The 121,896-nt window shown below is 44.0% G+C and overlaps 1 protein-coding gene across 4 annotated transcripts; it reads right to left on the reverse strand.

Annotated features, from left to right (window-relative positions):
• Positions 1-43,437: 43,437 nt before the first annotated feature.
• GMCL1 (germ cell-less 1, spermatogenesis associated) lies at positions 43,438-116,909 on the reverse strand. Of its 4 annotated transcripts, none has more exons than XM_069957360.1 (16): positions 116,458-116,909; positions 88,527-88,629; positions 88,244-88,404; positions 87,551-87,674; positions 86,657-86,753; positions 82,280-82,377; positions 81,426-81,538; positions 78,864-78,929; positions 75,914-75,998; positions 74,202-74,292; positions 72,696-72,839; positions 65,207-65,276; positions 56,710-56,785; positions 51,539-51,684; positions 50,511-50,598; positions 43,438-43,851 (listed from the first exon to the last, which is right to left on the reverse strand). In XM_069957360.1, the coding sequence occupies exons 3-16, from the start codon at positions 88,393-88,395 to the stop codon at positions 43,723-43,725; spliced, it is 1,479 nt and encodes a 492-aa protein (XP_069813461.1). In that variant the 5' UTR covers positions 88,396-88,404; positions 88,527-88,629; positions 116,458-116,909; the 3' UTR covers positions 43,438-43,722. The 4 variants fall into 4 exon arrangements, with proteins under 4 accessions (XP_069813461.1, XP_069813381.1, XP_069813210.1 ...); XM_069957280.1 differs by having other exon boundaries at positions 88,527-88,632; XM_069957109.1 differs by lacking the exon at positions 88,527-88,629.
• Positions 116,910-121,896: the final 4,987 nt, after the last annotated feature.

Here is a 121,896-nt window from a genome sequence, read left to right on the forward strand (position 1 = left end):
CAGCATGACCTGCGTGGAAGAGGTAGAACTACAGCTCCCAGCATGACCTGTGTGGTTGAGGTAGAACTACAGCTCCCAGCATGCTCATGTGTGGCTAAAGTACTCCCATCATGACCTGTGTAGTTGAGGTAGAACTACAGCTCCCAGCATGACCTGTGTGGTTGAGGTAGAACTACAGCTCCCAGCAGGGCCGGACTGGGACTGAAAAGCAGCCCTGGCACACACACCCCACCAGCCCACATACAATTCTCCCCGAATCCCTTGTGTTAACTGTGCGGCACAGAAAAAGTTTCTCATACAATCAGATACCAATCTATACAGAGTCTTATTGTCCTGCAGGATATAGAAGAGTATACAGCAGTGATCAGATGCAGAATACAGAACAATTATACAGGATGTCTGCTCTCCTGTCATATGTCAATCATAATAATATAATGGCTATATAGTAGCCAAATTTTCCCAGTGCTGTTTTTAGGGCTGGGCGATATGGCCTAAGGCTCTGTTCACACAGAGCAAAACTGGCTTAATTCTCCCCTGTGGAATCCCACCAGCCTCCCTGTCATAATGACACTCTATGGGAGGCTTGCGCGCCTCCTCTCTCCACGCTGAAGAATGAACATGTTCATTCTTCAGCGCAAAGACAGGAGGCGCGCAAGCCTCCAATAGACTCCCATTATGACACGAAAGCTGGTGGAATTCTGCAGCGGAGCCAGTTTTGCTCTGTGTGAACAGAGCCTAAAAATAAAATTAGATCTCCACCACCTTTTACAAGCATGCTCAAAAACAGCGGTAGAGAACGATGAAATGTTGCATCTGACTTTTTGTATTGCTGTGCTGCATATGTTACTTTGCTGTGGAATAAAAGCACATATCTATCACTGGAACTGGAAGTACTATGGGAAACTGCAGCTACTGGACCACAACTGAGATCATTCCTACTGGAAACCTGCCCACCTGTGTAGTTGTCCTGCTGCATACTCTTATTAGATAGGTAGAAGAAAGAGGAGATATAGATAGATAGATAGATAGATAGATAGATAGATAGATAGGATATAGATAGATAGATAGATAGATAGATAGATAGATAGATAGATAGATAGATAGGATATAGATAGATAGATAGATAGATAGGATATAGATAGATAGATAGATAGGATATAGATAGAGAGATAGATAGATAGATAGATAGAGAGATAGATAGGATATAGATAGATAGATAGATAGATAGATAGATAGATAGGATATAGATAGATAGATAGATAGGATATAGATAGATAGATAGATAGATAGGAGATAGATAGATGATAGATAGATAGATAGGAGCAGGGTCGGTCTTGGCATTTCTGGGGCCCCAAGCGAAGTTATGTCTGCCCCCCCCCCCCTTGACATGCGGTCTAAAACAATAGACCCCTGTGTGTTGCCCCCAGTAGTATATACCCCTTGTGCGCTACCGCCAGTAATATATACTCCTTGTGTGCTGCCCCCAATAGTTTATACCCCTTGTGTCCTGCGCCCAGTAGTATACACCCCTTGTTTGCTTCCCCCAGTAGTATATAGACCCCCGTGTGTTCCCCCAGTTATATATAGCCCCCGTGTGCTCCCCCAGAAGTATATAGACCTCCTGTGTGCTGCCCCAGTTGTATATAGACCCCCTGTGTGCTGCCCCCAGTTGTATATACCCCCTGTGTGCTCCCCCACTAGTATATAGGCCCTGTGTGCTCCCTCAGGGGTATTTAGCCCCCCTGTAAGCTCCCCTACTTGGATATAGACCTCCTGTGTGCTCCCCCACTTGGATAGACCCCTGTGTGCTCCTCCAGTAGTATATAAACCCCCTGTGAGGTTCTTCCAGTAGTATATAGACCCCCTGTGTGCCCCACCAGTATTATATAGACCCCTTGTGTGCTGCCCCAGTAGTATACAGACCCCTGTGTGATCCCCCAGTTATATATAGACCACCTGTGTGCCTCACAAGTAGTATATAGACCCCCTGTGTGTTCCTCCAGTAGTATATAGACCCCCTGTGTGCCCCACCAGTAGTATATAGACCCCTGTGTGCTCCCCCAGTAGTATATAGCCCCCCTGTGTGCTCCCCCACTTGGATATAGACCTCGTGTGCTCTCCAAGTTGTATATAGACCCCATTCTGCTGCCCCAAGTAGTATATAGACCCCCTGTGTGCTGCCCACAGTAGTATATAGACCCCTCTGTGAAGCCCCAGTAGTCTATAGCCCCCCTGTGTGCTCCCCCTGTTATATAGCCCCCCTGTTTGCCCCCCCATTTATATAGACTCCCGATGTGCGCTCCCCCAGTTAAACAGATCCCCCTCCCATATAGTATATAACACAATAAAACACTTATAGTCACCTGGGTCTGGGCGTCTCCTCTTCTCTTCACTCTTGTGGCCGCAGGAAGGGTTTTCCCTGCGATCACAAGAGGCCGCGCTCCCCTTGTCCTGGTGCCGATGCTCCAGTGATGTCACTGGAGCGCTGACACCACAAGGACAAAGCTGCCACTTGTGACCGCAGGGAAAACCCTTCCTGCGGCCACAAGAGTGACTGACCGGAAGGGGGCCAATATCTCCCGCCCTGTCAGTGCTGCTGCATGTAACTATGAGCGCTCATTACGAGTGCTCATAGTTACAGTTCAGATGGCAGCAGCGAGCGGGCAGCGGCCCTGTCCAGCGGTCTTGAGCACAAGAGCGGGGCATGGGGGCCCCCCTGGATGTTGGGGGCCCCAAGCGATCGCTTGGGGTGCTTGGTGCCAAAGACCGCCACTGGATAGGAGATAAATAGATAAATAGATAGATAGATGATAGACTGACTGCTGGACAGACAGAGGAGAGAGGACATAGACAGGCTTACTTACTAAGGAACCAGCAGGGGCACAGGACGGCATGGAGGAGAGGCAGAGGATCCCGGAGCTGCATGGGGAGGAGGAGGGAGGACGCACACAGGCCGGCAGAGGTCACAGGTCAGCACACTGACAGGAAGCCCGGCCTGTCTAACAGATAAGGATTGCTGCTGCCCCCACATACAGCCGACTGATTGATGTTACTTTCTGCACAGCTCACTGTTCAGCTCGGTGTATGGGGCGGCTTCAGCCTTATCTTGCAGGGCCGTTTTTAACATTACACACTGCACTGTGGGCTGCATGTGAGAGGAGCCGACAGTGCTCTACCTGTGCAGTTTCCAAACTCTCCCATCCTCTTCTTTCTTTTCTGCCGTGATGCCTGCAGTGTACTCCCTCAACCTGTGTCTCAGCGCAGGTTAAGAAACCCTGGTCTAGAGGGAGGGAGGTACCGACATCACATACTGTCCGGTGTTCAGGGTCTGTTCTTGTGAGTGGGGGAGTCAGCTTGCCGGGTGTTTCAGTGAGCAAAGTTGCGTCAGTGCAGGGGGGCCGGGCGCCCCCTAGCTGTTCTAGAAACGGCCCTGTGCAGCAGCGGCTGTATAGAGTTGGGGGAGGAAGTAGCCGGGCGAGCATGTAGGGGGTCGGGACCGGCCCAGAGGGGGTCGGCCCCTCTGGCATTTGCCAGAACTGCCCTATGGCCAGTCCGGGCCTGGCTCCCAGCATGACCTGTGTGGTTAAGGTAGAACTACAGCTCCCAGCATGCTTATGTGTGGCTGAGGTAGAACTAAAACTCCCAGCATGGTCCTGTGTGGCTGTGATAGAACTACAACTCCACCATCCTAAGCCGCCCCCAAGGCTCCTCCCCTGGACCAGAGACAGATGAGCAGTATGAGCCTCCACTCTACCTCATGGGCAGAGGCAGCGTCATTCTCCAGTGGCAACAGCTCCTTGCGGACCAGTTATAGCAGCAGCATATAATCCGGCCCTCCACCGCTCTAAGGGACAGTGAACTGGCCCCCTATGTGAAAAGTTTGGGGACCGTCAGGAGGCTATACTGTGGGAGCAATAGACTGGGGGGGGGGGGGGCGCCATTTGCTTTCTCTGCCTAGGGCACCAAAACTCCTTGTCCTGGCCCTGGGCCCTCATCAGCCCGTGTAATAGGACCCTAACTGCTGCTTCTCCCTGGGTGCAGGGAAAAGCTGGACCCAGTCCTGGGAAACAGGCAGCAGGCTGATAACGCAGAGATAACGAAGCTATTCTCTTCGTTTTTACTGTATATTCACTCATCTCTAATTAAAAGTGTGGAAGAAGTAAAAAGTAAATATGCATCATTATATAAACAGCCAAATTCTATTTTGAAACAACGTAAAAAAAGAGAAAAGGCAAACACTCTTACTATTTAAAAAGACGTCAGTTATTGCCGCGATTTAATTGACGTCAATGCAATGCATTAAAGTCAATGGGAAGACGGACGTCCAACACACACATTGTATAAAATAACAGAGGACATCAAAATGATGATTATGTCAATTATTTTCCGTCTATTGCAAACAGATGTCTTTTTTTTTTGTTATTCACACAGTTTTTCTTCTTCCTTTCATCATCTTTACTATTAAATTCAATGGACTTTGCAATTACAGACACACCCAAAGGCCAGTTAGTAACCCAAAGTAGAATAATGTACCAGCCTACATAGTGTAACAGCCATCATTGCACTCACAGGCGGCCAGACAGCAAAATGACACCCATCATTTTAAACTCAAAATTACAAACATCATTTAATCATTTTAGCTGAAAAATGTTGTGTGAACATAGCCAAAAACCTTACCCCTGATTAAGCTGCAGTATACATGTGGGGCAAGCCAGACAAAATAGTTTTTCATGTTTTTATAAATTTTTTTGTGGTACATTAGCACAATTGTATGCAGTGTATTACTGTTTGTTCATTTTTGCGTATTATTTGGGACTAATAAGAGCATCCTATCATTTTTGTACAAATTAAGTCTCCTCCAAGAGATAGAAAGAGGTCTCTCTAGTGCCTCCTATTGGAGGTAGCTTCACTGTGGGTCCATGTCTATCCCAAAGGGATTTTAACGAATACAGAATCTCCTCCAAAAGGAGGAGACATCTATATATAGAAAGCTGTTTTGGGTCAAAAGAGACTGAGCAAGGGTACTGGTTGGCTAGATGATAGTCCTCTAATATAGGCCTTATAGGTATGAATTAAAGGGATAATCTAGGCAAAATAAAAAACAGGATGGGCATCAGGTGGTAAGAACGTAGTAGTCAAGTAATACTTACTTTTCTCTGTTCCTCTGCATCTACATCATGGACGGTTTCCTGCAGGAATTTCCTGCACAGTCAATCAGTGATTGAGGACAGCACTGCATTCACTGATTGGCTGAGCAGGCAGTTCCTTTGGACCTGTGATGTCACAGATATGGGGAGGTATAGCAGACCAGCAGCAGAGCAAGGGCAGCAGTGCTCGGACAGGTAAGTATTATATATTTATACCTATTGTCATGTTCTCTCCTCCCCTACTCATGATGATTTTTTGGTATCTTGCCTGGATTTTAAGCTGTTCCACATTAAGCATGCCCCTCTGATGTAACCAGGTTTTAAGACCTACGTTATGTACAAATTTGTTTTTTTGTTTTGTTTTTTTTTTTTCATTAAATTTTTTTCTCTGCGTGTTGTATTAGATTGCAATAAAGATATCAGATTGAAGAGTCTTCTGTACGTGTCTTTGAAGGTGAGTGAATATTGTTGTTCTGCTACATGTTGACATGTATATTCTTTTATAAATCAGAGATAAAACTTCATAACAGATACTAGATTAACCTGCCTGATGTTTGGCACCATGTTACCCTTATCTCCTATATACTGTCTGATAATATTTATTCTGTCAACTTCTATATTATACTTTTGGAACCAGAAAGCCTTAAAATTTAATAAAGACATATTCTTTGTAAGGAACAGATTCCGGGAAAGAGATGAGAACTCCTGATGACAATGCTGAAGTGTAACACTGATAGAGCTGCGTATCCCTTATCAAATAACTTTATTATCAATAGCAGACTCATCCGTAATGACCTTTACTGATGGGAGGGAAGATAATTGATTTACACAGCTGAGTTATAAGATATGACATTATGATTTCTGCCTCCGAGATCATTGATTGCTTAGTCCCAGTTCTAGGGAGATAGAAGAAAGCGCTGCCGGAAAAACAAACAATAAGAAAGAGATTAAATGGCAAATGTAAATCATTGATTCCAATATCAAGTAATGACTACAGTAGCTGTATCACACTGTATACAAATGAACGTCTCTAATGGTTATTCAGTATGTGACATTCAGGGTACAGGACGTCCCTCTTTCTGAGAAAAAATGCAAATATTTTCAACCTTATCTGCCCTATCTAGATGCCTTATCTAGAGCAGGGGGACTAAGGGCCCTATTCCACGGGACGATTATCGTTCGCATAATCGTTAACGATAAACGATCTCAAACGACCGCTATTGTAAACGACTTGAAATCGTTCACCCAATTACATGGAACGATGATCGTTACTTATGATCGTTCTTGTGGTTGTCTTGTCATCGCCATTGCATACGTCTTATTCCAAGCGAACGATTTGCGAACTAGCAACGATAAAAATAGGTCCAGGTCTCATTAAGCGATCAATGATTTCTCATTCGTCGTTTAATCGTTAACTGCTATTCAACCGAACGATTGTTGCTTTGTTCGTCCAAACGATAATCGTCCCATGGAATAGGGCCCTAACTAACTTTGCAAATATCCCAAAGCCCCAACATGGTCCCTGACAATAGAGACCCTTGGAGGAAACCGAGACTGGAAGCTAAAGTTTGGGAAGTTTTACTACAACTGGTTTCTGGTTCCTCGCATCGGTGATAAGAATTGTACAAAGATGGCTTCCACATCTATAATAAACAGGGCCGGCGTCAGCACAGGGCTTACCTGGGCAAGCGCAAGGGCCCACAGCGCTTCTAGAGGCCCAGGGAGGGAGAGCGGCCAGGTGTTCTAATGTTCAGCCTGCTCACTGTAGTGCAGGGTGAGGGGATACACATCAGAAGATGGAGCAGAGAGAGAGAGAAAAGGGTGAAGGACCTGATCACATGACCCAAAGGTCCTCAACTTTACAGTGTGGAGAGCAGCTCGATAGGGAGGAAGAGGGAGATGACTGAGCTGTAAGTGCTTTGTGGTAGTGTCAGTCAGTCAGTGACTGTGTCAGTCAGTGTCAGTCATTCAGTCAGTGTCTGTGTCAATATTGTGTGTTTGTGTAAGTTAGTGGTGTCTCAAATGATTGTGCATAGTGTGTGGATGATGGGTGCACAATGGATGGATGAGGGGCCCACTGAGCCTATGTCGCCGGGGGCCGCAAAAACCTGGAGCCGGCCCTTATTATAAAGTTCATAGACAGGAACGTGGCATTATTGGTTCTTTACCTGGCTACCTGCTTCAGAGAGATACTAATAATAATTAATAATTTGCAACCTGCAAAATTGTGAGCTGTATAGTAGTGATAGAGTTCCCTGGGAGGTTCCAAAGATGACTTGGGTCTTTAGTCTTTTGCCAAACTAGCAACCTGTTCAGCCATATAAGCCAATTTTTGTGAATTTCATATGACCACCTACTGAACTTTGCTTGCCAGAGCTACAATATAAGGTATACAAGACAATCGATAATGTATGGCAAAAACCTCTAGGTGACATTGACAAAGAACTGCTTGTCCTCCAAATCCCCTTAGTTGCTGCAGGTCCCAATTGCATAAACATCTTCACTCCATGAACCCCCGTATGGGGGAAAGGTGTTCTGTATTACACACAAAGTATATATGTGTTTCCCTGACGTCCCTTCTCAAAAGTTATCAGTCATTATAGTTTATATGTGGGTAATATGATTATTTTTAAAGGGGTACTGCGGCTTTGGAAAACTTTTAATATATTGCTGCAGTTATATAGAAAACAATAAAAATGCTATCCTTACCTCTCCACATTCCCCCTGGGTCCTCCTGTGGTGTCTTAGGGTCCCCAGCTGAATGATCCCACTGCCACTCCCGAGGAAGACTTTTCTTAGCAGTGACATCCTGTTCAGTCAATCATTGGCTGTAGTGCTGTCCCGTCTCAGCCAGTGATTGGCTGAGCGGGCTGTCACTGCTGGGACGCATCCATGTCAGAAGTGGCAGCGGAATCAGTCATCCTGGAGACACCGCAGGAGGACACGAGGGGAGGTAAGAATAACATAACTTTCTATATAACTGCAGCAATATCTAAAAAGTTTTCAGACACCGTAGTACCCCTTTAATCAGTAGAGGTGTGTAGAGTGTATAAATGTATACAAACACAGAATTGTTTTTTGTAAGTGTGTAGTGTACATATATGTTTGTAAGCTTTGTGTTTTTGTGTACAATTAACAGTACTATTCACTTGTACATTATATGGCAGTATTATTTCTATGCACATCGATAGATAGATTGATAGATAGATGATAGATAGGAGATAGATAGATAGAAGATAGATAGATAGATAGATAATAGATAGATAGATAGATAGATAGATAGATAGATAGATAGATAATAGATAGATAGATAGGAGATAGATAGATAGATAGATAGATAGATAGATAGATAGATAGATAGATAAATAGATAGATAGATAGATAGATAGGGGATAGATAGATAGATAGATGATAGATAGGAGATAGATAGATAGAAGATAGATAGATAGATTGATAATAGATAGATAGGAGATAGATAGATAGATAGATAGATAGATAGATAGGAGATAGATAGATAGATAGATAGGAGATAGATAGATAGATAGATAGATAGGGGATAGATAGATAGATAGATAGATAGATAGATAGATAGATACATAGATAATAGATAGATGTGTAATCTCCCCCAGGTTACTTTTCTTTCTGCTATATTTCTTCTTTATTCCTCATATATTTTATCCCAAGGAGACAGTATTGTATATATGATCTAAGTCCGGTGTACAGTCACTACATTTGGTTTTCATGTCACTATTCTGTATGATTTATTGATTGTTTAACTAGTTTGGGTATCGTGTAAAGAGAAGAGGCATTTTAGGGAACTTTTCAATCTGCATCAATGATAATAAAAAGCTAAAAGTGACCATGCATTGTTCTTCTATAGAAGGGAGATTAGAGACAATTCTTCTGGGGGGGCTCTGAGTACCCCACTCAGACACTCACAACAGCCTTGTACATCTCATGTCTCATCTAGAAATCTCTATGTTTCATTTTAGAACAGCTCCTTCTGGTTGTTGAACAAAGTGAAATATTGGTGACTGGTAAAATATTGCCTGTGGCATGTCCCATGACTTATCGCCAGGTAATGACTTATCATGGCGCCATTAGTAAGAAGATGAAATTGGTCTGTGCTTGTATATCTCATTATGGCTTTACCACCGCCAAGGGCTCTTGATATATTGAACATCTTAGATAAAAGATATTCATAGCAGACAGTGTGCTCTTTCTCCCCAACAATCTGTTCTTGCAGGGAGTCTTTGGAGAAGCCGCTTTGTGCAACTTTCACATTTAATAGGTTTGTCTAGACTTTCCTTTTTGTCCCTAAAAATCTGGAATAAATTGATATCCATTGGAACGCAGTGTGATTTTTATTGTTTTTAATGTAGGTAAATAAAAAAGTCATTATATGAACAAAACAATCTGCTGCCTCCAAACTTTGGAGTTTGTTCATGTTTATCCGGATTCTCTAGGAAACTGAAGTTTATCAGTTTCTTTTACTATTGTTGAGGTCATATACTTTATTTTATTGTATCTTTGCGATACTGGGATGAAAAAAAGTTTCATCACAACAGAATGTTGAACATTTTTACGGTTCTCAATGGAGAAAAGGGTCGTCTTTGATCATTGGTGTGATGCTGGCTAAACTAAAACAGAGTATGCAAAAAATTACGCAGTTCTTCACCCTAGGATGTCCATGGGGTCCTTTTCCAGATTCCTTGGGTGGTCATCAATAGAGTTGTAGTAAAGCCGATGGTCATTTCTGGTAGAAGGTAAGGGTGAGTATGAGATGAGTACGTAATTGGAAGACAGCCCAAGGAGTTAACATTATGTGTACCAGGCGACCAATCCAAAAGGGGTACTCGAGCATAAAAGAATTTCTTTAAAATCAATTGGAGTCAAAAAGTTATACTTCTATTTAAAGTTAAAAGTTATGACTTCTATTTAAAAATCTCAAGTCTTCCAGTACTGATTAATGTAGACCAGGATCATGGCACTGCGTTCTGTGGTGATACATAGGACAGGAAAACTCACAGACTCCACACTCGAAAAGGACATGTTTCAGCTTTCATTAGCCTTCCTCAGCTACCTAGGGGTATTCTGGTATTAAAAAAAATGGTATTTAAAGGGGTACTCCAGCGGGGAAGCACTTTTTTGCTGGGACTGGTTCCAGCGGCGGGTCCCAAATCGCGGCGCTCCGGTGGCCGGTTCCCGGCCACTTCCGGGTGTCTGACGCGGGCCCGAGACGTGCCGTCTCAGGTCCTCTCAGCCACTCAGTGACAGAGGCGGGATCTGAGCGGACTTGAAACGGATCCCGCCTCCTTCACGAGTGGCTGAGGGGACCTGAGACGTCACGTCTCGGCCTGCCTGGAACTGGGGAGGTGAGTGGACGTTTTTTCCCTCGCCCACCTACTCCCCGGTCCCAGCAAAAAAAAGTCCCCCCCCCCGCTGGAGTACCCCTTTAATAAAACTAAGATAAATAACTTTCTAATATAGTGTTATCACTATTAGTACACGCTTTAGTGTTCTTCCCCACTAACAGGAAGGTAATACTAAAAAAACTACAAAATATGTATTGTCTCCAGCTGCAGACTCCTCCTTCTCTCCGTAGACAACACTTCATTCTCTGATGTCACAGGAGGCTCAGCTGGATCTTCTCTTGGAAATCTAGCCCCACCCCCTGAGTGATGTCACTATCTTTGACCATTCCCTATAACCTATATCACCATCTCCCCATCACATACACAGATACATATATATCTTTAGTGAATCATTTAGGGAGTGTGATTACAGCATGCTGCCTTGTGATGACTGATGCTACAGGGAATGAATGCAGCAGGTCCCTGGCTTGGTATACATTGTCAGGTGTGAGACCTTATATACTGTAGACAGGGCTGTGTCTTTCCAACTCATGTCCAATCAGCTCAATTTAACCCAGGTGACTACAAGCATGGCGCAGAAACATTTCAGCAATGAAAAACAGAGACCCCCAGAGTTGACTTTTAATTGTTATAGCAAAGGGTCTGAACTAGAAATGAGCAAATTTACAGTACAAACAAAGCAAATCTGCTTAACAGCCTGCTGATTTAAAGTATATGCTGCTCTGTGCCTGGAAAAGCTGGATCCAGTCCTGGGAGAAGTTTCCCAGGACTGCATCCAGTTTATCCAGGCACCCGACATGGAGCAGCACAGAGCGGCACTGACTTTAAAAGCAGCCGGCTCATTGACGAGCTAAAGAAGTGATTCATTTTGTTTGTAGTGTAAATTCGCTCTTCTCTAATCTGAACACCATGCATGGGAAGGTTAGCTTTTCATTTGTAATAAAATTGTAAAAAAAAAAAAAAAAAAAAAAAGAATTTACACCCTTATTAAGGGGTATTCAGTGCAGGATGATGGAAAGAAAAAAAAAATATTTCTTTTTTTTATATTTTAGATAAAGGCAAAACAGAAGAAAATGTCAAAAAGTAAAATGGTCTCAAGATGTTCCAAATGCATTGTACTGTATATAGCCATTATGGATTAGGGTCATTCTGTACATTACAGAACAGACATTATGCTAAACAAATGGTAACAACCATGTTCTACAGGGGCTCTCTTGTAATACTGAAGGAGAAATAAATATATTGTAATAAAGCTGGTATGGGAGATTTCCATCAGCCTCTAAATCTACTGAGGATTACATGATGGAATTGGAGAAGAGGTTTATTAGCATCTGGAGGAGGTCTCCAACCATGTGTCCTCTTGAGTATGATCTGAGGAATCACTGTACAAATACACCATCCCCCCCCCATTCTCATTCACAGGTGTTAATTAATCTCTGAAAACCCCAATTCACACTAATAAAATTCTGTGTATTCTTAATCCCTGGATATGGTGGACAGGGGGAATTACTGCAGCAGGAGCACTCAGGATCAGATTTCACTTTCCCATTATGGTGATTATATTGTAAATAAGAACTAAGTGGGAAATGTTAATAGTTAAAGCAAATGTACAACCGGATAGACTGGCGCCAGCATGGGGAGGCCACTTTTTTTTTTTAACCGCGGATCGATGCCAGCCTATTGAGAACCAACCGGGGGCGAAGCACTGGGGGTCTGACCGCCAACCCCCAGTGTGACAAAACCCCCTCCCCTCTGTGACGTGGCTCTATTAGAATCAAAGAGAGGGGGAGGGACGATCGTCACACTGGGGATGGGCGGAGCCTGATGCTCGGTAATACACATATGCGGGAACCAGGCCGCAGTTAAAAAAAAAAAAAAAGCACCGCCAGTCTATCCATGTAAAAATCAGAAAAGCGATGTACTGATGTACTTCCATAAAGACGCTATGCAAATAAGGGATATAAATCTAAAATATTTTATAAATAGGTTGTCCGGAAAATGTAAATGGATCCATTTGACTACTATATTCAAACAGATTCCACGACTTGTGGATGTTATATGTGATTAAGGTGATGGGCAATCTTAATAAAAGAGAAGTCTAACTCCTCAAGTATAGGCATTTAAAGGGGTTGGTCACTTTAACCTAAAAGTATTCACTATAATAGAGCAGCAAGTTACTCACTTATATTTGTCTCTGCTATGCCCCATATTATAGACATGCCCCCTCGACATGCTTCTGTGCTTTATACAGTGATCCCATCCAGGATATAGCCGAGCACCGTGAAGCATATGACAAGCACATCACTTGGCGCCCTCCAATGTGCCTGTATATGGCTGTGGAGGACGTAGAGCGACATCCATGCCACCCGCTCCTCCGTAAATTCTCTCCTTTGTGCACCGACATAGTTAATAGGTAGAAGGAAAGAGCCAGTATGATCAATGCTTAGCTTATCTACAAGGAGAAACAGATTTATAATAAATCTACTCAGGCAGGTGATAAGAATTAAAGGGGTTATCCAGCGCTACAAAAACATGGCCACTTTCTTCCAGAGACAGCCCTACTCTTGTCTCCAGCTTGGGTGGGGTTTTGCTGCTCAGTTCCATTAAAGTAAATGGAGCTTAATTGAAAACCACAGCTGAACTGGAGACAAGTTGTCTCTAAAAGAAAGTGGCCATGTTTTTTTTAGCACTGGATAACCCCTTTAATAAAAATTTTTTTTTAAAAAACACCAATATATACTGTACTTACTTTTCTCAGGCCAATCGGGGGCTTTGGCAGGACACGACTGTAGCCTCTGTTTGGCTGTGTGGAGTTGTGGGCAATTTCTCATGCAAACCTCAACCCCAGAAGTGTTGTGCAGTGGGACCAGAACTTTGTGAAGATGGCAGCGGTGGGGAGCAGGGAAGGTAAGTATATGTATTTTCTTAACTCTTCCCATCATGGTTGGAATAGCTGACAGTATAACGCAGAAGTGGATGAAGTTGGCATCGTCTCCATTCCTTGCATTATTATTGTCCCCATGCTGCCAATGTTAGCAGAATGTACTCCTAGCTACCTCTTTGGGATTCTGCCCTCCCTTAAAGTTCTACAGAGTTAGTAGCACACTGTAGGGGTGCTGGTCTGCTTTTGATTTTCATTTCCTTCTGTTGTGACCATTTGAATCAGCACCATGAATTACATAACTTCCATGGTAGACAGCACGGGCACGGCCTTGTCACAGTAATATTATCTGTAATGAGATAATCCCTTTAAAGGGAACCAATCAGCCCGTTTGGGCTGATATGGTTCCCTTGAGCATTGTATAAAGCACCTGGAGTTGCCCCGGCACGTACCGGCCGCGGCCGCAGCAGGTGCTTTGTAACGGAGAAAATGACTTTTATTCCCCGGCTACGAGCGGGGAAGTAGTCATGGTGGGCGGGCTGATTGGTTCCCTTTAAAGCTGGTGAACCTTGACAGGGCAGTTTCTAGATCATTTTGGCAACAGGGCGAATATTGATAAAAGCGCCCTGGAGAAGGAAGGGGGGCTTTTATCAGGGTTCGGGTTGTTAGGAAGAAGCAGTGTGTGTATTAAGGCATAGGTCGGTGTTGCACCCCTAAGAGATAATGTTCAACCGAATACAAAATCATCATACAGGGACTCACAGGTGACGTTCTCTTTGATCTGTGGCACCATTTTCCTTTTCCTCTCCAACCGGACCACCATGATGATTTCTGGCAGCTACAATTCGTCTCTTCAGAACCTGCCGGACAAACATCTCAGGCTCCGCACTTATCCAGCAACTTCCTTCCCTTTTCCCTTCTATAGGCTCCTAAACTGTAGTAATTCTGCTGTCTGGTGCAGTAAAGTCTGCAAGTTGTGACTTCCATTACACTGACATACAGGATACTGGGAAAGCTGGGTGACCTCCATTACACTGACATACAGGATGCTGGGAAAGCTGGGTGACCTCCATTACACTGACATACAGGATACTGGGAAAGCTGGGTGACTTCCATTATACTGACATAGAGGATGCTGGGAAAGCTGGGTGACCTCCATTATACTGACATACAGGATACCGGGAAAGCTGGATAACCTCCATTACACACTGACATACAGGATGCTGGGAAAGCTGAGTGACCTCCATTATATTGACATACAGGATGCTGGGAAAGCTTGCTGACCACCCCCTGTAATCCCCCCTGTGCTGTCCCATTGTAATAACCCCCCCTGCTGTCCCCATTGGTCATACCCCTCCCCTCCCTGTGCTGCCCCCAGGGCCGCCATCAGGAATTTCGGGGCCCCATACAACCAAAGTGTCTGGGCCCCCCACATTAATAAAAAAAAAAAAATTGTGTGTTCGACCCACGCCTTTCTGGGAGGTATAATTTGGTTCAGATCAATTCTAGAGAACTGGCTCATATACTCCATTTTCCCCAGTGGCTTAAAATGTAACCTCTGTTATACAGTTATAAAATTGTAGAACCTAAATGTGAACAAGGTGCAATTCAAATAGACACTTACTTGTATAGCTGTCTCTTGGGCTCTGTATGCAGTGCATTATATTCACCCTTGCAACGTACAATTTATAGCGCGTCTACAAGCCCAGCGGGGCTCATTATGATGGAGACTAAAACTTATACAAGAGTGGGGTAGGGGTTCCCCTGTATTCAGAATGCTGTTGAGTACTAGGCAATGCCCCGTTTGGGGTTATTGAATTTCGAGGGTCTGGGGGGCTGTTTGATTTGTATATGTTCACCAATATCCCCCCCCCCCCCCCCCGGTATGCTCACCAACATAGAATATGTTGATAAGGCTAATATAATGAAGCTGTTCCATGTTAGTGAGCATATACAAATCACCCCCCCCCCCCCAGGCAGACTAGTTTAGCTCACCCAAGACAGTGATAGCGAATACATGGCGGTGAGAGCGCTTTCTAGGAGATCCTGTTTGTGCAGCAGAGGTGTCTTTATCCTGCTATGCATAGACCCTCGAAATTCAATAATCCCAGACGGGGCATTGCCTAGCACTCAACAGCATTCTGAATACAGGGGAACCCCTACCCCACTCTTGTATAAGTTTTAGTCTCCATCATAATGATCCCCGCTGGGCTTATAGACACGCTATAAATTGTACGTTGCAAGGGTGAATATAATGCACTGCATACAGAGCACAAGAGACAGCTATACAAGTAAGTGTCTATTTGAATTGCACCTTGTTCACATTTAGGTTCTACAATTTTATAACTGTATAACAGAGGTTACATTTTAAGCCACTGGGGAAAATGGGATATATGAGCCAGTTCTCTAGAATTGATCTCACACACAGACACCAGCACACATGTATACAGACACCAGCACACATGTATACAGACATACAGACACCAGCACACATGTATACAGACACCAGCACACATGTATACAGACATACAGACACCAGCACACATGTATACAGACACCAGCACACATGTATACAGACATACAGACACCAGCACACATGTATACAGACATACAGACACCAGGGCACAATGAAGTTTGAACTTCTGCAACCTGGAGAAATCACCTGATATCACCTGCAGTCCTATGTAACACCACATAACACAGTGGTATCTCTGAGTACAGATAATGTAGTAGATTTCACCTGCAGTCCTATGTAACAGCAGATAACACAGTGATATCTCTGAGTATAGATCATGTAGTAGATGTCACCTGCAGTCCTATGTAACAGCACAGATAACACAGTGATATCCCTCTGAGTACAGATAACGTAGTAGCTGTCACCTGCAGTCCTATGTAACACCACAGATAACACAGTGATATCTCTGAGTACAGATAATGTAGTAGTCACCTGCAGTCCTATGTAACAGCACAGATAACACAGTGATATCTCTGAGTACAGATAATGTAGTAGCTGGCACCTCGGGGCACCCCTACTAAATGATGTTCTACAAAATAAGAAAAGTGTCATACAGGGACTCACAGGTGACGTCTTCTTTGATCTGAGGAGTCACTTTCCCTTTTCCTCTCCATCCGGCCCAGACCTCCATGATGATTCCTTCCAGATACGTTTCATCCCCTTAGAACCTGCGAGACAAACAATTTAGGCTCCGCACATTTCTAGCAACTTCCTTTCCTTTCTCCCCCCTGTAGGCTCCCATAGTATGGGATGCCCCCTGTATGTAGGATCCCCTGCTGTGCCCCCTATATGTAGGATTCCCTTCTGTGCCCCCATGAGCTAATAATGCCCCTAGAGGTACCCCCATGCACTAATAATGCCCCCAGAGATGCCCCCATGAGTTAATAATGCCCCCAGAGGTACCCCCATGCACTAATAATGCCCCCAGAGATGCCCCCATGAACTAATAATGCCCCCAGAGGTGCCCCCATCAACTAATAATGCCCCCAGAGGTGCCCCCATATACTAATAATGCGCCCAGAGGTGCCCCCATATACTAATAATGCCCCCAGAGGTGCCCCCATACACTAATAATGCCCCCAGAGGTGCCCCCATATACTAATAATGCCCCCATATACTAATAATGCCCCCAGAGGTGCCCCCATGAACTAATAATGCCCCCAGAGGTGCCTCCATACACTAATAATGCACCCAGAGGTGCCCCCATACACTAATAATGCCCCCAGAGGTGCCCCCATTTACTAATAATGCCCCCAGAGGTGCCCCCATTTACTAATAATGCCCCCAGAGGTGCCCCCATATACTAATAATGCCCCCAGAGGTGCCCCCATATACTAATAATGCCCCCAGAGGTGCCCCCATACACTAATAATGCCCCCAGAGGTGCCCCCATACACTAATAATGCCCCCAGAGGTGCCCCCATACACTAATAATGCCCCCAGAGGTGCCCCCATACACTAATAATGCCCCCAGAGGTGCCCCCATATACTAATAATGCCCCCATATACTAATAATGCCCCCAGAGGTGCCCCCATGAACTAATAATGCCCCCAGAGGTGCCTCCATACACTAATAATGCCCCCAGAGGTGCCCCCATACACTAATAATGCCCCCAGAGGTGCCCCCATACACTAATAATGCCCCCAGAGGTGCCCCCATACACTAATAATGCCCCCAGAGGTGCCCCCATATACTAATAATGCCCCCAGAGGTGCCCCCATACACTAATAATGCCCCCAGAGGTGCCCCCATACACTAAAAATGCCCCCAGAGTTGCCCCCATACACTAATAATGCCCCCAGAGGTCCCCCCATACACTAATAATGCCCCCAGAGGTGCCCCCATATACTAATAATGCCCCCAGAGGTGCCCCCATACACTAATAATGCCCCCAGAGGTGCCCCCATACACTAATAATGCCCCCAGAGGTGCCCCTATATACTAATAATGCCCCCAGAGGTGCCCCCATACACTAATAATGCCCCCAGAGGTGCCCCCATACACCAATAATGCCCCCAGAGGTGCCCCCATGAGCTAATAATGCCCCCAGAGGTGCCCCCATATACTAATAATGCCCCCAGAGGTGCCCCCATATACTAATAATGCCCCCAGAGGTGCCCCCATATACTAATAATGCCCCCAGAGGTGCCCCTAAAAAAAAACCCATCCTACTCACCTAATCCGCGCTGTGCAGGCAGCAGCTCTCCTCCTCCTCTTCGGGCTCCATCTTGCGAGCCGCAGGGACGGGACTTCCGGCAGGCGTGATCACGTCACATCATGACGCCTGCCGGAGAGGTCACGGCCCGGCCTCCCATAGGCTGCTGGTATGAAGTGCTGGCAGCCTATGGGAGAGAATACAGGAGGAGGACGCTGACAGGTCCTGCTCCTGTATTCTGATCGCTTTAATGTTCCGCCCGCTCAATGTGCGGGCGGAACATCAAAGCGATCAGTGCATCCCGAGAAGCTGCGCGGCCGCAGCTTCTCGGGATGCTCAAAAACAGGTGGCAAGCGGGGCCGTGCGGGCCCCCCTAGCGTAGCGGTCGGGGGGGGCGGCGGCCGGCGGGCCCTCCCCATGTCTCTTAGGGCCCGGGCCCCATACGGCAGTACCAGTTGTACTGCCCTATCGGTGGCCCTGGCTGCCCCCATAAAAAAAAATCACCCCTGTGCACCCCCCCCCCCCCCCCCCCCCCACACACACACACACACACAGTAATAATCCCCTCTGCTCCCCCTGCATTGCCTAACACACACACACAAAAAAAAAAAACAGCCTCTCCAGCCTGGAAGGAGCAGGCCGCTGCCGCCCCTGCACACTGCTCTCTCCAGCAAATGCAGTGATATGACGTCATTGCGCTGCTGGAGGGAGAAGATGTCTGCAGGTAAAGTGTTCGGCTGGGTCGGAGTGATCCAGGGGTGGAGCTACAGGCGGTTCGAAAAGTGTCATACAGGGACTCACAGGTGACGTCTTCTTTGATCTGAGGAGTCACTTTCCCTTTTCCTCTCCATCCGGCCCAGTCCTCCATGATGATTCCTTCCAGATACGTTTCATCCCCTTAGAACCTGCGAGACAAACAATTTAGGCTCCGCACATTTCTAGCAACTTCCATTTCTTTCTCCCCCCTGTAGGCTCCCATAGTAACTGCGCTGTTTGGTGTTATGTGCAGTAAAGCGAGTAGGAATGTGGGATGCCCCCTGTATGTAGGATCCCCTGCTGTGCCCCCTGTATGTAGGATTCCCTGCTGTGCCCCCATGAGCTAATAATGCCCCTAGAGGTACCCCCATGCACTAATAATGCCCCCAGAGATGCCCCCATGAGTTAATAATGCCCCCAGAGGTACCCCCATGCACTAATAATGCCCCCAGAGATGCCCCCATGAACTAATAATTCCCCCAGAGGTGCCCCCATATACTAATAATGCCCCCAGAGGTGCCCCCATGAACTAATAATGCCCCCAGAGGTGCCCCCATGAACTAATAATGCCCCCAGAGGTGCCCCCATATACTAATAATGCCCCCAGAGGTGCCCCCATATACTAATAATGCCCCCAGAGGTGCCCCCATACACTAATAATGCCCCCAGAGGTGCCCCCATATACTAATAATGCCCCCATATACTAATAATGCCCCCAGAGGTGCCCCCATATACTAATAATGCCCCCAGAGGTGCCCCCATATACTAATAATGCCCCCAGAGGTGCCCCCATACACTAATAATGCCCCCAGAGGTGCCCCCATACACTAATAATGCCCCCAGAGGTGCCCCCATACACTAATAATGCCCCCAGAGGTGCCCCCATACACTAATAATGCCCCCAGAGGTGCCCCCATACACTAATAATGCCCCCAGAGGTGCCCCCATATACTAATAATGCCCCCAGAGGTGCCCCCATATACTAATAATGCCCCCAGAGGTGCCCCCATACACTAATAATGCCCCCAAAGGTGCCCCCATACAATAATAATGCCCCCAGAGGTGCCCCCATATACTAATAATGCCCCCATACACTAATAATGCCCCCAGAGGTGCCCCCATACACTAATAATGCCCCCAGAGGTGCCCCCATACACTAATAATGCCCCCAGAGGTGCCCCCCATGAGCTAATAATTCCCCCAGAGGTGCCCCCATATACTAATCATGCCCCCAGAGGTGCCACCATATACTAATAATGCCCCCAGAGGTGCCCCCCATATACTAATAATGCCCTCAGAGGTGCCCCCATATACTAATAATGCCCCCAGAGGTGCCCCTAAAAAAAAAAAACATCCTACTCGCCTAATCCGCGCTGTGCAGGCAGCAGCTCTTCCTCCTCTTCGGGCTCCATCTTGCGAGCCGCAGGGATGGGACTTCCGGCAGGTGTGATGACGTCACATCATCACGCCTGCCGGAGAGGTCACGTCCCGGCCTCCCATAGGCTGCTGGTATGAAGTGCTGGCAGCCTATGGGAGAGAATACAGGAGGAGGACGCTGACAGGTCCTGCTCCTGTATTCTGATCGCTTTAATGTTTCGCCCGCTCACAGTGCGGGCGGAACATCAAAGCGATCAGTGCATCCCGAGAAGCTGCGCGGCCGCAGCTTCTCGGGATGCTCAAAAACAGGTGGCAAGGCCCCCCTAGCGTAGCGGTCGGGGGGCGGCGGGCCCCCCCGCCCCCCCATGTCTCTTAGGGCCCGGGCCCTATACGGCAGTACCAGTTGTACTGCCCTATCGGCGGCCCTGGCTGCCCCCATAAAAAAAAATCACCCCTGTGCACCCCCCCCCCCCCACACACACACACACACAGTAATAATCCCCTCTGCTCCCCCTGCATTGCCTAACACACACACACAAAAAAAAAAAACAGCCTCTCCAGCCTGGAAGGAGCAGGCCGCTGCCGCCCCTGCACACTGCTCTCTCCAGCAAATGCAGTGATATGACGTCATTGCGCTGCTGGAGGGAGAAGATGTCTGCAGGTAAAGTGTTCGGCTGGGTCGGAGTGATCCAGGGGTGGAGCTACAGGTGGTTTGAAGGCAGAGGTCCGGGCGGTCTGGGGGCGGAGCTACGGGCGGTCCGTGGCGGAGCTACGGACGGGCAGAAGGCAGTCTTGCCAGATGATGGGGCAGAGGGGCAGATGATGGGGTGAGCGGCCGGGTGTGCGCGCAGCTAAGTGGAGTCTGGGGGTGCCCCGTGTGGTCGCCCGGCCCGCCCGCCTCTAGAATCGGCCCTGAACCTCGGTCACCTACAACCCCAGGGGTCTATAGCAGTAGACTGATTTACCTCCATGGCAGGGACGGCTGCTTCCAGCTAGTGAATGCAAGAGGAATCAAAGTAAATGATAAATGACTGATCCCTCTAGGGTCCTATAACACATTCGCAAACGAGATTGTTTATCGTTAACCTGAAATCGTTCACCATATTACACAGAACAATGGTCGTTAGTTACGATCGTTACTATGATCGTTTATTCCTTCTGATCCCAGAAAAACAATGAACAATGTGCAATTACACTGAACGGTTAGTGAACAAATGCAGAACTTGAGCGAACGAATGTGGAATTACAGCGAACGATTAACAATGATTTTAGGTTCAGATCTAAATAAATGATCAACGACATATGAACAATTTTCAGATCATTGCCTGCCATTACACAGAACGATTATTGCTTAAATTCGACAATTTAACGATTTTTCACACGATAATCATCCCGTGTAATAGGGCCCTAAGGGCAAAGGAGAAAGAATGCAGATCCGTGACTCTTCTTCCTTCTGTTCTTATCGCATCAATCTCAGTGATAGCTGTTAGAAGTCTACAGAACTTAATACGACTTAATATGAATGTATTTGCAAAAAATTCTATGTAATTAATATTTATATTAGGCAGCTTAGTGCACTGGGGGCGGGACTACTGCACCGATCCATCCCTCTCCAGAGCAGGAGCAAATCACCATAGAAAACCTCTCCTGGTCTGGACAGAGGTGGCAGCAGAGAGCACTGTGTCAGACTGGAAAAAAAAAAAAAATTCCTGCAGGACATACAGCAGCTGATAAGTACTGGAAGACTTGAGATTTTTAAATAAAAGTAAATTGCAAATCTATATAACTTTCTGACATCAGCTGATCTGAAAGAAAGAGATTTTGGCTGAATAACCCCTTTAACCCCTTAGCGTCCCATGACGTACCTGGTACGTCATGGTGCCGCGGGGGGTGTTCAAAGCGGGGTCCCGCCGGGACCCCGCTCTGAACGGCATCGATCCCGGCTGCAATCTGCAGCCGGGCAGTGCCTCTATTAGCCGGCGAGGGTCCAGTTGCCGCGCCGGCTAATTAAGCACTTCAATGCAGCTGTCAAACCTGACAGCTGCATTGAAGTGCTTTGTACTGCACATCCCTGGTGTCAAGTGGCACGGATCTCCCCCCCCCCCCGCGATGGGATCGCGGGGAGGGGGAGATCCGTTCTTCTGGCCGGCCCGGGTCTCAGCGTCGGAATGACGCTGATCCCGGCTCGGCAATAGATTGCTATGGCCTGCAGCAGGCCATAGCAATCTATCACCGATTACAATGATCTTTGCTGTGTATATACACAGCATTGATCTCTATGAGAGATCAGTGCTGTCTATATACAAGTCCCCCAGGGGGGCTTCCAGTTTATGTAAAAAAAAAAGTAAAAAAGTGTTTTAATTAATAAAAAATCCCCTCTCCTAATAAAAGTCCAAATCACCCCCTTTTCCCATTTTATAAATATAAATTAATAAATAAATAAATAAATAAACATATTTAGTATCGCCGCGCGCGTAATCGCCCGAACTATTAATTAATCACATTCCTGATCTCGCACGGTAAACGGCGTCAGCGCAAAAAAATTCCAAAGTGCAAAATTGCGCATTTTTGGTCGCAGCAAATCCAGAAAAAATGTAATAAAAAGCGATCAAAAAGTCGTATTTGCCCAATCAAGGTACCAATAGAAAGATCACATCATGGCGCAAAAAATGACACCTCACACAGCCCCATAGACCAAAGGATAAAAGCGCTATAAGCCTGGGAATGGAGCGATTTTAAGGAACGTATATTTGTTAACAATGGTTTGAATTTTTTACAGGCCATCACATAATATAAAAGTTATACATGTTATATATCGTTGTAATCGTAACAACTTGAGGAACATATATAACAAGTCAGTTTTACCATAGGGCGAACGGCGTAAATGCAAAACTCCCCGAAATCAAAACAAATTCGTTTTTTTTTTCAATTTGACAGCGAAAATAATTTTTTTCCGGTTTCGTAGCATATTTTATGGAAAAATAATGCCTGTCATTGCAAAGTACAATTGGTTTAGCAAAAAATAAGGGCTCATGTAAGTCTCTAGGTGAAAAAATGCAAGCGCTATGGACTTTTAAACATAAAATGGAAAAAGCAAAAGCGCAAAAACGAAAATTGGCTTTGACCTTAAGGGGTTAATGTGTCTCTAACAGGACTAGCTCTAGGTCTACCTCTACCTAATCCCCGCTCCCCCTCCCACCAGTTTTATTTATATACACTTTAACAGGATATTCTTTATTTTTCGTTTTTCTTTATTTCTGAATTCTGCATGACAATGTTAATCACTCTGAAGGGTTAATTTTCCGAAGCTATACAGGTATATAACAATCTTTTGAACTGACAAGTTTGCTTTAAATCGATTGATTAAGGGTTGTAGTGTCCTGAAAGCACCTATAAAAGAGTGAGACTCTGTGTCCTTATGTTACCCTGGCTATGTAAAGTTGAGCTCTTCTAGCACACGCTATATGGTAATGATGAGTTTTTCAAACAGGCCACCTGTTATATAAAGATTCTTGCTAGAAGCAGAAATATTACATTTAAAATTCAATTCTATTGAAAACCTGATATAGCGATACACGTCCTTGTCTGCGAGGCTCCGAGTTCACCTGTGTTCTCTAACAGAACAGCGTCTAGGTGAGGTTAGAAAATAGAAAGAGATTCACTGACCCTGCAGCTATTTTGTTAGGAAAAGAAAAAACAAGCAATGTTCCCTTGAAGTGACAGACAGGTACAAGTAGTGCTCTATAGTATAAGGACCTCATCAAACATCTACTTGTATCTTGACCCTCCCAACCCTCAGAGTGGGAAAGGGGCTATTTACAGTCATGCCTGATTTTCTTTTAGGTTCTTAGTGGAGTTAGACTTTACTGTTATGTTTTGCAGGTTAGAAGGGTCGTCGTTTTATCCAAGAGAAGAAAGATGTTTGCTAAAACCATTGTTGTAAAGGAAAAAGTTTTCTGCTTTAGCCTCTATTCCGGTGGACTGTAATGCGGCCATATTTTTGTGCCCATCAAAAGTTGCAGGGAGATATCCCACCGCAGATCACATGGACTATACTAACAGCGTTAACAGGATCTATCATGCTGATAGTTCAGACCATTGGCACTGTGGTCAGCCCAGACAGGTGTGTTCCCTTTAAAGGGGTGCTACGTGGGGGGGGGGGGACCGGGGAGGAGGTGGCTGAGGGAATACAGGGCCTTTAGGTTTTAAATCATGCACAAGAGAACAACTCTCTAAGGGCTTATTCCCATGGAATGGAGTTTGGAGTTCATAGAGTAGCATGATGATGCTGGAAGCTCTGAAACTGTTTAAACTATTTAAATGTTTGAGCTAGCGTACTGATCTATCTTGTATTTTTTTTTTTTTTAAAGGTGGTTATAAACCTTCAATGTAACAATTCCTCCGCTCCACTCTGGGTAAACGATAGGCGCAGGTCCACGTAAATGGGTATAAAATCTTTTAATGGCATAAAAACACAACGCGTTTCGAAGTCGGACTGACTTCTTTCTCAAGTGTCTACTAGACTAGTAGACACTTGAGAAAGAAGTCAGTCCGACTTCGAAACGCGTTGTGTTTTTATGCCATTAAAAGATTGTATACCCATTTACGTGGACCTGCGCCTATCGTTTACCCAGAGTGGAGCGGAGGAATTGTTACATTTTAGTACCCATTTTTTGGTTGCTGGGAGTGGCTGCGGTCCAACTTATGCCTATACAGAGCGTTGTGCCTTGCATTTGCACAACACTATCAGGTGAGAGTCCTCTGTTTATTCTGAAGGATCTCACCTTTACCTTGGATACTACACTATGGAGCGCTGTTCACATTTGTTCTTTCAATAAACCTTCAATATCTGTATCTCCCGGCCTCTCCATAAACATGTGTTCAGCACAGCTTTAAAGGGGTACTCCAGCAGGGGGGAACTTTTTCGCTGGGACCGGGGACGAGGCGGCTGAGGGAAAAGACGTCCACTCACTTCCCCGGTACCAGCGGCGGGTCCCGTATCGCGGCACTCCAGTGCCCGATTCCCCACCGCTTCCTGGTGTCTGACGCGGGCCCGAGACATGACGCTCAGCCAGTCAGTGAAGGAGGCGGGATCTGAGCGGACTTGAAACGGATCCCACCTCCTTCACTGACTGGCTGAGCGTACTTGAGACGTCACGTCTGGGGCCCGCGTCAGACACCAGGAAGCGGCCGGGCACCGGGCATCGGAGTGCCACGATACGGGACCCGCCGCTCGTACCAGGGAAGTGAGTGGACGTCTTTTCCCTCAGCCACCTCGTCCCCGATCCCAGCGAAAAAGTGCCCCCCCGCTGGAGTACCCCTTTAAGGCTGTGCTGAACACATGTTTTTGGAGAGGCCGGGAGATACAGATATTGAAGGTTTATGGCCACCTTGAAAAAAAAAAATACAAGATAGATCAGTACGCTAGCTCAAACATTTAAATAGTTTAAACAGTTTCAGAGCTTCCGGCATCATCATGCTACTCTATGAACTCCAAACTCCATTCCATGGGATTAAGCCCTTAGAGAGTTGTTCTCTTGTGCACGATTTAAAGCCTAAAGGCCCTGTATTGCCTACACAGATATATCCCAGTTCTTAAAAACAATAAAAGGCATTCCGGAAACTGAAATAGACAATACCATATATCACCCCACACAAAATCACTCATTAGTAATAGATAAAGCGCATGTGGCAAAAATAAAAGGGCGGTGCAATACATTATATATATATATATAAATAAACACATATATGACAAATGAGGGCACTTAATATCTTCAAAACAAAACAAACCTAGTCAAATAACACAGATATACCATATTCACACACACACACACACACAGTGTACATTACACACCATATACACACACAACACACATACTGTATATATTACATACATAGTATACAAACACACATACTGTACACATTACATACATCATATACACAAATAACACACTTACTGTACACATTACATACATCATATACACAAACAACACACATACTGTTTACATTACATACATCATATAAACACAACACACACTGTATATATTACATACATAATACACAGACAATACATATACTGTATACGTTACATATGTGGTGTCCCACCACGGGTGTTGCTATTGGTTACACCCTTCGTAAAAGCCTGTACTTATTGTAAGTAAGTGGTGATGGAGTGATAAAGTTTCACCACTAGATGTCGCTATTTATGGGTATGTGAACTTCGATGCTGTGGTAATTTGTGTGTCACATGGATTTGTGAACCTATTGGAGTGTCTTCTTCTGTCCTATCATCTCTCACTTTACTTCTTCTTTATGCACCCTTTACCCACTCAAAGCGCACTTTAGATATGCTGGGGATAGGAAGTCACATGGGTAGAGGAAGTGAGGGTGTAGTTTTAGTCAGGTTCCTTTATGAGAAGGAAGCAAGACAAGACACATCTAACAGTTTCTTCTCCGTTTACACTACACAACACGATGCAGTGTTAGAACCCTCACAGGAGAGGACAAGTCAGAGATCATCTCAACCCACGCCGTGGACAAGGAGAGTCACAGAGCAGGACAGTGTCCATAACAAAGCCAAATAAGCTAGGAACTGATCCAGATAGAGCAAAGTTGCTAAGAGCCTAAGAGCTCTATCTCGCAGCACGGTTGTTAGCAGAGAACCCTCAGCATTCCACTCATCCCAGGTAACAGGGTTTGGGCCTTGTGTCACCCTCATAGGACATGTCACCCGACACTGGTGGGCACTGGGGGTGCAAAGACCCAAAGGACAAAACACGGTCACAAGTATTCTCTTCTTTCTTCTAAAGTATTCTTCTACCTCATCCTCCAACATCCCGGCATAGCACAGTACTACTTGGGTTGGGACTCTCACAACATCCTCCTCTCTGCTCCTCTGATTCTTTGTATCTCTCATCACGCAACTCAGTATACGACTGTACTCTCCACTATACCCCTTTTACAGATCTGGATCCTGTATTGTCAAGTGTATTATCAAATGTATTATCAAGTGTGACGTATCCTGTCAAGGGAAAGTTGTATGTTCTGCTGCACACAAGTACTTCCAAAGTAAATAAGAGATTATTTATGGTAAAGAGACTCTGTGATTCTTCGCTCTGCACCAACACAGGGTTACATAGTTACATAGTTAATACGGTTGAAAAAAAGACACGTCCATCAAGTTCAACCAAGGAGGGGATGGATACAGGGAAGGGGGAGGGGTGATAGGTTCTATACATATGCATTTATATTATTTTGGTCTAAGAACTTGTCTAGCCCTGTTTTGAAGCCCTCTACTGTTTTTGCTGTGACCAGATCCTGTGGTAGACTGTTCCACAGATTCACAGTTCTCATGGTAAAGAAGACTTGTCGCCTCCGGAGATTGAACCTTTTTTTCTCCAGGCGGAGGCAGTGCCCCCTTGTCCTTTGAGGGGGTTTTACCTGGAACATCTTTTCCCCATATTTCTTGTAGGGGCCATGTATATATTTAAATAAGTTAATCATATCTCCCCTTAAACGTCTCTTCTCCAGACTAAACAAATGTAATTCTTTTAATCTCTCCTCATAACTAAGATGCTCCATTCCCCTTATTAGTTTAGTTGCCCGTCTTTGTACCCTCTCCAGCTCTAGAACATCCTTTTTATGAATCGGGTTCCAAAACTGGACAGCATAATCCAGATGAGGCCGCACCAAAGCTTTATAAAGCGGTAATATTATATCCCTGTCCCGAGAGTCCATACCTGTTTTAATGCATGACAATATCCTGCTGGCCTTAGAAGCAGCTGACTGACATTGTGTGCTGTTCTGTAGTCTATTATCTACAAGTACACCCAGATCCTTCTCCATCAGCGACTCTCCCAGAGTAACTCCCCCCAGGACATATGATGCATGTGGGTTATTAGTACCCAGGTGCATAACTTTACATTTATCCACATTGAACCTCATTTGCCAAGTGGACGCCCAAACACTCAGTGTGTCTAAGTCATCCTGTAACATCTGCACATCCTCCATAGACTGTACTGTACTACAAAGCTTGGTGTCATCTGCAAAGATAGAAACATTGCTGTTAATTCCATTCTCAATATCATTAATAAACAAGTTAAACAGAAGAGGGCCCAGTACTGACCCTTGGGGTACACCACTTATTACCGGGGACCATTCGGAGTAGGAATCATTGACCACCACTCTCTGGGTACGATTATTAAGCCAGTTTTCAATCCAGTTACACATTAAATTTTCCAAACCGATAAACTTTAACTTACCCATCAGACGTCCATGAGGAACTATGTCAAACGCTTTTGCAAAATCCAGGTACACGATATCCACAGCCGTGCCGCCATCCAGGCTTCTACTTACCTCTTCATAGAAACATATTAGGTTGGTTTGACAGCTTCTGTCCATAGTAAAACCATGCTGGTTATCACTTATAATACTATTAGCCACTACATATTCCTGGATGTAGTCCCTTATAAGCCCCTCAAATAGTTTCCCCACAATGGACGTTAAGCTTACGGGTCTATAGTTACCTGGGGAAGTTCGAGAGCCCTTTTTGAAAATCGGCATTACATTTGCCTTACGCCAGTCCCTCGGCACAATACCAGTAAGCAAAGAATCACGGAATATTTCATACAAGGGTAGAGAAATTACAGAACTGAGTTCCCTAAGAACTCTGGGGTGTAATCCATCAGGCCCTGGGAACACTACATCCTTGGGATATTACCCCTTACCCCATTATCCCTAGTCTGGGAGGGTCACTACACAACTCCGACCCACCATGATAACATCCCAAGGGACCCCGGAGCAACCAGGCAGGTCACTGTCCACAGGGGAACAAGGTAGAACCGGCCCTCTAAACTAAAAGGAGGTGTGCCACCATACCTGTGTGCCCAACCAGCACTACCGTCACAACACAACACCACTGGACCCAGCTATATTGTGGCCAACTACCATAGGAGTGGAGTCACACTCTACCACCTAGCTGGTGACCGGACGTTCCTCCGTCATGGCACCGTGGGGGCTCACCACACATACGACATATACACACAACATCCTATTGATCCAGGGTTTATTCTGGAAGAGTCTGGCAGGATTTCTTTCTCCAAGTATAGGACAATTGACATTTACCTAAAAGAGCATTTTGCCTTAGAACAACACCTGTACAATTCCAGGTAGGACTTGGAACGGTGTCTTTTTTTTGAGCTTTATCAACTATGCAACTAGAGCGCAGCATTAATCATGTCAGACCGTGTTCTTCACTCCGATGCCTGCTATGGTCTGTTACACATTTATGAGGCTGTAATTTCTTTTGACTGCGTAAATACAAATACGCCTGTCATTAGACAAACAATTAGAAACAGTGGAGAGCTGCAGAAAACCACAGGGAAATCTGGTTACGTTTTGGGTACAAATTAATTACTATTCCCTCAATTGTCCTACACATTTACAACTGCAGGACTGTATACATACCCTTAAAGGAGTATTCCGTTCAGAATTAACTTTTAATATGTTGCTTCCCAGGCACAGAACTTAACACACAGCCTATTCTTACCTTTCCGCTCTCCTCAGTGTCCTCCTGCATCATTTTCGGGTCTCCAGCTGAATGATCCCACATCCACTTCTGAGATGGACTTGTTCGGCAGTGACAGCCACAAGAATGTTCGGTTTGGCCGAGTGTTTGTTTTTTATGGGAAGGGGAGGGATAGACTGCAACCAGACAGCTCTGGCAGTGGCTCATCTCTCTGAGAACAAAAGGGTCGGGAAGTGAAATTGCATCACATCCAATCTCTATCTCCATTGACATCTGTGAGTGGAGTCTTGGGAGATTCCCTTACATGTTTTACCAATGATCAAACTTGCCTGTGGCACCAGCTTCCTTGCGCTGGTGCCGTTCTATGCATGGCAAAACTTAAAGCGCATGTACTGCTGGTACATTTGCTTTAAAGGACAACTCCGGCGAAAAAATTTTTTGGCTTATTTAACACACATTACAAAGTTATATAACTTTGTAATGTGGTTAAATACCCGGTCTGGCCCCCTTCCCCCACTTTCCGACTCCCGACCCCCCACCCCGGAAGTTAAAGAATGTATACATTACCTATTACAGTCGTCACGGTCCTCTTCTCCCGGGCGGCTTCTGGTGACGGGTGACGTCAGAGTCTTCTTCCTCTTCGGCGTCTTCATTGAGAGTGAATGGGAGAGAAAAGGCTGCTGGTGCACATGCGCACCAGCAGCTTTTTCATTGGCTGGAGCACATCACATGGCTTCCAGCTTGCTCAGCTCAGTTGCTTCTTTGTGGCATAGATTCAACAAGGTGCTGGAAGCCTTCCTCAGAGATTTTGGTCCATATTGACATGATGGCATCACACAGTTGCCGCAAATTTGTCGGCTGCACATCCATGATGCGAATCTCCCGCTCCACCACATCCCAAAGATGCTCTATTGGATTGAGATCTGGTGACTGTGGAGGCCATTTGAGTACAAGGAACTCATTGTCATGTGCAAGAAACCAGTCTGAGATGATTCTAGCTTTATGACATGGCGCATTAGCCTGCTGAAAGTAGCCATCAGATGTTGGGTACATTGTGGTCATAAAGGGATGGACATGGTCAGCAACAATACTCAGGTAGGCTGTGGCGTTGCAACGATGCTCAATTGGTACCAAGGGGCCCAAAGAGGGCCAAGAAAATATTCCCCACACCATGACACCACCACCACCAGCCTGAACCGTTGATACAAGGCAGGATGGATCCATGCTTTCATGTTGTTGACGCCAAATTCTGACCCTACCATCCGAATGTCGCAGCAGAAATCGAGACTCATCAGACCAGGCAACGTTTTTCCAATCTTCTACTGTCCAATTTCGATGAGCTTGTGCAAATTGTAGCCTCAGTTTCCTGTTCTTAGCTGAAAGGAGTGGCACCCGATGTGGTCTTCTGCTGCTGTACCCCATCTGCCTCAAAGTTGGACGTACTGTGCGTTCAGAGATTGGCTATTTGAGTCACTGTTGCCTTTCTATCAGCTCAAACCAGTCTGCCCATTCTCCTCTGACCTCTGGCATCAACAAGGCATTTCCACCCACAGAACTGCCGCTCACTGGATGTTTTTTCTTTTTCGGACCATTCTCTGTAAACCCTAGAGAAGTTTGTGCGTGAAAATCCCAGTAGATAAGCAGTTTCTGAAATACTCAGACCAGCCCTTCTGGCACCAACAACCATGTCACGTTCAAAGGCACTCAAATCACCTTTCTTCCCCATATTGATGCTCGGTTTGAACTGCAGGAGTTCAAACAGGCATTTCTGTAGAATTTTGTGCTTTTTTTGTTGTGATTCTGTAATGTGCAGAAACTTGTACTCATTTCAATGTCATCTCCTTTCCCGATTCCACATAGAACTCTTTGTGGACAGTACCGTAGAGTGCAATGCGAGCTGTTCTGGAAAGGATGCCATTATATTATACTTTATTGCAGATCTGCCAGCCTCGTGCGTAACAAGAACAGTATTATGAGCGGCTTGGTTAGCAGATGTGGGCTAGCAAGGGGTTAGTGGATACTTAGAAAAACAGATCTTGGACTAAGTAATTCAACTATGTTCCTATCTATCTGACAGGTGACGGAGCTTAGCCCCGCTTTTCTGGCTTTTATTTGCCTTATGATCCCTAGCTGTCATCTCACGCCCGGGCAGCAAACACGGACTGGACGTCTAAAGCGGGACCAAGCTTTAATTAATTTCTCCGCTTTGATCCAGGTGAGACATGTCAGGACTCAGGATGACAGCTTGTATAATGAACGCCGCACCATCCAGGCGAGCGCAGTGCAGGACCCGACTTGTCACACTTCATAAAATTAAAATGAGCTTCTGCCGCCCCATTACAATTATTTTCACATGAATTAATGACCGACTGTAGGGAATCACAAAGCAGACGATTTAACAAAGCTGAACTCTGGTCTTACATGGCAGCGTCTAAGGCGCCGAACGGTTATCTAGATGGGAAGAGTTTTTACCAGCCGCGGGAAAGCGATGCCCAGGCAGATAATAACTAGGATTAGATGTTACACTTAGTCATTTGTAGAACACTGTTATCCAAAGGCAATAACTAGAAAGCATCAGCCGAGAACAGCAGCCTTACATTTTCTATGGTCTACGGAGCACAGCTGGCAGTTTACGCACATAGTAGGGAAGTTCTAAAAGACTTTCTATTAGGAGTGAATGACTATTGTGACCAGGCCAAATGTCATGCTATAAAATGTGACCGTCGTGGACCTCACGTCCATGGCTGAGCCATATGCACAATCCTATACAGGAGGGTCCTCTAAGCGCACATAATAGAGCCCTAGCCACCCATATTACAGAACAATGCTGCTACAAGATAATAGCTCTCCATTACTCTGTCCAATAGAGCATAATAAATACCATAATTTAAAAAAAAAAGAGAAAAGAAATCAGAAGCATACAGTGGAACACTAAGCCTCCATTTAACTAATATGATAGTGTGATTGAACCCTAAAGAAAGTTTTTACTACTTTGCTCACCTTATTTCTTTTTTTTTTTTTTACATTTTATTTCAATTAATATTGAAGTATACGTACATGCAATAATAAAAAAGGCATGCCTTTAGGTTGATAAGACAGACCGGCATGGTGGAATACACATATCTTCTGACACATTATATTATCCTATGACAAATGACATGATTGGAGGATAATGTAAATTCTCCTTTAGGGTGCCTTCACACCTACCGGATCCGTAGCGGATCTCACTTCTGCGGATTCGCAGCGAGATCAGCTGCGGATCCAGTACCATTGATGCCTATGTTAGCACATACCCGCAGCGGGATTGACATCCCGCTGTGACTGTGTGCTTTAACCCCCTGGCGCCTACAGCCCCGCCATTCGCATTAGCCCCGCCACCGGCATCCTCTATCTCCGCCTCCATCATCTCCGCCGCCCGCATCCTTTATCTTGGCCCCCCATCAGCCCGGCCGCCGGCATCCTCCATCCCGGACCCCCATTAGCATCGCCGCCCGCATCCTCCATCACGGCCCCCCATCATCCCCGCTGCCGCATCCTCCATCCCCGCCCCCATATCAGCACCGCTGCCCGCATCCTGCAGCCCGGCCCCCTATCATCCCCGCTGCCTGCATCCTGCAGCCCGTCGCCGAGAGCATACATTACCTGCTCCTCATCGCGGCTGCAGCGAGGCTCCCGATCCCGCTCAGCCGATCAGTGTTGCCGTGCGCTGATCGGCTTAACGGGACCGGAGTCGGGAGCCTCACTGAATCCGCGCCACCGAGCAGGTAATGTATATGCTCTCGGCGGCGGGCTGCAGGATGCGGGCGGTAGGGATGGAGGATGCGAGCGGCCAGGATGATGGGGGGCCGGGATGGAGGATGCGGGCGGCGGTGCTAATGGGGGGCCGGGATGGAGGATGCGGGCGGAGGTGATGATGGAGGCGGGGATAGAGGATGCCAGTGGCAGGGCTGATGCGAGCGGCGGGGCTGTGGGCGCCAGGGGGTTAAAGCACATAGTCACAGCGGGATGTCAATCTCGCTGCAGGTATGTGCTAACATAGGCATCAATGGTACTGGATCCGCAGCTGATCTCGCTGCGAATCCGCAGAAGTGAGATCCGCTACGGATTCGGTAAGTGTGAAGGCACCCTTAAAGGTCACCGGCTTAACCAAACAATACGTACACACTAGAGATGAGCGAACCTGGAGCATGCTCGAGTCCATCTGAACCCGAGCGTTCGGCATTTGATTAGCGGTGGCTGCTGAAGTTGGATAAAGCACTAAGGCTATGTGGAAATCATGGATATAGTCATTGGCTGTATCCATGTTTTCCAGACAACCTTAGAGCTTTATCCAAGTTCAGCAGCCGCCACTAATCAAATACTCGACAAGGACAGACAGACTTGGTAATATTTAAAGATTCTAGAAAGACAGGGACTGTTCTACAGGATTGAAGCATAGCAAACATGGTGCCAATACTCAGGATATGGTCAAAAAGTGATCCTGGATACTATAGACCTGTAAGTCTATTGTGGTAAAGTATTTGAGGGTTTTGTAAGAGATGCTATATTGGAGTGTCTTAAAGGGGTATCTCAAAGATTTTTCTTTTTATCAACTAGAAAGTAAGTTTTATAGATTAGTAAATTATTTCATTAAGTGGTGTAGTCTTTGTAGTCTGTCCAGAGCAGTTCCTGAAAAGGACAAAAGTAGAGAGCACTGTGTCAGACTGGAAAGAATACACCACTTCCTGCATGACATACAGCAGCTGATATGTACTGGAAGATTAAAGATTTTTGATTTGTGGTTATTAATGGAACATACCCCACTAGTAACTAGTGACCAAATCCGAGTACCGCAGGGGTCAGTGTTGGGTTCACTTCTTTTTAATATGTTTATTGTAGAGAGGCTACAGAGTAGAAGTTTAACCCCGTAACAACTGAGCAAATTTTTGGTTTTGCCTCCTCCTGTTTAAAAGGCTATACCACTTTAATTTTTTTCCTTTCACCTACAGACCCATATGAGGTCTTAGTTTTTTGTGATACCAATTGTATTTCTGGTCTGTCATCAAAGGGAGGAGAAATCGGTGCACTGGGGGTGTTGAACGGTTGCCAATAAAATAAAAAAAGTGGAGTTATTCAAAGATCAGGCATCCTATAATTGATATTGATTACAATATAAAATACACACATAGGCAGTATGGAGACCTTTCTTTTGGATAGGACATTGATCAAGGGATTTATTCTGGTATTTGGAGGCAAGGGGGTTCTCTTAGTATTGGGCAACAGGCACCTGTTTCATAAGTGTTATTTCTTTCTCTGGATGAACACCCTAGGACCTATAGGTTAAACTTCTTTTTTACCCCCAACCTTATCAAATACCTTAATAGTTGGATCTGTAAGCTCCTGCATTCTTGAATTAGTTTTCTTCCTCCAGGAAAAATTAAAGGTAGAGCTTTTTTTTCTTGCAATATCCAAGGTATAACTTGCTATAGCCCTGTCATTTACAGCTATATTCAATATATAGACAACATATTCTGCTGTAGGATAATCCCCAGACCCATTCAAAGAATCAAGAATTCCATTAAAGAAAAATCCCACGCTAGTTAGCTGTCAGACGTCAGAATTCTCGCTGCAGGTCACAAACCAAAGCAGACCAGAAGAATAAAAGCTCTCGGCATTTGATTTCCAGTGGCTAAAGTTGTTGGATGCAGCCCTACTCCCTAGAGCTGCATCTAACTTCTCCAGCCACTGATAATCAAATGCCGCACTCCAGATTCCTTCATCTCTAAAAATGGATAGAATGTCCTTGTTTACCTTTAACCCTTTACTTAAAGTGTATCTGTCCGCACGGCTGCTGCTGGATCAGTGGCAATTTCCACTCTTCACCCAAAAGTTCAGGTCTCCATGGATATGAACACGCAACGAGACCATAATGTGTATGACACTCATTCTGATTTAATGGGGGCTGTGCGCATTAGGGCCCTATTACACGGAGTGATAATCAGCCGAATCAGACGATTATCGCTCCATGTAATAGAGACAACGATCAGCCGATGATCGTGTCATCGGCTAATCGTTTATTTAGGTTCAAACCTAAAATCACTGTGCCCGACCACGCATGGCTGCGTGGAATAGCAGTGCTAGGCGGGCGACCGACAATCGCACAAGCTCCATACTTTACCTAAACATGTTGCTGGTCTTCTGTGCTCCTTCTTCCTCCCGATCCCCCATGCAGCAGCAGCTTTGGAGCGGCCTGTCTGAGCTGACAGACCTCTCAGCCAATTACTGACCAGGACCGCCGCAGCCAGTGATTGGCTGACCGGTCTGTCAGCTCAGACAGGCCGCTCCAAAGCTGCTGCTGCGCACAGGACCGGGAGGGAATAGGAGCGCAGGAAAAGACCTGCAGCACGGTTAGATAAAGTATGGTGTTTAAACAAGGGTTGCAAGGACATCGGTAACTATATCCCTGCAGCCCTCGCTAAACAATTATCGGGCCGTGTAATAGGCCCAGTAAACAAGTGCTGATCTAGCAGATCGGCGCCCGTTTACATTATTGATCGGGCCCCCATCGGCCCGTGGAAAAGGACCCTTAGTATCATTGCAAGGTCATATCCACAGAGAAGCGAATTTCTGTATGAAAAGAATTCGCTAACAGTGATGGTCTAACCATTATAGAGCTGTGTCTGTACTTTTCTCTAAATAGTCAGATGGGCAGGAACTTTATTGAAAAATGGGTTGTGAACACTTAGCAGTGACATCCAGTATTACAGTAAAGTTCCGCCCACCTAACTATTTATTGAAAAGTGCAGATAGTCAACAAGTAGTAAAATGCCTATATCTCCGGGGAGGGATACCAAGAAAGTAGAAGCACCATTATAATCAAGGCACCCGAGGCCATCAATTATATAACTCAATTTTTAACCAGTCTGAGGTCCTCTTTAATTCCAAATATTAATTTAAGATAGTTGTTCATTTTTTCTAATACTGAGAAACTATCCACTATTTGAAAAAGTCCCACCCCGCGCTGTCTCCGTGTCTTTATATCGCACCCTTGTCACCTTCATGGTGGCGGTTCATAGAATTCCAGCTTTGTTCCATTGACTTGAAGAGGAAAAAGCTCTAATAACATGCACAGCCACTAGAGATGAGTGCAACTGGAGCATGCTCGAGTCCGATTGTTTAGAATTTGATTACTGGTCGCTGAAGAAGTTGGATGTAGCCCTAGCTTAGCCAAAGCCTGTCTCTATGTTTTCCCGGAATCCTAAGGGCCGCATCCAACTCCTTTAGCCATCGATAATCAAAATGCAACAATCAGACCAGAGCACGCTCGAGTTGCGCTCAACTCTAACAGGCACTATGAAAGTGATGGCGCTGTGGAGTACAAAGCAGTCTAAACAATGAAGGGGACACGGCACTCAATGCAACGCCCAGGCTTCTTTTCACACAGCTGATCCACGTAAGTGCCCATTGTTGGACCCCCATGTATTTATGCAAGTCCGGTGTGATGTAGGTCTGTGCTAAAATTTTACAAAAGAACCAACTTCACTCTCAATATTGTCCTGTCTTTCGGTAATGAAATAGAAAGAGGCAAATAAAACATACAACATAAAACATATTTTCATTTTATAATTTTATTAGTTATTTAGATGTTTACATCCACTGTGGTTTGTCCACCACCTCCCACTATAGTACTGTATATGCAAGTATAGTCATTATGTACAGTATTATTAATGGTTACACGATTTCTACAATTCCCAAGCTTTGTTCATACATTCACCCCCCAAATACATTCATAGCATTAGAGGATCTGTAATATTCATCATAACTCATGAATGAAATGACATTCATTCTCAGAGTGGAATGTGAAAGGCATTTCTGACATGCTGAAAAATGCAAAAGGCCAAATATATATTTCATACCTAAATTCATTTTCAGAAAATTCTGATTAATAATGCAGGCAGAGATGGGGCATGCCACTAGGCTGCTCATATGATGAACCCCTGCGGAATAAACCTTCCTTCCTTTTTAGGCCCCAAAAATCAAGTTTACCCTGTAACATGTATAAATCATACCAGGTCTGGTGCTCTCAAATAAAACTCACAGTGTGTTTTTCCTAACAGTCATTTGAGCCACATATACATATTTACAGATATTTATAAAAAGGAATTTGAACAAGGAAACTTTGCACCAAGAGGAAATATTCTGACCGGCCATAGAAAGCTGCCACATAGTCCTACATGCACCATCCTGCAACTTTCATAATAACATTTGTAGAGCTGGTTATAAAAACAGACACATACAAAATAAGTCCAGCAAAAGAGATGATTGATATCAAAAGAACCAATATTATGTATTATTGGACAGTCATAGAAACATATTTAAGGGGTTATCCAGACTTAAAGTACCGGAACATCGCTTTTTTAACATGAATAGTGCAGCACCAAAGCGGGGATGCCGGTGCCGAGGTCTATTTTTTTTTTTTTTAAATTGCCGCCCGGTCTATTACTGAGCACCATGTAGGCATGAAGCCCTTGAGGCGCCCGGCCGGCCCCCCAGTGAGATGAAACCCCCCTCCCCTCTGTGACACAGCTCCATTAGAATCAATGGAGTCAGGTCGCAGAGGGGAGGTCAGATCGTCCCACTGGGGGCTGGTGAGCCCGCCCCCAGTGCTTCATGCCTGGATGGAGCTCGGTAAACAGACTGGTGCTGTGTGTGGTTAAAAAAAAAAAAAAAAAAGGCAGTAGCACCAGTCTATTCATGTAAAAAACAAAAAAGCGACGTATCAGTGGTACACTCACTTTAAAGTATAGCCGCGTTCTTCCAGAAACAGCACCACTCTTGTCCTCTGTTTGCAGCTCAGATGCATTGAAGTCAATGGAGCAAAACTCGAATACCAAACACAACCTGGGGACAGGGATGGTGCTGTTTTTGCAAGTGACTCTACTTTAGCTAATCCTGAATAACCCTTTCAAGTCAGCATAAGATATTTTCTTTAATAATCAGATACCAATCTTCAGTGAGATTTATAACACAGGAATGGAATTCTGAATTATTCTTTCAGTTGAAGTAAGCTATTGTCACTGGCCTACTTGGATTTGACTAATCTGGTTATATACATTATAAGAGTCTCCACTGATTCCCACCCCACCCCTGGTAAAAAGGATCAGGGTAAGAAGGGTCTTTTAGCTGCTTTCTCACCCCTCCTGAAAACACAAGCACACTCAAATGAGCAGAGTGTGTACACGTATGGGGAGGGTCTAGAAACAATAAGTAAGAATAAGAGATGTTTAGCTGAGTTGAGTTCAATCGTTCAGCATTGGAATATCAGTGGCTGAAGAAGTTGGATGCAGTCCTAGGGAGTTCTGGAAAATACACATATAGCTATAGGTTGTATCCATGTTTTCCTGGACTCCCTAGGGCTGCATCCAACTTCTACCGCCACCGATATTCCAATGCTGAACGATCGGACCCGAGCATGCTCAAATTACACTCATCTGTAGTGTTCTGCCAAGAGGTAAAATAGTCCTTTAGTCTGGGGGACATACAGCAGTATGTGACAGTAAAATGAGAGCTAAATAAATCAAGTTTACAAAACCAACAAAAGTTTGCTGGAAAAGAAAACCAACATATAATAACGTGAAGCAAAATACACGTTGAACATCTCTTCTCATATTCAAAGTTAATAGAGGTATCTGTAAAAAAATAAAATAAAATTATAGAAATAAGGTCATACACATACTTTGTAGGACATCAATTTTCTTACCGATACTGTGTGGTTGAAAGTTAATGTTTTTATTCAAATTACTGAGCTCTGTAGGAATTTCCCCCATCATATTGTGCCTAGATTGCTTATAGTCCGTAATACGCGGCTGCCACCATTACAATTTAACTTCAAGCACTTCAGAGAAAGTAGGCTCTCCTTATAACAAGTGATAACAATGACACCAATCTGATGGAAGCAGCAGTAATTCCGGCTGAGGGGGTGGGGGTGAAGGAAATACTAATATACTAGGTCTTAAAGTGCCTCAGGGAAAACATTAAAAACTGGCCAACCAAATCCAGAATCATGGTTTGAAGAGCACGGTATATTATAGTATCACTGCCGTAAAGGCTGTATTCTCCTAATTTTGGAAGAAAACTCCAATGAACGCACTGACTTCAATTGCCATTTAAAGTTTAACTCTTTAACATGTAACAAAAATATGAAAGAAACAACAGCTCTCATAGCACTTCAGTATTTTAAGGAGAACCTGTTATTTATGCTGCTGCATTTGAAAGCAGGATGCCAGAGGGGGCGCCATGGAGGTCTGTGCTATATGGGTTGATAGGACTTGGATTTCTGGGTAAAAAAATTGTAATTCTGGAAAGGATTCCTTGAGGAGGCAATGAGACCTTATTCCCCACACACACACACACACAGTAACTGACAGCCTTCTGATCAGGGCCTTTTATTGTGCATTTACACAGATTTATCTGACAGACCTTTGAAGCCAAAGCCAGGGACAGACTATAAACAGAGACCAGGTCATCCCCTTTTAAATCCATTCCTGGCTTTGGCTTTAAAAATCTGTCAGATAAATCTTACACTGCCCGATTATCAGCCAGGTGCGTTGCTGGAAACACTCCTTCGGCTGATCATCGCCCTGTGTAAAAGTGACAGTGGTCAGCTCACCGGTAGAGATGAGCGAACCGGCCGAGGTTCAGGTTCGTATGAACCTGAACTCTCGGCTTCTGACTGCCGCTGTCTGCCCGCTACGTGGAGAGGGTGGATACAGCCTGAGGACCTCCTAGAAAACTGGGATACAGCCCATGGCTATGGCTGTATACCATTTTTACAGGCGGTCCTCCGGCTGTATCCACCCTCTCCACGGAGCAGGCAGACAGCGGCAGTCAGAAGCCGAGAGTTCAGGTTCATACGAACCCGAACCTCGGCCGGTTCGCTCATCTCTACTCACCAGGAAAACGGCTGATCGCATCAGTTGGATTGCGGTGAAATTTATTGCTATTGGCCGTACATCTTCCTGTATGAACAGTGCAAAGGGAAACTGACAGCACATGTATACATATATCTGTGCTCTCAGTTTCCAGATCACCAGTAGGGCATACATAACTTCTGCACTGCTGTGTGATCCGGCATCCCCTCCTGCTCTCTCTTCAGGCCGGGAGAGCAGGACAGCATGATGCCGGATCATAAAGAAGCACGCTAGGTACGTATGCACTGCTGGTGATTCAGAAACTGACAGCACAGGTATATGCATATTTGTGTTGTCAATTTCAATGGCTGCACAAATGATACAGGGATCTGTTGTGCCATGTAAAGACACTGCAAACGAGCGCCAATCTCTCATTTGGTTGTCATTTTAATCATATACAGTATGTCCAGGAAGAATAAAAAGGGGCCAGCACAACACAGAACTATAAAAAAAAAGGTTTCATATATGATGGAAATACATACATTTAAAGCAACAGTTCAGGAGTAATATTAGGACCTATTTAAAGGGAATAAAATCCAAAGTAGTAAAAAAAAAAAAATTTGATCTTCACAGAAGTAATGTCTTTGTTATTAATGGCTGGTGTGTAGTACCGTAGCTTATCCCTGTCCACCTGACTAAGGGAATACTGTAATACCAGACACAACCTATAGTCAAGAGTGGCTCTGCTTCTGGAAGAAAAAAAAAAAATTATAAAACCCTTTAAAAAGGACATGGGTGCCAAATAGGAACTGGCCAAATGTATTTCATCACAATATCGGCTGTACAAGTTGACGTGGTTTTTCGCCTAATGGAACAATCAAACAGTGCACCATTGAGGGTTTCAGGCGACCAGTAGAATAGGTTGGAATAGGACCTTATAATGATGCAGTCCTTCAGGGTCTGAGAACAGAGATGTCACATCTCATAGACATTTGAGAGAACTTTTAACTGCACTTTGAAGACAGACTCTTTTGAACCTTTCAGAGTCCATGACTGTCTTAGCAATTACTTATGAATTTCCACTTCTATTAAACATTATGCCATCTTTTTCTTTTTTATTACAAAGGCAAGAGAAATGAATACAAACAATCTGAGAAAAGAACATCTTACATTTCTGATAAGAAGCCAACATTGGACACCTAGTACAGGAGGTTCCTGTTCCTGAGGTTACTTCCATATGAATGTTGGCCATCTTTATTAAGGCTTAAGGGTGAGCATCTTAAAAGAAAAACTAACAAGGCAGGAATTATTTACTGCAAACCACCATGCCGAATATTGTACTGCACAACTAAGGAAGATGCAGATTGTAGCATGGCAGGTGCAATCTAAAGTATAAAAAAAAAAAAGGAAGATACAGCTGGCCCGCACCACTATATGTAACAGCAATGTCTAGTGGTCCGCGATATAGGACGTGCACAGTATTAGGCAGGCATTCGGCTGAAGTGCGGGGGTGCAAGACGGTATAGTAGTAATGTAAACTGTGGATGTAGATGAATCAGCACTCACCCGATGACTTGTATCAGCTCACTTATACGAGATCCATACTTCAATAACGAGATCCATACTTCAGTTTACAGGAAACCTACCTCTAGCAACTCTCTTCTCCATTTCGAGAGCTCACACCCAGCGCATGTCAAGAAAGCAATTCCGTACAGCCAAATGTTGCGCTTGCGTAGGGTGAATTCCACTGATGAGTCCTTTAATATACAGGCAACCGAAATGGAGAGGAGATTTGCAGAGAGAGGCTACCCTGCCACTTTAGTCAGGGAAGCACGACATAGAGCTAGTGTTAAAAGCAGGGTTGACCTCCTATCATCCCCAGTTACCCGCACATCACATGAGGAGAAAAGGTTTAATTTTATTTTTCAAAACTCTGCTATGAATATAGCTTTACAAGAGGCCATTAAGAAACATTGGCATTTGTTGGAATCAGATCCTGACCTCAGAGACATAGCTGCAAGAAAACCATGTATCTCATATAGAAAAAATAAGACCATAGCAGACCATCTCAACACCCCCAATACCCCAGTCAACAATAAAAATAAAGATTGGCTATCTAGATCACTACCCCAGGGTAATAGGAGGTGTGGACAATGCAAGTACTGCACCCAATTGTTAGAAGTCTCTTTTATTCGCCTGGGAGGGTGTGAATGTATGATTAGGGATTTTGTTACGTGTAAATCCTCATTCGTTGTCTATGCTCTGGTCTGTAGCTGTGGGTCCTACTATGTGGGAAAAACAAAAAGACCAATATGGGTGAGATTCAAGGAACATATATACTCCGTAAAAACGGGTAAAGGTGTTCCACGGCTGATAGAGCATATACGGACTGTCCACCAGGGGGATGTAAGAACTTTAAAATTCCTCGGACTGGAAAGAGTCACTCAGGTTCCAGAGGGAGCCGATAGGCACCAAGTACTTTTAAGAAAAGAGTCTCTCTGGATTTCTCGGCTCAATGCTACGGGTCCGCTCGGCCTCAACGAGCGGAATGATCTCAGTGTATTTATATGATGATTTGTTTATGTATCTTTGTGTTCTAATTTTTTCTTTTTTGGTCACGTGCACCTTACCTGTATATAAAGCACACCTCCTCTCCATGACGCAATCACCTGGTCGACAAAGGGGGCGTGTCCCCGAAACGGCCGTCCCAGTGCGCGTCTGCACCTTTCCCTCCCCGCCATTGCTGGCAGATGAAATAAAGTGAGCTGATACAAGTCATCGGGTGAGTGCTGATTCATCTACATCCACAATAAAAAAAAAAAAAGAGCTGCAGATCACTTGCACCTTCAAAATATACTTAAAAAAATATGAAAGACAGCAGCTCCAACTTCAAATAGAATGGATATATCATACAGACGTTTGGCACAAGAGCCAACATTCTGAGGTGTAGTGTTACATTCCCTACTTCTCTCCAACAAACACCGACATAGGTTTGTCTGTACTGGTGCAGGAGACAGAACATAACAAAATAAACCTGAATGACAAAAAAAAAAAAAAAAAAAAAAAAAGTTCCCTTCTTCATAGTAGACGGTGGCCCCTTTTAGATGTCTGGACTTTCTCCGAGTCCTTCTGACTCCACTCGTTTCTCAGGGGATGTGTACAAGAAATTGCAGCAGATGTAGAGAGGAAACACAAGTAGGCGGCTGTCCAGGTTCATCACCACTTGTTCCTGTAGGTAAAAGTAATAGGAACAACAGAAGTTAAAAAAAAAATAAAAAAAAAAATCAGAACAAGATAAGCAGAAGGTGGTGTACTAATCTGTCTGCTCTTCGCTATATAGGCCAGATACAAAGGAGCATATTATGGATGAAAGTCCAGGTCTAAAGATCCAAACCAAAAGCATTACACATCCCTTTTAGGTATTTCTGCAGGTTCTTAGACCACTTAAAGGAGAAGTCAGTCAGAAGTAAATTTTTATTAAAGTATCATATTGCCCCCCAAAAGTTATACAAATCACCAATATACACTTATTACGGGAAATGCTTATAAAGTGCTTTTTTTCCCCTGCACTTACTACTGCATTAAGGCTTCACTTCCTGGATAACATGGTGATGTCACTTCCTGGATAACATGGTGATGTCACTTCCTGGATAACATGGTGATGTCACTTCCTAGATAACATGGTGATGTCACGACCCGACTCCCAGAGCTGTGCGGGCTGTGGCTGCTGGAGAGGATGATGGCAGGGGGATGCTCAGTGTCCCTCCAGTGCCCTGTGTCCCTCTGCCATCATCCTCTCCAGCAGCCACAGCCCGCACAGCTCTGGGAGTCGGGTCGTGACATCACCATGTTATCCAGGAAGTGACATCACCATGTTATCCAGGAAGTGAAGCCTTGATGCATTAGTAAGTGCAGGGAAAAAAGCACTTTATGTGCATTTCCCGTAATAAGTGTATATTGGTGATTTGTATAACTTTTTGGGGGCAGTACCATACTTTAATAAAAATTTCTGCTGGACATAATACGCAATATGGATGCAGAAACGCAGCCATGCTCCACTCATCTGGAATAAGCTGCTAAGCTAAAAGTAAAACTGTCTCCCCTCCCCCCCCTCCACTCTCGTATAATTTCATTGGTTAACAGTGTCACCTAGGCGGGGCATAACAGCAGTTGGGTTGCTACTTATTAGCTGCTGTATGTCCTGCAGGAAGTGGTGTTTTCTTTCCATTCTGAAAGTGCTCTCTGCTGCCACCTCTGTCCATGACAGGAACTGTCCAGAACAGGAGAGGTTTTCTATGGGGATTTGCTGCTGCTCTGGTCAGTTCCTGGCAAAGACATATGTGGCAGCAGAGAGCACTGTGTCAGGTTGGAAAGAGTACAACACTTCCTGCAGGGCATACAGCAGATGATAAGTACTGGAAGACTTCAGATTTTTAAATAAAAGCAAATTACAAATCTTTCTGACACCAGTTGATTTAAAAGAAAGGAAATTCACTGGCCTTCCACTTTAACAGCCTCCCCCCCTCCATACACACTTATCTGTGCATTATCAGGCACAATTGTTGACATTACAGAGGAGCAAAGTGATGACGGATTTGCTGAGTCCATTATAACCTATGCAGGGTGGAGGGGTCAAGGGGGATGAATGAGCATGAAGAAGGGACAAGCAGCCCATGCAGTATGGAGGCTGTCTGGCTGCATAAAACGCTGGATTCACAGGTCAGAAGGCTCAGTGCTGGATGTTGTGCTATGCAGGGATGCCTTTTCTCCTCTCCTGGGGACACAGTGCCAGACATATAGACTATGTGGCATATTTGTCCTCCAGGCGGATGAAACTACATGCAGCATTTCTTGATCTGACGCCCGCACATCATATGGCAAATATGCCAGATGACAGAGATATGTGAACCCGCCCTAAGAACGCAGGAGATTAGTCCGCTGACTGGTAACTCTGACCTGTGAGAGCTTCAGAATCACGGTAACCCCTTCGCTGCACACACACTGCATAACTCCCGATGCATGGGAATACCTACGCTGTTGTGATAAGCAATCTGGGACTGTTGGCTCTCCATGTTTGGTCACTAAATGTTTTCTGGCCATCTATTGGACTAAATACTGGTACAGTACGATACTTTTTTTTACCGATGTCCCTGTAAATAAATGAGCACTTTTTGCAATCATAAGTTTTCATGATCCACGGTCTTTACCTGCTTGAACTATATGAAAACCAACATTTACACCAATGAGACTGTATTGAACCCGCCCTAAGAAGACACAAGGTCAGTGTTGGTCCATGAGCAAGGGGAAAGCTTAAACATTGGATGGAAGCCCATTTGTCTCCCCTCTCCAGCTTTCACCTTCTGACAACTTCTGGCTCTCAGCTGAGGTTAGCGGACAGGTTGTGCACTATTTGACCCCAAATGGCCCAGTATTCAACTGTCTGATTCTATTCCATCTTTCTGAGGTCTCAATATCCAGAATCTCACACTTCATGCAGACATTATAAAGGCAGAATCTGGCAGATATCGCCCTGTGTGATACAGACAATGAGCAGTCAAACATTTGCACATTGGCTGATCACTGTAATAGGTGATGCATGGCCAAGGGCTGACTGAAGCAGGGGCTGCACAAACATCACTAAGGCCAAGACCAGATCTGTGGCCATCAAGCTTTACAGATGACACTCATCTGTGGGAGTATATACTGTAAGTAGACGAGTTGCGGCTATCCTACTTGAGGCTTGTGGATGGTTTTTATTCACTCAGAAGTTACATTTCAACTTGAAGACAACCAGATCTATGCATTAGAGCTAAAAAGTAGCCAGCCCTAAGGATATTAAAAAGTACACAATACCCAAGACAGCTACATTAAATATTTAAAGCGATTGTCTAGTTCAGACAAACCAATGTTGGAGGTGATTGGCAGTCTATGGAATTCAGCTAAACCATTAAAAGGCCTGCGGTTTTCAACAGAACACAATGTAATCCTGTAGGATGCCGCAGGGGAAACATAGCATGGAGTTATACGTTTCCATATGAAAAACAGCTGATCACAAAAGAAAAGAGAACTCTATACAATAGGAGGGAGTAATGAGGATGATTGTAGAAACCCGCCTGGAGATCTACAAGTGCTACTAAAGCAAAAACCATTTACAAAAATATAGTATTAGAATTTTTTCTTCTATTAAAAGGGGCGGTTCACCCCAAAAAATTTTCTTTCAAATCAACTGGTGCTAGAAAGTGCCAGAGACTTGTAATTTACTTCTATAAAAGTGCTCTCGGCTGCCACCTATGTCCATGTCAGGAACTGCCCAGGGCAGTAACAAATCCCATAGAAAACCTCTCCTCTCCAGGCTGAAAAGAATACCACATGCAGGACATACAGCAGCTGATAAGTACTGGAAGACTTTTTTTTAATAGAAGTAAATTACAAATCTCTGGCACTTTCTGTCACCAGTTGGTGTGAAAGAAATTGATGAGATTATATATATATATATATATATATATATATATATATATATATATATATAAACTATAATCAGAGACTAAACAGCGATTACGTGGATTCCGGATGGGATGCGATTTGTGATTGCCAAATAATATCTGTATACTAACAGGACTTGTACCCCGTGAGGTTGTTTTGGGGGCATGACTATACCCCGAGAAGTGACGATATGTAGGCATAAAAGGGTGAGAAGAGATGACTGAGGGTCACCCTGCCCTAAGGTAACTTGATTTACAAAGGACTCACAGTGTCTGGGGCGTAGGTGGAGACAAACTTAATTCCACTGTTTTAGTGCTGCAGCATTGAAGTGGTATGGCGTTTTGGTATCCGTGGAGAGAACACGTGACCGGCAGCGTTCTTGGTTTCTATGGAGATGTAGAGAGCCCATGACCAGAAAATAAGTCCCGGATATCCATACCAGTGAGAGTGAGTCTGCTTGGTTCACTAGGGGGTGTGCAGAATCGATCTGATTTGGGTGACGTAGTAAGTTCCCGTGGATACGGTGAAAAGCGTCTGGATTCCCGATGACAACGGCACACGTGATGGCAGCACCCTACGCCGATTGGACCAATGGAGTAAAGGTCATATGAACGTCATCTATTGCCCAATTGGGGGAGAGACTGTGCGCAACCGCAGTGTAATTGTTTACAAGCCATGAGCCGCGGCCGACATGATGCTCGGAGAGACATAGTGTCCAGGTGACGGAAGGATCGGAGGACATGACGGAGGGGGGCACGGGATCTGGACGGATTCCGGAGAATGTAGGATAATATTGTATATGATAGAAATGAGATATACTGATATATACGATGGTACTGTGAATAATAGTTTTGTACCGCCCACCCTGACTTCTTTGATTGGATGTTTTTAATTGTTATCGATTGGTGATTGGTTTTTTTGATATATAAAAGAGTGTGTAGTACAACCCACCTTTATGCTTGAGAAAGGCTCGGGTTCACGAGCTGAAACGTTGCATTGCTATGTAGACTGGCACAATAAAGTCTTTTTAATTGGAAGAAGATGCTGTCCTCTACTTGCTTCTACTATATATATATATATATATATATATATATATATATATATATATTTATTTATTATTCCCCCCCCCCCCAATAAACTGAGATATTTTTGTTTCTTCTGAAACAGCTCTCCAAGCTGTATAAATGTCAGAATGTAACACCCTAGTGGAAACGTCATCTTGCTTGATGTTGATGGGCTGTTTGAATACGAGCCACTTGAAGTGGAAATATCATAGTCTGATGTATGAGAGAACAAAGCCTCGCCGACAGAGTTCTCCGATTAAAAGTATAATGGCATCTTTGTTGACTTTTAAGCAAGTAACAATAAAAATCCTCCACATCCTCGCACGGCATTGTTCCCGATGCTTTATGGCTGCCGCTCATACATATTACTTAAGAGCCACAAACACCTTTTATTAACAAAGAATAAGCAGTCAGAGTGCTTCTTTTTTTCCCTCTAAAGTGAGGTTAAATGGAAACCATTTACAGCTTGGCAAAGTAACGCTGGTTTTATCATCATTATCAAATCAATTTTGGATAAATTATGCATAACAAAATCCTTAAGGTCAAAGAAGTGAACCTTGTGTGTGTGACTTGCATGAAAATACCAAGCAATGCCGAGGCGTCATCTTCAGCAGAACCTAACGCTATAAACTGCAATATGACTTCTGTATTATTGTGTAATAAATTATAAATGTATGATGGTAAAGAGCGTCGTACTGCACAGGATGGTTGAGGGTGGAGCTCACATTCCCCTTTAAGGACCCATGACGTACAGGTACACCAGAAGGTTCGGGAGCTCTATGAAGCGAGCTTAGGTTCTCACTGTTAATGACAGGCTGCTGCCATTAACCCCTTCAGTGCCACAATTGCAGCATTTAATAGTCAGTGACACTATCCAATCGGGAACCCCGCAGTGTGACTACAGGGATCCTGATAGTTTTCCCTAACCGCTGGAGGTCTCAGATTTACTTCCATGCAGTCAGCTTGGTGATTACATATACATTACATATCATAAAATTTCAGAGACAAACTTCTGAGACAAACTTGTTTTGGGAGTGACAGCCCAATCAGCTGTGGTGCTGTCCTGTCTCAGTCAGTGATTGGCTAAGCAGGTTGTCATTACCAAGACAAATTGTAATGTCAGCGGGGGACACCAGAGACACCGCAGCAGGACACTGGCGTGGAGAGGTGAGCATAAGCTCTTTATTATTTTCTATATAACAGCAGGTATAATTTAAACGTTTTCTAACACCAGATAACCCTTTAAAGGGATATTTCAGATAACAGAATAATTTAAATGTTGCTGGAGGCGCAATGAAAAGAAAAAATAACACACCCTTACTTACCTCGCACTCTCGGGGGTTCTGCCTGTGACGTCTTATGGTCCCTCCCTGGAACTGAAACTGCCCGCTTAGCCAATCAGTAACAGGACAGAGGCGGGACTGATTTTGCACCAGGTGTTTTTTTCCCACTCAATAAAAATGTGGCTGTTATACCATGGAACCTTCTAGGCAACTCCCTGGTATTCTGTGATCTAACAGATAGGACTCTACAATGAAATTTGTTTGCTGTACTGATGGCGGCACCCCAAGCCCCATTTTTCCTCCTCTCTGCACCCACCTCCTTATGAATATGAATGATTGGCTCTGCTGAAGACGTTGGTTCCAGCCTGGCCAAACCTCACAGTTGCTCAGCACGAGTAGTGGTCAGCAGCAGAACCCATCATGCATATTTATGAGGTTGTGGCACGGGGAAGGGGGGGGGGGGGTCAGCAGTCAGTCAGGGGCAACTAGGTAAAAATTTTAATACTGTGGTTTGTCCTACAGCCCAATAGAGGAATGCATAACACCAAAGATAAGAGTGGAGTATCAGGCAACACAGCATCAGCAAAGATTGTAACAATGAAGTATGGAAGAGAAACATAAAAGGTTATCATCAGCCAGGGAACAGCAAAAATAGATATTAAAATGTCGCTGTCATGAAAGCAATTAGGTAGTGTAGACCCCCTATCCTGTATAACAAAAAAACCCCACCACAATCTGTGCCAATACGATATTTCACAGATGCGTGAATGAATGGCGGATAAGATCTGTCCCCGCCGGTGACTGTGTTTAGTGCAGATTAGATTAGATGGTAATAAACACACTGCACAGTGAGCAGAGATACTGTACTCAATGCTAAGGAAATCAACACAAAATGCTATTTACTTGTCATATTAACAATGTTATCTCTGTGGCTGTTCACTTCCCTTCCTCTGTGATCTTACCGATGCCAGAATCTCCTCTCCATGTTATTTATAGCTCGGCCTCCTGGAGCTGGAGATCAGGATGCTTTCTAGCAATACATTGCATATAACACATACCTGATCTTTTTCAAGGCTGAGGATCTGATAACCACTAGTCCGACTGCAGATGATTTTGCCATTTGGATCAAACGACACCAAGCGTAACCTGTGAATATGACAGATGTCCATATTACCCGTTTCCAGGTTTAAAGTAAACCTAATATAATAAATAAAATATAGCTCACAGGTCCTGTAATTTCATATCCAATAGTCAAGTGGCGGCTGTCATAGAACCAAAAAAAAAAAAAAAAAAGTTGCTTACAGAAGTTCCCCAGGCAAATAAAAACATGGCTACTTTCCTCCAGAAATAGCACCTCTCCTCAGGCTGGGTGTGGGTTTTGCAGCTCAGTTTCATTAAAGCGAAAGGAGTTTAATTGTAATACTATACACAACCTGAGGGCAGGGGTGGTGTTGTTTTTGCAAGAAAGTAGCTGTGCTTTATCCTTTAACCTTGGATATACGGAAACAATTTCTCTTTACTAATCCATACAATATGCCAAACCATTAATAATATAGCAAGCAACACACAACTTTTATTTTATTATTTACTTTTTATATATTTTATACTTTTATTTTGCATCTACGATATGTAATCGTTTTCATTAAAGCACATGATTTTGGTGTATTTATTCACAAGAATTTTTATATCTATTATAAGAGTTACATCGCTTTTTTGCTGCTGCAATAGTCTTGACACATAAATTTGCTACTAGAACCATACAGAGAACATGGATTTGGTATAACATAAGCAATGCAATGGGTTGCAGATATAAATAAAAAAATAATAAATAAAAAAATAATAATAAATGAGTATACTGTGCTGTAAAAGATGTTGACACAAAAAAACAGGATATAAGCAAGAAATAGACTGAAATCTCACAAAAGGCTCTTCCCTACTGTTACCATTTTACCCATTAGTGTGGAAAAAGCCCGGCTCGCTGAAATAGAAGGCGACTGTATTGAAACTAACTAATCTACAGCTAGGACAGAACATATAGTGTTCTCCGGCACATTACATTACCAAGTGTAGAGACAGAATATCTCACCTGAATGCAATGTTCCTGTGCGGCTGTAGACTGACAGAGCCGCTGCACGGCTGATTTAATGTGTTTCTCTTGAAAATGATGTAACGGTTTGTGTATGTGACCAATAAGTCAAAGCCAAAGTTAAATCCAGTCCATCTCCAACAATACTGGAAAAGGAAAAAAGACAACAAAACGTGAGCGATAGGTGCATCCAAGATGGAGAAGCTACATTATAAATCCCATTAGGGAAAGACAGATTGAATAGCTAAGGGGGCATTCCAGGGAACAAATGATATGTGCCTATTCATCTACTGGACATAGCGGAGACCTTTAATGCACTTTTATTTATTTGTATGACAGCTCTAGCTATCAGTGTACTCATTCCCCCAGGAAGTTGAGTTCTGGTACTTTTCTATATGACTGTTGCCCCTGCACTCCTTCAGAGTCAGCTCACACCCCCTGCCCTTGGGTAAATGAATGGCAACATTCTACAATACTCCGGAAGCTACACCTAAAGCTGGCATGCGATGAGCAACTGCCTAAATAGCATTTATTAAAAATGTTGCCGTTTTGTCGTTGTAGAGTCTGAGCAGCTCCTCCACATAGCGGATTGTGCTGCTGCTGTTTCTGATATAGATAAGACAACACACTGTTCTTGGCCATGTCCATTCTCTCTGATCTCCCCCTATCTTCTCCCTGAGTGAAGCAAAGAGCAACAAAGAGGGGAAGGAAATTGTACATGAGGCAACAGAGTGTGGCTCAAACCATCCGAGTTTTTAGGGAGGGACAGATCACAAAGGCTGGGCTATAAAGACAATTGGGAAGGTTTACTTCTATAACACGAGCCCCTCTATTCATTGGATAGCGAATGAGTGTGAATTTACCATTGTGCCGTACAAACTAAGAAAAGTTGCATATTTATTTTACTATCCATGTTTTATACAAAACTAAGTCTGGCACATTTTACTCCAGAGGACTTTAAAGTGTTACTGTAACTGAAATTAAAGGGGCATTCCCCTGTCAGCTAACATAGTTATACTTGCCTCCTTCTCCTGACATGCTGCTCTTTCCCTCCCATTGTTGACAACTCTGTTTTTAGGCTACAGACCCCCACTCTGCTCCAATAGCAGTGGTCTGGCTAGTGTATATACTGTATAGCAGTGCTTCTCAATTCCAGTCCTCGGGCCTCACCAACAGGTCATGTTTTGAGGATTTCCCATACAAAGAACACCAGTAATAATATCTGATACATTGAGTATAATTATATCACCTGTGACATACTAAGGAAATCCTCAAAACATGACCTGTTGGTGAGGCCTGAGGACTGGAATTGAGAAGCACTGCTGTATAGTGATGTAGATGTATAGAAATACAGCGTAAATAGAGAGAGAGAAAAAAAAATATGTATACTGTAACTATATATACACACCAGCCAGACCAATGCTTTTAGAGCAGAGTGGTGGTTGGTAACCTAGACAACGAGCTGTCATCAATGGAAGGGAAAGAGCAGCATATCAGGAGAAGGAGGCAAGCTTGCTACACAAAAGTTATTTTCAAAGAAGATTTAACTTGCCAAGTCCAACTATGTTAGTTGAGATGAGAATACCCCTTTAACTTCTGACACGTGTCACACATCAAAAAATAAGATCAGTCAGGGCATCTGTGGCGAGACCCCGTCCCATCTTTGCACATAGCCAGGTAAAGAGTTTGGCTGTCTGATCTCACCAGCAGGACACAGGCCCCATAGACTCCATAATCTAAAAAACGGGGGTCCCATTTAAACAGAGAGGTAGTGGTGTGTGCACTGTCACTCAATTTGCGGGCTACTAGAGACTGCTGAGCGCTATACTAGGCTATAGTTACCCATACCATATACAGTGAATAGGACTAGGGACAATCCCTTTAATTCTACTGCACACATCAGGAGTGCCTAGCTGTAAAATATCATTGTTAAAGGGCAGAACGACAGGGGCGTTCACATTGAACATGCTTTCTAAACAGCAATTTACATTGCTATAATTTACATTGAAGAATATACCGTAAGGCTTTCACTAAATCTCCATACAGGGGGCCATGCATGGAAACCCAGCACTCCTCACTACATCTGAGGAATAAGGCTCCCCACTGGAATATGCTTGTTAGTACTGGTTGAGAGGTTTCATCTGCTGCTTTCTGTACATTTAGGTGTAATAACACTGGATGTACAACCTGTTCTGGCAGCTTTTTATCATTTGCGGTCAGATCGATGGGAGCAGACACTGTAGACAAGTATGTATAGTCTCAGGGTCTTATTTCAGTCTGCAATCTGCGTGCCCCCCCATTTATCTTCCTTATAAATCAATATCCCGATAAGTGAACCATGAACATCTGCTATGAAGCATCAGACGTCTCATCCCACCCAGTCTGTACATTTTCTACAAACTGCAAGAACGTTTACACCGAGGACATGCAGCGATAGATGCAGGGAATCCCATTGTACCTTGCACGCTCGTTTTGTTTTTTTTTTTTTTACAGATTTGTTCTTTTGTAGTGTTACAAACAACCCAATTTCTTTTTATTAAAAGCCCAAGTACAGCCATCAGTCATACACTAAAGCCTTGTCAGGTTATAGATACAGTCAGATTTGACAGCATCATGTTATAGAGCACCAGGAGCTGAACAGATTGATATACACTTCCTATGTGGCCATACTGACATCTGTATTGGGGGGGTGGGCATGGGCCAGAATGGAGAGTCACTACGTAAGAACCATAAGAGAAACAGATCGCTGATCTCAGGGAGACCAGCCAAACGATAACACTGCCGGCTGCTAGTTAAAGCGCTCAATGCAGTGAAATCCTAGGTGCATTTGCTCCCTGGGAAACATGAATATGCTAAAGAAGAGCCTGTGGATCCTCATTGAAGAGTCTCAAAACACAGGACTAGTCAGACTTAATATGGTGGTTTTGGTGGTTTCCCTACAGGAGCCATGCCTTGGCTGGGCCCTTCCCGGAGGGATATCTGGCTAGTCCTGTGTTTCGACTCTTAAATGAGGCTCCACCAGCTCTTCTTTAGCATATTCATGTTTTCCAGAGAGCAATGCACCTAGGATTTCACTGCATTGAGCGCTTTAACCGGCAGCCTGCAGTGTTATCTTTGGCTGTTCTCCCTGAGATCAGCAATCTGTTTCTCTTATGGCTCTACTAGGCATTGCTCCCACCTAGCCAGAATCCTGCTCCACACTGATGAGGGGCAACACCCTGAAACAGCTGTCTGTGAATGGTTACCTGGCCTTGGTTTTTCCCTTGTCATTACATTAACTTATAGAGCCACTTAATATGGTGGTTTTCCTACATGAGCCACTCCTGGGTCCTTCCTGGATGGATATCTGGCTAGTCCCTGTGTTTCGAGACTTCTAAATGAGGCTCCATAGGCTCTTCTTTAGCACTTTGTAAGAACGGGCACTTTGTAATATTACACAGAATGTCCAGACAAGGTCATGGGTATACTGAGAGCCAGCAAGTGGTTGTTTCTGATGACTAAGGCCTCATTAATAAATGCATAATTCAGGGACCTATGCATGTGAACAGGGCCATTGGAACGTACTGGTTTCTATGTTCTGTTCACAGAAGTACGGATGTGTGAATAAGGCCCAACTGGGTAATCTTTCTATGTAAAAGGTGTTTGGAAACTTGTAAGCCATTCCTGCTCCACTGAAGGATATGCAAAGCAACTCTCTGTCGCCACCTTTTGGAAGGGAAAGATACCTCCAAGAGGGCTGCTTTGAGGGCTTCCTGTATATTTTAAGATACAGGTTGAGGCTTTAAGTACCTAGCAGAATTATTACATAGGGTATGTGCACACTGAAGAACACACACAAAGGACTTGCAGCACATTCCGCCACTCATCCTTGCACTCTCCGCCTGTGCCATAGACTCCTTTCTATGGTCGGGCAGATTCCGCCCTCCGCCCAAAGAATGGATGGGTTCAGTCTTTGGGTGGAGGGCAGAATCTGCCTGACCATAGAATGGAGTCTATGGCACAGGCGGACAGTGAAGCGGGAGAGTGCGGGAACGAGCCCCAGAATGCGCCGCAAGTGCTTTGCGTTTTTTCCTCAGTGTGCACATAACCTTAAACTAAACTCCTTTTAAGATGGAACATTCTACAGCCATGTCCACATACAGCTCATACATTTAAAAAAGCATTTTACAATACATGAGCAAGGTGGCCACATTGTCTAATATTATTAAGCACTCAAGAACTGCCCTTTAAAAGGGAACTAAATCACTAGAAAAAAGGTAAAAATACAGTGCAATATAGCCCCCAGCACAGTTTGACCATATAGGTAATTGCTATCAGCATTGCTTATATGGCCCGAAAATCTAGTCTGTAAATGTGATTACACGGGATGTTTCCCGCCAGCTGTGACTACTTAGCAGGTATGGCCACCCATATGTCTACATAAGTAGGATTTACATACAATTTAAATAGTTTTCGGGCCATATAAGCAATGCTGATAGCAATTATTTACATGGTTGGAAAACGTGCTGGGGGCTATAGTGCATTGTATTTTTAGCTGGAGGCACGTTTTTCCAGTGATTGGTTCCCTTTAAGAAAGTGACATGAAACTACATATATCTAGGACAGAGTATTTCACTAAAGCAGATTTTAGTCCCAAGGCCAATGTTTGCATAAGTAAATTGTTCTCTCCCTGTGTTAATCAATATGTCTATATACTCTACGTCAATGGTTCTAAGCCCAGTACCCTCAACTCTAATATAATACATCAAAACTACTTGTGAGGCTATGACCATGCATTGATAAAGCCTATGTCCGCATCTGTCATATGTCAAGCATGGAACCAGCTCCACCTTGATAGGGGTCAGAAAATGGAGCATGGCTTCTAGGCCCGCACTCCATGTGACTAGTATAGTACACTAGCTGTAATTTATGTAATAGATGTGGTCCTGGATAAACACGGCATGCTGCAATACACATGGCCTACAAAGAGGGAGATTAAAACATCTAATTTTCCTATCTAAAAAGGACACCTTTAGTTAATGGGCACCGCCTATTAGTCACTAATCCATTAAAAGAACTGTGAAAAGAAAAAAAAATAAATCTGCCACCAGAATTGTGAGAAAAGAAAAAGCCATTTCATATAAATGCAGGTAATTTGGAGAAAGAATAAGGAGGCCATTTAACGCTCTTACATCACCGTCTTTTGCAAGTCTCCTGCCGCATCTCATACTGTTGTTCTCCAGCTCGTCCTTATTGATTTCTTGAGGTCTACGGCAGATAATGGGAATATTGGTTTTTGTTACTCACCGAGTGTGCGACGCAAATGTCATGCAGCAAAAATGACAGGTACATTGACTTGGGCTTAATCCTATCTGTGCTGCTGGTGCTTTAGCTTATATATATACAGGGCAGATTTGTCTGCAATTCTCCCAACACTGTGGACGCGGCTTTAACAAATCCATGTATTTGCAGCTGAAATGACCCCAGTCAGAGGGATACGACTGATTTTTTTTTTGTTGTTGCAGAATCTGCTGCATGTGTACATACCCTAAAACAACCAACATGTCGTGGTCTTGTCTATATATGAAGCCAGTATATTGGGTTGGTATCTGAAAAAATAGAGATTACAAAAAAACAATCTGACCCTGGATATTATTATTAAAGAACTGTTCCAGACGTTTAAAATAAAAAAAATAAAAAAAAAATAAAAAAACACGCTTCTCCTCTTCTAGGGCCCTTTCCCACTAAGTAAAAGCGGTGTAATTCCCCGGCGGAGCTCACCCGCCTGCCTCAGTGGCACACAGTGTCTCTATAGAACATGGCTATTGTTTGAGTGGAAAGCGGCGGGAGCGGAGGCGCGTAAGCCATCCCATAGAGACACTGAGGCAGGATGGATTCCACATGGGGAGCCCAGAAGCGGAATTTTGCTGCTTTTACTTAGTGTGAACACACCCCTATAACAATGACCCTAACCCCTTATAAGTAATGAGTGAGTTCACCCATTATGGTCAAAATTGTACTTATTGCTGCAATTTGCTCAAAACACGTAAACTCACACTGAGAACTCGGACAATCCCAGCAAAATTTAGCGGTCGATATGTGTGTATATCGTTAAAGGGATACTCCAGAGATTTTTATTTTTTATTTTTATTTATACATTGTTGTAATATAGTTTCATTAAAATAAATGTATAGTTTTTTTGTCAGTACAACTTAAGTGACACGGGCCCTTCTGCTGCCACTAATGTTTATGTCAGGAACTGTAGGGCTGTCTAAGCTCTGTAGTACTCAGACCCTGCAAGTGCAGGATAAAAACACGTAGGGGTAAACTTAGTAAGATCTGTGTCTTGTACAGATCGGCCACATGTTGCAAAATTACTCACAAACCTGGAGATTTGCAAAAAAACAAAACAAAAAAAAAACAGCAACGTTTGGTTGATCTAGGCCTATGTCTGGGCAATATGGGCAAAAAATAAAACCTCAATTTAATTTTAAATCATTCTCAATTTCAAAATACATTTTTTATTATTTATCCTATTATTTTTAATAGATGAGGGGTGTTGTAGTAGATAAGGGGATTAGCAGTAGTGGAGGAAGTAGTACCAAGAGTGGGAGTAGTAGTAGCAATAATAGTGGAAATAGTAGTAGTGGGAGTAGCAGCAGTAGTAGGAGCATTAGTAGTTGCAGTGAGAGTAGTAGTAACAATTGGTAGGTGTGGTGGGAGAGGAGTGGGGTGCTGTGCTGGGTCCTCACCCGCTCTCTGGTAATGGCTCTCTTGGCCTCTCCTGCCCGGGGGCCCCCTCAGTGCCTGGCTGCTGCTTCTGGATCTCTAGCATGCGGGCAGTGGGGATTCCCTGTGCACGGACATGGCAGTGTTGGATCCAGTAGGGGGCGCTCTGACCCGCAGGAGTAGCAGCATGCCACTCAGGGCTGTCAGATTCCGTGTTCAAGCTGGGGGCTGCTCTCCCTGCACATTTTTTGTTGTAATCGAATTTGCGGTTTAAAAAAAAAAGAAAAAAAAAAAATCTAATTTATTTTCAAGTTAAGGGCGAAGTAACTGAATTAATTTGACTAATCGCCCAACCCTGTCTGGGCCTCACCTGTCATGGGTCTGAATCCACTATAACTTACACCTGCTAGCAGGCATTAATAGTAAGAAATATAGTGATCTGCTTAAATGAATAAGATGCCATTCTTAGTAATTCTCCCATGTAATATGTAAGTGAATGGGGTTTTGGAAAATTCTATTTCTATCAACACGTAGACCATATATTAACAAGGCAGAGTTAATTTGGACGTACCCAAGAGACTGAGATGGTTAGTCATGTGCACAAAAAACAAGACAAGAGAGGAAAATTGATCTTAAGTCTAAATTAGCCCATAAAGAGGGGAAAATCCCTTGAACCGAGTTGACATTTAGAAGCATCAATGTCTGGGTCAGCCTGTAAAGGTTAATCTATGCAAATGTGTAGGCAACATAACACCGACCTAAAGAAGTTTCTGTGAGACGCATTCGTCCTTTAATCATCAGACTTTCAGGATAGTCACATGGCTATTCCAAGAAGCATCTATCATTTCCACAGCTCATCGAGAAAAGCCATGTCCCAGTAGCCTGGCACTGGAGATTATTCACAGGTGAACTAAGGCGACACTGTCTATTTCTAGCACAGCGGATTGTCCCGCAGGACAGCCATGAACACGCTCACACTGCTGGAACTGAGGGACCTTTGTAAAGTTGACAAGACGCAGCCGAGCAGATAGCAAGGGGCAGACAGCGCTGGCAGCCAGGCACCAGTATCATCATTACAACGCTGCTATTTAACAATGCCAGGGTAGTTCAGGCCTCTCAATTATTTAAAGGGACAAAGCTTTGCCTAAAGGATACAAGCTTCTATTACTGAAAGATCAAATGTGTTTTTTTTTTTGGTTTGGCAAAGCAGAATTGATCTGATGTGAGGATTCTCTTTGTAGCTCAGCTGATAAATGTCGCTCTACAAACCCGCATTATTACACTGTAGAACAATGGATGATCAAGCCGAGCCAGGGAAGCAGTGTGGAATGGTATCCCAGATTTTATATTATTATATTTGGAATGATGAGATTGGCAATATGATGATACAGCTTCATTCACACAATCCAAGTTCCATGAAAAAAATTATCCGGTCTGTGACAAAAATAAGAATCGCCCCAACAGAGGAAAACAGAGAGGCATTTCTACTGTACTACCATGTTTCTCCAAAAATATATATATTTTTTCTATCTGAAAAAGGGCTAGGGCTTATTTCAGAGAAACACACTTTGGGGGAGACTTATCGAACATGGTGTAAAGTTAAACTGGCTCAGTTGCCCCTAGCAACCAATCAGATTCCACCTTTCATTCCTCACAGATTCTTTGAAAAATGAAAGGTGGAATCTGATTGGTTGCCAGGGGCAACTGAGCCCTCCCTGTATACCTCCCTCCCCCCATACTTTATACACCCCCCTCTGCAGTAAGGCCTCTATAATGTATACTTCCCTCCCCCTCTGTATTTGTTCCCCCATACTGTATACAACCCCCTCTGTAGTTTAACCCCTTAGTGACCGCCGATACGGCTTTTTACGGCGGTCACTAAGGGTCCTTATTCTGCTGCCATCAGCTTTTTACGGCGATGGCAGAGAATAAGGCTACGGGGCCGGGACGGCCCCCACCCCATCCCCCCGGCTACCGGAGGTAGCTGAGGGGTTGGGGCAGTGTGTGGGGTCCGCCCCGCCCCCCCCCCCCCCCGCTTACCGACGATCGCCGTTAATATATATATATATATATATATATATATATATATATATATATATATATATATATATATATATATATATTATAGCGGCGGCCGTCGGTAAAGGAGATTACCGGTGCTGCCGCCGCCTTTCATCTCCCCCCGCCGTGAATCTACGGCGGGGGGAGATGAAATAAGTGTCCCCCAGACCTCAGATCAGCCCCCCCTAGTAGGGCGATCACTAACCCCCCTCCCCCGGCGGCCATCATTTCCAAGATGGCCGCCGCCATCGCTGTGAACCGACTAATGTCTGTTCACAGCGATGGAAAAGTTCAAATGAATGAAAGCCCCATGCTCTCCGCCACCGGAGGTAGCGGAGAGCATGGGGCAGTCATCGGGGACCCCCCTGTTGGGTCCCGGTCCCGGTATATACCGCTGATAGCTTGTACCATGTGCTCCTGGCACTTTTTATCCCCTGTCACCATGAATGATTGGTGACAGGGGATAAAAAGTGATGTCCCCCCACCCCCCAAGTCGTCCCCCACCCCCCCTGTCACCCCCGTCCCCCAGTCACCCCCCCCCCCTTCCCCATATACTCACCTGCTCCTGGAGCTCCTTCCTCCTCAACGTCCTGGCTGATTATGAAGTGCGCATGCGCTTCACAACCAGCCAACTCTGAAAATTTAAAGTGACAGAGACCAATTTGGTCTCTGTCACTGAACTATGATTACTGAGATAGAAAATATCACAGTAATCATAGTAATACAGTGGAAATGGATATGTAAAGTACAAAAAGTGACAAACATACAAAAAAATAAAACACACACTTTTTATTATAGTAATAATTGCAGTTTACTCCCAAATTACCCCTAACCCCCCCCCCCAGATTACCCGTAACCACCGCACGTTGGCCGTAACCACCACAAAATTGCCAGTGACCCCCTCCCGATTGCCCGTAACCACCCCAAATTACATGTACCCACCCCAGATTACCTATAAGCACTTCAGTTTATCAGTAACAATCCCAGATTGTCTGTAACCCTTCCAGGTTGCACATAACCCCCCCCAGGTTCCCCGTAATCATGCCAGATTGCACCTGACCACCGCGCGTCGCCTCCGACCACCGCGCGTCGCCTCCGACCACCGCGCGTCGCCTCCGACCACCGCGCGTCGCCTCCGACCACCGCGCGTCGCCTCCGACCACCGCGCGTCGCCTCCGACCACCGCGCGTCGCCTCCGACCACCGCGCGTCGCCTCCGACCACCGCGCGTCGCCTCCGACCACCGCGCGTCGCCTCCGACCACCGCGCGTCGCCTCCGACCACCGCGCGTCGCCTCCGACCACCGCGCGTCGCCTCCGACCACCGCGCGTCGCCTCCGACCACCGCGCGTCGCCTCCGACCACGCCACGGCGCCTCCGACCACGCCACGGCGCCTCTGACCACGCCACGGCGCCTCTGACCACGCCACGGCGCCTCTGACCACCCCAACTTGCCAATGACCCCCTCCAGATTGCGGTGCCCATGCCAGATTACAGGTATCCACCCCAGATTGCCTATAAGAACTTCAGTTTATCCGTAACCACCCCACGTTGCCCGTAACCACCCCAGATTGTCAGTAAGCACTGCAGGTTGCCCGTAACCACCCCACGTTGCCCGTAACCACCCCAGATTGTCTGTAAGCACTGCAGGTTGCCCATAACCACCCCACGTTGCCCGTAACCACCCCAGATTGTCTGTAAGCACTGCAGGTTGCCCGTAACCACCCTACGTTGCCCGTATCCACCCCAGATTGTCTGTAAGCACTGCAGGTTGCCCATAACCACCCCACGTTTCCCGTAACCATCCCAGATTGTCTGTAAGCACAGCAGATTGCCCGTAACCAGCCCACGTTGCCTGTAACCAGCCCATTTTGCCTGTAACCACCCCACGTTGCCGTAACCACAGCAGGTTGCCCGTGACCACCACACGTTGCCCATAACCACCCCAGATTACCTGTAACCACCTCAGGTTGCCCATAACCACCCCTGGTTGCCCGTAACCACCCCACATTACCTGTAATCTCATTTTTTTAATTTTATTTTAGTAACTGCGCTATTCTAATAACCATTACTAGCTGCGGTTTTGCTCCTGTAAATTGGCGCTCCTTCCCTTCTGAGTGGTTTATGCCCACATATGGGGTACTGTTGTACTCAGGAGAACCTGTGTTACAGATTTTGGGGTACGTTTTCTCTCCTGTTCCTCGTCAAATTGAGAAATTTCAAACTAAACCAACATATTATTGGAAAAATTCGAGTTTTTCATTTTTACTGGCCAATTTTGAATACTTTCCTCTAATACCTGTGGGGTCAAAATGGTCACCACACCCCAAGATGAATTCTTTGAGGGGTGCACTTTCCAAAATGGGGTGACTTTTGGGGGGAATCTATTCTGCTGACACTACAGGGGCTCTGCAAACGCACCTGGCGCTCGGAAACTTCTTCAGAAAAATCTGCACTGAAAATGCTAATTGGCGCTCCTTCCCTTCTGAGCCCGGCTGTGTGCCCATGCAGTGGTTTATGCCCACATATGGGGTACCGTTCTACTCAGGAGAACCTGCTTTACATATATTGGGGTGGCATTTCTCTCCTGTTCCTCGAGAAATTGAGAAATTTCAAACTAAAGGAACATATTATTGGAAGAATTCGAGTTTTTCATTTTTACTGTCTTCTTTTGAATACTTTCCTGTAATACCTGTGGGGTCAAAATGCTCACCTCACACCAAGATGAATTCTTTGAGGGGTGCACTTTCCAAAATGGGGTGACTTATGGGGTTTTTTCTCTCTGCTGACACTACAGGGGCTCTGCAAACGCACCTGGCGCTCAGAAACTTCTTCAGCAAAATCTGCATTGGAAAAGCTAATTGGCGCTCCCTACCTTCTGAGCCCTGCTGTGTGCCCATACAGTGGTTTACGCCCACATATGGGGTACCGTTGTACTCAAGAGAACCTGCATTACAAATTTTGGGGTGCTTTTTGTCTCATATTCCTTTTAAAAATGAGAAACTTTAATCTAAACGTATATATTATTGGAAAATTTAAATTTTCCATTTTTTTACTGCCTAATTGTGAATACTTTCCTCCAGCCCCTGTAGGGTTAAAATGCTCATTATACCCCTAGATTAATTCTTTAAGGTGTGTAGTTTCCAAAATGGGGTCACTTATGGGGGTTTTCAGGATACCAGACTTCTAAATCCATTTAAAAAAAGAACTGGTCCCTAAAAAAATCAGTTTCACGAAAATGTGATAATTTGCTGATAAATTTCTAAGCCCCATAACACCCTAAAAAAGTAAAATATGTTTACCAAATTATGCCAGAATAAAGAAGACATATTGGTAATGTGACTTAGTAACTAATTTATGTGCTACGACTTTCTTTTTTTAGAAGCAGAGAACTTCAAAGTTCATAAAATGTAAATTTTTTAAATTTTTCATGATATTTTGATGTTTTTCACAAAAAACACACAAAGTAGTGACCAAATTTTGCCACTAACATAAAGTGCCATATGTGACGAAAAAACAATCTCAGAATCGCTAGCATACGTTAAAGCATCACTGAGCTATAAGCGCATAAAGTGAGACAGGTCAGATTTTGAAAAATGAGCCTGGTCATTAAGGCCCAAACTAGCTGCAGCACGAAGGGGTTAAGTGTCACTGTGGTTATAACTTTCAAAACCTAAATCAACAGTAGATGTGATATAAAGTGAATTTACATTCATTATTTTTTAGTTATCATGGAAAACACGGCACTTCCTGTTTTCTGACTCTCTTTCTAAAAAAAACAGGAAACAGTCTGAAAACAAGAAGTTCTGTGTTTCCCAGGCCATCTGAGCGCTCACAGAGAGAAGGCAGTCATGTGACTGATGGACACATTGAGCCGTGACTCTCTGTACTGGCAGGAATTCCTGGGTTTAGTCTGTTTTTTTTAACCAGCAGAAAATCTGTCTTCAGGAGACTGGACCTGGATTTCTGGTAAGTTCAGATTTGTTTTACAGCATGATAACAACAACAAAAATAATGAATGTATATTGCAAACTTGCTTTATTTCACATCTACTGTTGATTTAGATTTTGAAAGTTAAAACAACAGTCACACTTTAAACCTCCATACTAAATACTTCCCTTCCCCCAATGTAGTTCTTCCCCCAAATTGCTTACACCCCCTCTCTGCAGTAAGGCCTCTATACTGCGTACATCCCACCCTCCGCTGTACTTCTTCCCCCAAACTGCATGCATCCCTCCCCCCGTACAGTAAGGCCTCCCATCCCATACATCACCCTTCTGCAGGCAGTCCCCATACATTATACCTCCCTTCCCCCTTCTGTAGTTGGCCGACATACCCTTTGCCCCCATATTCAATGTCCCCTATTCTGCATCTTCTTACCCCTCCTGCCTCCCCTGCAGCTTGCGTTGAGCAGGTGGGGGTGGAGCATACAAATCTGGCCTTGATTGGCTGATGTTCAGCACCGTTTTAGGGATCTGATCAGCTGACCAACTTGGGCTTATTTTTGGAGTAGGGCTTATATTTGAAGCTCATTTCTAAAAGCCTGCAAAATGAAGATAGGTCTTATTTTCGGATTAACAGTAGATGGCACGTATGCTCCATGAATATGGCAGATGCTCTGACACAGTATGCAACAATTGTTTTCCAGAGTCATACAGAGATACAGCAAGGACTGAGCACCTATATGCACTGTAATACAGACATCTGCAAGACGTCATGTGAACGTAGTCAAAAGGAGATTAAGTTAGTGAATCTTCAACAACCAGCTGGAATAACTTAATTCAATGACTTGTTTCCTCCTCCTTGAAGTTCACGTATAACAATAGCTCATGAGATGTTCATGAAAGGCGTATAGCATCAACAAGAACAACACGGCATATAGCACTAACAAGATAACTCACCCAGTGTCATTATCCTGCTCAGCACGGAGCATAGTGAACCACTGCTGCTTGTATACTGAGGATAACCATTCTGAAATGAGAAACAGGCATTTTACTTACAGCCATTAACCATTGCTGGAAATTGCCACATTTTATCATGGCTCTTCGCACTCGACCACCATAAATTTTATGTTTCCTGCTATTGTAAGCAACAATAATGTTCCTCCTGTTTAGTTTTTCTTCTCTGTACAGTCTTTAATGCCATAGATCCCTGTATGAGATATATCGGGCTTATAGGCAGACAACAAGCACAAGGTGAATATACTGTATACCGCAATTGTCTACGGATCCCGAAAACCCTTCGGAATTTCCAAGATTTTACTAGTAACATATGGTCTCATTGATATTCAGGTAAAAATTATAAACAAACAAAACCTAAAAGATTATAATATATATATCTGGGTGAGTAAACATCCACAGTGCAGACAGAGTAACACCTCCTTGCTCCCCCATCCCCATGTATTCTTGCTTCATCGAAACTCAGCTGGAAACTGAGCCCTACTTCCAAATCTTACACTAGCACACAGCTGTATGATTTATAGTCAAGCAGGGTTAAAGCGTAACTGTCTTTTTTTTTTTTTTTTGCAGAAATCAGTAGTATAAGTGATTTTAAGAAACTCTTTAATAGGTTTTATTAGGCAAAAATCCTCTTTCTGTACTCAAAAGCAATTTCCCAGCCTCTTCCCCTGACTTCTTATCTGTGCATTATCAGACAAACCCGTCTTCATTACAGAGAAGCCAGTGAAGACTGGTTCTGCCGTCTCCATTTTATCCTATCCTATCCATAAAAATAAAAAAAATACTGAAAAAGGTAGACAATTGTTTCCACATTCCAAAATTCATTTTTTATTCTGAACAACATGTAAAACTAATGAAACAAACATTTAGAAACAGCTGGATATGTCATATTATAAGTTACTGTACAGTATAGCAATCAGGATGTGGAATATAATTAATAGTAACTGCATAAACCTGAAATAAACAGCAGCAGTTTGTAGATACAGGATGGAACTGCAGATCCCCATAATGCAGTAGTGTAGTACAACAAGCTAGAATAGAGAAGCAGGGCTGCTGTCAGAGGACTGTGTAGTCACCTGACAGCAATGGGGAAGGGGGTGTAAGAGCAGGCACATTATAGCAGCAGTGTGTATAGCTGAGTGTGAGTGCAGGCAGATTATAGCAGGAATGGAGAGGATGGGAAACACAAGGACTGACAGAGACTGCAGGGAGCATAAAGGAATTAGAAGGGTATATGAGGGCACATACATGCAGCACTCTCTGTCCAGGGAGAGAGGGGTTACAGCTATGGAGAGATTACCCCCACAGTCCTGTCCCCTTATGCAAGCCCCAGCCTGAAGTGGATCTGCTATGATTTGTAAGGTGAGGGAGACTTCCTGGGTTATATTATATATATATATATATATATATATATATATATATAGAGAGAGAGAGAGAGAGAGAGAGAGAGAGAGAGAGAGAGAGAGAGAGAGAGATAGATATATATATATATATATATATATATATATATCTATCTATATATATATATAGAGAGAGAGAGAGAGAGAGAGAAAGATATATATATATATATATAGAGAGAGAGAGAGAGAGAGAAAGAAAAAGAGAGAGATATAGATATAGAGAGATCGCTCTCCACACTAGTAAAGAAGACACTGAATTACAAGACACAGAAAATAAAAACTTAATGATATCCTTCTGCCACCTCATCATCACCAGCCCACATGCACCAGGAAATCATATTTCCTCAACACAAAATAAACAGTTGCCAGATGTGATCTGCCCAAATATCACCTGAAACAGCCCCTCAGTGCATAGACCACAAATGTTTACCTTCCATAATATGGAATTCCGCAGCACAGAAACAGATTATACAGCAGAGGTTACAGCACAACACACAGCTGTCACCGCATCACAACACTTTTTGCATATGAAAAACGAGCGCTTCGGATTCTTCTTTGAATACCGGATCACAATGGACAGGAATAGGTCAAGAGGAGTAAGACCTGCACAGCTGCCCAGAGCATATCATCTCTCCAGAATACATCGCAAACAATACTTACTGGTACTTAGAAACCAGAATGGCTTCAATTCTTACTAAACAGAATTATTAATAACCCCTGAGCATTATAAAGTCCGCCCGGCCAATTTATTGATTCCCGACTCTATGAACAGGAAAACAAAGCAGATCGAAGGCATAAAGTGATATACTCCCACATATCATCACATTCATTCTCCTTCCCGTACAATGACCTCTCCACTGGTCAAACAGCATGCCTAATAAAGCTCTCCTACAGAAGTCAGTAGGGTCAGCTCCAGTTTATTGTTTCCTATTTATAAGTTGCTGATATAAAGTATATTCCTAAATGTTGTGCAGAAGGCTCCAGCAGTATAGCCGCCCCTATAATACTGTAATTGTAAATACATTTACAGCCAGACAATAGAAAACAATTATAAAAAATAAAAAAAGGAAGAAAAGAACAAATCACTATCTGGCTATAATAGGGGTGACACATTCCCTTTAAGCATCTTTTCCACGGGGCACCACTGCATGAATTATCATTTGTACCAGACTGTTGTGTGGGGGTAAATATCAATACTTCTTTGTCCTTGTTCACATTTTTTATAAAATCTGACAGCAGTGCATCTCCCCATGTGAACAGCTGTTGTGCCAGCAATAATGTACGGTGCTTTGTGCAAATTGTGTTTGACAAACCGCGGTCATTGGAAAAGGAAAGTAAACGGTTGATAACTGCTCCTCAGTCTGTGTTAGAGGGGAACTCAAATCTACTAGTGTCATATTGTTATATAGGTTGTAATTTACTTCTTTAAAAAATAAATAAATAAAAACTCAAACTTTGCAGTACTTATCAGATGCTGTATGTCCTGCAGGAAGTGGTGTATTCTTTCCAGTCTGACATAGTGCTCTCTGCTGCCACCTCTCTGTCTGTAACAGGAACTGTCCAAAGGAGGCAAGTTTCTTTGGGGATTTGCTACTTCTTTGGACAGTTCCTGACAGGGACAGAGGTGGCAACAGAGAGCACTGTGTCAGACTGGAAAAAATACACCACTTCCTGCATAACATACAGCAGCTGAAAAGTATTGGAAGACTTAAAAAGTTTTTTAAAAAGAAGTAAAATTACAATCTATATAACTTTCTGACACAAGCTTATATGTAAGGAAAAAAAAAACTCGCTGGATAACCCCTTTAAAGGAACCTAACATTGTAGTCGTATTGCCTTTCTGTACACTACTCCCTGCAAACTTCCTAAATTATGCAATCTCTAGAAAGGAGTATGTCTGCAGAGTCAATTGTAAAATCCCTGAAGCGAACAAAGAAGCTTCCCAAGGTTTCACAAATCAGAAAAACATATTATGATATATATAAATGTAGATTATAAATTAAATTAAATTATACTAAACTAAATTAAACTATATTAAAAATGTAGAAGAAACAGGAAACTGGCGACTAGTAGCAAAGCAGATTTATTGGTAAATTCGCAAATACTGCATACATTGTGGACTTCATACTGGCCGGGAATCCTCTGTGTATGTTGATAGCCATTGACCTCAAAGAAACTTGGCAAATCCACCACTATAACAGATTTGTGGCGAACCCATTGAAGTCAGTAGATAGAAAGTTCCCAAGGTTTCCCACAACTTGAAATCCACAGTGGACTTGGCACAACTGAATGTACATTCGCCATTTCATATTATTTTAACGTTGAAGCCATTGTGTGTTTACATAAGGAGGAAATGATTCCTTACATAACATGACCCGTATCATGCAATTTTGCATTTACCAGTTTTCCCCTATGCAAGCTATATGTAATCCACAGTGGGTAGAAGTTTGCTGTTATGATGTTGCACTGCATACAGACAGCACAGGAGATACTGCTCCCCTGTGTCTCTATAGAATACCCTCAAAAGCAGCAGAAGCACCAATAACATTATAGAGCAGCCTAAGCTGCCAATCCAACACCAGGATTTAGGAGAAGCAGCAGCGTATCTGTTTCTATCTACCTCAGCTTTCCACTGGCAGCTACTTCTTTCTCCTACCCAATCTTCACTCCATGGACTTTTATGAGCTGCAACTGTAACCCGATCTCTCGCTGTACAGACTTTTGAATACAGATTTTTATTAGTGAATAATAATAATATAAATAATCAGTGAAAAGGGAGAGGGAAAGGAGAAGAAAGTGAAGAAAGGTATTGTTTTGTAATATAACATATTATGGTCCTTTACCAGAACTACTGATAAGCAAGAAATCATTTCGTTTCAGGATGAAAACATAAGGGAAAAAAAAAAAAGAGCAGAAATAAGGAGGACACTTACAGGCCATGTGTACAGTGGAAGACAGTGTGACGGCAGGCTTTATTACTGCTCTTCCTATGGAGCACTTCTATTTTTTGCCAGTCCATATGGTGATCTCTGGTTAGTTCCTTTATGCCACACATAGTCTGAATCTTCATAAAGTCCACAAAACAATTGAAGGGTTAAAAGCAAAAATGTCAGGACGAGCGTCAGGACCTAATAAATCCTTAACATAGAAGTGAAATTTCCTGATTTAGCACCTTCTGCACAGTACGGGAAAGGAAGGCTCCATACTGATTTTTTTTATTCTATTTTTCACACATTAAATGCATGCTGTATAAGCAAACGGTAGAAGTGATAGGGAGTACATTATCAGCTAAAATAGAATAAAACAGGTGTCAAAGATGGTCTGGATGTATTTGATTCAACAAGATCTAGGGTGAGTGGAGCAGTGAACAAATAAAGGGCAGATCTTCTGTGACCCGTGATCCCCTTGAGATCTAATGTATCAGTCACAAACACAAAATACTGTATAATCTAGGATTTGAAAAAAACAGAACCATTTTCTTGCAAAAACAGTGCCACCCCTGTCCTCAGGTTGAGCATGGTATTTTAATTCACCTCCATTCACTTTAATAGAAATGAGCTGCAGGACCCACGCATTTCTATAGATCCCAAATGACAGAGTACTCAGTACATTGTGGGTGCGTATACCCTGGGTACCTGGCACATATATATATATATATATATACACACACACACACACACACACACACACACACACACACACACACACACACACATACACATACATACATACATACATCACCCTAGTAACTTCACACAAGCCCCATCTCTATGGGAATTGCTTCTCTAATCCTGTAGGATTAATTTTTATTGATGGAAAATCCACTCTGGCTATCCCATTCCGCTGAAGTGGCCTTTGTTAAGAGAAAGTGGCATGACATGTCAGCGCTTCATGGATGTGCAAGGTCCATCAGACTGCAAGACTCTCTTATAAAGCAATGCTCCATCAGTGTTCCCTGGAGTAAGGTTATGCTGGTGTCACTTGATGTGCATAGGCAATATGATGGCTTCACTGCTCCTTAAGCTACGTAAAAGCCCTGATGACTCATTCTGTATAGAGCCACGTTATTCCACCCTGCTTTAAAGCATAACTTTTATTCATATAGTTATCATAAGTAAGAACTTGAAAACGATAAACAATTGCTAACAAGCACTTTTGTAAACTACATGAAATAGTTTACTATGACCGTTCACTGATCGTTGTTAGGATCATTAGTGTGCTTTAGTGTTCAAATGATCAAAATAACGAACAGATAATGTGCGCACACACCAAAAGTGTTTTATCGTCAACTCAAAAATACCAATCAATGACACACAAACAAATTTGTTAGTTGTTTGATTGTTGCCCGCATACACATGGAAAGAGTATCGATTAAATTCAAACAATGTAACAATTTTTTGCACAATAATCCTTCCGTGTAATAGGGCTCTTAGTACAATAGATAACGCTACCTGAATAGATTACAAAATACATTAAAAACTTCAAGTACTTAAAGAGGCTGTACCACTAGAATCAATGGAGCCGCGTCATAGAGGGGAGGGAATTCCCTTACACTGGGGGTGGGCCGGCAGACCTCCAGTGCTTCAGCACGGCCCGAAAAATGGACCGCGGTTCCGGCTTACCCATGACGGCGCCATTCTATTGGTGTTTTAAATTTAAGAGGATGTACCTGGTGGTACATCCTCTTTAACAGCCCATAACATGTTTCATTGTTATACGTTACATTATTAGGCCATGTTCGCACAACGTATGTTGTCACAGCCGTGATTTATACAAAACATATGTTGTATTGTAATGAATGGAATCCCGGACAGAGTGTATACACATAGGGGGAGATTTATCAAACATGGTGTAAAGATTCCACCTTTCATTCCTCACAGACTCTTTGGAAAATGAAAAATGTTTCATTTTACACCATGTTTGATAAATCTCACCCATAGTATACGCTCCGGCCGGGACTTTAACCGACCGCACGAAAAACTGACATGTCAGTTTTGTGCCGCCGCTATTAAGTGAATAGCAGCTGCACAGAGCATGTCAGTTCACACAATGGAGCGTGCACCTCCGGCTGTACACTCCATTGTGTGCATGTGAATTGTGATTTATTTTTCCCCTGAGGACCCCTTTAAGATTTTAATATGAACAACAAAATGCATAAAGGTCATACTTTTCCTCAATCCTCCCTTAGGACGTAAACGTTCTATATCCATACGTACCACATAGTTGTTTTTATGCCTGAATCAACACTGCAGGATGATTTACTAAGCTAGATGGAAACATGGAATGTATTTTTTAATGTTTCTGTGTTACAAAAAGGGGTGCTGAGGTTAAAGGTACAGTATGTCTCCTACCTTCAGCCTCAGCACAGTTTCCGTGCAGTCTGTAGTTCAATCCTAAGACTAGTAAGGCAGTTTAGTGCACTGGGGACGGGACTACAGCCCCTAAAGCACTGATTCACCCCTTGAATTTTAGCGCACCCCTTGAATATATCAGCCGCTTAGATTTGTTTAACCTGCTTACAGTTTCCCTTTAATTAAAACTACTTTTTGAGAAAAAAAAAATATATCCCTTATTTTGAAACCCGCTTTACACTGAGAAACAAACATTTGGATGTAATAAAAAAAAATACAACTCAAAAATATAAATCACCATGAATATGGGCTTATCAGTGACTACATATACTCTGTGTGCTGCGTATTAACCCTTCCACGTGACTTGTTCTCTATAGAATTCAGCTCTCCACTGGGTGACAGAATCATAAATCCTGAGACGCTGTATAAATCTATAAATGAGGCCTGGATTGCTGCAAACTATCCATAGATGCGCACAGTATACAGAGCTGTGTCAATATAACGCAAATCATTTCACAGCAATGCCAAGTAACCTTGGTAGATGAGGGTGTAATGGCCTGTACTAAGCCAAGGCGAGTTAAGAAGCCACATATCATGGTGTAAATAGGTAACATTTTATTGTCACCTGCTGCAACTCCAGTAAATTTGTGTTGTAAGCTGAAGGCTTTTTCTTGTTATTACCTGAGGGTATGAGAGCATCGCGCTCAATAATCCTTGCTGACGCCAAGTCACTGATGATGTATTGCATACGCAGGTGCTTGAAGACCGGCACGAATGAGCAGCCCCGCTCAGTTTCTAGAAAAGTGATGCCAGTATCTTCTAACTCTAAAGAACACAGACAACATGAGATAAAACATTGCCAGGGTGACAGAAAAATCTCACAACAATGATCTATACCTGGCTCAATAGACTTCTTTCTTATAAATCTTCATTAAATATTTTCTACCATTTAGCTGCTACCTAGAGGAACGATCAGTCAGAAAGACTTCCTGCTCTGTCAGTAATCAAAATAACAAAAGGGAAGGCGAGTGCATTACACGCCATCTTAAAGGGATTATTCAGGCTTAGGAAAAACACAGCTATCTTCTTGGAAAAACCACCCCCTGTCTTCAGGTTGTGTGTGGTATTACCAATTAAAAAAAAACTTCGACCTACAAGGTCCTTAGTCATGGCTCTCCTCAATCATGTGCTACAATAGGGTAATAGGTGGGTTAGACAAATATAATCCGGCATGACAAGCTGATGTCCTAAATATGGCCCGAGTGCCAAATGGTGCTGCTCGCAGCGTCCTATGTGTGGTATTACAATTCAGCTCCATTCACTTTAATGGAATGGAGCTGCAAAAACCACACCCAAACTGAGGACATGAGCAGTGATGTTTCTGGAAGAAAGGGCCATGTCTGGACAACCCCTTTAAAGAATTACACAGGCTGGGGAAAGAAAGTAGAGCAGATACAAGGCAGTCTGCAAAAGAGAATCATATTGGCTGTGTACATGTATGGGAAGAAAACAGAGCTCACACGGCCAACTGTAGAGTACAAAAGTTAGAAAATCTATTTGTAAAAACATGGAAAAAATGTTTGGACCACAATAAGTAAGAATATTTATAAAAAAAAAAAAAAAAAAAAAAAAAAAAAAACAACAACAACAACAATTATCATGCTACTCATTCCATGCAGTTTGACAGGCGATATAAAAATATACAATTGCATCATCCCTTTAAGATGTAGTCAGTCATTGCCTAGAAGGCTTTGGATCTGCAGTTTCCATCCTTTTTTATTAAAACTTGAGTTGACGTAAGCTCTGTACCCAGGAGGGAAGTATACAGTGCGGCAATGTAACCTTAAGGTCCCTGGATAGAACACACTAATGCATGCCTCAACCATAGATACCTATAGCAGGACCTTCTTGGTTGATTGAAATCATCTTGCATTCATATGGAAGACTTGTTGTTGTAGTCCGCATAGACTTTTCCCTCGTAATTTTTTTGCTAACCAGCCGAAAGATTCTATTACAATCAAACGACTAAATATAAGTTTACAGTACAAGGATAAATGCAGCCATTACCATACCAAACAGCTTTACAGAATACAGATGCCAAGGTCATGGTAATCTGCAGTATTACTGTGATGTTACTTGTAGATGATGTGGTGGAAGCCTAGCCTGAATGGACATATTTTTACTAACCTTTCCTGCGTTTGGAGAACCAGGCATCGGCCTCAGTTAGGAGCTGTTTTAAGGACCCGTTCCAGGAAGGCACAAGTTGCAGGAACATCCACTGGGGAAGAATAAAGGCAAAGTAAATTGGTCAACAATCATGTGACTTTGTTATAGTATACCCACTGCTTAGAACAAGCCTTAAAAAGGTTCTCCAAGATAAAACAATTGATAGCCAATCCACAGCACAGGCTGATCGTTGGGTTGTGACACCTGTCAATCAGCTGTTTAGTGCCTGGAGACAGTGAGAATGAAACGAGATCCAGATGGCTCCATTCCTTGCGCAGTGGTGGCACCAGGGTACTGCAGCCTCAGCTCATAGTGAAGTGAATAGTAGGCTACAGTACACCCGCACCACCGCTACCCAAGAAACACAGCCAACTGCTTCTGACTTTTTTCTTACTGTAATGTGGGCACTAAGTAACCCGAGTAACACGAGGTGAGCTGGGTATCAGCATCCCAAGAATTAAAGCGGTTATCTGGTTAAAGGGGTACTTCCGCAAAACTTTTTTTCTTTCATATCAACTGGTGTCACAAAGTTATACAGATTTGTCATTTATTTCTATTTACAAAGCTCAAAACCTCCAGTACTTATTAGCTGCAGAAAGTGGTGTTTTATTTCCAGTCTGACAGTGTTCTCTGCTGCCACCTCTATCCGTGTTAGGAACTGTCCAGAGCAGCAGCAAATCCCCATAGCAAACCTCTCCTGCCCTGGACAGTTCCTGTGACAGGCAATTAGCACTGTGTCAGACTAGAAAGAATACACCACTTCCTGCAGGACATACAGCAGCTGTTAAGTACTGGAAGACTTGAGATTTTTAAATTAAAAGTAAAATACAAATCTATATAAACTTTCTGACACCAGTTGATTAGATTTTTTTTTGCCAGGCTAATTAAAATAGATGCTCAATAATCAGCCCAATACTTATTACCCTATTACCCTGTGGATAGGCTGGGGTAAAGGAAATTAAAAAATATATAAATGTATGACAAAATTCACACCCTAGCGTTATACCAGCTTTTGGCTATGTTATGTAAAGAGATATCCTGGGGCAAGAATTCTAATCACCTTAGTCCAATCCAATCACTGATAATATTCGATCTACATTTACTATAGAGGTATAGTAAATGAGGCTATGCATCACTTTATTAATGGTTTCATAGATATATAGCTCCTCTAAGGGAATTAAGCACAGATAAATAAAATATTCAGATGATCAATACAGTGTTAACACATTATATATCAAGTAAAGCAAGACCGTTTCGCATCCGTAGTGGTGTCTGTAGACGTGGCTCCATAGTGATCTGTGCTGCAACTGTGAGTTCATACTAAGACCTGTCAATTTTTTATTTTTTTTTCACGGCACTGTAATACACATGGCCGTATAAACAGACATTCAAATGTAAGGGTCCGTAGTGTGATTATTAGACTGAGAATGTGCAAACAGGAAATCTGTGCAGCATGTTGTCAGAACTTTAGAAGAAGATGACAGCAGAAGGCCGGGGAACCAGCATTTGCAGTGGAGCGGGATGGGTGAGTGTATAGCACTGTTCTATCCCCTGTGGCCATTTAGAATGCAAAGTTCTAAGTTCCAGAAATAAAATTATATAAAATACATATAATGAGCTATGAACACCTTGCTGGGATCTGCCCCTCTCTCTCTCTCTGTTGCTTCTCTTACCTTTTTTAAAGCCGTGTACACATCCATCTCTACCTGCATTACAAGCAGATCTGGAGAACAGATGAGCTGTTTCATCATATTGATGCTGCAAACACACAAATCAACAAAAGTAAATCAAACAGAGTACAAAATAATGTATACGGATAGTACAAGTCATCTAAGAGCTGTATAAATGGGGCTCTCTGGACTTAAAAGCATATTCTATGGTGCAGTATTCATATCTGAAGCCAATATTCTCCAAGGATTCCTTGCTGGCCCAATACTTGCATCTCTGCAGACTTTACACCAATCACTGCATGATGAATTACAGATGCTGAGCAGACCTACATGGATGTGTGGTTCGCCAGCTTGTTGACTGTTTCCAATAGCTATCATCACTGGATGTGTTTCTCTTATGTATCAGCACTAATCTCAGAAGCTTCAGCAGCCCCATAGAAAATGAATGGTGTGCCACTACCTATCAGGGTGGTTTAGTGATTTCCCCATCTGTAGGCACCCCTTGGATACAGGCTAGGATATCTGGCTAATCCCATGTTTTTTTGCATATTTAAATTTGTAGGGGCAGTGTATCAATGGAGACTCTTAAGTAATTGATTTTTGTCACTGATCTCCCTGAGTTCAGTGATTGTTGTGTTTTGTTGGTCTATTTTTCATTGCCCGTGCTAGCCAGAATCCTGCTCCACGCTGATGAGGGGCAAATATCCAGAAACAGCAGTCTGTGGATGGATGCCTGCCTTGGTAACCCTTGTAATGTCGCAATACTCGCAACAGAGTTAGACTTTAATGCAAAAGGGGCCACCCTGGTGTTTCCCTATTTATGCTCCAATACTCGCAACAGAATGGGACATAAGGGGATATGTATTAGGGTGGTTTGGTGATCTCTCCATCTGAAGGCACCACTTGGCAACAGGCTAGTGATATCTGGCTATTCCCGTGTGTTGAAACTCTCAACCGAGGCTCCACTGACCCCTTTTTTGGCATATTTAAATCTGTAGGGGGCAATGTATCAATGGAGACTCTTGAGTGAGCACTTGTTGATTTAGTTTTTCACTGATCTCCATGAGCTCAGTGATTGCTGTGTTTTGAGGGTCCTGGGCGGTCAGACTGCCATCAAACAGCTTGTTATGCCCTATCGTATACATTGGGATAACAAGCTCAGGCGGGAATACCCCTTTAAAAGGAGAGACAAATACTTTTATTTCAATGGGTCATAAGGAGTTGGGGACTTTATAATATGCTGCACACCCTGCATTACATTATGTGGAAGGTCTAAGAACAAAACCATCTGATAATACAGTGTGCAGGCATTGTGCTTATAGTCACAATTGTCAATCATGCTGCCATAGCAATAAAAGATTGGTCTCTTTCATTGAAGCAAACTATACAAAAAGACACGCACCCCAGGAGCTGACAGCAATAGTGACGTCAGTGCTAAAAGCTTCAGGATTCAATAATTCATACGAGTCACAAAGCATTTACTATTTCCTGATAATATTACTCCTGGAAGTCACTGCCTGCTGTAGTTATGGACAAAGTACTTTGTGCTTTCACATAAGTTACATAAAATAAATGATTAAAGGGCACTTTACAGTGGCCCACTATTAATAATAATAGTACCGTAGTACAGTGAGGGCAGCAAGCAAAGTACTACTGTATAACCAAGCAGTCAATCCTTCCAAGGCTTTACATGATAGGTAATAAACCCTACGGAAGCTAGAATGGCTACAATTTACGGCTGTCAGGAGTCTAAAACAAAGAAGCAGGGAATGGTGGTTGAAATTTATATTGACTTTAAAGGGGTTGTCCAGCATTAGACAATTTTTATATACTGATGCTGTTCTATAGAAAGCAAAACAGCCTATTCTTATCCCTCTGCCCTCCCTTGTTGTCCTCCTATGGCTCTCTGCTGTTCCCTGATTGCAGCCGCCTTCACTTCCGAGACTCATGTGAGGGTGACAGCCCGCTCAACCAATCACTGGCTGTGGTGCTGTCCTGTCTCCATGATAGGTGAGGGTGACAACCCGCTCAGCCAATGTCTATACACCTATAAGCAAGTCGCCCAAACCCACCGAGCGGAAGGTGTTTGGGGGACACCAGAAGATTTTAGTGGAGATTAAAGGCCATGTGTAATGGATTTTCAACACCTGACCCCATTTTTCTGGGAGGGAAAAGCCGCCGCCAGAGCAGTCTGGCTGTGGCTTTTTTCCCCTCATAGGGAACACATGAATGTTTCTGTGTATCTGAAAACCAAGAGAGATAACTTCTGTCTGACTGACTGTTTGGCCGACTCTTAGTGAACATGTATGGATACCTTAAAGCATTATGCCCAGTTCACACTGAGCAAAAATGTCTCTCCGCTGCGGAATCCCGCTGTTTCTCTATGGCAGGGCGCATGCAGCTTCGCTTCCTCCCCTCTCTGCTCAAATAATTTACAATGGCGGCAGAGGAGACGCGCGCCCTCCCATAGAGATGCTGCAGGACACAGCACGGCGGGATTCCGCTGCGGAATTCCTCCGTTTTTGTTCAGTGCGAACTGGGCCTTAATGCCGGTATTGTACGTCTTCCCACATGTCAAGAGCTACTGGTCACAACGGATCTCACTCTTGAAGAGGAGCGCGCTTATCCCCAGCAGTCAATAAATCCGACTTCTTTGCTCCATAGATTGTAATGAAATGAACAAATCAGATTTGTTTAAGAAAGAGACGTGCTGCTGCTCACTCCACAAGGCTGACACCTGGTGCGATCAATAACTCTTGACATGTCTGATTTGTTGCTACAAATGACAGTAACACTTTAAGAACAGAGGTAGAAAGTCCCTAAATGAATGGAATGCAAACGCAGCCAGATCTCCATTCATTCTCTATAGGGCTTCCAAGCATCGCCGAGCTCAGCCCATATAATAAGGTAGATTTCAGAGTTATAAAAAATGGTTTCTCACACCTACACTTACCTGAGCTCTTTGAACAGATCCACACTTTGATGGGTCATTAAGTTATTTAGAAGCCATTCAAGGCACCTGGAAGAAATCACACAGCACATGAGCGAGGCTGTCTAATGGGAAAGGAAGAGATTATCAGAAAAGATGGCAGCACGTGGCTCATAGTCACTATGCCCAGCTTTTAATGTGAGAAAAAAAATTGCAGACATTGCTTGCTCTCAAAGTGCAATGGAAGAAAAAGCAGAATTACGAGGAGATAATCACTCAGCCGCTCTACCAGCTAGTTAAATCATCACACGCCTGTCTGTCAATCATTGTGCAGGCATTCTGTGGTTTACACACAGGAGAGAATGTGCGGATGATGAAGAAACACTCAGAACATGATTGTTACCTAGAAAGAAGCATCCCTCTTCCCTTCTATATTCACTGATGAAAAAGCCCATTTTACACCTCAAAATGTTAGCTTTGCACCCAGTTGTAACCAGTGGTTTTGTGATGCATTTTAGGGCACATTCTTATCACTTCATTTATTGTTCAAAAGACTGCTTAACTGTGGGTAAATAACTGATCTGCATAAAGCACATGTAGAATGTGTAAAGTATAATGAAAAAAGCGCTAATGATGTATAAAAACCTTCAAAAAAAGGAAAACAAAAAAGGTACTTAAGGGTGCCTTCACACCTACCGGATCCACAGCGGATCTCACTTCTGCGGATTCGAAGCGAGAACCGCTGTGGATCCGGTACCATTCACCCCTATGATAGCACATATTCGCAGCAGGATTAACATCCTGCTGTGAATATGTGCTTTAACCCCTCGATGTCCGCCGCCGCATTAGCCCATCCTCGGCCGCATCCAGCAGCCTGCATCCCCTATCCCCGGCCGCATCCTGCAGCCCGCCGCTGAGAGCATAAAGTACCTGCTCGGTGGCGCGGCTGCAGTGAGGCTCCCGACTCCGGTCCCGCTGGACCGGAGCCGGGAGCCTCACTGCAGCCGCGCCGCCGAGCAGGTACTTTATGCTCTCAGCGGCGGGCTGCAGGATGCGGCCGGGGATAGGGGATGCGGGCTGCTGGATGCGGCCGGGGATGGGGGATGCGGCGTCGGGGCTGCGGACAGCGAGGGGTGAAAGCACATATTCACAGCGGGATGTTAATCCCGCTGCGAATATGTGATATCATAGGGGTGAATGGTACCGGATCCGCAGCGGTTCTCGCTTCGAATCCGCAGAAGTGAGATCCGCTGTGGATCCGGTAGGTGTGAAGGCACCCTAAGCCTTAAAATACAGTGTGTGAACATAGGGTATGATTATACTGTATGTCTAGAATATAGGGATAAAATAGCATCAATACATCACAAGTATTGCATGGTTATTTCCCAACGCAAACATTTTATAAAACTAGGAGCCGATCGGCTAACGCTTTTCATCAAGTTTCGTCAATATCCTTGGCCGCCGACCACACATCCATTGAATAGGAGGTGCACGGCCGACGGCTGATGAAAGGATATAGAAAATACACTTGTCCAGGCTCCCTGGTGTCCTTATGGCTTCTCACCACAGCTGCTGCTGCCACTTTTAAAGCGGTCTCTGAAGCGTGTCCCGCCTCTCAGCCAATCACTCTCAGCGCTGTCCCGTCTCAGATGGTGATTGGCCTGAGCGGCCTGTCTCTTCATAGACCGCTTCAGAAGTGGCAGCAACAGCTGTGGTGAGAAGCCACAGACACTGCTAATGACACATATATATCTATATATATATCTATCTATCGAGAGAGGGAGAGAGAGACACACACACAGAGCCCTTGCAGCACGATTATGGAGCAGTGTAATAGGCTTAGTAAACAAGCGCCGATCGGACTGTGTAATATTTAAAGATTAACATTAGGTTCCGTATTACAATCTGTAAAAACTGTTGTAATACAGACACACAGTACAATACGAAGGACTGTACTACTCTCCACTGTGGTCTGTGTAGATGAGTGTTTACTACTTGCAGGGCACAGAAGATAATCCTCCGAGATCAACAAGCACAATATTCTCCAGACACCCTGCCGATCTGTGACAGGGTGTATGGGCTCGAAACACGTAGATAACAAGTTGAAAGTTTGCTGATGGTGTATTGCTCATTGTAGAAAAGTAATTTTACACAGTACCGGATCTGCTTTTTTTTGTTCTTGGACTTGAAATCACAGAGAGCCATATGTGTATCCCTGCACTTTATCAGAGGGAAAGGTTAGCTGCACTTAGGTAAGAGTAACAACCCTGCAACCATGCCCATCAGGACCAGAGAGATCCTATGACCTCATCTGGTAGGGATCTGAACTTATAAGATCTGACCAGTTTTATATACCATAGAGAATTCAGTGTTAATGAAGATTGGAGACCCTCTGTCCTGTCTCCTTATCTCTTGACCAGCATTATTAATCTACAATCGGCAGATGCAAATGACTAACCTTACTAGACACTGTGTAATACTTTATCTCCCCTGTGGTGGCACTGCACGGAAATTGACCACTTACTGCTAAGTTTCCCATAGATCACTGGGATCAATGTATATGTAATAAATAAATAATAAACTTACTTTTTCTTCACAGAGTCTAACCCGTAGACACCAGCTGCCGTGGAATAGCTGCAGACTGTCTGAACACTGATGGTCTCTTTCATGGTCTCCCCACATTGCTGAATTAAACCATCCTATAAAAAAAGGAATATGCTTATATATACACCTTACAAAACCAACAAGCCAATCCTTCTCTTCCCAACATCATCTATTACGGGAGGGTGAGGAGACCACCACACACATTAGATGGACCCACCAATCTCACCAAAATCATAGCGTGTCTGCTTCATTTTGGAGACTAGTCTTACAATGTTTAGTTCTAAAATATATGTGAAACTTTCATTTAGACATGAAAAAATGGTGTAGTCACTTTTAGGACCTCCACCCACAAATAGAAACCATGGTGCACGGCCTGCAGCAAGAGCCCAGAGTGTGCATGGTATATAGCATGTGTCCAAGGCTCCTATATACTGTACAAAGCCTTTGGTGAAAACAACTAATACATCCTACATAATGAAGACAGATATGGAGAAAACTAAACTCATCCCTTGTAGACAAGCCTAAAAAGAAAGAACAAAACAGCCGACACGTTCTCCATATAGTCCGTATTAAAGGGTTTTTTCCAAAATGTATTGCCTATACACAGTCCTTGTGACTTCTGAGTGTGGCGGTGTACAGAGCTCAGAATGCAGAGTGAATGGAGCAGTGGACAGACATACCTCTGCCGCTCCATTCACTTGAGGGCTATTTGACCTCTCGTGATCTATGCGGGTACCAGTGGTTGAACCCTCATCCATCAGTTAGATATCCCCTATGCTACGAATAGGAGATCACTTTTAATCACATCAAACGATTAACAAACCAGGGATACTTACCAGCTGGAGCATGCACGCAGCTGCTAATATAGCAATGACGCGGCTGGGTTTTAGCAGGACATCGTCTCTGTATAGCGAGCCAAATGCCACCTGCAGAGCTGCAAGTAGAAAGCAAGTCAGGAAGATTACACGCTAACATTGACATCACAGACTTCAAGGAGACTGACTGTCGTCTATCTCCAATATCTTAACCATAAATGAAGGACAAAAGCAGAAAACATCAAAAATTACTACTCAGTCACCAAACAATGACGTCTTAACTAATCTCCTACTCCTGTACTGGATAAACAAGCATTTAGTGTAAAACAGCTTATAAATAAAAAGAAAAAAAAAGCTTTTTCCATTAGGAGACACTTACTTCTTCACAGCTAACATTTCCTGAGGTGAGAAGGTGCCGGCCAGTCCTTTAACTCTAAGAGAATGTGTGTTTATAGGAATGAAGGCCTTAACAGTGCAGCACTACTGCCATCTAGTGCTCACTACTAGAATGACAGCTGGCTCTATACATACAGTCTGCCCTAACTAGTAATTTATTCCATACTTTGGCTGCCGGGGAACAAATAAAATAAAGCAAAGGTTTACAACCACAGAGAACCTAATGTTATTAAAACAAGTTCTTCTCTACAAGATGTAATGTATGGGCAGGGCAGCAACAGCATAATATACTCAATGTAAGGTTCTTAAAAAAGGGGCATGTGCTTTCACAAATTTCTCACCTCTCTCTATTCTGCTACAGAAATTGTAAATCCACAACAGAAGAAACGTGAACCCCAATTCAGTGTGTTAAAGGGGTAGTTATCCAAAATCAAAGAAATCCAAGAAAATACAAGAAAATGCCATAGATATGTAATTTACTTCTATTTAAAGATCTTAAATCTTCCAGTACTTATCAGCTGTTGTATGTCCTGCAGGAAGTGGTGTGTTCTCTCCAGTCTGACACAAGGATTAAAGTGGTTATCTGGTTAAAGGGCTACTCACGCAAAGAAAAAATTCTTTCAAATCAACTGGTGTCAGAAAGTTATACAGATATGTAATTTATTTCTATTTACAAAGCTCAAGTCTACCAGTATGTATCAGCTGCTGTATGTCCTGCAGAGAGTGGTTTATTCTTTCCAGTCTGGCACAGTACTCTCTGCTCCCACCTCTGTCCATGACAGGAACTGTCCAGAGCAGGAGCAAATCACCATAGAAAACGTCTCCTGTTTTTCAGAATGTAAAGAATACACCATTTCCTGCAGGGCATACAGCAGCTGATAAGTACTGGAATATTTGAGATTTTTTTTTTTTTTTTTTTAACAGAAGCAAATTACAAATCCCTGGCACCACTTGATATGAAAAAGACACCACAGGTTCCCATCATAACAACAGGACCCATATCACTGGTTATAATGATGTACCTCATTCTGAGAATGGCGACTTTATGTTAGTTCCCCTTATACCCTCTCTCCTATTCTCCTCTTTCGAGGTCCACTCACTAATGGTTGTCCCCCTGGCTCCCTTCTCTCATCATGGCTGACTATAACATCCCCACTGACAGCCCAATCTCGCCCATCATAGGCCTCTTCCATTCTCTAACCTCCCTCCCTCTCCTACAAACTCCTCTGTTGGGCTTCTAATTTCCGATTCTCCTTCTGAGCTTGCAGAAATGACAAATTCTCATTCTCCATTACCTTATTCCTAAAACGCAAACCTCAATGTCCCACCAAAACCCATCTTTTTAGGCAGCGAATCATGTTCCCCAATTTGGTGACCGCCTCTATCACTAATCCCCCCCCCTTCACTTGCACTATCCTATGTATAAGTGGTGGGATCATGGTGGAGATAAAGCACTTGGCTTCTTATGTGTGACTTGATGGTTACATGTGTATCTCTGTAATGTCTGATCTTGTCTATATGTATGTACTGTGGAATATGATGTTGCTATATAAATAATATTTGTATACACCTCAGATTCTGAGGATTATGCAGACATACAGATGAGAAGTCACCTCTGAGCTATACGTGAGTAGTATAAGAAGTTATGTATCCTCCATTATAAAGCAGATGAAGCAGTTTTCTGTACATACAGCTATGACTGCAGATTCCTGTCTGGCCGCCAGTTCTCCTTCCCTAGTGTTCCTTTACAGTCTCATTAGGTGCATGTCAGCCATCTGCTGCTTTATAATCTCTCAACGTGTCACTGTATTCCCAGTATGTGCTATATAATGCAAATGACAACATTGCGGTGTGCATGCTTAAGCGGTTTCTAGGTTGGTAATGTGGCAGCATGCACCCATCAATGTATTTCATGTTCATTAAACTCCAAATTTCTGTATATACCGATCAGCCAGAACATTAAAATAAAACCACCCGATATTGTGTCTACCTCATGCTGCCAAACAGCTCATCCTGTGACCTGTAAGCGGCAGATTATATGGATCGGACTAACTATGGAATCACTCTGCCTTATCCCACTGTGCACCCTGATGTCATCTCTTCCCTAGGTGACGGGCATATATACCCAGACATCCATACAGTTTATAAGAAAACCTGCAGGCTAGACAGACTAGTCTTCTCTCACCATGTCTATGAGCCTCTGGCACCCATGGCCCTTTTGCTGGTAAACAAGTGGTCCTCCCTTGGAGCACTTTTAGTAGTTGTTGACCACTATATACTGGGAAGACACCAAAAGACCTACCATTTTGAAGATGGTCTCACACAGTCATGTAATGATCACAATGATATGGCTGCTCAAATCTGAATGGTAAAATTACAAACTTTACATCTGTCAAAGGTGTGGGTGTAAATTAAAGGGTATTCCCATATTGGTAAAGGATAGCTTCCTGGCCCCTTCCAGGTTGTTCGTGGCGGTGGGAGATTGTTAGAAAGCTAAAAAAAGAGTCAAATGACCTGTATTTTGGAATCTGTGTAACTCCCATTGATATTAATGGGAGATGTGTAAACTGCGTAGCCCCACGAGCCGCACTGTCTACATAACAGCATAGCTTCAGGCAATGTTAACGCAACTCCCATTAAAGGCAATACGCTTGATTCTAACCTCACGGATACTGAATAAATGGGGGGGGAATCAAACAGACTCCTCCAAAATCTTTCAGAAAGTCTTCTAAGAACTGTGGAAGCTGATGTACCTAAAAAGGGGAGTGACTCTATATTAATGCCTTTGGATAGTTCTCAAAATTCTGTTGGTGTAGGTTTTATTTTTTTTTATATTGTACTAAGCAGCTACGGCTTATCTAGCCAGATTTTACCCTTTGCAAAGCAACAAAGTCCACATTGTCACTGATGGTATACAATAGTTGTACCACTCTGTGTGTCACTGGATGTGTATTCCCTTTATTTGTTGTTGCCTACACCGAGCAGACAGATACAATGATAAGTGCAAATTTACTTATTCTAGTACTCACCTTACTTGATACATCCAGCTGTATCAGACTGTAAATGTCTGCACATCTTAACTTAAAGAGTTACTGTCGTGATTTTTTTTTTTTTTTTGCAGAAATCACTTTTTTGGGGGGACCGGGGAGGAGGTGGCTGAAATAAAAGACGTCCACTTACCTCCCCGGTTCCAGCGGCGGGTCCCGCATGACGGCGCTCCGGTGCCCGGTTCCCGGCCGCTTCCGGGTGTCTGACGCGGGCCCGAGACGTGACGTCTCAGGTCCACTCAGCCACTCAGTGAAGAAGGCGGGATCCGTTTGAAGTCTGCTCTGATCCCGCCTCCTTCACTGAGTGGCTGAGCGGCCCTGAGACATAGCGTCTCGGGCGGCGTCAAACACCCGGAAGCGTCCGGGAACCGGGAACCGGGGACCGGAGCGCCGCGATGAGTGAGCCGCCGCTGGAACCGGGGAGGTAAGTGGACGTCTTTTATTTCAGCCACCTCCTCCCCGGTCCCCCCAAAAAAGTGCCCCCACACTGGAGCACCCCTTTAAGGCTATGTCCATGAGGGGAACCCCTATTTTTAGCCTAGCCAAGGAAAACGTCTTGTGTTCTTTTGGCCATAAAACCCCTTCAAGATGTTCTATATAACTGTTCTATATAACTACAATGATGATTCTTCCATATGCCATTTATAGGAGATCTAGATTATAAAGTTATTATGAAATCTTGCAGCTTTTATTCGGATCACTAAGCTGAAACTTCCTGGTCTGTACAGATCATCATCCGGTAGTGTCTTTTTTATCATGACAGGCAGGGGGAAAAATAATTACAAACAGTAAATAGAAACAGATCAGGAAAAACAAAAACATTTCTACATCTGCCATGATTGATATACATATATATATTTATTGTTTAGATTTACAATAAATAAATCACACACAACAACTTGTCACTTGGAGGATAAACCAAAATGGAATATGGCAATGCTATGAGGTAACTTACCTTCTGCGTCAATATTGTGGTCTGGTATCTCCAGTTCTATCACATTCATGCTGGACTCTTTCCAGGAACCACAGAACATACTGGAGAAGTATCCAGACTGCAAACAGGAAAGTAAGAAGTGATAACCAAGACACTTAAAAGTAGTCATTTGTAAAACCAGCTGATGGTATTGCTTATTCTTCTAGCACCAGCAGAGGGCATTAGAGCTCCACTTCTGCTGCTTACACATCTTCAGTCTAAGAAGTTACTACACAAGCAGTGAGTGTTTCAGATCCCCCTCCCCTGCTTATTGGTTTATTCGATGGATGGTTTAACCTTCACATCAGCACATATTACGAGCAAACATTAATTAGGTCTCAATGTTAATAATAATACTTATACTAATAATAACACTAATACTAATACTATAAAATATATACACATACACACACATTTATGTAATTTCTATGCACTGTAAGCACTTTATGGATGTGTGTATGTTAATTAGTTTGCACTCCTTTTGTTTTCTTTTCAATCTGACACAGCGCTCTCTGCTGCCACCTCTGTCCATGACAGGAACTGTCCAGAGCAGGAGAGGTTTTCTATGGAGATTTGCTCCTGCTCTGGACAGTTCCCGACATGGACAGAGGTGGCAGCAGAGAGCACTCTGACAGACTGGAAAGAAAATAACACTTCCTGTAGGACATACAGAAGCTAATAAGTACTGGAAGACTTGAGATTTTTAAATAGAAGTAAATAACAAATCTATATAATTTTCTGAAACCAGTTGATTTGAAAGAAAATACATTTTTGCTGGAGTACTTCCTTAAGCTTCCTTCTTGCCAGCACAGGCAGTGTACAGCTAAATCGATCAGCAAGACCACCAAAGACCAGCAACTGTAAAAGGCCCCTTACCTGACAGAGGTAGATTTTGTGAAGGTTCCATTCTTTGCCAAGTGCACAGATCTTTATGTCACTGTTCTCTCCATTGAGGAAGAGGGTCTGGTAAATATACTTGGAAGTACTTTTCAGCTTTTTCCTGAAGTATTAAAGATGTATAAATCAAAAATTCATCAGCATACCATTTAATAACACCAAGCAGATCACACTGCCCCAACATTTAACACACAAAAGGAAAACTTTCATCGCATGCAGTCCAATCTCATCTCAATGGGGTCATCAATAGCCCCATAATGTTGCCAATAATCACTGGCAACATCAGGTGGCTATTGGTGAAGAAACAGAGGCGTTATTTCAGCCAAACACATTTCTCCATAAGTGGGAATGAAACCTGGGAGGGAAAAAAAAAAAAAATGTAATTAAAATTGTCTGCACCCTTAGAATATACCCTTCTCACCTTGTTATCTCTTTTTTATATACAATAGCAGATAAGCTGATCAGTGCGGGTTTTGACCTCTGCTCCATGCCCGGACTTCTCCTTGAATAGGGGCCAAGATGTGGTAATAGTAGTATTAGCCTGCACAGCCCAACCCCAATTCCCCACTGTACATGAAGATCTAGAAGTGTATGCTTTAAAAGGTACCAAAGTTTTGCAAATGTAGCCCAATTGTAGCCCAAGGGGTAATGTGCCACGCATGTCAGACATACCTGCGTGGAGTATTGAGCAGGTTTTCCAGTTCATCGTCCGTCTCTGCATCACACTGACAATCCAAGCTTCTCTTTCGCTTTCTGCATTTACAAGAGCCAATGGGCTGGGATGAGGAGTCCTGGCCTAACAGTCTACTGCTCAGAGAGCCCATAGTAGGATCCTAGAGAGAAAGGAATTTATATGGTACATAAAAACCCTACAGATAGATCATAAAAAGCAGAGACATTAGCCATGCAAAGATCACATTATGATTGGAAAACAAAAAAAAAAAAAAAAACCTACCTATTTTCTCACTGTGTTAAAGGGATTGTCCAGGCTTAGACAAAACATGGCCCCTCTCCTCCACAAACAGCTCCCCTCCTGTCCTCAGTTTGGATTTGGAGGTCTGCTAAATTTAAAAGCATGGCGTTAAATTGTAATACAACACACAACCTGAAGACAGGGGTGGTGCTATTTTAGCAAGGCGGCTGTGTTTTTTCTAATCCTGGGTAGCTTCTTTAAAAGGAAACTATTTGCGGTGGCCTGAGGTGACCAGGAAGCTGAAAGATGCCTAATCGGGCAAGTCCCATGGCCTCTACTATGTATATAAACCAGAGATCGGTCAGGTTTTCTTTATGATGACTAGGTAATGTAGCACTACTTTTTTTTTTATATAAACTATTGTTTTTACCTTTTTTGGGGAACACTAAAAATTCTTCAAAAAACCTAATATCCCAAAGCCCCAGAATATATTTCCCATCCACAGCATTCAGTGCAGCACCTTCTCTTTTGCCGCCCCGCTGTGAGGGTGCTTAGATTTATGGCCCTTATTGACTCCAGTAGGCTGTCTAGTGAATACAGATTCCAAAGAGTCTGATGATGATGTTTACTCGCTACTGCCGTCATGATGGCGAGCTCTGCAAATCCATCTACATAGCTGGCCACAAAGCATCTACAAGTCACCTAAAGGCCACATTGTACGACTCTACAGGGTATGGATCACTTTGCAATACATATAAACCGTCCCGAAATAACTTAACAAATAGTATTGATAAAATATTCCACAGCTTTGTGCCCACATCTCTTACGCAGATGTGTGTCTGTAAGATTACAGGCCACAATGTGCGTGGATTCTAACACCTCTCCCTGTAAATATTATACTGTGTACAATAAAATTATATATTATATATATATATATATATATATATATATATATATATATATATATATATATATATATATATATATTATACAGGGCTCCAGACTAAAAAATTTACCTAGGAGCCATTGGCTCCTAACCTGAAAAATTTAGGCGCCAAATAGAATATTTGGTCGCCAACATTTTAAACCATGTAAAATTAATGTTATGTTAAATGGGACTTACTGTGTGCAGAGGCCGCGGCAGCATCCTCCTCCTTTAGATCCTTTCTTTTCTTAGTTTGTATATGGTTGTCAAGTTGCAAGTTTCCATGTTGAACGTTTTCAGTCTGACTCAGTACTTCAGCTTCACTTGGCTAGCCTTCTAATGAGGCTTACTCTTCTGAACTTGAACTTAAAGGGAACCTGTCGACCCCCGTGCCGGGGTGACAGGCTCCCAACCCCCCGTTAGAACCCCCTATACTCACCTCATCGCGCCGGGTGCCGCTTCTGAAGATGGTCGGGTCACGGAGATCTCAGCCGCTGCAGCCCGGCGTGCGCTGAGAGATGAGTCCAACGCTCATAGAGAATGACGGGAGAGTCCAGCGCTCTGTCATTCTCTATGGGTGTTGGACTCATCTCTCAGTGTGCGCGCCGGGCTGCAGCGGCTGAGATCTCCGTGACCCGACCATCTTCAGAAGCGGGACCCGGCGCGATGAGGTGAGTATAGGGGGGCTCTAACGGGGGGTTGGGAGCCTGTCACCCCGTCACCGGGGGTGACAGGTTCCCTTTAAAAGCTTGCAACAGTCTATACATACTGAGCTAGACTTATGACTGCAGCCATAGTGACCCCCCACAAGATGTGTATATAGATAGATATATCTCTCACCTAGTGACTAATGCAAGTGACCCCCTACAATACAGACACCTGAGGGGCCCTGATAATAATAATTGTGCATATATCTATCTCCCAGTGTCTGCAGCCAGTTTGCCCTACACTTATAGATGGCCCCCTCCCCTTATAGATGACCCCCTCTACCCCCATTATAGATGCCCCCTCCTCCCCCCCCATTATAGATGCCCCCTCTCCCCCCCCTTATAGATACCACCTCCCCTTATAGATGCCCCCTCTCCCCCCCCATTATAGATGCCCCCTCTTCTCCCCCCCTTATAGATACCCCCTCCCCTTATAGATGCCCCCTCTCCCCCCCCATTATAGATGCCCCCTCTTCTCCCCCCCTTATAGATACCCCCTCCCCTTATAGATGCCCCCTCTCCCCCCCCCCCATTATAGATGCCCCCTCTTCTCCCCCCCTTATAGATACCCCCTCCCCTTATAGATGGCCCCCTCTCCCCCCCTTGAAGATGGCCCCTCTTCTCCCCCCATTATAGATGCCCCCCTTCTCTTCCCCCCATTATAAAGCCCCCCCCCTCTCCTCTATGCTAAGCAATATTTAAAAAAAAACAAACACACAAACTCACCTGACAACCCGCTCCCCCGGCGATCCTCTTCTTCTTTAGGTGCTGTCCCCGGCTGATGCGCGGCCGCCGGGGGTGTCCCATCCTATCCCCGGCAGCGCGGCGCGTCAGTGTACGCCGGGGCTGTGACTTCTGACACAGGAAGCGTCTCTGACGTGCGCTTCCTGTGCCGGAAGTCAGGGCCCCAGGCAGCTCACTGATGCGCCGCGCTGCCGGGGATAGGACGGGACACCCCCGGCAGCCGCGCATCAGCCGCGCATCTTAAAGAGACAGCGCGCCGCCGCCGGGGCCAGTCGCAAATGGCGCCCAGATTAATAAATCTGGGCGCCATTTGCAAAATGTCAGTCGCATTGGCGACCATTTTGGTCGCCATCTGGAGCCCTGATATATATATATATATATATATATACACACACATACATATATATACACACACACACACACACCGGCCACTTTATTAGGTACACCATGCTAGTAACGGGTTGGACCCCCTTTTGCCTTCAGAACTGCCTCAATTCTTCGTGGCATAGATACAACAAGGTGCTGGAAGCATTCCTCAGAGATTTTGGTCCATATTGACATGATGGCATCACACAGTTGCCGCAGATTTGTCGGCTGCACATCCATGATGCGAATCTCCCGTTCCACCACATCCCAAAGATGCTCTATTGGATTGAGATCTGGTGACTGTGGAGGCCATTTGAGTACAGTGAACTCATTGTCATGTTCAAGAAACCAGTCTGAGAGGATTCTAGCTTTATGACATGGCGCATTATCCTGCTGAAAGTAGCCATCAGATGTTGGGTACATTGTGGTCATAAAGGGATGGACATGGTCAGCAACAATACTCAGGTAGGCTGTGGCGTTGCAACGATGCTCAATTGGTACCAAGGGGCCCAAAGAGTGCCAAGAAAATATTCCCCACATCATGACACCACCACCACCAGCCTGAACCGTTGATACAAGGCAGGATGGATCCATGCTTTCATGTTGTTGACACTAAATTCTGACCCTACCATCCTAATGTCGCAGCAGAAATCGAGACTCATCAGACCAGGCAACGTTTTTCCAATCTTCTACTGTCCAATTTCGATGAGCTTGTGCAAATTGTAGCCTCAGTTTCCTGTTCTTAGCTGAAAGGAGTGGCACCCGGTGTGGTCTTCTGCTGCTGTAGCCCATCTGCCTCAAAGTTGGACGTACTGTGCATTCAGAGATGCTCTTCTGCCTACCTTGGTTGTAACGGTTGGCTATTTGAGTCACTGTTGCCTTTCTATCAGCTCGAACCAGTCTGCCCATTCTCCTCTGACCTCTGGCATCAACAAGGCATTTCCGCCCACAGAACTGCCGCTCACTGGATGTTTTTTCTTTTTCGGACCGTTCTCTGTAAACCCTAGAGATGGTTGTGCATGAAAATCCCAGTAGATGAGCAGTTTCTGAAATACTCAGACCAGCCCTTCTGGCACCAACAACCATGCCACGTTCAAAGGCCCTCAGATCACCTTTCTTCCCCATACTGATGCTCGGTTTGAACTGCAGGAGATTGTCTTGACCATGTCTACATGCCTAAATGCACTGAGTTGCCGCCATGTGATTGGCTGATTAGAAATTAAGTGGTAACGTGCAGTTAGACAGGTGTACCTAATAAAGTGGCCGGTGAGTGTATATATATATATATATATATATATATATATATATATATATATATATATATATACACATATACATACACACACACAGTGATGCCTTGGATTACGAGCATAATTCGTTCCAGGACCGCACTTGTAATCCAAATCCACTCTTAAACAAAACTAAATTTTCCCATAAGAAATCACTGAAATGCAGACAATTGGTTCCACACCCCAAAAATAATGAGTTTTATTCTGAACAACATGTAGAACAGATTAAACAAAATGAGAAACAGCAGAATGTGATATTATAAGTTATTGTACAGTATAGCAAATCAGCATGTGGAGTATAATGTATAGTAAGGGCATAAACCTGAAAAAACAGAGGTCTGTGTGGTAAGATGACAGCAATGGGGAAAGGGGGTGTGTTCAGCATAGACCAGTCAGGAAGTGAGAATCACAGAGCTGTGCAGGAGGACAGTGACAGAAACGTTTCTATAAGAAGTTTTTAGTATAAAGATAAAGTAAACTGGAATGCCTAGTCCTCAAGGCTTGTGTTGTGTAGGAGTATTACAGGGGCTGTGACAGTCCCAGTGTGGAAGCTTTAACTTAAATTTTAGAAATTGTCTATCTATCCACCACATATAGGTGTGTATTTATCACTTGCATATGTATGTGAATATATGTAAATACACCTGCACACACACAACTATACACATACACACACTATTAGGCTATGTTCACACTCTGTGAGAGACCGGCCATTCCGTGACTCGGTCGACTGACGGAACGGCCGGTCTCTGGAAAGATCATCTTGGCCGGTACTGCAGTAACGGCCGGATGATCTTTCCGGCAGCAGTGTTCTGATGCAGGCACATCACCGCGCGCCCACATCAGAACTCTCATAGCACACAATGAAGCAAGCAGCCAGAGCCGATCGCTTCATTGTGTGAACTGACAGATCTTTCTACGGCCGCAATTCAGGGACTTGTCAGTTCTTTGTGGCTCCGCATGGGATCCCAGCCGGAGCATATATGATGTAGAAGGAGAGGCAATGTGCATACACATGTAAAGTACGGCCATAGCCTTAAATAAATAAATAAAAATATTATATATATGCAAAGAAGGGGTCCGTGAAGCCTCAGTTACGAGTCTCAAAACACAAGAATAGCCAGATAGGGAAGCCTATTGCCAAGGGGTGCCTCCTAGTGGGGAGAACACCAAACCACCCTGATACGTAGTCCCTCAGGTCCTCGCTCTGTTGCGAGCATTGGGACCTAAATAGGGAAACACCAGGGTGGCCCCTGAGTTCAGTGATTGTTGTGTTTTGTTGGTCTATTTTTCATTGCCCCAGTAGCCAGAATCCTGCTCCACACTGACGAGGGGCAAATACCCCGAAACTGCAGTCTGTGGATGGATGCCTAGCCTTGGTAACCCTTGTCTTATGTCATTATACTCGCTACAGAGTAGGACTTTGACTTATAGGGGCCACCCTGGTGTTATTTAGGTCCCAAAGCTCGCAACAGAGCAAAGACCTGAGGGACTACGTATCAGGGTGGTTTGGTGCTCTCCCCACTGGGAGGCGCCCCTTGGCAACGGGCTTCCTTCTCTGGAGAGAGGGATATCTGGCTATTCCCGTGTTTTGAGACTCGCAACTGAGGCTCCACGGACCCCTTCTTTGCATATTAAAATTTTGTAGGGGGCAATCAGTGGATCAGTGATTGTTGTGTTTTGTTGGTGTGTATATATATATATATATATATATATATATATATATATATATATATATATATATATACACATACACACACACACATATATTCTATATAATAAATCCATTCATAAACATTTATTGATGTACAATAGAGCTGTATATAAATATGCAAAATTTCATATAGAAACTAACCACAGGGCCCTTGTGTAACACTAAATAAAAAAAAATCATCAAATAAATTACAATACAAAAAACTCAGGAGCAGCAATCCATGTAGGAGCCCTGACACTGTCCTATCCAATGATCAGTGGTCACAAGTTATGGCTACACAAGAGCCCATGCGCATATATCAGTCTATCCTGACACTGGTTCTGAGTGTCGCAAACATTCTGTGATTTGACAGAACACTTCTCACGCACGAATCCAAATGGAGCAGCATTGTCCGAGATGTGCTGTCCACATGTATACAACAGCCGTTCTGTTGTTCTGTAAACTTTGTCACCGGTTGATTAAAAACCCCTACCCCTTTAACTTGTATTTAATATTTGCCTGTTTTTACTATTTAGTACTTATGGTGTAATGGCTAAAACTGGCTAGTATTATAAAAACCATGCAGGTTAACAGCAGCGTTTCAGAAGCAGCTACTGCAGCCCATGTGGGTCGCATGTTTCGCTCTAACTTCGCTCACTTTTCAACCACTTTACACTTTCACTAATGGTATACAGAGCTGAGAGGCATCTTCGGGCACAAGATTCGTCTGAACTAAGAGATCATCACACGGCCAGAGACAAATACATGCAGTGCTGGAAATACTATGCAAACGTCCGTATGCGTGAGCCAAGACACGTCTATCAGCCAGAGAACACGTCTAGCGGCTACACAGTGACAGACTGCAATCTACTCTAAGCAGCTCTCCCCGATCACAGCAGGAAGAGGAGACGCTGCCAGTTATTGCTGGAACACAAGAGTCCCATACCTCCCCTGTACTAGTTATAATAGTGGTGTATGAGGATAAGCGGCTACTGAATGCCACCAAGTCACCTTCTGACATGGAACTGGAAGGGGCTTATGGTAACACCTATTAGGTGTCAGATCGTGTACCCATCCCTAAGGAAGGCTACAGAATACTGACACTATTTGGTAACACGACAGATGCCGCAGTCTCTTCTGCCAACTTTGTTAAGAGATTCTCCAAATGTCATCGTTTTCCTAATACGTTTATTTATCTAGACCAAGGCATAAATTATAAGAGCGCAGCAAAGAAGAAACGCCATTGTCTCTCCACCTGAGGATGGGAAGACATTGCTTAAGACCCTATTCCACTAACAGATCTGACAGGTTATCTGCCAAAGATTTGAAGCCAAACCCAGGAGCAGACTATAATCAGAGAACAGGTCATAAAGGAAAGACTGGATTTCTCCTCTTTTCAAATCCATTCCTGGCTTTGGCTTCAATTCTTTGGCAGATAATCTGTCGTCAGATCTGTTGGTGGAATAGGGCCTTTAGGGTACTATTACACGGAACGATAATCGGCCCGATTCGGCTGATTATCGCTCCATGTAATAAATACAACGATCAGCTGATGACAACGATCATCGGCTGATCGTTGATATAGGTTTGGACCTATTTTCGCCGGGCGCCGACCGTGCACCGCTACGTGTAATAGCGGTGCGCGCTCGGCGACTGACAATATACATTACCTATCCACTTCCAGGGCTGCTCCTGTGGTCTTCTCCCCATGTCCTGCGGGCTCTAGCTTCAGAGTGGCCTGTCAGCTGACAGGCCGCCCGGCCAATCACAGGCCGCGTCGATCCCGGCCTGTGATTGGCTGAGCGGCCTGTCAGCTGACAGGCCACTCTGAAGTTAGAGTGCGCGGGACCCGTGGAGAAGAAGACGGCAGCAGCAGCCCTGGAACGTGGATAGGTAATGTATATAGTTAAGCAAGGGCTGCAAGGACATCGGTAACGATGTCCCTACAGCCGTTGTTTAACGATTATCGGGACGTGTAATAGGCCCAGTAAACGAGCGCTAATCTAGCAGATCGCTGCTCGTTTACAGGTATTATCGGGCCCCCATCGGCCTGTGTAATACCACCCTTAGGGTCCAAGAAGAAGATGGAGACCGCACTTCCAAGTAAAGTGTTCACCTTTTAATCACACCAATGCAACGTTTCGGCTTTATGTGTAGCCTTGAGAAAGGCTACACATAGAGCCGAAACGTTGCATTGGTGTGATTAAAAGGTGAACACTTTACTTGGAATGACGGTCTCCATCTTCTTCTTGGATATCACATACAACCTGGGTCCGGTTTGGTGAGACGTGCACCCACATACTGTTTTTTTCTGGTGCTGCTGAAAATATGTTTTTGGATTGCTTAGGGTCCCAGACTTTCTGAAAGCTTTTGCAGATATCCATAATGCAATGTGCATAGGAGCCTGGCATCCACGAGAAAGCACCCGAGGCACAGAGAACAAGAAAGAAGGACACAGATCCTGGCTTCACCTGTGTACATACGGCCTTAGGCGGCTCCTTTGTTTCTGCCGCAGTGAAAACCCCTTTTCTGCCAAGTATCAGTCAGTGGCCTACGGACCACTGCCCCACTGGTGTCACATCCTGGAGGAAAGACAGCAAGACAGCGAACCGAATTCCTGACGCTTCCATTGACTTGAAAGGTGTCTGTGACTTATGAAACTTTATGGGTCCAAAAAAATCTGTCCGGATTTCTTAAGTGGGCCTTAAAGTGTCACTGTCATTTTTTTTTTTTGTTTGTTTTTTGCAGAAATTAATAGTACAGGCAATATTAAAAAAAATGTTGTAATTGGGTTTATTAGGCAAACATGCCATTATCTGCATTCAAAAAGACAAGCCCCCCCCCCTTCCTCTCTCTCATTCACTGCTCATTATCATTTCTAAATGACTTATTTAAAAAAAAATAATAATCTCCAGTCTTCCAGTACTTATCAGCTGCTGTATGTTCTGCAGGAAGTGGTGTATTCTTTCCAGTCCAATACAGTGCTCTCTGCTGCCACCTCTGTCCATGTTAGGAACTGTCCAGAGCAGGAGGGGTTTTCTATGGGGATTTGCTACAGCTCTTGAACAGAGGTGGCAGCAGAGAGCACTGTGTCAGACTGGAAAGGATACCCCATTCCTACAGGACATACAGCAGTTGATAAGACCTGGAAGACTTGAGATTTTACATAGATGCAATTTACAATTAATTTACAGTTAATTTGACATTTCTTTTTTCAGTAGAGTATTCCTTTAAGAGAAAAACATTGATCTTGGGATAACCCTTGTAACATTTTATTATAATTCATTATGTCCGTGGTGACCTATATCATATAGACAGCTACAGCTAGGCTATTACATATGGCTTTTCTGCCTATAGCAAAACACATGCTACAGTCGTAGCCCTTAGATTGTGGTTTACATCCAGCAGAGAACAGCGGTCTATGGGAGCTACAAGATCAGTGGAGTGAGACTCCTCTAGTCTGCCTGGGAATTCCCGCGTACCAGTTGCTTAGACATGTTACTTATACCCATAGAGAAGCTGTGCATCTTAGTGCCACTGACTGCTCCCGCTGGAGCGCCTGGGAAGCCGTGTGGTACTATGTGTTACACAAAGTGTAAAGTTGTCAGACGTAACAGCTCACAGACAACAAAAGATGTCATTACTATAACAAACAAACTGGTAGCCGCCAGCCCATCTCCGTGCCGCAGCTCATTACTATACACAGACAACTAGATAACCTTTTAGCACAAGCAGAACATAATAAGTCTCATCCATTTCATCTGAACATGAAGCTCCTTCTGCCACAACAGGAAGAGACACTGGAAATATAATGCCTGAAGGAAGTCACCAAAGTCTGTACTGCTGAGAGAGTGTCAGCGCTCCTCTGCTGCAAAGTACAGGAACATACAACACTTCTTAAAGGGAATCTAGCACTAGGTTTATTCCACCTTAAATGAGGGCAGCATAAACTAGTGACATAAATGCTGAACAGATTGCTGTATTACTTACATCATTCTGTTCATCTGTTCTCCTAATATGCAGGATAATAGGATTCTTGCCACACCCCTACCTTCAGCTGCTGATTGGCAGTTATCTATCCATGCTGTGTAAAGGCAGTCAACTGTCAATCAGCAGCTGGTGGGCGGAGTTTTCTGCTTCTCATGAATATCAAGGACTACTGGGCTCATGCACATAATGGAGAGGACTACTTATTGTTCTGGATGATATTTCTGAATCAGCTGCACAGAACAATGTAAGTGATATATCATTCAGTTCAGCTTTTCTGGAACTAGTTTATGTTACCCTAAGATAGGACCGCCTAAACCTACTGACAGAGTCTCTAAAAATGTCATGTACATCACTACTTTAAGGGGTACTCTAGAGGGAAATCTTTTTTAAATCAACTGGTGTGAGAAAGTTATATAGATTTGTAAATTAATTCTAATTAAGTCTTCCAGTACTTAGCTGCTGTATGCTCTGCAGGAAGTGGTGGATTCTCTCCGGTCTCCCACAGTGCTCTCTGTTGCCACCTCTGTCTGTGTCAAAAACCGTACACAGCTGTAGCAAATCCCCATAGAAAATCTTTCCTCCTTTGGAAAGTTCCTGTCCATCAAATCTGCACCATCAAATCTGCTGCGGATCCGCAGCTGATTTTACAGTGAGGATTTAATGCTGTGTTCATTTAGTCAAATCTGCTGTGGATCCGCAGCAGAAAATCAGCTGCGATTCGGTACGTGTAAAGCTACCCTAAGGGCCCTATTCCACCGGACGATTATCGTTTGCATAATCGTTAACGATTAACGATCTCAAACGACCGCTATTGCGAAAGACCTGAAAACGTTCGGTCATTTCCATGGAACGATAATCGTTACTTATGATCGTAATTGCGATCGTTTCTCTTCGCTATTTATTCGCTATTGCGTTCGTATCTATTGCGAACGACCGAACGATGTCTTATTCAATGTGAACTATTTGCGAACGAGCAACGATAAAAATAGGTCCAGGTCTTATAAAGCGATCAATCCATGCCGGTAATTCGCCCAATCATCTGCTTTGATGGCTCCGGAAAAGACCCTTTCAAGGGATTGTTTAGTTTGGAAATAATTTTGTCTATTTTAGCCAATGTCCAAGCAAAATCTCAGCTAATCTATTGTCTTACATCACAACAAATCCATGCCGTCTACTGATACGGCTACTGTAAGATGTGCACGGCTAATGAACAATGGTGAAAAGATAGAGTACATGGATCAACCCGGGATAAAGGAACAACTTAATCAAAGAATTATGTATATTAGTTGCCTTTATCTTCTACCATTATAGTATATGAAGGTAGACAAGGAGAGAACATTCTGCAGTCAGGGCCGGGACAAAGGGTAGGCAGGGGTAGGCGATGGCCTAGGGCGCCATCTCGTGGTGAATTACAGGGGGCGCTATTCTATCCACCACATAAAGGCCTCCACAAGCCTGAACCCGGAAGCAGGTTTGTGGTAGGAAAGCAAACAGTAGAGGATGCACAACATCACTAAGGGCCCTATTCCACTGGACGATTATCGTTTGCATAATCGTTAACGATTAACGATCTCAAACGACCGCTATTGCGAAAGACCTGAAAACGTTCGGTCATTTCCATGGAACGATAATCGTTACTTATGATCGTAATTGCGATCGTTTCTCTTCGCTATTTATTCGCTATTGCGTTCGTATCTATTGCGAACGACCGAACGATGTCTTATTCAATGTGAACTATTTGCGAACGAGCAACGATAAAAATAGGTCCAGGTCTTATAAAGCGATCAACGATTTCTCATTCGGTCGTTGATCGTTAACTGCATTTCAACCGAACGATTATCGTTCAGATTCGATAGATTTAACGATAATCTGAACGATAATCGTCCGGTGGAATAGGGTCCTAAGGGTGCGTTTACACGTTCAGGATCTGCAGCAGATTTGATGGCGCAGATTTGAAGCTGCAGATTCAAAGCAAATCAATTCTGGGCCATCAAATCTGCTGCGGATCCTGTACGTGTGAACACACCCAAAAGGGGTTAATCCGTGGTGCTACTGTAAACCAGTGCTGTTATGGGAGTAGGCTCTGGCAGAATCTGCCTCTTTTCCTCCTAGACAGAATCCACCCCCTCCCTATCCCTCCATGTACATTGCACATTTAGTGAAATTATGGTGTGTTTACACAGAGAGATTTATCTTTATCTTTAAGCCAAAGCCAGGAACAGACTATAAGCAGAGAACAGGTCATAAAGGAAAGACTGAGATTTCTCCTCTTTTCAAAACCATTCAAAAATCTGTCAGATAAATCTCTGTGTAAACATACCATTAGAAATAGCTGTGGGGGGGGAGGGTGACAAATAAGCAGGAGGGCACTTGCTAAGGCTGTGATTGGCATATGAGGCTCTTCCTCTGTGCCAACTTAAAGTGGTACTCTGGGGATTAGATTTTTCTTTTTTTGTTCATACGTTGCCTTCAAGACGCGCAGTCACGAAAACAGGGGTTGTGATCGCAAGTAGTTTTGCTGTAAGTTGCAAAGTTTTCCATGTTTAAATCAACATTATACATATGGCCACAAGGTGTCTCCCTTCACTGCGCATGTGTACAGCTGCTGTGCGTCCACATTCAGTAGCAGAGAATACAAGCAATTCTTGCATTGTATGGTCAGTTCTCCTGCCATACAGCACCAAATTCTCTGTAACCACACAGTGACATTATACTGACTGAACTGTTGCATAACAAAGAACATTGTCTCCTGGTAAGCGTGCATAGCTCATAATATAATTCACCTAAGTTAATTGCTCTCAGTTGATATACAACCTGCATGATGAACAGGTTTCTTTCCTTGTGTGAGCACACAAAGGACGGGGACTATTGCTGCGTTTACACAAAACGATAATTTGCCCGATCGCACAATTAACGATGTCGGAGTAACGATTTTTTTTTCATAACAGTCAGCGTTTAGACGGTACGATATATCGTACAGAAAATTCGTTTTGCGATCGCTTAAGCCTATCTCGCACATAGGAAAAATCAGTGAACGACTGTTTACACGGAACGATCTGCGAATATTTAGCGAACGACGATTTTAGAACATGTAAGATCAAAGTGAACGATTTCTCGTTCGTCGTTTGATCGTTCGCTGCGTTTTCACGTACGATTATCGTTCTAATTCGATAGTTATCATGCGAATTCGCGCGATAATCGTTCCGTGTATACGCAGCATATCTGTGTTTGGTCTCTTTTATTGAACAGAGAAACGACCAAATATCGTCCGCAGTTTGGCCATATGTATAGAAAACTTAAAATTAAAAAGTGAGTATATTGCAAAACTGCTTGGGATCACAACCCCCTGTTGACTTCTTTAAAAAAATAAATAAATAAATAAATGTTTGCGACAGGTACACTTTAATAAGGTTATATTACCTTGTAATATAAATGTATAGTTTTTGTTACACAGCCACTTCCGTTTAGCGGCAGCAGTAAGAGGCGACACAGGCCCCTCTGCTGACACTAACATAGTATATCATTTTATTGGAAACTCAGATGATATAAAAATACAGGTTGATCTTGTGTCATAGAATGGTTGGAGGTAACGTGTGTTTGTGTGCTTGAGGCCTGAGGACATGACTGAAGTTTACAGCCTTACAAATTGAATGTGCGCTGCCCCCCGACCTCCTGCCGCCGCTGCTGTCATCGCTTGGGGATCCCAATTACAGCATTCAGGGTCCGCTCTCTCTCGGCAGAGCCCCGCTACACTCAACATTTTCAGGAATAGATGTGTGCAATAATTTCCTTTTGAAGAGGCTTGAATGACTTGTAGTTAGCCTACATTATACTTGGAGAAGGCAGCCGGTCGCGGCGGCGGTGAGCGGCACTATTTTGATGGCTGAATCTCTTTTGTGACATTGGAAATGATTCCCTTTTTAAGCGCTTTGTCAGAACTGGGGCCTCTCGCTGTCTTTTATCTGATTTCAATATGTGGAATTCAGAGGTTCTGCGTCTGACACAACTTAATAGTATTTTCCGTCATTTTCTTCGGAAGCATTTTATAAGAGATAAAAAAAAATTGCAGCGGCTATGGAAAAAAATAAAATAAAAACCCCCTTCTTAAAGGGGCTGTCTATTAAAGACAGCTGATAACAATATGTTATAGGATGCTACACTGCTTTAGGGCCCTAATACAAGATGGGCCAAACCGACCATTAGGGCCAGCGATCAACCACTTGGCTCACTGATCATCTACCACAGGGGTAGGAAACCTTGACTAAAACTTTGGCTGTCCAGGCATGATGGAAGTTGTAGTTTTGCAACAGCTGGAGAGCCAAGGTTCCCTACCCCTAATCTACCACATAGATGTGCAGCCAATAAACAGATGATACAAAGGGCCAGCAATGGTTCGTGCAGCCCTCCCTGCCCAATAGGCAAGCCTTGATGCGTTTACACGGAACAATTATAGTTAAAATTTGCGTAATAACGTTTGCATTTGAGCGATAATCGTTCCGTGGAAACACAGCAAACGATCAAGCGTCGAGCGAGAAATCGTTCATTTTGATCTTTCAGCATATACTCAAATCGTCGCTCGCTAAAAAAAAAAAAAAAATCGCAGATCGCTTCGGGTAAACAGTCTTTCAAAGATTCACCCTATGTGAAAGAAGGGCTTAAGTGATCTTAAAAACGATTGCAATAACAATTTTTCTTACGAATTTTCTAAAGATATTTCTAACGATTTATTTGTCTAAACCATGGGTCTCCAAACTGCGGCCCTCCAGCTGTTGCAAAACTACATTTTCCATCATGCCTGGACAGCCAAATCCAAAGCTTTAGCTGTCCAGGCATGATGGGAGTTGTAGTTTCACAACAGCTGGAGGGCCGCAGTTTGGAGACCCATGGTCTAAACGCTGATAGTTATAAAAACCAAATTGTTGCTTCAAAATTGTTAAACGATCGATTGGGTGAATTATCGCTTCGTGTAAACGCAGCATTATAGTAGACTCTTTAAATCAATGAGAGCGCTGCTTGTCTATAGTGCACATCGGGCCATGTACTAGGGCCCTGGTAATAAGCAGTTCCCATTCCCAACACCAGCAGAGAATGTGGGATCGGATGATCGCCCCAGTGACCTCATTTTAAAAGTGGAGCTTCCATCTAAATGATGTTTTTGGACAGTTTTCACCGGAGTTAAAGGGATATTACCATAGTGGACATGGATAAATTGTACAAGTGTGATCACGGGCAGTGCCTCCGCTAGGACTACCTTTGACCCCTACACAGGGCCCCCTACTGCTTCTCATGGCCGTCATGCACTTTGAATGATACTATAATCAAACAGGCATCTCCCCACACATACAACATCTATAAGACTAATGGAACAAGGTAAACACTGTCTCCATGGGTCCTATTGTCCAAAGCAGTAGCAAATTACCATAGAAAGCTTCTCCTGTTCTGGACAGTTCCTGTCATGGACAGAGGTGGCAGCAGAGAGCACCGTGTCAGACTAGAAAGAATACACCACTTCCTACAGGACATACAGCAGCTGATAAGTACTAGAAGACTGGAGATTGTTATATAGAAGTAGTTTACAAATCTGTATAACTTTCTGACACCAGTTGATTTGAAATTAATATTTCTTTCCGAAGTAGCCCTTTTAAAACTGCAGTTGCACCCCCCTCCTCCCTGTTACATGTTCCATCACCACACCTGACTAGTCATGCAGAATAACAACACGTTCCACTAAAAACCTGTCCCTTATTTAAGCACAGGGTGAGATGGGTAAGTGGAAAGACAGATTTTTAATTTTTTTTTTCGTACATCTTCCAAGAGACCCATTTTCTCACATTAAATCACCAATTCCTGGCTCCACGGTGGCAGGATAATTTTACAGATGGGTAAACCAAGACATCAATAAAGGAACTTAGTTGGAGTTAATGAGAAAGGAATCAGCGGGACATGGACTATAAATTTTGAATTAATGTGGATGTTGAGAAAAAAAAAGTGAAAGTGTAAGGGAAACGTAGTGAATGAAAACAGTTGTTTTTTTCTTCTTTTCTAGAATTTGCCGTCTTCATACGCCACATGCAGTCAGTACAGCAATACTTTACAGGTAAAAAGACAATGCTGACTGACACCAACCCACAGCAAAGGCGGAGTCCTGACAGGTGCCAGTGGGGTCAGGGTAAAAGCAGAGCATGGCTATATACAGCACCAGCACAGAGTAAACATGGAGGAGACCCCGCCACACTATAACCAGGCACTGGAGAACTGCCAGAAGTTCTCCATTGTCTGTATATACTGGGGCAGTGCAGTGTCTGTATACATGGGGGCAGTTCTCCAGTGTGCACAGCCACACTATACAGGAGATCTGTCTACTATATGGCTCCCATTAACAAATAACTATTTGGAGATACATATTGGGCATAACTTCTATGAAGGCTCTCTTACTGTGTGAAGCAATGCAGCTGCTGCCTCAAACACCAATAAAATAGTATCAGAGACGCCTGCAAGTAGAAAAGGGTTCTGTTTATAAGCAAAAAAGGGAAAATAATGAGGTTTTTTTTTTGTTTGGTCATATTGCCCAACCCTACAGTGAACTATACTGCGTTGTATAGCACATCACAATGAATGTATAGAATTTTTGCTGTGATATTCACCGCCACCAATAGATGGAGCTGTTGTAACATACACTCACCGGCCACTTTATAAGGTACACCTGTCTAACTGCACGTTACCACATAATTTCTAATCAGCCAATCACATGGCGGCAACTCAGTGCATTTAGGCATGCAGACATGGTCAAGACAATCTCCTGCAGTTCAAACCGAGCATCAGTATGGAGAAGAAAGGTGATTTGAGTGCCTTTGAACGTGGCATGGTTGTTGGTACCAGAAGGGCTGGTCTGAGTATTTCAGAAACTGCTGATCTACTGGGATTTTCACGCACAAACATCTCTAGGGTTTACAGAGAATGGTCCGAAAAAGAAAAAACATCCAGTGAGCGGCAGTTCTGTGGGCGGAAATGCCTTGTTGATGCCAGAGGTCAGAGGAGAATGGGCAGACTGGTCCGAGCTGATAGAAAGGCAACAGTGACTCAAATAGCCAACCGTTACAACCAAGGTAGGCAGAAGAGCATCTCTGAACGCACAGTACGGCCAACTTTTGAGGCAGATGGGCTACAGCAGCAGAAGAACACACCGGGTGCCACTCCTTTCAGCCAAGAACAGGAAACTGAGGCTACAATTTGCACAAGCTCATCGAAATTGGACAGTAGAAGATTGGAAAAACGTTGCCTGGTCTGATGAGTCTCGATTTCTGCTGCGACATTCGGATGGTAGGGTCAGAATTTGGCGTCAACAACATGAAAGCATGGATCCATCCTGCCTTGTATCAACGGTTCAGGCTGGTGGTGGTGGTGTCATGGTGTGGGGAATATTTTCTTGGCACTCTTTGGGCCCCTTGGTACCAATTGAGCATCGTTGCAACGCCACAGCCTACCTGAGTATTGTTGCTGACCATGTCCATCCGTTTATGACCACAATGTACCCAACATCTGATGGCTACTTTCAGCAGGATAATGCGCCATGTCATAAAGCTAGAATCATCTCAGACTGGTTTCTTGAACATGACAATGAGTTCACTGTACTCAAATGGCCTCCACAGTCACCAGATCTCAATCCAATAGAGCATCTTTGGGATGTGGTGGAACGGGAGATTCGCATCATGGATGTGCAGCCGACAAATCTGCGGCAACTGTGTGATGCCATCATGTCAATATGGACCAAAATCTCTGAGGAATGCTTCCAGCACCTTGTTGTATCTATGCCACAAAGAATTGAGGCAGTTCTGAAGGCAAAAGGGGGTCCAACCCGTTACTAGCATGGTGTACCTAATAAAGTGGCCGGTGAGTGTATATAAGTAGTGTAAAGTCAGGAAGTAGAGAAGTGTGTGGCTGAAGCCACCTGCAGAGTCTGGTTAACCTCGGTAGCTCGGCCAGGAGACCATAAGGAGACCGCAGGAACCAAGTTATATTGAATGTCAAACTCTGCTGTGAATACGTGTGCAATAAGGAGCATTACAAATAGGAAGACTAGTTGTTCTTATGCTATTCTGCCACAACTTTGGTAGTATGCTTTGGGCCATTTGTCTACTTATAGACAGTGTGTTAGGGATAGTGCTTTGTGTACAGATGGCAGAGGTTTCTATCTTATATTCTTTATTATATGTATTGTTTATTTAGCTTTTTTTTACTTAAGATGTCCTCCGATATAACTGGGGATGCCATACCATAGCAAGCACAGAGCAGGGAAAAATAGCCCTGCTAAGAGATATTTGTCCTTGTCAGGGCTAGTAACACCAAGCAACATGGGACTCCGTGATGGAGGTCACAGCGGTACCGCTAACTCGCCTCAACAATGCTCATGTAAGTGCTGTGTATGCGGAGATACCATTTATGCCCTGTGGATGTCTGACCATTCCTAAACAATTTCACATAAATCACTTTAAAAATTATAACTAAGAAAAATGGTTACATGTACAGAGAGCCTTACAGTAAAAGCTGCAATATACAGACACTGTCAGGAATGAACTAACCCCAGGAGTAGCTGTATCTGTAGCTAGGATAGTACAGAAAGCACACCCATCACCTGTGATCATCAGTAATATGTGCCTTCTATAGCATAGGACTATGTAGACAGACTTGTCCTAAAGGGGAACTCTATTTAAGAAAGATTTAACCCTGTTTAATCCCCACCCATAATGTAAGATTGTTTGTTATTAGACCTGCTCCACTCCTCTGTCCTCCCCCCTCCCATCTGAGACAAGGATCACATGATCTTTGTCTACTCTGTTGCCAGGCAAGCTGTAACACCTCATCTGTAACCTCATCACACCTTGCAAAGGACGGGGAAACAACAGCCTCTCCTGAGTAGTATAGGGGAAAGGAGACACTGTTTTACCTCTCTCTCTAATCTATGTAGCTGAATAGATAGACAGAAAGATACAGTGTATACTATGCAAAGCAGAAGCAGCCCAAGTAGGCTGATACTACAAGACAGGGGTGGGTACCCGGAAGTTGGTTCCGAGATGCAATGCATGCTGGGAGATGTAGTTTCCTAGGAGGCTCCTATGATGTAAAACTGGGACCATTTGTAAAAGTTTGAACCTGGGGCTAGGAGCAGTGTACACTAACAGGAAAGTTGAGTGCACCTATATGCTTTTTTTTGTGATTTTTTTTTTTTTATGGAATCACTGGAGGGCCCCTTTAAGTAAGCACTGTCATTTCCACAAACTTTGCATAGATCAATGGTACAAGCTTTCATAAGAAACTGTGTAATATATCTTATCAAATAAAATGCTTCCTTTACCTGTTATCAAGCATCTTCCCAACTAAAACTTGAGAAATTGTCTGCCTCCTGTCCTGTCTCTAACTGAAAGAAGGTACAGGCATACAACTCTATGAAGGGGGAGTAGGAGTGCCTGGACACACCAAGAGAGAGACAATTTTTTAAGTAAAAGACCTCACCGCAGGGCTTTATACACAGTTTAGACTGCTCACTACAGCTTTATAATGGCTGCCATGCTCCTGCTGCTTTTGAGGCAGTACACATTGACAGAAAAGACCAGGATCTCCTTCTGTGTGTGCACAGGTACACACACGATAGATAGATAGATAGATAGATAGATAGATAGATAGATAGATAGATAGATAGATAGATTTCTCTATAGCGCCCCTTCCCCAGCTTTATCACAGAATTTTTACGGACAACAAGGTTGATTCTACGTCCATACATTTTTACAAATTTTTTGGTATTTGCTAGTTTAAAAACTTGGCAAAAGTGTCATCTAAGGCACGTTTAATCCTGGTAGAGAACAGCAATACTAGGGCTCCTTGATGCGTTTAGAGTGTTGACAAACGTCCTGTGATTTATGGGACTGCCATACCCTACAGCTGACGGCCGGCACCTCTCTAAGTCAATATTCAATTGCAACCACAGGACATTAGATTTATTCGGCGACAGGTACGTACAGCTCCTGCCTGCTAATACAGATGGTACGGCATCCTGCATCCCAAACCAAGAAAAAACAGGAGCGCTAAATAAGAAAACCCAGCATCACATCTCACTGTGGGAACGTCTTCAAAGAGTCCACATTATATTCTATTAAGAAATACGCTTTTCTTTATTATCAGAAGACGACGTGGCTGGTCAGGTGTAATGTAATATTTTTATAAAAGTGATCTGCCATTTCTTGACACATAGAACTGGTTAGACCTGTCATATCAGCGTCACACATGAGGACCATCCCAATGATTCCTAGCTGTGTACGGCATTACACACACACACACGTCCCTGTGGCACCATACTGTGCCTGCCGCTGTATTATGGGGGTCCCCTCCTTTAAAGGAGAAGTCCGGCCAAAATTATTTTTTTATATGTTATTACTTATGGAAAGTTATACAATTTTCTAATGTACATTAATTATGGGAAATGCTCATATACTGCTATTTCCCTTAATTTAGTGTTTTAGGAAGTGTTAGAGTTCTCTCAGAACCAGTGACGTCACGACGAAGGGTGTAATTCCTATGGAGTGGCCAGCAGGGGGCTCTCTCTATATAGAAGTCAATAAATACCATTGACTTCTATATAGAGTGCGCCCCTGCTGGACACTCCATAGGAATTACAGTGTATGTAATGTAATGTTATGCACTGTACTTTTGTGACTTCATGAATACATTTATGGAATACTTTGGGGAGCAAGTGTCCTTGCTCCCCAAAGTATCCCATAAATGTATTCAATGAATAGATTTTCAGGGCACCGAGCAGGGAGGGAGAGAAGTGCCATCTACCTCCCCCCTCCCTCCCCGGTGCTGGGAACATATACAAAGTACTACTCCCCCATTATCTGCAGATAATGGGGGAGTAGTACCTGTGCTATCCCTATCACCGCCCGCGCCGCCGCCACCGCCGCTCACACAGGGGCTGCTTTTCATGCCCCCCGCCGCTCCCCCTCCTCCTCCCGGCTTCAAACTTACTATCGCGCCGCTGATTCCCCGCTGCCCGCGCCGCTCCTCACTACCCGGCCGGCCGCTGACTCCCTCCTGCCCCGTTCCTCACACTATCTGGCCGCCGCTCTCTGCTCTTGCATGCCGGCCGCGTTAGCCCGCCCCCACCCCGGCCGGGGACACCAGGAAGCGGCGCGATAGTAAGTTTGAAGCCGGGAGGAGGAGGAGGGGGAGCGGCGGGGTGCATGAAAAGCAGCCCCTGTGTGAGCGGCGGTGGCGGCGGCGCGGGTGGTGATAGGGATAGCAAAAGGTACCACTCCCCCATTATCTGCAGGATGGGGAGTAGTACTTTGTATATGTTCCCAGCACCGAGCAGGGAGGGGGGAGGTAGATAGCACCTCTCTCCCTCCCTGCTCGGTGCCCAGCAAATGTATTCATTGAATACATTTATGGGATACTTTGGGGAGCAAGGACACTTGCTCCCCACAGTATTCCATAAATGTATTCATGAAGTCACAAAAGTACAGTGCATAACATTACATTACATTCACTGTAATTCCTATGGAGTGTCCAGCAGGGGCACACTATATATATATATATATATATATATATATATATATATATATATATATATATATATATATATATATATATAAGTCAATGGTACTCATTGATTTCTATATAGAGAGCGCCCCCTGCTGGACACTCCATAGGAATTACACCCTTCGTCGTGACGTCACTGGTTCTGAGAGAATTCTAACTCTTCCTGAAACACTAAATTAAGGGAAATAGCAGTATATGAGCACTTCCCATAATTAATGTACGTTAGAAAATTGTATAACTTTCCATAAGTAATAACATAAAAAAAATAATTTTGGCCGGACTTCTCCTTTAAGAGCAATACATCCAGCAGGGAATCACACAGCCCTAGAGGTGGTATAATAGGGCTGTGTGTGTCAGGCCTTATCCTCTGACCCATAAAGAAGAGAAATGAAAACACATCACAAGTAACCAAACTCTTCTCACATCAGCTTTATGAATTTTAAAGGACCTGGGGTCAAAGATTACAGATCTGTGAGCATCTATAACACGCCTTGCTACACTGCGGTGACAGAAAAGTAGCATAGGTGTGAATATTCCTCCATCAGAGCTATAAAAGGTGATGTACTGATTGCCACAGGTCCTGCGGATGAAACCCGGACCACCAGCTATTAAGGGAAAAATCCACTCACTAGTAAAAAAAAAAGTCAAACTCCAGGGGCAGGGGGAACATAAACCATCCAGACTAACCTCTCCAATGCTGGATCACCGCTCCAGGACCCCCTGCGCTGCCGACGTCATGACCCCGTTGATGGAGGGCCTGATCAGCCACTCAGTGACTAGGGTGGGATGCCACTCCAGTCACTGATTGGGTGAGCGGGCTGTCCATCAACAGGGTCATGACGTCAGCAGTGTACGGGCATCCCCCCCTCCCAACTCCCGTGGGCCGGTCAGGTGCCACATTGCGGGCACAGGGAAGGGTATTCAATGCTTCATTGCTTCTTTGTATGTAGAAAAATAAAAAAACGTAGAGGGCACTCACCATAGAACTTTATTCTTTACTGAAGACTCTTTAAAACGCCATATCAGGTATAGCAGACAGCGAGGACACCAGTACAACGCTTCATTGCTATGTTCTCCCTTACCCCTGCTGCTTGTCAAATATTAAAAATGCCCTGGGCTTCTCCTTTATGTGCCACCATTCCCTTGGCAAAGCACCGGCTAAAAGGGAACCTGTCAGCAGGGCTGTAATTCTAGCTCATGCTGCCCTAGGCACACAGACTGAATACACCTCACTAAGGGCCCTAATACATGGACTGATAATCTGCCCAATCAGGCCGATTCGGGCAGCATGGCTCCGTGTAATAAAGACAACAATCAGACGATGAACTGAAGATTGGCCGAATTAAGCAAGTCTTAAAATCGGGGGCGACCTTCTCCGCCGGCGGTGCTGGCCGGGTTCTGGTGTGGTGTTTTTGGGTCTGGTCCTGTGGCATGGGGGTCGCAGGGCCGTCCCATGACCCCCGTTCCCTGGCTGTGCACGCCTGCGGGGTTGGTGGCCACTGACTGGCACGGTGTGGACTTAGTGTAGGGACCCATGTGTATCAGATACCTGCACGATGGTACATGGGGCAGTATGGCTTGATCAATTCATACACAAAATTCTGATGTGTTTTTTATTTAGCCTAGGGGCACTAGTATCAGCCATAGGTGTGAGGTGCAGCACTCTGTTTCTTCCCTGAACCGCAAGTCTTAAAATCATTGTCCGACGGCCATGTACAGTGATGCACGGCCAGGGGCTGATGACAGTGTAAAGAAAACAAACATTATACTAAACCGTCCAGGCTCCCGGGTTTTCCCAACTCACCGCAGCTGCTGCTAAAGCCGTCTGTGAAGTGACAGGCGAGTTCAGAAGCTCCAACGGCGGCTGTGGTGAGCGGGGAATGGCAGGAGGACACGGGGGAGCGTGCACAGGTAAGTAATAACTTTATTATATTCTATATAAGCAAGGGCTGCACAATCATCCAGCCGTTTTATAGGATCTGTAAGCAAGCGCCAATCTGACAGATCGGCATTCGCTTACCGCGCTAATCGGGCCGTGTAATACGTCCCCAAAGGATTCCACATGCGGAAAGCGGTAAAAGCAATCATAAATAAAGAGTGGTTGCCAATCTGCAGGGAATTTCACATCACTTCTGATCTATACAGATTCCACCAAAAGTAATTTTTTTTAACTCACTGAAGTGCTGCCCTAGGCAAAGGACCATGAGCGCCTAATAGTGACACAGACCATTCCTGCTCTTGGGGTCCAGGGCTGCAGGGGTTGCGAGCACAGTGATGTCACCACAGGGACTATGTGACGGTGACCTAAAGGAGGGGGGGGGGGGTATGTATTCTATGTATTAGTTTTGTTTTCTGTTTTGTTTTTAAAGCCTTGCAATGTCTTTAGACTAAAAGCCCTATGATTATCGGCCATACTTGGCCGATTACAGGCCATTTCAGCCTATAATTGTTTGGTGTACTAGAACATGCACAATGTCAGCTGATCGTTGTTTTCAACATTTTAATGGTCTGCATAGTGTGGTCTACAGCCCTGTACTCTGACCCAGGAAGTCTCCCTCACCTTCCAAATCATAGCAGATCCACTTCAGACTGGGGCTTGCATTAGGGGACAGGACTGTGAAGGTAATCTCTCCATAGCTGTAACCCCTCTCTACCCGGACAGAGAGTGCTGCATGTATGTGCCCACATCTGCCCTGCTCATTCCTTCATGCTCCCTGCAGTCTCTGTCAGCCCTTGTGTTTCCCATCCTCTCCATTCCTGCTATAATGTGCCTGCACTTACACTCAGCTATACACACTGCTGCTATAATGTGCCTGCACTCACATTCAGCTACTCACACTGCTGTATAGAGAAGTTTCTGTCATTGTCCTCCTGCACAGCTCTGTGATTCTCACTTCCTGATTGGTCCATGCTGAACACACACCCCTTCTGCATTGCTGTCATGTGACCACACAGACCTCTGACAGCAGTCCTGCTTCTTACCTGTTGTACTACACTACTGCATTATGAACATCTGCAGCTCCATTCTGTATCTACAAACTGCTGCTGTTTATTCATTCTTATGCCCTAACTATACATTATACTCCATATGCTGCATGGCTATAATGTACAGTAACTGATAATATCACATATTCTGCCTTCTAAATGCTTGTTTTACCTGTTATTCAGAATTTTTAAAAAAAAAATCATTATTTTGAGGGTATGGAATCATTTTTCTGCATTTCAATGATTCCTTATGGGAAATTTTGGTTTCTGTTTGGTTTAAAGGAGACCTGTCACCCCCCGCGCCGGGGTCACAGGCACCCGACCCCCAGATAGATCCCCTTATAGTTACCTCATGTCGCTGAGTCCTGCTGCCGGAGTCGGTCCTGCGACAGAGATTTCCCGGTCCGAAGCCGGCGCGCGCGCTGTGGAGATGGGTCCGGCGTCCATAGAGAATGAATGGAGACGTGCGCCCGCAGCAGAGATGAGTCCGGCTCCATTCATTCTCTATGGGCGCTGGACCCATCTCCACAGAGCGTGCGCCGGCTTCTCACCGGGATATCTCCGCCCCGGGACCGGCTCCGGCAGCGGGACTCGGCGACATGAGGTAACTATAAGGGGATCTAGCTGGGGTCGAGAGTCTGTCACCCCGGCGCGGGGCGGTGACAGGTGCTCTTTAAGAGTGGATTTGAATTACAAGCGCGGTCCCGTAACAAATTATGCTCGTCATCCAAGGTGTGTAGGTAGGCGTTTGTGTGTGTGTGTATATACACACACACACACGTCCTGATACAGTATACACAATTTATACCACAGCCTCGTCCTACACTAACACTTCACATACAGGAGTATAATATACATATATATATATATATATATATATATATATGTACAGATCAGTACTGACACTATACATACAGTACAATAGAGGTAATATACATATAGATCAGCACTGACACAATATACACAGTACACAAGTATATAGACCTAGTTTATAAAGTATACATAGAGATTAACTCTGACACTATATACGCAGTACAGAAGTATACAAGTGTAGTACATATAGTATATAGATAAGTACTGACTATATACACTGTACAGTAGTAGTGATATAGTACATACTGTATATAGATCAGTACTGACACTATATACGCAGTACTTCATAGAGTATACAGACTTGTATTCACACTACATACAGCACAGGAGCATTGGGAAGTATATATAGTATACAGATCAGCACTGACACTATACATACAGCAAAGTAGGAGAGAGGTAGTATATATAGTATAACAATACATTAGCACTGACACTGTATACACAATACACATTATATCATTATCACCAGCACAGGAGTAGTATACATATAGCTATAGTATACAGGAGTAGTATATAGCTGTAGTATATACATATAGATGTAATGTACACAGTGTATATATGTATATACACCACACATGACACACAGCTATCCTTAGCACCAGTACAGTAGTATATAGCTGTAGTATATACAGTACAGGAGTAGTATATACATATAGTACAGGAATAGTGTGTGTATATATATATATATATATATATATATATATATATATATATATATATATATATATACACAGTGTTACCTTGGTTTAAGAGCATTTTGGTTTAAGAGCTCACAGTTTTTAAAAATTGTGACTTGGTTTAAGAGCATTGCTTTGGTTTAAGAGCTCCCTAGACTGGGTGGGAGTGCGAATAGGGAAGGGGCATGGTCTGCATAGCGGGGTCTACAGCACTGTACTCCGACCCAGGAAGTCTCCCTCACCTTCCAAATCATAGCAGATCCACTCCAGGCTGGGGCTTACATCAGGGGACAGGACTGTGGGGGTCATCTCTTCATAGCTGTAACCCCTCTCTCCCCGGACAGTGAGTGCTGCTATATTGTGCCCACATCTGCCCTGCTCATTCCTCCATGCTCCCTGCAGTCTCTGTCTGCCCTTGTGTTTCCCATCCTCACCATTACTGTACAGTAACTTATAATATCACATATTCTGCTGTTTCTGAATGTTTGTTTCATTAGATTTACTTGTTATTCAGAATAATAAATCATTATTTTTGGGGTGTGGAACCAATTGTTTGCATTTCTATGATTTCTTATGTGAAATTTTGCTTTGGTTTAAGAGCGGATTAGGATTACAAGCATGGCCCCGAAACGAATTATGCTCATAATCCAAGGCACCACTGTATGTATATATATATATATATATATATATATATATATATATATATATATATATAGTACAGGAATACTATATAGCTGTAGTATATACATATAGTACAGGAGTAGTATATACATATAGCTGTAATATACAGGAGTAGTATATAGCTGTAGTATATATATATATATATATATATATATATATAGTACAGGAGTAGTATATAGCTGTAGTATATACAGTACAGGAGTAGTATATACATATAGTACAGGAATAGTATATATTGTACAGGAGTAGTATATAGCTGTAGTATATACAGTACAGGAGTAGTATATACATATAGTACAGGAATAGTATATATATATATATATATATATATATATATATATATATATATATTGTACAGGAGTAGTATATAGCTGTAGTATATACAGTACAGGAGTAGTATATACATATAGTACAGGAATAGTATATATATATATATATATATATATATATAGTACAGGAATAGTATATAGCTGTAGTATATACATATAGTACAGGAGTAGTATATACATATAGCTGTAGTGCACACGGTGTATACTTGCATACACTGTATATACACCACACATGACAGCTATCCTTAGCACCAGTACAGTAGTATTACAGAACAGTACAGTACTATATAGCTGTATCTACTTAGCACCAGTCCAGTAGGATATAGCTGCAGTATATACAGTACAGCAGTAGTATATAGCTGTAGTATATAACTGCAGTGCACACAGTATATATGTATACACACCACACATGACAGCTAGGAGTAGTATATAGCTGCAGTATATACAGTACAGTAGTATATAGCTGTAGTATATAGAGTACAGCAGTAGTATATAGCTATAGTATATACAGTACAGTAGTATATAGCTGTAGTATATAGAGTACAGCAGTAGTATATAGCTATAGTATATACAGTACAGTAGTATATAGCTGCAGTGCACACAGTATATATGTATACACACCACACATGACAGCTAGGAGTAGTATATAGCTGCAGTATATACAGTACAGCAGTAGTATATAGCTATAGTATATACAGTACAGGAGTAGTATATAGCTATAGTATATACAGTACAGGAGTAGTATATAGCTATAGTATATACAGTACAGCAGTAGTATATAGCTATAGTATATACAGTACAGTAGTATATAGCTGTAGTATATAGAGTACAGCAGTAGTATATAGCTGTAGTATATACAGTACAGGAGTAGTATATAGCTGCAGTGCACACAGTATATATGTATACACACCACACATGACAGCTAGGAGTAGTATATAGCTGCAGTATATACAGTACAGGAGTAGTATATAGCTATAGTAGTATATACAGTACAGCAGTAGTATATAGCTATAGTATATAGAGTACAGTAGTATATAGCTGTAGTATATAGAGTACAGCAGTAGTATATAGCTGCAGTGCACACAGTATATATGTATACACACCACACACCGTCTCACCCACCTGTGTGTCGGGTCTCCCCCGGGGCAGCCATGTAGGTCGGGGGGCACTAGTGGCGGCAGGCGCGGCCCCTCCCCCCGCCGGTGACCCGGAGCAGCAGTAGCGGATTCCTCGCCTACCCCCTGAGCCCCCAGCAGCGCCCGCTCCGGGTCACCCCCTCCGCGGGGTCCTTCTCCAGTGTCAGCCACTTGCTGTAACTTCTCCAGCAGCGCAGCACCCTCCACTCTTTACTCCCAACAACTCCCGTTCTCGGCACCCACTGACACCCGGCACACCCGCCGCCGGGTCACCCTATGCCGCCGCCACAGCCACAGTCGCTTATCCGGACCGTTCGCTTTAGCGTTCCATCCGGTCCCGAGCCCCCTCAACCTTCGGCTACTTCCGGAAAACTTCCGAAGCGACTTCGCTACTAGCGAGAAGAGAAAGGCAAAGCCTGCGTCCTGTGAGCCCGCCCACCCTGATACGTCACAAAGAAAGGGCGGGAGCTCTGGGCACAAGATTCTCCAGTGTGTGAGAGAGGCGTCAGTCAGGCCTCTGACCCCGCCCAGTGTGGGCCTTGACCACGCCCACTGTCTGCTAGGGAGACCCTGCTGTAGCGTCTGCATATAATCCTGCTGCCTCTGTTATTACATTCAAATCTATGGGGAAAACTCCAAAGCTTTGAGAAATGTTGTGAAATTGAAAACACAGCAAACCTGCCATATAGACTGCTGGGGTGGGGATGTATAAAAACTGGGAACACTAAAACTGGTTTACCTCATAGTAACCAATCACAGCTCAGCTTCAAATATTGAGCTCTGGGAAAATGGAAGCTGAGCTGTGATTGGTTGCCATGGGCAACCCATCACCTGTCTGAATTGCAGTACATGAGATGTATCCACTCTAATAAAACTGAACCATAGTAACGCCATGTGTCACTACAGCAATGTATGGCATACCTATGCTCCAGTACTAATAAGCTATAGGCATTCCATGTATCTATACAGGGGTGTAACTACCACCATGGCAGCCATAGCGACTGCTACGGGGCCCGCCGCATCAGGAGGCCCCAGGGCCCACTCCTGCAATACACTTGGCCAATTGAGCTGTAATTATTTGCAGCACCCAGTGGCCGAGCGGGCCCTCAGGGTGCAGCATATATCCCTTCAACTGCAAGCACTCCTGACACACACCTGCAGTTAAATGTTTAAGGTTATGACTACAGTTGATAGGTTTGTGGTCAGGGGGGATTGGGCAGCCTGATCAAATGTTTGCTATGGGACCCACACACTTCTAGTTACGCCCCTGTATCTATCTGACAGTACATGGCATCTATCCACTCTAATACTATTGACCTATAGCAACTCCATGGGGGGATTAACGAAGACAAGTACGCTGGTCTTATATTGGGCCCCACCCCCTTTTCTAGGCAGGATTCACTAAGAGGGGCACGCCCCTTAGGGCCCTATTCCACTGGATGATTATCGTTCGCATAATCGTTAACGATTAACAATCTCAAACGACCGCTATTGCGAAAGACCTGAAAACGTTCACTCATTTCCATGGAACGATAATCGTTACTTATGATCGTATTTGCGATAGTTTTTTCTTCGCTATTTCGTTCGTATCTACTGGGAACGACCGAACAACGTCTTATTCAATGCGAACGATTTGCGAACGTTTTGCGAACGAGCAACGATAAAAATAGGTCCAGGTCTTATAAAGCGATCAACAATTTCTCGTTTGGTCGTTAATCGTTAACTTCATTTCAACCGAACGATTATCGTTTAGATTCGAACGATTTAACGATAATCTGAACGATAATCACCCGGTGGAATAGGGCAGGGCCGATTCTGGGGTTTCTGCCGCCTGAGGCAAACCGCCTGAGGCAAACAGGCGGCCGCCCCCTCACAACCCCCCCCCCCCCCCCCGCCGCCGTAACCGAATCACCCGCGCCTGCACCCCCCCGCACACACCCCCCCCCCGCCGCGGTAACCGAATCACCCGCGCCTGCACCCCCCGCACCCCCCCCACCGCCGTAACCGAATCACCCGCGCCTGCACCCCCCGCACACCCCCCCCCCCGCCGCCGTAACCGAATCACCCGCGCCTGCACCCCCCGCACCCCCCCCCCCTGGGCCGGCCCTGCAGCCACTCACCTGTCCTGCAGCAGCCGTCCCGTCCCGCTTACCGCTGTCCCTCGCCGACAGTCAGCAGCTGTCATCGCCGCCAACGCTCACCGCTGTCTACCGACCCTGCAGCCGCTCACCTGTCCTGCCGCAGCCGTCCCGTCCCACCGCCAACGCTCACCGCTGTTCCTTTCCGCGCTCCAGTGCCGTCAGTCAGCAGCTGTCATCGTCCTCCAGAGAGTCGTGAGTGCCTAAGGGTCAGCGGGGGCATCGCGGCCCCCGCTGACCCCGGGCACTCACGACTCGCTGGAAGGCGATGACAGCTGCTGACTGACGGCGCGGGACAGCGGTAAGCGTTGGCGGCGGGACGGGACGGCTGCGGCAGGACAGGTGAGCGGCTGCAGGGCTGCTGTCCGAATCTGCGTCCGGTGTACTAAATCTCCACCTGCTTCCAACAGATGTAGATTTTAATCATGATTTACGCCTCCCTCCTGCCTTGTCACCCCCCCCCCCCCCCCCCAAGCTTGCCAAGCCCACCCATCGGACGAGCGGGGCATATGGGAGGCATAAGCCAGGGAGAAGGGGCGAATCTGCACCTTCTCCCTGGCGTACGCCTCAGCCATATCTTTCATAAATGTCCCCCAATGTGTCTAAATAGCAATATATGGCATTCATATGCTCCAATACTACTGAGCTATAGTAACTCAATGTATTTATATAGCAATGTATGGCATCCATATGCTCCAATACTACTAAGCCAATGGCACTTCATGACCCAGATTTAGCTATGGGCACTCCATGTGTCTGTACATACGCTCCAATACTACTGAACTATGGGCAGTGTATGACAGTGTATGACAGTGTATGACAACATACACTCCAATACTACTGAGCAAAAGTGTCTGTATATGGCATCCATACTATTCAATACTACTGGCCTATAGTAACTCCATATGTCTGAATAACATTATATGGCATCCATATGCTCTAATACTACTGCGCTATAGTAACTCCATGTGTCTGTTTAGCAATGTATGGCATCCATATGCTCCAATATTACTGAGCCAATGGCACTCCGTGTGTCTATATGGCGGTACCTGGCAACAATTTGCTCCACTACTACTGAGCCATAGTGTCTGTATAGCAGTATACGGCATCCATACCATTTAGTACTACTGAGCTAAAGGCACTCTGTTTCAACACACACTGTCTCCATATTCAGGAGGTATTATTTTTGTTTTGTTTTTTTGTCAGATTCTGACAAAACTATGTATGCCAACATCTGATCATAGGGCCATATGGACATCCAGTATGGGCCCACAGGTTTTTATGGCTGCTGTATTATGGTGTTGTACGTTCATTGCAAACAGGAGCAAAATACATAATAGTACCACCAATGCCTATGGTGACTGCATGAATACGTGCAGTCACCATAGGCATTGGTGGTAGTATTATGGGACATATTGCAGTGCTCAGTAACTTTTAATAGTCATTGCCCATCATGAGGTAGCATCTGTGTAGAGTCCCAGCACAGGTGTGCCACTAAGCTCTTATGCACCTGGGCAATGTAACTCACTCAGGTTCTCACAAAGGGGATGAAGGAGAAGTTTATTATGTGTTTTCCCCACTAGGTGTCACTTATATATTTATTATGTGTACTGTTCTAAGCACAACTAAAGGAAGCAACGGGTTAACTGTCTTATGTCACATGTTATATTGTTCTCTTATTACAGGCGCAGCCCTTGTTTCCCTTACTTTTCTGCCTATCACCTCTCTTCTTTCTTGCAGACACAAGGGCCCACCAATCCCTCACTAGCTAAGGTAACCCGATAAAGGAGCTAGTTTCTGGTGGTAGGGTCTTAGTTTTAGTCTTTGGTCTTTTGTTAGTAGAGGTGGAGAGTGACTGAGACACCACAGAGCCATAGAGATTTCTTCTACATCGTTAACATGCAGTGCTAGACCCTCAGGAGGGAGGATGTCCTCTCATGATAACCTTGTCCACGCCAGGGATACCCTCTACAACACATAGGGCAGTCTCCCGGAGTTAGGTACTGACCCCAGTAGGACAAAGCATCGTGTAAGCCTACCTATCCTACTGTATTGCACGGCTATTCTGGGAAGTCTTGGGAAGTCTACTCAACCTAGTGCAGGGACCTGGGTCTTCGTACTACCCTAGCAAGACGAGTATCCCCACACTATAGGGCATAAGGCGGTCGGATCCACGGTATCTATATGTGAGTATGAGTATCTTTTTCTCTTCTCAGCTATGCTATCCTTGCAGAGTACACTGCTACATTGGACAGGGCTCTGAAGACGTTCCTCTTCTCTACCTTGCTGTCACAACTTCTCTTACTACCTCCTGCCTGCACCTGCAGTTACCAAAGTGTGTTTATTCTGTATTGCACTGAAGTTTCTGAAGTAAATGCAGTTATCCTGTTTAAGCTATTGGACTCTGGTCTATCATTTTCTGCATCCGCACCCATACACCTGTCTATATCTGGGTTATCCTCCCCCTCGAACGCGGTGCCCGTTTGTCCGGGGGTGGGTTACAACCTTGGTTTCCTGCCATGGACAAAGGCAGCAGGAGAGAGAACTGTGTTAGACTGATGAGAAAAACAGTTACTAAATCACATAAGAAGTAGTGATGAGCGAATACTGTTTGATCGAATAGATCTTCGATCGAATAGTAAGGTATTCGATTGTATAGAATATTATCAAATAGTACGCCGAATATTCGATAAATATTCGATGAGCATTCAAATCCCCCTTCCCTGTTTTTTTAGCCAATCAACTTGCAGGGAGGCTGCCACAGCCCCTTGGTGTACGTAGCATCGCAAGAAACAAGAATAAGAATGATTGGATGGCATAGTCACATGACCCAATAACATATATACACAGCCCCTGCTGTTCTGCCCTCAGATGCGATTTGGTAGTGAGGGAGAGAACTTGGAGAGATAGTGATTAGCTTTGGGTTAGGCAGGAGTTAATTAACCCACAACAGTCCTTTTCAGGGCTCATCAAACAGGTCAGTTCAGCAGGCTGCTGAGGGCTAAAGGATTAATATTAGATTTAATACAAAGACTCTTTATCAAAGAGTAGTGCAAGCAGGCTGCTGTGCTACTAAAAAGCACTCTGTACACCAAGTGCTTTGTGCTGCTGATACGTGCTAGAGTGCTAGATCTTAAAAAAAGAGTAGTACGTGTGTTCATCCAGTGCTACGTGCTGCTTCGTCATACATAAATACAAAGGGTAGTGGAAGCAGGCTGCTGTCCGAAGGGCATGTATAACTTTGCGGATAATTTTCAATTTATGCTGATTGGGGTTTTGTACACTTT

Source organism: Dendropsophus ebraccatus, chromosome 1, assembly GCF_027789765.1.
Source record: "Dendropsophus ebraccatus isolate aDenEbr1 chromosome 1, aDenEbr1.pat, whole genome shotgun sequence".
Classification (NCBI taxonomy): Eukaryota; Metazoa; Chordata; class Amphibia; order Anura; family Hylidae; genus Dendropsophus; species Dendropsophus ebraccatus.

What these genes read in the sequence shown, in the direction of transcription:
- GMCL1 (XM_069957109.1), bottom strand. Translation starts at nt 88,395, where the DNA reads ATGGGCTCTCTGAGCAGTAGACTGTTAGGCCAGGACTCCTCATCCCAG. An exon ending in TGTACACGGCTTTAAAAAAG is followed by an intron (nt 74,293 to 75,913) that starts GTAAGAGAAGCA and finishes ATTCTTCCCCAG; the next exon opens with TGGATGTTCCTGCAACTTGT. An exon ending in GACTTGCAAAAGACGGTGAT is followed by an intron (nt 51,685 to 56,709) that starts GTAAGAGCGTTA and finishes TTCCTTTTCCAG; the next exon opens with TATTGTTGGAGATGGACTGG.